We start from the raw sequence: 128,092 nt of genomic DNA on the forward strand, positions 1-128,092 counted from the left end.
TTTTTTTGGAACTTAAAAACTTAAGGAGTTAACAAGGAACTTGTTATAAATCGTTAGAAATTGGGTATGCGGGGGCTTCAGTGGTAGTGCAATGCAATTTTTGTTCTTATATTTTTTTTCCCAATCGTTTATGTAACTTTGTAAATAATTACTTGAAATCCACCAAGCATAAACAAGCATGTGCCTACCTACTTAACTGCTTTTACCAGATTTATCTGCTAGCAAAACACCCCAATTATTTACCTCGTGCGTTATGCACATTCAGGCTTAGCGCGTTTAGAATCATTACGAGACGCGTGTATCGTATATATTATATACTGCAAGCGTCACAGCTGGGTGCGTTCAGCGTTCAGAAAGAAAGACTCGCTGATCCTGTGAAAACCCCGTCAGTCTCGACTCGCTCGTCGGGAGTTCGACGCGCGCCTTGCGTTTTCAGATAAATTCACAGCACTTTGAATTCGGAACACGGAAAATAATAATAACAAAGCCAAGCGACACGTGTGCCGACTGTCTCTTGTTTTTCTTTTATTTGAATTTCAAAAAAAGTGTTCTAATTATGAACCGATGAGTCGAATTACATCGAGTGACCACAACTGGTGAACAAATTGCTTGTTTTAAATTTAAAAGTGCTGTAGAAAATAAATTGTGCTCTAATTTTAAATTCAGGTAAAGACGTCAAACGTAATAAATTGTATACAATGCTTTTTTCGTTGTCAAATTCGTTTTTTTGTTGTTTTTAATGTAGAATTTTTATAGCTGAAATAAGAATAACCCACGCGAAACAAATATTTTATTTGTTATGTTTTTGCCAAATATTTTGTGGGGAAATGTTAACGTTATACGTCTAGGATGATTTCAAACAAACGTTGTAATGTAATAATTGCATTTTTTTAATTACTAGCCGAATGGAAACGTGTTGTAATAGATGTTATTTTAATAGTTGGATTGACGTGTGTTTGATGTTTCTGGAAACAATGCTTGTTTATCTGAGGTTAGATCTGATGTTACTAGATTTTATAGTAAATTTAACCACAGTTTGTATTACAAATGAACATATAATACTCACACTTGTATATACTCGAAATATGCTAGAATAGCGAGGAATTGATATTATATTGCACAATATTGCGTTTTGATATTTTTTCAATGTTATTCAGTCGTTTTCAGGACATCGTGGCATCGTAAATAACTAGAATACTATTCATTAGACCCCTCACTAATAGACGCGCTTTAATTTTTACACAACCGATAAACAACTATTTAAAATACATTCATGGTTGTTTATCAGTCGTGTAAAATTCAAAAAAGGTTTAATAGATAAAAATAATACATATTAAAAATGATATTTTATTAATAATGAACAATAAAATTGCAAATATTTGTAACACGTCTAAAATCCGCAACAATGGCTGACAAAGTTTTTTTTTTGTTTAACTCAACGTAATAAACTTTCAAAAAAATAATGACCATACAACACACATACTTCTCGTTTTAGTGGTGCGCTTTCTTAAAGGAGGATGGCCATCATTAAGTTATTAGAAATAAAATAAGACAGCTACGCGACGTCATGTTATCTTTATAAATCTACTATCAACATTTCAGACATGTTTTTGTATTTTCTATATAAAGCTTGTATTTAAGTTGTCATTTGCATATTGAACACACCTCTAACTTGGAAGTCGTTGACCTCGCTACCGCAAATTTAACCCTTTGGAAGCAATATGCTAATTAATTCCTTCCTCATGACTTGTATTCAACCTGCCAAAGGATTTCATTACTGCTTCTTCCAGCATGCCAAATTATTATACATGTTAGTAATAACATAAACATTATTTATTTATTGAATGCCTGTAGGGCTTTTACAACCATAATACAAGTGGAAATTTTACTTTACGAAGAAATATAATACATATCAGTAAGTATAATACTTGCTTATCGGAAGGCTAAGTCATATAGAAGAATATTATTTTCTCCATACAAAAAATTCTACTTTTGTATCTGAATACTATCTTAAAACGTTTAAATTTCTAAATAATTTTTCATCTTTTTTCCTTGTACCATGTGGAATCACCTCCCAAAGTTTGTGCACTTTATTCCCGGACACCCTGTATGTATTGGGAGTTTGGTGAAATCGCGGTAGTTATATGAATACTTATTTCTATGGTTATATTTTTCAATAATAATTTTCAGATTTCACAAAATACAGAAAATTCCGTTACATATGCTATACTTACATTGCTATGGTTATATTTTTCAATAATAATTTTCAGATTTCACAAAATACAGAAAATTCCGTTACATATGCTATACTTAGATTGCTATGGTTATATTTTTCAATAATAATTTTCAGATTTCACAAAATACAGAGAATTCCGTTATACACATAGGAAAAACTTTTTTTAACACTGCATTATTTTAGTGAAATGACATCAAATCAAAATACAACATGAGGATTAAATTTAATCGATACATTTTCAGTTCCTAGTTTTATTTTAACCCTAACTAATTATTCTAAATATTTTTATTTAAAAAAAAGTTAAATCAAATTGGGTTTCATGAAATATACGGCACAACTCTTATGACAAATTGGCACCCTTTGGCAATATTTCACTTTATTTTTGTTTTTTTATTTTATTTTTTTGTTAAAATTATTTTAATTTACTAAAACCGGTAATTTTGCTGGATCTTTTTATGGAAAATTAAAATCGATAAAGTTAAATACTTATTGTAAGAAACTTGATAGATGTCAATTTATTGGGATGCGTAGTTTACACAGGGTGTCCGGGGGTAAAGTGTCTCACAAGAGGAATTTAACTATATCGATTTTAATTTTCGATATAGTTTAATACTTATTGTAGGCAGACACTTGATAGATGTCAATTTATTGGGATGCTTAGTTTATACAGAATATCCCGGGGTAAAGTGTCTTACAAAAAGTATTTAACTATATCGTTTATAATTTTCTATTTAGTTAAATACTAATTGTAAGACACTTGATAGATGTCAATTTATTGGGATGCTTATATTATACAGGGTGTCCTGGAGTATAGTGCGCTACCTTCGGTGGTTGATTCTACATGCTTTCATAAGTAAAAAGGAAAAATTACTTTTTTCTAAATTCCAATATTTGAAGGTAGGTTTTAGCAGTGCCCTGACCCAAACGGCGCTTGGCGCGAGAAAATTTTGACACCACTGTCAAAACCAGTGCCTACGTAGGTGATCATTATAGTCAATAATATTTTATAATTTCCGCTTTGAAAATGGAGCAGGCTGCTCCAATTGGTTTTCAGGTTAAAAAGTTGAATTGTTTGAATGGGAAAATTAAACATTGTAATTTCTAAGAACTAAAAAAAATCTTTTTTACTTCTACTATAATATAGAATCATCTCCCAAAGTTAGTGCACTTTACCCACGGACACCCTGTATAAAAATTTATTGCAAACCATGTGTCCGAAACTGGACAAAATTTTCACAGATAACACAGGCCTGCGACCAAATTGCTTTCTTTAAAATAATGGGTGATTCTTATGTATTTTAGTGCGCTGAGTTCAGAAATGCCGCCAGTTTTTTTCCAGCACGTAAGCATTTTCCGCAAAATGCATTTTTCTTTTGCCTATCTTAAGGCCTACCTTAAGGCGTATATTTATGAATATGCCGAAAAAAGTGGTTTTTCCTATTCGGCTTTTTATAGTTTTATATCAGAAACTATGAAATATGATAAAAATTTGTATATTTAACAGTATTAGTTGAAATTTGGAAATTCATTCTCTTGGTACAGAAGCAGAGAAAAACAATTTGAGCCGAGTTTTTCTCAAGATGACGAACTTGTATATTGTTCTGATATTCCCAAGTTGATTTCAATGTTTAACATTCAACATGTGTCAGATGATTAAAGGCTTTTTGACTCATCAAAAAGAAGTTTAAAAGCAGTTTTGCTACACAACGGCAATAAATACGCTTCTGTACCCGTGGGGCACTCTGTGCATCTAAAAGAAAAGTATGACAACATGGCTTTTATACTTGATAAATTGAAATATAAGGAGTTTGGATGGCCTATCTGTGGTGATCTCAAAGTCATCTCTATGGTGCTTGGACAACAAGGTGGCTATACGAAATTCCCCTGTTTCCTATGTGAGTGGGATAGCCGGGCAAAAGCACAGCACTGGAGCCAAAAAGTGGGGCCAACGAGAACTTTGAAGGTTGGAGAAAAAAATGTTCACTTTGAGTCTTTGGTTGATCCCAAAAAATTTCTTTTACCCCCATTTCACATCAAGCTTGGACTGATGAAGCAGTTTGTCAAGGCATTGCCAAAAGATGGAGAAACGTTCAAGTACCTTGAAAAGAAATTCCCGGGACTGTCTTAGGCAAAGTTAAAGGAGGGTGTTTTTGTTGGTCCGGACATTCGGAAACTAATGAAAGACAATCAGTTGTGATGGTGATGAAAGCTGAGAAAGATACGTGGATATCATTTAAAAAAGTTGTGACTAAGTTTTTAGGGAACAATAAGGACCCGGATTATGAAGAAATTGTAAATAAAATGTTGAAATGTTTTAAAACCTTGGGGTGCTCCATGAGCTTGAAACTTCACATTTTGAACTCCCATTTGAATTATTTCCCAGAAAACCTTGGTGCCGTAAGTGAAGAGCAGGGAGAGAGATTCCACCAAGACATCAAAGAAATGGAACGGAGGTACCAAGGACGATGGGATGTGAATATGATGGGAGACTACTGTTGGATGCTCCATAGAGAACTTCCAGACATCCCACACAAACGGAAAAGCTCAAAACGGAGTTTTGAGGGAAAAAGATGTAGATATTATAATGAATTATAAATCCTTATTGTATATACATATTATTTTTATCAAATTGTATTTTTCATTTTGCGGAAAATCCCTACGTGCTGGAGAAAAACTGAGCGCATATTTGGACTCAGCGCACCAAAATACATACGATTCACCCATTACGGTGAAAAAAACTATCAAAAAGTGTCAATTTGCAGGCCTGTGTAATTTATATACCGCAAATCACATGAAGCGGTTTATATGACAGATAACGAAAAACATAAAATAATTGCTCTTATTAATCACTTGGCCATTAATCTGTCCACAAGCAGTGGAATGTGACTGGTAACAGGAAAACGATGATGTATGTTAATGTTTATAGAACTAATCGCTGTTTTTTTTTTTGCAAACATGGATCAATTAGGTATATTGTCATGATTACCATGATCTTTCCGAATGGTTGCATCAGAATTCTTGTGTACATATGAAGTCTCCACTCTGGCAGTTGCAGTGGTAGCAATTTTTTTGTTTATATAAATGATTATTTTGTACACATTCTTGCACGTGTGTTGTGTCAACATCGTTTGCAAAATAAATAATGTTAACGAGCCCGTATGAAAAGCTGTCAACTAGTAGTCCAAAGATTTCTGGAAACCATTTTATGCTCACGGAGATAAATGAGTATTTCTAATTTACTAAGAAACTCTTCAAATTTTTCGTAATCTGGTATTGGGATAAATGAGATTGCAGCCCCTTTACGAAAGAATTGATAGGTTGATAGGTCCCAATAGACTTTTAGTAAAATACGAATGTGTTGAATGAACAAGTGGAAGATGTTATTTTTGCAATGATAGCTGGGTGGTAACCCGATGCACTTGTAAATCAGCCACTGACCGACCAACGCCTTTTGATAGCGTTATTATGAGAACTGGAATCTTTTTTAGAAATGGTTAATAGATAAGGTTGATGTGTTTCAAATTACATCATATTTGATAAAAATCAAATCGAGGATCATTTTGTGTGTTTTTTTTAAATATTTGAACAACCCGCGTTAAACGCCGAATCTCGGCCCATTTCAATTTGTGTTCAAATTTAAAGTGTCAGCTGATTAAAATTTGACGAAAGGTTAAAAAATACCGTTCAAATATCAAAAAGTAAAAACGGTGCTAATTGTCGATTCTATGTTCAATTATGATGAAGTTTGAAATAATTTGACCTAAGTAGGTCCTAATTCTTATTAGGTCCATCTGTTGGATGTAAAATCAAAACGCGCTCTTGTTTCTCTATCTGCACAGAGTGACTGAGCCACAGCAACGCGTAGCGGGGTACAGCTAGTAACAAATAAAATAATACAGTTTTTTGTACGATAGTTAAAAATTATCAGTAAGAAATAAGTATGATGTTAGAACGACATTCAATTTTTTCCCAAATCATTTCGCAGGAATTGTAACAGAAAAAAACGTTTATCACGTTGTTAATATCAACAGTAAATTAGATTTAGCACTAATTAATTCATTTAAATGTTTATTATGTTGCTAAAAATTAAAATAAAAATCTATTGGAAAAATGTAGTTTTCAATGCACAAAAATACCAATTAAATAGTAAATCTATAATGTATTACAATTTACTCTACGACCCGGATTCGCTCGAGATCACCACAATTTTCTCGTTTTTTTTTCTTTTAAAACAATTGAAAAATACGGCGCAGCGTGGCGCCTTGTCTTAATGTTAAACAGTAAATAAAATAGTTATTTCAAAAACCATATCTGAAAATAGTTGCATTGATGTAGAATCTCCAGACACAAAAACATGTGCAAATTTCATGACACTATAGCTCACTGTTAGAATGTTTTTGTTGCATCGCACAGTCACATTTATGCATCTTAGTTAAAATGTACGTACCTACATTTTAACATAATTCTTGTTCAACATAAAATTTTTGTTTAGCTTGACTAAAATCGATATTGGTGTTTGTTCAGCTGAATTGAATATTATTCAAACATAATTTTGTAGATCAAATTAATGATGTTATGTCGTTTTTCATAAATTATTATAATTTTATGAACTTCATTATTATTAACTCCAAGGGCATTGGGTTAATATCAGCTTGCACATAAAATAAGATCACTAAAACAATGGATGCACCGGCATTATACAAACGTGAATAAATTATACATCGATGAATATTGTACGTATATTTTAGCATCAGAAATAATAAAAAGCGATAATAATAATTATGGTTTGCAGCCAGCAATCTTAGGCATTTTATAAGCATTAATCCGAGACAATTAAATTGACTTGATAAACGGTTCTTCCATGTTATTCCATTTTGTTTTTAGTCTGGCTAAACTACAATTTTTTTTTGGTCAGGCTAAACAACAATTTTGTTTTTGGTCAGGCTAAATAACAATTTTGTTTTTGGTGAGGCTATTCTGAATTTTGTTTTTGGTCAGGCTAAACAACTTTTTGGTTTTTGGTGAGGCTAAACTCAATTTTGTTTTTGGTCAGGCTAAACAACAATTTTGTTTTTGGTCAGTCTAAACAACAATTTTGTTTTTGGTCAGGCTAAACAACAATTTTGTTTTTGGTCAAGCTAAACTACAATTTTTGGTAAATGTAAATATTTTAATGTTTGAAATACCCTTTGCATATTGAGCTATGGTCCTTTAAGGTCTCCTTTGTAAATGACGACTAGATCAAATAAGTATTTTTTTAACTCGTTCTAAATTTTTTTTTCATTAATTTAGTTATGAAAAAATAAATCGACGGCGAAAGATAGGATACATACATCGAGAGACATGGAAGAAATGAATCCGGGAATGAGCAAGTTATTATTTGAATATATATAAATTGAATAATTTGAGCAATGAATAATAATAAAAAATATGGACCTAAGAGGAAATTTGTGTTTTCATCTAATTTATTTAATGGAATTGAATGATCCAATATTATTAGCAATCAGGTCTTATCAGAGTTGACAATTTACATACATATCTAACACTCTTTCAAATTATGTCAGCTCTCTGAATAGGTTGTCATTAATAATGATGACATTCATAATTTTATCGTAATCCAAAGGAAAATGCATTTTCTCGACTAAAGAACATTAAAAAATATATATATATTTGAACATCAGTGACTTATTTATAAAATTAATCTTGAATCAGCTGAATGCAAACTGAGGTGAAACTATAAAGTGTAAAATAAAATTAACAAACACGAAAAGACAATAGTCTTATAGTGATAGTGAACTCAAAAAGATTGAAATCAAACAAAAATGATATCAGGAAAGATCACATTAACATCAAGAGAGATCAGTTTTACAATTGACAAATGATTATACAAGTAGAAACAATGTCTACGGATCACGAGATCCTAACATCAGATGCGTCAAAAGACGACATATTGAGTTCAGATTTACTGTCTCAACCATGGGACAAGTTACTAGGAGATTCCCCTCGACACACTTCGATTCCTACCATCATCAGGACAAGGCCTTCGTTCGAGGTTCCGCGCATAGAGAATGGGCTCAATCTCACGGACCCCAATAGTCTGAGTCCCAATGTGCCCCCTCCCCCTGGAGTGGGCAGGCTGACCAGGACGCAGAGTCTTGGCTCCAGAAGGATCTCCGGAGGGAATGGGCTGTTGGGGAACTTTCACAAGCAGCTGAGGTACTCTCTGAGGGGGGATCGGAACAGTGGGAAGGATGGACCAGGTGGACCACTTGCTAGGTGAGAACTATTTCTTGTTTATTGTTTATAGATTTATGTGTTTATTTGTTTGTCTTTATACCTGCGTCGAGGATAAGTTGTAATACAGGTATAAACTTGCCACCAAGATGTACAGGACTAGCAGATTCTTCAAAATTAACAAGCTGCTAACCCTGTACAAATCTCAAATACGCCCAACAATTGAATTCGGGAGTCACCTCTGGGCCACCCCAAAATACTTAACAAATCTACTTGATTGTGCAAAGGAAGGCGGTCCGTTTGATTGACAATCCGAGCCCCTGCATCAGTGGCGGCTCGTCTACGAAGGTCTTTTGATCAAATAACTCCACAAATATGCTGCGATAATATTAATATAAAAAATGATTTAACAAACTACCGATTATTAATTTATTTTTAAGATTCGTGCATATTTGTACGGTAATAGCGAGTTCCAGTGCCATTTAGCATCCAAATGACAAGCTGCTGTATGTACCTAGCGTGGGTCATTTCAAGTTTTGTTCCAAAGCTATCTCCTTTCTTTCTCTTTGCAATACAGACAAAGGAGGTAAACACTATCATGTCAGACGTATGCTTAATACCATACAAAATTAATTTTCAAGGAATTTTCGGACATGACCGCGGTGAGATAGAGATTTCTACGACCTAAGATTATTAAGGTATTTAGAGGGAGATGTGAAAAATGTCAGTTGTAAGTTTTTTGTGTTATAGTCATATTGAACTTGAAATTATGTTTATCCATTGTTGACATAATTTGCATGGAATAATTTAAAATGTCAAATTGTGTGGATATCATATCAAAAGAAATCGCTAATAATTCATTGATTATGTAAAACATATTAAATCAATAACAGGGTTAAGGTGTATTTATAAGGGAGATAGAACATCAGATTTGGTAGGGGGCGAGGGGGAGGTAGGGGTGAAAATAAGTGGAAGGAAGGGAAATATGTTTAAAATATTTTAAACATAAAAAAACATTAACCGAAACCGGTTTTATATATTAAAAATATATGCAATCAAATAATTATTAAAAATTAATTCTTTTAAAAAAATATTATATTACAGAAAGATAGGTACTTTATCGCTAGCCTGAATTCTTCAAACAATCAGTTCTAAATTTGAAAATGACACTTAAACTCAAATCAAATTTGAGTTCATTGAGCGAGATTTCACTTTCACACAGGACTAACCGATTAAAGCACAGACAACCGACATTTTTGATGATGCTTGAGGAAAAACCCTGTTTAAATTTACTAACCAAAATGAACAAATTAGTTTTTACGATTTCTAATAGTTTCACATATCGAGTCTGTCATGCCAATTATAATTTGTTTCCAAATTGCTGTTAGCATTAATTTATGTGTATTGCAAAAAAAAACAGTTGCTCTTTAACTGAACTCAGTAAAAAATTGCAATAAATATCAAGCGGAGTATTAGTTTTTTTTACAACGGAATGAATAATAAATCAGTGGAAATATCTTTCTTCGCGTCGACGTAGTTTTATGTCTGCCATTTACATAAATTTTAATTTTTGCAATATAAACCTGTTCGAATTGAGTCCAGTTTAACCCGTTTTCTGGGAACTAAAAATCATACTCTTTTATTAATTCCGTCTATAAGTATCTTGTACTTAGGTACCACGTTGCTTCGCCATCGTAATCGTGAAAGTGAAATGATCGAGAGAAAAGAATTCTTGAGGTAATATTAAATTAACTATAAATACACAAATAATGCATTAATAAAATTTTCGTGGAATTCAACAAAATTATTTTAACCGGGTTGTTTTATACATTGGAAATGTGGAAAACGAATAGGTACGTGTAAAGCAGCATAAAAGTATACGTTAAAAAAAAATTTAAACTACTAATAACTCTAAAATGTTATTTAAACTAATAATAACTCTAAAATGTTATTAAAATACTAATTACTCTAAAATGTTATTTTAACTACTAATAACTCAAAAATATTATAATAATTGGTTTTCGGGGTATTATGCCGTGTTGCGCTACCTCCTTCTTTAACCAACGTTTCGGAGCATTGCAGTGTCCATCATCTTTACACATCTGCCCTGGCCGTGAAAAACTCAAATCATACTCTAAAATGTTATTTAAACTACTAATAACTCTAAAATATTATTTAAACTAATAATAACTCTAAAATGTTATTTTATGTACTAATAACTATAAAAAGCTATTAATATTTACTGCGGTCAAAAATGGAACGAATAGAAAAGGTGGCGATAAAATGAGAAACGTAAGTTGTTTTGAATAGGTTAATTTAAAATCTTTCCTAGCGAAATTAAATCCAAACAAAATGACGTGCAAATTTCATGACGCCGGTGCTCACAGCTCGAAAGTTTTATGCTGATTTTGACTGGAATGTAAATTATAATCCTGCATCATTTTGAATGTTTTGCAAAACCTTGCTATACAATTAGTATTGACACCAATCATTTAATATTATTTGTAGACACATTATTAAACTTGTAAAAATCCTTACAAAAGTGTTAAGATCTGTAAAAAAATCATAATATACATAATATTTTTCTAAAGTATTCACGAGAATGAAGGTAAAGGCATTAGATATAGAGGGGACCTATTCTACCTGTAAAAGCCCTATATATTTATTATACCCGTATGAATCATTGCATTATGCGTCAGTAACTACCTCTACTTGCTGCAGAAATTCATATACGTACTAATAAGAATAACACAAACCAGATTTTCAGGTTTTGTTCAAAGAAAATAAGGGCTTTTCAAAAATGTCTGTTACATTGCGTGAAATACGATGATCCTTTAACCTTGCCCCAGCCTGGCCCTGAGCCAAAAGGCGACAGACCAGCTTGAATTTGTTTGAATGACGCCTTTAGAAATCTAAAAAAATAGTAACAATATCTTTTTTACTGTCCACTTGGGCTCATTGGCAATTAAACGTGTTGTTAAAGTGAATGAAATATTGGATAAAATAACAGTAAAAATTATTACAACACTACAGAAATTCGCACGGTGTGTAATACGAGTGTAGGAACTATTAATTTTAGACACCGGCAAGATCTTGTCAATCGCCACACTGTGACGCATGCGCATTCCAGCAAACCAGCTAGTGCAATTTGAAATTTCTAGTTGGAACTTTATTCTGTCTCGAGCGTCTTGAAATGCAACACGTTATTCCTACATAACAACCTCTCGCGTTTTCCGAAACCTTTTTTAGTTTTGTGTGTTGAATAAACTTAATCCTTATAAAAATATAATCGCTTTATTTAAAACTTTGGATACGTTACTTACTGCTAAGGAGAAGTAAGCATTAGTTAGTAGAATAGCTTGATGCTAGGTACGGTCGGCTTCAATTTCAACTGCATTAGACTGCCTTGATTGCTTCCCCTAAGATAATCAATAAAAACAAGCATTACTAGGTACAAACTGTCACTCCAAAATGAAAAGGTGCCAAATCATGAAAAAATGCGATCCTCCACCCAATTTCTAAGAATGAGAATTGCTCCGATCATTCGAACTACCACTCCATAGCCATCACTTTTATACTCTAAAGGTATTGGAAAGGGGGTTAATTAAAAATTGCCTACACACTTCGAGAATAACCACATCTTAAGCGATCGGCAATGTACTCGTAGATTTCGACGAGAACGATCGTTGTATGTTCGGGTATGCGACGCCTATTTGGAGGCGGTACTTGTAGCGTATTGGAGAAACGTAAACCTTCGCATCGGGTTGGATATCTCCAAAGTCTTTGCCGAGCGCTTGTCGGGAAATTACCATCGCAGGGGATCCATCCAAACCAGCATAGTTGGATTGCTAAATTTTTCAAAGAAAGAAAAATGCAGACCGTAGTTGACGGCTCTCCTTCCCATCCACACTAAATCAACGCGGGGATGCCACAAGGATCTATACTGTCACCTACACTGTTTTTGGTGCACATAAACGATCTCGTTGAATGCGCACCAATTCATTACGCATATTCATACTCTAACGACAGCACCTTTCACCAAAGTTATCTTTTTGACAAGCCCCCATTCCACACATGACGTCTGAAATCCAACTGCTCGGGAAGTTATGAGACAAAAAGTTCACCAGCACTTCGAGAAAGTTTTCTACTATCACTAATCTATCAAAGTATGCCTTATGTATGTACAGAAGACATAGTAGATATCTAGGTAAACTGTTATATTAATAATTTGCAACAAATAATTACTTCCGTATTCATGAACACCTATATTTATATACCAATATTGTTACTATTCTCTATGGAACTGAATTCAATGGGATAATAATTCAGTTGTTTATGATAATTTTATTCACGTTTAAACGGTTTGATTGTCGTGAATTACGTTATCACGATTTGAATGACTGACAGCACACTCAAACTGTGAAATGTCAGGTGCAAATATGATTGTAATTATCATTATTTATAGTTAACAGGCATGCCGAAAAAATCTACTGCTAACGAACTAATAAGGAACTAAATTATTATTTTTTTTTGATAAATTAATGTTTTAAAGACAAGATTTTATTTATGCATAGCACAAAGGATAACAATTATTTTTATAAGCAATAATAATGTCCCGTTGGCGTCATGTATTTTTTATCAGGAGATTTTTTCAATGTGGATGAGTGTTTCAGGCGAACAATTATTGCTTATAAAAATAATAAGGAACTAGACTAAAGATCAGATTTTAAACACAATGATTTCTGAATGATTTCTGTGTATCAAACACAAACAATAGTATTCTCTCAACCACACTCAAAGCATCAAAAACGACTAAAAATTGAGGAAAAACGTAAAATTTTCACATTTCAAGAATATGGTAAAGGTTAAAATTTTGTATAATGTGTTAAATTAATCGTAAGCAAAAAAAAGAAAAGTGACCAAGACAATGTTCTTGAAGTATTTGGCAGATTGATATTAAAGATTTTTGCGTGGATGCAGGTTTATATTTTCACAGGTTATGATATTTTTATAAAGATTTGGTTTCAGATGTACTAATACTCTGAATTGAGAAGCTGTGACTTTGTGTCTACGCAAGGTTTCGCAAATACTTCGGTCTTAGATTCCATTGGACAGGGATTTTGATTTGGCCAATATAATATATAAAGTGTATTTTCAATTTGTTGCATTAATTTTTCTGCTTCATAATAATTGTAGGTCATGTATTGTGCAATGTTGACCATAAAATACCCTTTAACTCAGTCACCGTAATTTGGTTTTGATAAACAAAATGCCATACAAATTATAAGATTATATTTGTGTTGCTTTTCAGAAATAACTGACCTTTAAACATTATAGATAAAAAACTTTTTTAGAAAGCGATCAATTTGTGGTTGGACAATAGTTAGTTACCTACGTAATAAATAAAATACCAACTTTCCACGAAACATAATTTATACAAGAATAAGAAACACGATACTTGTTGAATATTACAAGACGTTCTGACATTTTTTTACACGTACCTAGATGAATAGTTACATAAAGTTCATCCTTTATTCTGTATCTTAAATTAATAATTTCAACTACAATTAAAATTATCTGACAAATTATATTTACGTGCATCTCTGTTTGCCATAATCTTTAATCATAATCATTACAGCTTAAGTGCTTAAGGTAACCATTTAAAGTTTTTCTCGGTATTCAATTATAGTTTCTCTCAGAATGTCACAATTAAATGTGCCGTAGCTGATGGTAAATTATTCATTTATATGTTTGTGGTCCCATGGCTAATTATTTCAATAGGTACTTAGTAAAATCATATAGAATAATCACATTGTGAGAACAATTAGAAATTTAAAACAAAATAAAATATCACTAAAAGCGTCTATTTAGTTATGTAATGTTTATGAGTTTGACATAGTGGATGACAATTGGAGTGAATGGTGGTAGTAAAAGGGAGGGGGTGGTAATTGTCAATTCTTAATTCTTAAAGTAATTAGTAGACTCAAAGATATCTATTGAAGAAAATGCCGATTTTATTGCAAAAATGGCTAAAAAGTTGTCTTACGTTGGAAGAATCAGGAAAAATTTCCATAAAAAACCATGTTACTAATTTATAAAATGAATTTTTGCACCACTGTTCTAGTATTCTAAAAATGATATACGTAATACATTTTAAAAATAAGCACAGTCTAAATTAACGTGTTAAAATGTATGTTTATATTAGACCAAATAAAGAAGAACTATTTTAAGTTTAATAAATAACATTCTCGCCCAGGGCCACGAATCTCGACGAGTAACGAGTGGTTCGACCCACTCGTTATTCGAGTGGATTGACTTTTGAAGTTTGGCGTATACAATTATATACCTTCGACGAGACTCAAGAATAAGAATGTCGACCAATGTATGTTCTTTCGACGGTGATTGCGAGCGGCCTGGATTGGAGAATTGTTACCCAGGGCATTACATAGAAACGGCCCTAATATCTAGATGGTTTTAACACTTGTACGTCACATTTATGCCATTCCTATAGCATACAGTCTACGTTAAAATTTCTTCCTTCCTCTGCCAGTTTTTGCCTCACGCGGTAATAATTGCGGGCATTTACTGCTGGTGAAACTTCTGCTTCTCTGTGTACAAGTTATCCTGCAATCATGAATAGATCTTGAGGTGGGTTTGCAATTTTTCGTACCCACACTCAGATTAATCTTTATGCTCAATAGCTAATAAGATCATGGTACATTGAAAGATATAGTACACTCGGTGCATTCAATAACGCCTAACGGATAATACAATATACACTTGACTACAGTGAATAAATTTATATCAAGTGATAAAACCGCCCAATAAACGTGGACTTTAAAAAGAAATTAAATTATCGAAGAAAACAAACACTTTGTGGCTTGACATTATTCCAAATGAAAAAGATTTTTTGTTTTGTTTTATTTCCCTTCTCTAAAGTGCTTTCTCTTTCTTTTTTGTTTACCTCATAAGATTTCTCTGTACTATATTTATTGTCCTGAAGAAGGTCGGGAACAACCGAAACCGGTCGACATATATAATAAAATAAAGTGGTTTAAAACAAAAAATCTTTTTCATTTTGTAAGAAATTAAATGTTACATGTCAAATTTATCACACAAGTTTTGTTTTTAAATGGCCATCTTAAATGTCACTGGTTTTATTGTTACGCTACTAAATCACGGGAAACTGTTGTTAGATGTCTTCATAAATAATTTTTTTATTGAAAAGTAATGTGCTAAATGGTATAATTTACATAAATAGCATCTTATTCTTGAGTCTTCAAAGGAATTCTTGATATTATATTTTCGCTTGTTTAAATTGTACCTCCTATACAACTCGTACTATTTATTTACATTTTAAACATTATATTTTTAAAAATACGTCGGAATTAAATTAGGGAAAAATGGGGAAAAAGATCAAGAAAGGGACGCTTAGATGGTTTAGAAGTTTAGACGGTTCCATGATAACTCAACATGACAATTCAACACACTTTTAAAAAGTGATATAAAGTTTTTAGAAACGATGAAAAAAAATTAACCTTACCTAACCTAACCTAACCTACTTAACCCAGTTAATAAAGTTTTTGTTTCATCACTTTCCATGACTTAATATAACTTCTTAAAGATGTGATGAATTATCATTGTGATGATTTATCCGGTCACCGGTTTAGACATGTACATCGGATGAACTAAGAAAGAAGTGTCAGGGGAGTACATGACGCGAATGTGTATGGTAAAAGAAATCGGGGACTTCCGAAGAAAACATGGCACGATTTTTGTTAGAATAACAGAAGGATACGTATAAATGTAAATGAAGCAAGGAGTGTGTGCCAAGACCGAGTTGTTTGGCGGTCCAACCTCTATGTCTACTCCTGCGGGATAGGTGTGTTGATTAATTTGTTAGTAAAATATATAATATTCAAAAAAAGATTTTTTTGAATAGGTAAGTTGTCAATACATTTAAGAATATTTTAAACGCTTAACCTTTTCAAAATTCAAATTATTTCCAACGTATTAGTAATAAGAAGTAAGCGCGGTAGAGTCGGCCCGAAACTCTGGTAGCGATCAGACAAATATCTATAGCCAATATGAAAGCCCAACAGGAGACTAAAGAGGCCAGAGAATTGAAAAGAGCTGCTCAAAAGGAGTCAGAGGACATTACGGTAACAATGGATGACCTCATGTACGGTCCAGGAATCGTAGGAGTTAATTTAAATAAATATTTGGTTTTAAGACGCTGACGTCGTACTGTTTTTCCTTTTGTGTTTTATTCGAAACTACTTTTTTCAAACTGGTATACAAGATTTATCAAGATTTACATAACCGATTTTGTTCAAATTTACAAAACATATACTTTATAATATTATCTAAGATATGACATAAGATTTTTTTGATTAGCTGCCACGTTCATAAGTTATAAAAATTTTAACCTCAAACGAAAAAAAAAAGTTTTTAATTTTTCAAACGTTGCCTGACAGAGATAATAAGTACACCATAAGGAAAGATTTTTAAAATAGGGTTCTACTTGATGACTTATATCTCCGTTATTTTTATTTCGTATTTTTTCAGATGAATCATAAAACAACTATGTATATGTGTAAAATAAAAAAGTATTTTTTGTTTAAAAGCTACGTCAAAATATATTTTTATTTTTATACCGATTTTTATTCCTGTATCTTATTGTTTGAAGTATATTAAACATTTTTCTGTTGCAAACCTGTTAGTACTGATATTGGATATTTCCACAGTCTACATAATTAAATTTAATTCTTAGTTTTATAATGAATTAGAAAAGAAATATAAATACTTTAATGAAACTAATTAGTACTCGACACTCCTTCGTCCTTCAAGCTTTCCACAGCGTACAGTTATATAAGTATTTAAAATTGTGTAATATGATTAAAATTAACATAATAATGTGAAGTACACACGGCTACCTAACCAACAGCTCGTTGATAAATCATAAAACAGGGTGTCAATGCAAAGCAGCACAGAATTATAATGAATAATATGTTTGACGCGTGCGGCGGGGTTGATAATTATAGTCATTACTATCAAAGAGCGCTCTAATTGCAATATAGGTCAATAGGGGTCGTTTACACGTAGCAGTACATGCATTGCACCACATTCTAATTATTGCGTCCGAGAGCTAGTTGCGCCAGAAGTATTATTTATACTTATTGATTTTTTAAGGCGATGCACTACGTCGTTTAATATTTTAAATTGAGCCGCTATCAATATCAACCCTTACGTAGATGGCGATAAGGTTTAAATTCCCGCTTAACACCATCCCCCTGTTTCGATTTATGCAAAAAAAAAACATGGCCAAAAAGTGCATTTTATTTTATTTTGTGGATGTTTAGGCATAAATATTTAAATTTTTTCGATCATTTTATAAATAACTTAATTTGCCACATTATACAATAAAATCATAACCGGAAATGGGTTTGTAAGTAGGAGATTTTGAACTTTAAAGCAGTTTTCATAGGCCTTTATACTATTTTTTTCTGGGCTTATAAAAAGACTTTAAAAAATACTCGATTATTTCAAAGGCCAAGATGTGTTCTACTCGCAGTATTTAATCAAAGCATCTGAAACATTTCTAGGCGACCAAATTTTCAAACCAAAAACACATGATTTTGAATTACTACGTATGGAATCGCCTTAAAGGTAAAATTTGAATTTAGAATGTTTTTTTTTTTTAATTTTGTTACTGCCGTTCAATTCTGACACCAAATACATTACTTATTTTACATACGTAAAGAATGAACTATTGTTCTGTTTTAATTTACTTTTATTTTTATGTCAATTCCGAGCGAGATTCCCAAATGCATTTTTAGTCCATAGACTAAATTGTATAAAAATAATTTAAGCATGTTTCAATATTCCGAGCGAACCAAAAATAATTAAACGTTTGATTCTTCAGAAACTACTTATTATTTTTAATTTAATGTGAAGGTTATGTCCATCAAGGTAATATATCTGTAGCGTCGAGAAAAATCTAAATTAAATAATTAATAATAAACCGCTCGACCCACTTACTTAGTATCTACTCCCGAATTATGTACCTGCAATCCAAACCGCAACGTAAACAACCTACGTACTACAAGACCTACTTGCCTACTCGCGACAATACTATCGCGCACTCAGTCTGAGATACTACGAGAACTCGCCAGAAGGAACGAGTCTGCCGCCTATGCATAATTGCCGCGCTATCGAAGGTTCCTGAAACATACAGTCTGTGCGAGTGCCTAGAATTTAGTTGCCATCCATCTACCTACTGCTACCGTCGGCCGTGTAGTATAAATATGCCCGACGCAGCGAGTCAGTCAGTCTGTTATCTACCAGCCGTCAGTCTACGAGGCTCAACGAGTGATCAACCGCGCTCTTCTTACTAGCGCGAAGGACGTATACCCGGCTTCGCCCGTACCACCATGGACTCTATCGGGACATCATCTTAGCGCCTTGTCCAGATCGCCGTTCCTGGCAAGCGCTGCTTGGACTACAAGCGCCCTGGTTCCAGTGTCTCTGACCAGCGCTTCTTCCACGCTACCATGACCACCACGAGGACACGCTGCATCCTCACTGGTCACGCCGTTCCCGTTCAACCGCCTACAAGGTCCGCCGCACCTTCGGCCGTCTCGTCAGCACTGGAGTGCCTGAAGACCTACGTTCTTCGCCAGTGCCTGACCTCCATCGAGTCCCGGTCACTAGCGCCCGGAGTCGACTCACTGACCCGCGCTTGACCTGCCATCACAGCCAGCATCCGGTGTATTCTTCTGTCCAGCGTCAACTCTCGTTACGGCAACTGACTCACCAATAAACACATGTGCCTTCACAACTTTCATTCATTTCGTGCCTCTCTCCTGATCCCCAAATATCATTGAAGAAGAAGACAATACTAATAAATCCAAACGAAACATAAAACAGAACAAGACACAGAAAAAAAAGTTTAATAAATTGGTCCCAATGGCCTGTCCCGGTAAGACAAGAGATGCTGGGTTCGATTCCTAGTTTTGACGTTATCTTTTTATTTTTCTGTGTCTTCTTCTGTTTCATGTTTCGTTTAGATTTATTAGTATTAACTTCTCCTCTAATGATGAATTATTTTTCGATCACCCATACACTTTCATACTGAAAAACTTCGTTTTAAACATTTATAATAAACATCTTGAGATTTGATTCACAAAACTTAATCCCTCGGGTCTGAATAAAAAGTAGAAATTCTATTTCAAATAGATTCTCTGATTTTGAACGTATCCTAAAATTAATACGATTAAAATGTTTATGAAAGCCTTCCGAAAGAATCCCTTATATTTAAATATTACAGACGGATATGCATAATATGCAATTCAAAAATTTAAATTTTTAACGCAAAACGTTAGACAGATGTATCTCAATATATAAAAATCTTGTGTCCCTGTGTTCGTCGACAATAATCTCCGAAACCGCCCAACCAATTTCAATGAAATTTGTATGGTTGGTTCCAGCTTGTAATATATGATTTTATATTTCAAAGACTTTTTTTCAATTTTCTCATCCAAAAATACATACAACCCAAAATTTTAACTTCCCTACATAGATGACGGTAATATTATGAAATGCATTCAAAATGGTTGAGTTAAATTCTATAACTGGTTTCGAATATTATGTAATATATTAAAATTCAGCCTCCCTTTGTTTGTGCTTGCAAAACTCGAAAATTAGTTGACAGATACCGCTGAAAATTTCAAAGTTGTTGTTATTGAGCCAGGAGTGTTTAGAAATGTTAAAATGCTAGAAGAAATCGTGGACGCCCGAGGAATACTTAACGCAATATCTCTGCACTGCAATGAGATATAGAGTCGAATTAAAGTCTATGTAATGTAGTTTTTTAACATTAGCATTGTGGTATACAGTAGTGAATGATGGAAGAAGTCGCAGGCGCCCGAGAAAGACATTAGCAATAGCGAGGGATCCACTAGTTTATTATAAAGGTGATTGTCACTTCACAATTTTTGCTTTTTATTATTTGGAAAATTTTGGTTCTATAGAATATCTATGGTAAACTTTTAAATGCAAAGAGAAAGCTTAGTGTTCTCTCTTTCTAAATCTGTGTATATTGTATGTCTCTCCATAATAGTAAAGGAGATAGAAGAAGTTTTATGTGGGACGTACAGTTTGCCGCTAGATATAGCACTACATGAACCGAAAATAATGTTTAGAAAATTGTATTAGTCCTAATCGATGGATCGAAACCACGTAACATAAAAGATTTTACAAGGCAACACACTTTATAATACGTAAATAAAATAGATTTGATACTAGATCCTTTTGAAATACTATACTGAGTAGATTGTACTATTTTTGCCAAGAGAACCGGCGGAGTAAATCTCTCCCGATCAAGTTGCGCGTGGGACAGTCCTTGAGGCGTCTACCAATATCGTTAACATCTAATATATTTACAGTGGTAGGGTAAAATAGTTACATTACATCACTAAGGCGAAGCTTAGTGCTAAATCACTATTTTGATTAATCTTTATAACGAATTGGTGTACATTATGAAAACCAAAAGATATGCTTTAGATAAATTGAAGGTTTTACTATCGTTTCGCTTTAGTAGAATACAAATAAAAAATATAAATGTAAACTAAAAAAAACTTTATTTCAATAGAAATGTATAAACGCCTAAAGAAAACAACTTAAAAAATACAGTATTATAGCTAAAATTATCTGTGACAGTTTCACTTGATTACCTTTTTTGCTTTGTTATAAAATTATTTACAAAATAAATAAAAAACAGTTTTTTGCTTGAAATCGAACGTTTCTAGACTCCGTTTGTCAAGCGATTTTATTGCATATTTGCTACAATATAAGGTATACCAGGAATTTAAACATTTTTGGCTTGTAGCTTCCTCTTAAAAACAAATTATCTCTTTTTAAGATTTTTTAATGTTTACTCGTTTTATTAATCAATCATATATAAAAGAACGCTACATTTTATTTGAATATCTACATTTAACAATTAAAATCCTACACTGCTTTCAAATGCATTCATTTGGCGTTATTATTATTTAACAAATTAAAATCATTATTTTTTCCACAAGCATTCTGTCCGGAAAATCATGCTAAGTTAGGATGAAATTTTCATATCAACATTGAGTAAGAAAAAACATTAGAGTAGATCTGTTTATACTTCGTTATATTTTAGTGAAAATGTTTCGGTTTTGGCTTCGCCCATTTTTGGCCGCGATTTCGGTTTCAGCCATAAATTAGCCGAAACCTGCATTCGTGATGTGTCGAATCGGCTTTAATAGTAGTAAGGCCCCGTAGTAAGCGTTCAAAGGGGGGTTGAAAGGGAGATATGTAAATACGAATGTTAGAAGGAGCGCACTAATATTAAAAAAGGATAATAATTCAGTGAAAATGGTTAAAATATTTAATAAAACACGACTCGTATGAAATAGAGCAAAAATCTCTCATAAATGCTTTAGTTGCATTTAAAGATACATTGTGAATTTTTTCATGCCTATAACATATTAAATAACGGAACAAAACGTGTTTTTAGTAATTTTCAGAGCTTTTTTCTTTCGAGGGAATTTCATATAATTATCGTTTCGGCATAAAAAATGAATAGCTATTTTGTAAAAAAATATTTTTTCTTATTTTTGGAATTTAAAAACTTAAAGAGAAACTGTAAATCGGTAGAAATTGGGAAAAAGGGGGCCTAATCGACGCATGTGTATGTTTTTAGAATAACATAAATATTATTTTAAAATGTTTTTTTTCATCAATGTTTTTCGTTTGAAAAGCCACCCTTAATAGTAAAAGTGTTAAAATTTACACAATTGATAAACAACTATTTAAATTTCGTTAAATATTGGTAATTGGTAAATAAACACATCGATCCTAATTGTTTATTGTATTGCAATTGTCTAACATAAATACTATTGAAGACTAGACTGGTTTTTAACAGTAGTTAGCAGTTTAACTTAATTTTTGTATCTCATTTAAAGTTTAATTACTTAAAGTTCAGCACTGTTATAGAACTGTCACAAAAACGAACCAAAAGGTTAAAAGTGAATCAAATTGATATTTTTTTTATTTATATTAATGTGCATTTTGATAAACACAAAATTTAAACAACTCCAACAAATTTAATAATGAAAACGCGTGATTTGTGGGTAAATAGTGTTTATTGACAGATTTAAATAAGTTTCGGCCGTAACTAGAACAGAAACCGAAATTCGGTTTTGGCTAAAAAAATATATTTATCATAATTAATTTTTGTAAGGTACCCATTAGTTAAATCATGGCATCCCCATTTTTTAAGTATGTATCTTCTTATCTGGTCGCCTAACATAGCTTAAGTCATTTTAATAACTTAAAATAAATAAATAAAATTTTAAATTCGGATGGTGGTTTCTCACCTGGAAAACACTACTAATGCTTTGTAAAAGCACAAGTTTCTGGCCTTCTGTGCCATATATTATCTACCGATGGCTTAAAGTCAAGCATTTCTTAAACAAGAACCTATTAATGAGGACCCAAAGTATACCTATGTGTCAAAATATGGGATCTCCAATTCACATCATTCCCAAGTATTGCATTCGAAACTGCTTATGAATTTTACAGCGATTCAGATAAAATTAAAAGTGGACTATTAAACGAACTAATTAACGGAATGGGGTTTGATGAAGTAAAATTAGGACATAAAACAATGTATGCGAAGGAAAGGGATAACTAATCACTTACCACTGTCAACAACTTTACGAAATAGCATATAATTTAATTATTTTATTAATTACTTTCTTCCATTGTTGTCCAATTCCTACTTTGTCCAAAAAACAATAGCTCTCGAACTTGCACAATTTTCCATAATTTAAATAGTTTCCAGCTAGTAGTGATTGTTAGAGAACGGTAGCAACTGGATAAATGACATTCCGGTAGGAACCAACCATATTCTTATATCAATACCAAACACTAAGGAGTGGTTGTTTCGCAGAATTTGAACAATTCATCAAATTTCAAAGTTTATTTTCAAGTTCTGTGAAATATTCTTTTAAGTTCTGTTATTATTTCAGTTTTGTCATGCAGCTGGCCCATAATTATAAAATAATAGAACTTGAATGGGACTTTTACAGAACCAGAAAATAAACTTTGAAATTTGAAGAATTCATCAAATATCAAAGTAAATTTTCAAGTTCTGTTTATTACAGTTATGTTATTATATCATTATTGGCCAGTTGTTTCACAAAACTGAAATATAAAGTGAACATGAATAGAACCGTCACAAAAATTGAAAATCAACTTTGAAATTTGATAAGTTCTTCAAATTCAGTAAAAAAATCCGTCCATTTACGCAAGCATTTCATAGCACAAAAATCATTTTTTTAAAGGGATACAGCTTATAATTATGGAGATACAAAATTATCTTTTCGTGATTTGTAAAATGCACTAGCTATGGTTGTTGCTTTGACTTGGCATACATAAAACGGTAAAATCTAATAATATTCATAATGTAAATTTGCCCAGCGCTAGATTCTGCCCTGTATCGCACCATGGGCGGCCGGTGGCCACAGCCACCAGGCAGCGGTGGGCGGCTCTGGGCGGCTCTGGGCGGCAAGGGGGGCCGCCCAGCGGGTCAACGCCTGCTACTTCCTCTGACACAATTTTCTTGGCGCGCGATGCAATTATCAATATGGAAAACGGCGCGGCCATTTCAAATCTAGACGGCTGTAATGGATGCATATCCTTTTCCTGTGCGCTAGATTTGTGCGCAACGCGAATTGTATAAATGAAGAGGATGCAGAATTATTTTTCTGTGTAATTTTGTGTTTGATGTTTCGTTTAGATGTATTAGTATTATCTTCTTCTTCAATGATACATTGATGGGTAAAATCTTCCAAAGAAGTTAAAAAGTTAATCCAGATAATTAATAAATTGGCATTTCTAATTTTTTCACTGTACGAGAATAGAATGATGAACTTATGTGTAATGTAAGGACATAGAACTATATAATTTGAAGTTCTATTGCTTATTGTTGATTATGTGTTCCACTATTATAACGCGATAAGCGGTGCGCGTAGACCGAATTCAGTAGCTTTAGTTAAAGCGTTGGGAGAGTTGGAGATCAATTGGAGGTAAAAAAAGTGGAACCTATTTTGTCGCTTTGTGTCTCCTTTAAATATAATCTATTAATGTGTAAGGGTTAGCATAGCGTGAAAAAGAGTATTTAAATATTTTAAAACCGAGATTACTTTTACCCGATCACTGTTACATTATTACTTTATCCCGAACACGATGATCCGATCACTTTAAACCGATCGTTTTTACTCTATTACTTTAACCCGATCACTTTAATGGAATCACTTTGATCCGATCACTTTATCCGATTACATTGATCAGATCAATTTGATCCGATCACTTTGTCCGATCACTTTGATACGATCACTTTGATCCGATCACTTTGATACGATCACCACGTAGATAACGATAAATGTGAGAATCTGATTGATCAGGATAAAAGGGAGAATTTGGAACAACTTTCCAATCGAGTCCTTGTATAGCTGCTTCGGTAACTTTCTCCCCGCTGAAAAATTGTTATATTGTATTTAAAAGGTTCGATTTTTTGTCTCACAATTTTCATTTCGAACGATTTTTTTTCTCACAATTTTCATTTCGAACATTGCGAACAATAAATAACAAAATTACAATGGCTGAGTGGTTAGAGGTGTTGTCCCGTTAAGACAGAGACCTTGGATGCAAATCCCTATTCAAACCGTTACATTTTTATTTTTCTTCTTGTTCTATAAACACAGTTGTACTATTTAATCAATGAAAATATGAAAGAGACAAATGGACTAGTATTTCAACCAAGTGGCAGTAACTCAATTGGTAGACACGCCAGGTCTGGTAAGACTAGAGGATCTGGGTTGAAGTACCAGTTACGATCTTCACCTTTTTAATTTTATGTGACTCTGTCTGTTTCATATTTTCACTAAGAAATGTTGGCATTATCTTCTTCAATGCTGAACACTAAATCATCGACTCTAACTTCGTAAATGATTCGCGCATCTGCCAAATATTCAGTAGTTGACCACGGTAGATGATCATTATGTGGTAAGTATTTTCAGAATGACATTGCATAATTAATACAGAAACGTAGATTTGACATGTAAAGGCGGATGACATCAAAAGACTGCTGGCTGTGACGTTTACACGTGGCAGCGTAATGTCATTTTGTGAGATATGACGTGCAACAATGTCAAAATGCCGTCTGAGAATTCTGAACATTACTGCCACATTTCGTGTAAATATTTTACTCCATATACAATATTAAGCTATTATTATAGAAAAGGCAAACATACTTTTATTTTATATTTTAGTAGCTGACGTGTACCTGGCGATGCTCGGCGACTTATATATGGTTTGGTGTAAGTTTTGAGGTGTGAGACCTTTTAAAGATATACAATTCCGCAACGTAGTATATTATTTTGATGAATCTCACAAGGTTTAGCCAGCGCTAGCAATGGAAGCGCCCGAAAATATTTTTTTTACGACTTGATTACAAAACATCAAATTTTCTCTACTTTTTATAAATATAACATGCATGTATTATAAACCTTCTGGAAGAAATTCTCTAAATGATAGTGAAAACCTTACCAAAATCCGTTGCTTAGTTGAGAAGAACTAAGCGCATAAACAGACAGACGCCGATAGCGACTTTGTTTCATACTACAGGGTTTTCCAATAAGAGGTGTTATTTTGAATAGCCCGCTATTTCGGTAGATGTTACTTCTGAAGCTGTCATTTTTTAACATTTGACAAGTAGAAACTACGCCATTAATAAAAATGGAACGATACACGCTTCAACAACGCATTGAAATTATTAAAATTCACTTGAGTGAATCAAATGCAAATCATCTTGAGTGATGAGGCCCATTTCCACTTCAGTGGCTTCGTCAACAAGCAAAATTGTCGCATCTGGGGCTCGGAAAACCCAAGAGTTATTGTTGAAAAGCCTCTATATTCTCAATTTGTGACTGTTTAGTGCGGTTTATGGTCCGGCGGAGTCATTGGACCTTACTTTTTTGAAAATGAGGCTGGAGAAACAGTTACGGTGAATGGATTGCGCTATCGAGAGATGATTAATGATTTTTTTATGACCGGAATTGGATGGTATTGATCTGGACAACGTTTACTTTCAACAAGACGGCGCTACGTGCCACACAAGCAATGAAACCATTGATCTTTTACGATTGAATATCAAAATAACACCTCTTATTGGAAAACCCTGTATTTAGAGATGACCTGTCGGTGACTGAGTTGCCATTGCGTTTGGGTCCCACCCAGGCGTAGTGTATTCAATTCCTCGGCTAACTAAGCCCTCCATCACAACACAAGCAACATTTTCCGCTTACTCTGGTGCTAGTAGGAGATTTTCAAATATTGTCAGATTATTCGTAAACCGGGAAGGTTTTTATTTTGAATATGATAATTCATTACTTAGAGCCGGGATTTCAATTGATTTTTAAGCTCGGCTTTTAAGATAGGATGGGAATCTGACATCGTAACTTCCAACTTGAAATATTCCTGAGAAACCGCACGGAGTAAAATATTGCTATTCACATCTTCGGATCTACCGGATCTGCCCTGATGATGGACACTGCAACGCTGTCCGAAACGTCGGCTAAAGAAGGAGTTAGCGCAACACGGCATAACACCCCAAAAACAAACAACATAAAATATTGCTAATTCGTTAAAAAATCTGGTCAAATTATTCTGTACTATACTGTTCAAAACGGGAACCCCGTGCTTTAGCGAATGAGTTGACTGGCTTCCTAACAAATTGTCTGTAAACCACGAATGTGTTATGGGGATGTCGGAGCCGTGTTCATAAGAATACAAAAAATTTTGCATTTCGCCATTATATTTATCAGGATAAACACAGCTGCGTGAACACGTGTTCCGATATATTCTAAATGTACTGATAGTACGTTAGGAAATGGCCTGCCATCACGTTTTTAACAGGATTTAAAAATCAGCAATAGTCATTTTTCTCCGTGCGGCCATTATTTTTGAAGTGTGAGTGATAATGCCCCAGTGATTTATTTTCGTTTAATTTCATTTACTTCTTGTAAATCTTATCTTTTTAAACTTTCAGAAAGGATATACACCGGTTTAGTGTTGATATCATTGCCTTAAATCCTTTATTAGGTCATGAGTCATCACCATGGAAACGATGTTGATTATGCTCAACAGAAAACTATTGAAAAGAGGTACATTTGTCGGTATTATTAATGTTTCACGGTATGGGGAAAAATGGAAAAGTTCACATTCTCGATATTTGCCCTGGTTGCGTATAGTTGGTCGCGACGTCACTGTAGCTATTTCTTTTGTTAGATTTTGATAAACCTGTTTACATTAGAAATAAAAAAGCACCCGATGTCTTTTTCTAGATGTTGTCAGTCTCAAAAAAGCATCACCTGTATTCAACAGTTATTCCACTATTCACCGTATTCCACGCTAATACTGCAAATTTTGGGAGGGGAAATCCAAATAAAGTATTTTAAAGAAAGAATTCTTAATTACCAGAAAAAAATATAATAAAAGTCATTTAGATAAGAAAAGGGCAACCCCCATATTTATTTTCAATAATCATTACAAAGGTGTGCAGGATGGTTTTTTCTCAAATTTCCAACAATTCATCAAAATTCAAAGTTGATTTTTAAGTTCTGTAAAGGTTTTACTCAAGTTCTGTTATTATTTCATTATTGTGAAGCAACTGGCCAATAATAATAGAACTCGAATAAAACCTTCACAGAACTTGGAAATCAACTTTAAAATTTGATGAATTGTTCAAATTCCATGAAAAAAACCTACTCGTTTATACAAAGTCTTTGTAACTGTTTGTTTGTTTACTGGGAGATAATGAGAAAAATGTCTAATTTTCATGAATTCACTCCACAAAGTTTCGCGTTATGAGCGTGGATCACGTCGTATTATGTTGATAGAAAAACGTTTTGAGTTTTTGCGCTCCCAGTGTGAACATATATTGTGGTCTGCATATCATTCTGATATATTTATGTGCGAGTTGAATCCAGCATCCCAGCTCCAGTATTAGAGTTATGAAGTTTTCTGTTAAGTATATTTATGTTAAATCTAAACCCACACCACATTAATTTTCTCCAGGTATTCCTCGCAAATGTAACTTTCAATAATCAATACATATTCAAAATTTTCACGTGAAAATAATCTTCTGGAATCTATCAAGGAAAGTACGTAAGTTATTATTCCAAATTGGAACGATTGACACAATTATGTTAGAAAAAGTCGATCATTCTTTTAACAATGCTTTCCGTCAGGTGGAAACCGAATTATTTCAGACACCGCGTGTAAAATATAAAACAAAACTAAAAGAAACATAACAAACTAACTAACCATCACGCCGTTTCCCCGCAGTGGTAAGCAGAGAGGACGGACCGCCGTACAACTCGGTCTTGGGACACACTTCTTGCCTCATTAACATTCATACATTTTCATCTATTATTCTTACTCTTGACATGGCCCAACTCGAGGATCTGATTCGCTTGATCGTGCCACATCTTCCTCGGACGTCCCCGACTTCTGCTGCCATTCGCATTGGTATAATATATTCTCCTTACACTCTTTTCTTTTTTCATTCACTCTACATGCCCAAATCATCTTAGCGTCCCTTTCTTGATCTGACTCTTTACGTTTACATCAGCCTTGCACTCTTTGCGGATCTCCACATTTCTCACACGTTCATACATGGTTTTACGACACATACGCCACAGGGATCTCATTTCTACAGCATTCAGTCTACTTTCATCCTTTCTCTTCCAGTTCCATGCCTCACTTCAATACATCAGGATAGGTACCAGCACTCCGTTGTGGACTGCTAACTTCGCTTCTTTGAACAGTTTTTTGTAAGCGCCAACTGCGTTCAGTCCTCCATTGATGGAGTTACCTGCATTTTGTTCTTGTTCTTGTTCTTGCATCTTGTTCTTGTTGTACTAATTTATTAAATATTATCAAGTGTCCTATTCTGAATCTTACTCATTACGCTTAAAAAAACAATATTTTTGGATACTTACAGGTTATTAATTACCTACTAGCACAGACACTTTAAAAATCACAGGATCATCTAAATTCTCGACAAATGAGTTACAATTTTGAAAATGGAATATAAAATATTTTTTTATTCTAACGTTGTAGGTACCTTCTTTATCACTTGTCTGAATTCACACAATCAATTCCAATTTTGAAAATGACTCATACATTCAAAGCTAATTTAAATTTATTGAACCAGATTTCACATTTCACGTAGGAATAACTAACGCACACCATAGACAAGCGAAATTAATATGTATGATAAGATATAAAGAAAAGAGGTAGAAAGAACAGCGGTTATAAAAGGGATTGACACACGGAGAAAAATGATCCTGTTAAAAAGTCACAGCATTAGAACTTCCTGATAAAATGTTATTCATTCAGAATATATCGAAAACACGTGTGGTTTTCCTAACAGATATCATGACGGAAATATACAATGAACATTTGCTTTTGACTGATACTTTGTTCGGAACTCTTTCAATCGATTCATTATGGGCCCGCAGTCCCATTTTTAACAGGAAAACCAACATTTTTGCCAATAATTTATTTAATAAATGAACACTACATCAAATCAGTAAGTTTTTTTCCGTGCAGGTTGTTTCATAAATAAGATTCAACTTGCATTACCGGAATATCTACGTAAAAAATGATGTAACTAATCAAGACATTATTTTCGTATTTAATAAATAATTTTCATAAATATATAATAATATTTTAAGAAATAATTTATATATAATATTTTAAGAAATAATTTTCTTCGTTCATGTACGTATGTGATTTGATAGGTAACTACTATATATATATACCTATAGTTAATAGATCCTTTTATATCAATGCTCCTTTCACTCCTTTACAACTAGTGTCGCTCGAGTTATATTAATTCACTAAGCGACGCATTTGTAAAGAATTCTTATTGCATCAGCGTGTAGTCTGTTTTATCCTTGTTATGAGTTCCGGTGTCTCTCGTTGTCGTTGCCTCGCTTGCCTAGTTGCATCACCATTCAGCGTATACATTACATTATCGTATGTAAAAAATTATCGGTGCAAGTGGCGAAAGAGGATCTATTTTTTTCCATCGGTTATCAAACTCACTAGCATAAAGACAGCCTGGTCTAAGTTTGTTCAACGGTAACCTTCAAAGAACTTAAAAATCAACTTCTAAATTTGATCAATTAATCAAATTCTGTGGAGCACCCCGTCCTAAATCTTCATGCATCCAGCGAATAACAACAGTTATGACTATCATAATAGTTATGACTATCATAAAGTATATTTATTAATTTAAATGCCCTGATGGGCTTTTACACTATACACATTTTACATAATTTACTGCATAATACAGTGACAACAGAAGGTTTTTATTTTTACAACATCAAGACAAAAATAACAACTTTTTTTAAGTTCACAACATATCTACAAGAAAACAACAAATATACGCATCGCTCTTTAAATATGCTACATAAAAATGTCATTCAGGTATCTCTTGAACACAGGCATACTTAAATATGTCAATATTTATGGTGAATTTGTTTCCAAGAGTGTGAAAGCGAGAAATATGTGCATGTATGTGATAGTTGGTACTAATGTTATTGTTGCAGAAAAATATATTTTGCCTAGTTGCTCGAGTAGGTACTCTGAAATCTATGAATTGCAGGAGTTCACAAGTCTAGTTTGGAGTTAATAATCTTAAATAAAAAAGTTAGGTCATTTATTTTTCTTCTGTTTTCTAGGGAATGTATTTTAAGTGTATTTAGTAAGAATGCATAGTTTATGTGTTGAATAGGTTTGTGTAATTTAAAGTTAATAAAAGTAAAAATTAGTGCTGCACACGTTCAATATTTTTTTTATATGAATCTGGTATTATGGGGACCACACTATTGAATTTCATTTTAACAAGCTGCGTACCTACTAGCGACAGATACATGATTTTTATAACCTCCAACGAGTCGAAGTCTTTGATGGTTCTGATTATAAATGCCTAATTGATTATAAATCTGATTATATATTTACATATGAGTCATGTTTTCAGCATTTATCTGAAACTATTTGGGAAAGTGCAATTTTTGATTTTACTTGGTAACATGTTGAATATTTTGGGCACGTTAAGTTCTAGAGTTCGCTGTTCGTATTTATTGCTATATTTTCGAACATGCCTTTAAGATTATGAACTATTCTCTTCCGAGACAAAATTACTAAGATATTGTATGAACATACGTAAAATGTAGGTACTTTAAGAGGAAGCTACAAGCCAAAAATGTGTATATTCTTGGTATACTTTATATCGTAGAATCTACGACGTAGGTAATAGGCATTAAAATCGCTTGACAAACGGAGTCTAGAAACGTTCAATTTCAAGCAAAAAACTGGTTTTTATTTATTTTGTAAATAATTTTAAAAGAAAGCAAAAAAGTTAATCAAGTTAAACTGTTACAGATAATCTTAGCTATAATACTATATTTTTTAAAAGTTGTTTCCTTTATGCGTTCATACATTTCTATTGAAAAAAAAAATTTAGTAGTTTGCATTTTTATTTTTTTATTGAGTAATTTAATTTTGTATTTGTATTCTACTCAAGCAAAGCGATAGGAAAACTTTCAATTTATCTAAAACTTACAATTTATCTAAAACGGATCGATTATTCGAAGAATTTCAAGTGCCTTCATTTAAAGATCTTTATACTAAAAATGCATTAATTCAAATCATAAAAGAAAAAGACAAGTATCAATTTCTAACTGAAAACCGTACTCGACTTAAATATATTTTTCCATGCCCAATATTAAACACTTCCTTTGCACAAAATTATTACACTTACCGAGCAAGAATTTTTTTCAATCGACTACCTGAAGAAATTAGAAACATTAATGATAACATCCAAATAATAAACACCGTGAAAAAATATTTTAAAGACAAACTTACAAAAATAAAAATGTTTCCAATTGAATTAATCTTAAGAATAACTCACTTCAAATAAGTTAAAATCATTTTATTTTTAATTACTTACTTATTATAATAAAACAATGTACACTCCTCTTCCAGCCACAAGCTAATGCTTCTATGGAAGAGGAGTCTTGAAATATTGTAACAAATAAACAAAAATTTACTTATATAATAAATAAATAAAAAAATAAAAAATATATATTTTTTGGTATTCATAATGTACACCAATTCGTTATAAATATTAATCAAAAAATTTTTAAATCAACTCCACACAGGAAGCCCTGAAGAAAATAATTTCCCTCAGGGCCTATGTCATCTTTGGGGATGCTGTGTGGAGGGTCTTTTTGTGGAGAGGAAGGAGTGAACATGGGTCTTGAAGAGTCCCATGTTGTAGGAGGGAGGAAACACAGAGTCCGGCAGTTCGTTGCACAGCCGAGCTGTTGAACTTAAGAACGAATCGTAGAAGCGACCCGTTCTCATGTGACAAATTTCAACCGTGTACAAATGTTGGGCGCGCGTTTTGCGTGTATCCCGAAAAATAGTGATTTGGCATTAAGTTTCGCCTTAACTGTTAATAATATACCCACCTCATCACTTATAATAAAACGCACTGTGTATGTCTAAATAAATAAATGTTAATCTCTTCTGTGGTTCTTCCGGTGACTCTTGATGTCCCTGTAAAACATTCCTCACATTTCGTGAAAATTTCTAGTTGCCAATAAAACGTATGTTACTCTTAAGGTTGGCCAGATAAACAAAGCCAGATTCACAAAAATAGAGTATTGTAAATACTAACTATCGGTGTATAAATAAAATAGGAATCATTCCAAGATTTTAATAGAATCCAGTCTATAACAGAAATAGTTTTAATTTATTTTGCTAAATAACATAGACAGGAGAGTTTGTTTCAGTGGGAACGGCTCCAGGTGGTGATTCTATTTAATAGTCACTTTCAAAGCCGGGATTACATGAGTCCTCTTGGTCATGGGTTCCAGATGGTAGAAAGACCAAAAATAAGCTTCAGTGGTCGTTGAACCATTAATATAATAGTGTATTAAAGTGGAAACACATCCAATAAAACTCCGTATGGAAACGATATCAATGTTATACTGCTGAAATGTTAATTAAATGGCCAAGTCATTTAAAAGCTCCCTAGAATTTGAATGGGCAAAATTTTCATATGAATATTATTTTTTTATTTAAGAGTTATCCAGTAATGTTGGCTTAGCTCACTGGGTGGCTTACCCGTGCTGAGGCCTTCATTTTATAATATAAAAAAAATAATATATATAATTCATTTAAGGAGAAAATAATACATTTAAAATATAATCTTCTTTGTTTGTGAGTGATGTGTGTTTTATATTGGTTTTGTGTGTTACGTGTACGTTTTATTATTTTATTTTATGAAATTTTGATAATATTGTCTTTTTTGTTCTTTAATCCATTTTGTAATTTTGTGTCTGAATTTATTTTTGTTTTCCTCAATTTTATTTTCATGTGTTAGACTGTTGAATGCTTTTATAGCACGGTATTGATAATGTCTTTGTCCAAAGATTGTATTCATTGTCGGAGTTTTTATGTTTTCTTTGTACGCTTGTCTAACTGGTCTGTTAGTGATATTTTGTGTATATTGAAATTTGTTTTTTTGGTCAAAAATGTAGTTTAGTAGTGTTTTAACGTATAATTGGCGTATATCTAGTACGTCACAGCTATTGAATATTTGGTCTGTATCAGTCATTATATATATGTGCTATTGTGTGTGATCGTTTTCTATTATAACATGCTCCTCCGGCGTTGCCCTGGTTTTAACACTGGTTGAAATCGGACATAGACAGTAAACTTTTTCTTCGAGTAAAGTGTGCAACATTTCATAAATCTTGGAATAAAACTGTTGATTTGTAAAATAATCAAATCCCGGTGTCCGCCACAGACACTCTTCATTATATAAATAGATAGATAGATTAGTTATCTTAGCATAGTAGAGCCTGTTAGTGTAAACACATTTAATTTATCCACTATATTGAACATAACATAAAAAATTGGAAATAAGTTTATTATATTTAAGCGCTAAACTTTCATTAAATTCCATTCAATGTTTTTGTAGTGTGAACACATTTAATTTATCCACTATATTGAACATAACATAACAAATTGGAAATAAGTTTATTATATTTAAGCGCTAAACTTTCATTAAATTCCATTCAATGTTTTTGTAGTGTGAACACATTTAATTTATCCACTATATTGAACATAACATAACAAATTGGAAATAAGTTTATTGTATTTAAGCGCTAAACTTTCATTAAATTCCATTCAATGTTTTTGTAGTGTGAACACATTTAATTTATCCACTATATTGAACATAACATAACAAATTGGAAATAAGTTTATTATATTTAAGCGCTAAACTATCATTAAATTCCATTCAATGTTTTTGTAGTGTGAACACATTTAATTTATCCACTATATTGAACATAACATAACAAATTGGAAATAAGTTTATTATATTTAAGCGCTTAACTTTCATTAAATTCCATTCAATGTTTTTGTTTTGGTTTTAATTACACCTCTAGAATATTTGAGGCATTCTGAAATAAACAAAACATAAACATGAAAGTTCAAAATTATGTAAACAAAAATTGTTTTATCTCGACCATTCGGATTTCATCTGTCTGTAAATTTGATTGTTATGTTCCTATTTCGGTTCAAGATGGTTGCCGTGTTGGATACTACCTTTTTGTCCCGCCAGAGTTCGCATGATCGTGGTTCCATTACGTGCTGTCAAATCAAAGTATGAAAGACATGAAGAAAGTTTAAAAAAAGATTATAGAATTGTAAGAAGCTTGGGTGACGTTTCTTTGGACAAATCATATAATTCCTTATTTGAAATTAAAACAAAAGTGTTACATAAAACATTTATATTTTACTATTATTATGTAGGTAGGTATTTAAGTACCTACTTACAAGTCTTATGAATTGAGAAAAAATTGTTTTGATTTATTAAATAAGAGAAAATTAGAAATATATTTTTTTGACGCGAGATCTACTGTTCACATAACTACTAGTATGGGATTAAGACAATGTAGAAAACAATATGCTTATATGAATAAAATAATTGTACATTAACAGAATAAAGGAGAATCGGTTAATAATGCACTCTAGCTTGTTAAATGTTTTATTAGGTTATCAGGTCAGCTAAGCCAAAACGCCTCTTTAGATCGACGAGCAGATATAAGGATACGGTGTGCTAGCGGCCTGTGGTTATAAAACTAACTTCTGGTAGCTAAACCGGGTTAAATAATTCGTCTGTTTCCTGAGGGGTTGTATTCGCCTTTATTTGACCCGGACAGAGTTCATTCAACCTCTCCCAAGTAGGTTTCATACTGGAACATTGGAAGACTTGCACGAATGTAAAATAAACTACAAACTTATTTGAAAGTTTGCATTATTTACATTTGCACCCTGGCTGTATGGAATAAACGTTTACAATTTTAAATGCAGCCATGTTAAACCGATGCTAGTTACTTGCGTTGTTAAGTTGTCGAGTTTCTCTTATTGTATTATGTTTTCTCTGTTGGTCTGCTTGACTTAGGGTCGGTATTTCAGTATATTTGGGAATGTTACAAGTCGCATATCAGGAAACTTATCCGATAGCAAATTGGCTTACTTAAATAACTCTCAAGCTGAGCTTAAAAAGCAATTGAAATACCTGCCCTTAGAGAGGTAAAATTGACGTTTGTTTTGGATAATTTCTGGTCATACTATTAGGAACTGGGTACCAAGTAAATAATATAAATATATATATACCTATCTGAAAATGTACACAGTGTCCGAAAATTAATACAAATTATATATTTTATTATAAATATTTATCTACTCTACGTAAAAAAAATATACCTGAGGCAACCGGGTTGCATATATGCAAGTGATTAATAGTTTTCAGAGACTTTGGCCCCAAGTCTTAGTTTCTCGGTAATCCAATTTACAAATAATCGTTTTCTATCTCTGGATAACTATTCTTATATGTGCAAAATTTCGAACAAATGACACGTTATGACACAACTTCCACCTTCCACCACTTTCACAAATCTATTTGATTAGAGATGTATTTTTGATAAATAAAGTTTCATTATCTCCATTTCAATTTTTCCGCAAAAAATAAAATCCATCTTTCGTATTTAAATAATTGTTTTTTTGGGTAGACTCTCAGTACTAAGTATCACCATTCAGAAAATAAACGTTGCTTGAAATGGCTCGCGTTTTGAAACCAAAACTGAATAGCCAGGTACTTCTCAATCTTAATCTCCTTCCCATCCCTACATACTATAACCTCATAACATACTCCAACTGGAGATGCCATATCTCCACTGGCTCCCAACTGTTGTTGTTGGGGCAGTTGGGGGTCTTGTGTAAGTTATTATTACATTAAAATAAAACTTTTCTATTTCTTGATTTCAATTCGGGTCTTGTGTAAGTTATTATTACATTAAAATAAAACTTTTCTATTTCTTGATTTCAATTCGGGTCTTGTGTAAGTTATTATTACATTAAAATAAAACTTTTCTATTTCTTGATTTCAATTCGGGTCTTGTGTAAGTTATTATTACATTAAAATAAAACTTTTCTATTTCTTGATTTCAATTCGGGTCTTGTGTAAGTTATTATTACATTAAAATAAAACTTTTCTATTTCTTGATTTCAATTCGGGTCTTGTGTAAGTTATTATTACATTAAAATAAAACTTTTCTATTTCTTGATTTCAATTCGGGTCTTGTGTAAGTTATTATTACATTAAAATAAAACTTTTCTATTTCTTGATTTCAATTCGGGTCTTGTGTAAGTTATTATTACATTAAAATAAAACTTTTCTATTTCTTGATTTCAATTCACGCAATAGATATATTTCAAAATGAATATTGTATTTTTATGAACATCATATTCCTATTTTATTCACAGCCACCTTGATACTGCATTATGTCATAGCAATATTGCAATAAATATTCCCAATTTCCATTGTTTAAGACGCCTGAAAGCATTTAAAAAATAATATCCCCTATTTTAACGTTCTGACCCAAATATGTCAACTGTATAATAAGTTAGAGTGAGAGAGAATAATTTGTGCTGAAGTAGACATTTTTGTAGATAATTTATACGGATTCCGAAAAGATTTTCCACTATTGCTATAAATATGTTGCGTTATTTATATCACGTATTAATTTTGCCTCTATTTGTGTCTCTATTTTTGTCTCTTGTGTCTTTATTTGTGTCTAGTATCTTTCCATTCTTTGTACTACGAGTACACGTATTTGTCACTTGAGTGAGTTTTTATATAATTTTTTGTTTTTGTTTTTAATCTTATTTAGACGGATATAAATTAATGTATTGTATATCGGAATATTTTTTTGTAATTGTATGTATCTTTTTGTTTATTAACTTTTTTTAAACTGGGTTGTTCTCACGTAAGGATCATCTGTAAAAACCTAGTATAAATCTCTATTTAAATTTCTCAATGCAAAAATCTATTTTTATTGGCAACTTTGTATCATGAAAACTTTCTTATCTCTGATTGAAATGTAAATACATCCCAAGCTCGATATACAGAAACTGTGGGAGTGGGGATTTTATTTTGTCTACGAGCAATGTAAACACTTCATTATTTTATGTTCGAGCGCCGATGACAGACAAACACAACTGTTCTACTCGCTTAATTTATATTCAATTCGCAGAAGTTTTTTCTGGGATGTTTCACACGTTTGGGGAAACACCAATCAACCCGTGGTTTCGGTGACGTCACAAAATTAGAACTTGACAGATATTATGTCAAGACCTTGTGTGTATTTCTGTTGAATATTTTGTTTGAAATATCTCACTTCTTTCAAAGCCAAAGCCAAAGCCAAATTTTATTCCGCATTCTTTAATTTTTGTTCTTTAATTTTGTTCGTTGAAAGATTGAAATTCCATTCCACACATATTATAATATTCGGTTTCGCTAAATATTAGTACCTACCTGTCTAACAAAATGCGGTTTCTCTAGATATTAGTAACTACCTATCTAACAACATGCGGTTTCGCTAGATATTATTACCTACCTATCTAACAATATGCGGTTTTGCTAGATATTATTACCTACCTATCTAACAATATACGGTTTCGTTAGATATTATTACCTACCCATATAACAATATGCGGTTTCGTTAGATATTATTACCTACCCATATAACAATATGCGGTTTCTTTAGATATTATTACCTACCCATATAACAATATGCGGTTTCGCTAGAGAGTAGTACCTACCTATCTAAAAATGTGCGGTTTCGCTAGATATTAGTACATATCTACCTAACATACCTAATATAATAAGGAAGAGAAAAATAACAAAATATTCAATAATACATTACAATTACATGCACAGATTGCACTGATATTATTGGATTATTCATTTATTCCATAGAATTCCATAGATTATTCATTTATTCTATGGAATATTCTTTTTAATTCTTTTTTAATATTTTTACCAGCATTAATAAGTAATACATAAACGCACTTGTCACAATTTCAAATACCTGTTCCACTCGAGCGATTTTTAGCATACTATGCCAAGTTTGCAAAAACGTTTCGAGCGAATGCTTGCCATAATGTGCCAAGTTTATAGAACTTAAAAATATGGGATATTCGGTGACATCTATGTGGATTCATTGACTTTAAACAGCAGTAAGCAGTATCATATGTCCCCATATTAATATTTGGCGGAATGGTATTAATAAAACAATATGTTAAATGTACACACTATTCACAATAATATATTAATCGCTCGAGTGGTTAATAAAATAATTGTTCTCTTTTTTTATTGGTTCATGGATCATAAAAACCTGACCATTTTATAAATTATGAAAAATGTTGCATAGTGGAATTCATAAAAATTCGACGGCCTCCGTGGTCGAAGGACAAAGCTCTGACTAGAGTTCAGGAGGTCGTGGGTTAAAATCCTGACATGCATAGTAAATTTTATTTGATTAATTTGTTTTAGTTCGCAGTTTCTTAATTAAAATAATAAAAAGTATATTTGCGGCACGTTCCAGAGTGGAAGATTCTCTCAGTATCGCCCTGGTGTAATACCACCATTCCGAATTGTTTACTATACCCGTGTTTTGTGACCAGATCTCAATACCCAGGTACTTTCCCACCATCCTCTTCACCATCTCCTTCTCCTCCCCACTATCTTCAGCCTCACAACATACACCAATTGGGGATCCATAGTTTCACTGACTACAGACGGTTGGGAGCAGTTGGGACTCTTGTGAGGTTTTCACATTAAAAAAAGTAAATTAAATTGGTAAAAATGACGCGACATGTTAAGAGGTGTAGTGCTAATTTTTTAGATTAATTTCATGAAACATTTCGTGAATTCATTTCATGAAACGATGAGATGAGAGTTTACTTAGTAAAATATGCAGAAATTTTCAGTGACGAGCTCCTGCCACAAGTGTAAAAAAATCATGAGTTTTACAAATTTCTCACGTGATAAGGTCAAAAATGTTCATTCCAGACGTGTTCGGATGAAAAACGCTTTTCTAAAGGTTTATCGCGTAGCATTGTGTCCGCTCGCATCTAGTCGTATTAGGTAAGTACCTAGCCTAGTGGCTAACAAAAAATGCATACGCAAAAATAACAAAAAAAGTGTGTGGAAAAATCATTAAAAAAAAAAAAGCTTTATTTGGACAATCCTCAACATCGTTTCATCGACAAGATTAAGATTGCACAGAGCATCCCCACCTCTACTTATTCTAGCTCGACATACACTTGATTTCTTTCCATATACCTCGTAAACCAACATCGAGGCAATATCTATTATTTTATTGTGAGAACTCCAACACGGAATCACAATTGTAAACTACAAAAACTAAACTATACAGAATTTGGGTAGTGATTTTAAGGATGTTGTTATCAACCACTAAATATAAACAGGTCTTAGTAGAATTTATATCTGACAACAGAACAACAAATGTAATTAAACAAGCCTCCTAGCTCTGTTTCAACTTATTTAATGTACTATGTAAATTCCAATTTTAAATTGGGAATCCCAATCTACCATTTTTCCTTGTTACATGGTGGAGTAATTTGTTTTGGTGATTTTATGCATATTCAGATGAGATGAAATTCAAAATAAATAAATATAAAGCGAATGCAGATTGCAGGTATTGGATAAATAGCAATAAAAACAGCGAATTTTTTTGTTAGGTTAGGTTATGTTATGAATTGTGATCGTGATCGTTATCACTTACTCGAAATATGTAGCGATCAGACTAATAAGCAAAAATCAGAGCTGTTGGTTAGGTTAATGTACAATGTTAAAAACCTAACCTCACATAATCCAACCTTTACCAAAAGATACAGCGTATATAGGGCTAAGATGCATAACAAGCCATAAATGTATATATTTAAAATAAATACCGGGATTTAATAGTGGAATTTCCAATTGCATGTGTTCTAATTATGTCCTCTGCGTGTGAACTGTTTCTAAGTTTGTTTGATAAACAATAAACAGTGGTAATCTCAAGTGACCTTACAGGTAAGTATGGTCTTGTATATTATCTCCTTGTACATTCTAACGCAGCATCTCGTACACTGATCAACAAACCGGTAGATGCAATAATTTGAAAATAGTTTTACTGTCTATAGTTAGTAATAAATAGACCATTGTAGACATATACTATATATATTTGTACAGCGCCCTTGAGGCGATTTTGCACAAAAACAGCGATATACAAGTCATCTAACTATTATCGGCCAAATGGGGCAGCGAAAAAGATGGGCTATTATTAGGTTAAGGCGAAGCTTAATGCTAAATCACTATTTTGATTAATCTTTATAACGAATTGGTGAACATTATGAATACCAAAAAATATGCTTTAGATAAATTGAAGGTTTTTCTATCGCTTCGCTTGAGTAGAATGCAAATAAAAAAATAAATTACTCAATAAAAAATATAAATGCCAACTACTAAAAAAAATATTTTTTCTTTAGAAATGTATGAACGCGTAAAGGAAACAACTTTTAAAAAATACAGTATTATAGCCAAGATTATCATGTGAGAGTTTCACTTGATTAAATTTTTTGCTTTCTTATAAAATTATTTACAAAATAAATTAAAACCAGTTTTTTGCTTGATATCTTGACTCCCTTTGTCAAGCGATTTTAATGCCTGATATGAGGTATACCAAGAATATACATATTTTTGGCTTCTAGCTTCCTCTTAAGAGGGGTTCGCACCATGCGATAGTGAGGATGTCAACACAGCCCGGAAAAAACTTGTAATTTTATTTTCGTATGCATTTTGCTTCTATATCTATTATTTGCTCGCATCTGGTATTATAGCAGTTGTTGTATTGTAAAGAATCACTCGCCAAGTCTATATTCCCAAATTAAACTGTCTCCCGTCACAAAGAGTGTTCGGGTTTGGCTTCGATGCCAATATTTACTTTGGGCACCCACATAGCCAGATATAGTAGACAACTACTATACTCAGAGTTGGGTAGGCAACGTTGGCATACTTCTAACTGTCTGACATGCCAAAGAACTTTCGATGGCAGTTGAATTTTCGCTATTAAAATCAGTTGTTCCAATTTCAAAACGATGCGATGGGCGGTAAATTATCCGAGCATCGTAAAGTTGGTAATGTTCGCGATGTCCATGGATTTATCGACTTGATTGAGTGTTGCCAATCGAGAAATTAAATTGAGTACAACCAGAGATTAATTGCACAATATCTATAGAATGTGTTCCTAAGGAAAAATTTAATTTTTCTCTAATATTTTTTACGATTTTTTTTCCTTACTTTATTTTTTTATTAGATAGGTACCTAATTTCTTATAGGAGTAGAAACACTGACCATTTTACTTGGCATATCGGATAGATACTTTGTTTGAACTAAACGTTGGGAGTTCGAAACCCGGTTATTACGAAAAATATTATATTTTATAAGGCGTCTTTTCTGTGTATATTTTGGCATTGTTTTTTTTGTGCAAAAAATATTTGAAAGTAGATTTTTTTCCATACAAATGATTCAACTTTTAAGTTATTATACACTAAAAATGTATTAATTTTTTTTACGCAAACTGTCACGAAAAATCAATAGTTAGTGGATTTTATCCCCGAGAAACACAGTATAAAATAAAATAAATAACATATTCATACAAATATATTAATGGAAATAATTAACTCATTTAAAACATTATTTTAAATTAAAAAATAATTTTTAATTAATTACTAATCAATGATTTTGATAATTTAGATAGAAATAGTGGTTTGAACAAGGTTCATTACATATTTTGATTTTATCGCGAGAAAATTGAGTGTTGCCAATTTATTAAGAATCTCTTCAACATATTAGTAATCCGGTTAAAAACGGTATAGCAGGCCGTTTCCTGATAAACCTTTCCCAATATATCGGAACACGTATTCATGCACCTGCATTTGTCTTGATAATATATAATGACGAAATTCGAAAATATTAGGATATTTATGATACATTCCTTTTTTACTAAGAGTTTATCAGGAAACCTATCAATTCATTCGAAAAATATTGAAGGAATCATAAAGATGGCGCTTATTTTCAAGACGAACAATTTTCAGAATCGTAATGTAATGTAATCAGGCTGTAAGGGTTTCAGCTATCTTCAATGACTAGATTTGAATGGCCAGATACTTCTCCATCTTCCCCTTCCCCATCCCCCTCCCCACTTCCGTGAGTTCCACAACATTTCTCGAGTAGAAATACCATATTCTAGGTAGGTACTTTTGTAAAATCAAAGTTCGGTTTAACATTCAAAATTTCAGTGTTTAAGTACTAATAGGTATATTCATAACATTTAGGACCGGTTGTCTCACAGAATTTGATAAATCATCTGGAAAATTTGATGAAATGTTCAAATTTTGTGAAGCAACCCGTCCTTAATATTATTATATGAATTACTGAGATAAATTGTTAGACTATCCTTTTATAAAGGACTGCATGTAATTATCCTATCTGCAACATTCCTTGTCATGTATTAAAGCATCATTAAAAACTTTTATAACCCCGTCTTGCAATTTACACAGTATTAAAGCTTCCCGTGTTGGAATTATTCCTGACACGCTAGCCGCAATATGAAAATGCATTACGTATATAAAATGAATGCAGTTGGTATAATGCGGTGCAAATGGTCGCATGCAGGAGCGCCGTATTCATAATAATATTATGTGCAATGTGTCGCACATAGGCGGCCGGTCTTAACCCTTTCGATACCAGTGTTCTTTCTGAGGAACACGGAGAAAAACAAAAAAAATCTCTTGATTTTGTAAAACATATACCGCCGTATTTTGCGTATCGTTTGTGAAGGATATTCCACGTGAAAAATTAAATTTTTTTGCTAGGTTGAAATCTTTATTCTAGCTACAAATACTGTAAATATAATGACAGATCTGTTATTTTGTATGTTATCAATATATTTATACGATATTTTAAACTGTGAATTAAACGATTGTTTTTGTGATGTTTTTTCCTTCAACTTGGTTAGTGAAAAATAACCCCTAGATGCCTAAAAATAATTAAAATCAAATAATAAAAAAAATGTTAGTTAGTACGCAAAAAATAAAATTACTATTCAATTTTTTTCAAATACTGATTTAAGTATTAAATCAAATAAAACACTTTTTTTATTAACCACGACTTTTTTATTTTTACATCTACCGGTTTCGCTACGATCGAGCTTCATCAGGATGTGAAATATAAAGTCGTGGTTAATAAACAAAGTGTTTTATTTGATTTAATATATAATGTCTAACCACAAAGTGATTGCTTCCTATGAAAAAAAAAAAAAAAAAAACTGATTTAAGTTTTTATCTAGCATATGTGGAAACAAAAGTGCGGTACTGAACAGGTTAAGGGCGGCCACACACAGAATTATTCATGACACATCAAATGTTTTGAGATAACTAACATTTTTTAGCCTCTGTCATCTCAACGTCACAAATTCAACTCCATTCAGAATTTGTCGCTTCAAATAACAGCCCCGTTAACCGCTGTTTTTAACCTGTTGAGCTTTTTATCAAACTTTGCAGTTATGGCCAAATTAACTTTATGATTTGCTGGCTGATCAAAATTTTAACAATTACAACATTAACAATATTCCTTTCCATAAAGTGTCCGCTTAGTACAAGGAAAAAAATGAATATTGGTAATTTATTAAGAATCTCTCTTAATTATTGGTAATCTAGAGATATTGGAAACCCGTCAATTCATTCGTTGAGGGCGTGTAATCCTGTTTTTAACCGAATTTCGAAAAATTTGTAGAGATTTTTAATAAATCAGTAATACTCACTTATCTCCGTGTAACGATCGTAGAATCTAATATACATAATAATTTTTTTTAAGTCGACCACATTTGAATGCACCTCGGAAGAACATTGTATGGCAAATGCGAATGAAAATTCATTTTATTTTTCATGACTTAGTGGGTAAAACCTCAAATTGTATTATTTACTTATTGAAGACAATATTAGCGATTAACCTAAACGAAAATCTGAAACAGAAAAATCAGAAAAAGATACGGTCACATCTATTACTCAAACCCAGGACTGCCTTCATTTTTCTAACCGCACATTTTTATTGGCAACTATCTTTATGTATGAAAGCAAGATTCAACTCGAACTAAATGCAATCTAGACAGTAACAAGATACAAAATGAAACAATGAAGAAGATTGAGTCCAATCGAAACCGGTCGACGAATATACCTCAAAATAAAGTGGTTTAAAACTAAGTGTTTGTTTCATTTTGTATAATGTCAAGCCACAAAGTGTTTGCTTTCTTCGATAAGATAATAGTAAAAAGATATCTAGACAAAAAAATATCTCATTTTTATTTTAATGTGCGACATCTATTGACTTTTCTGCAAGTCTAGGATGAATATTTTTTTTTTGGAATAACTTAAACCTCAAATTGTAATATTTAATTATTGAACACAATTCTAGTGTAGATAATAATAAATTTCAGATTTTCGTTTAGGAATCGCTAATATTGTCTTCAATAAGAAAATACATTTGTTGGTGGAGGACGTTGTTTTAACTTTTTAACCAAATGTTTTAAATGTTTATAGCAAACTAGTTTATAAGCACTCTTCATTGGAGTAGAAATTCAATAACATATGTTTTTCACTATTACCTATTATTACCTAATTTTATGTACAATGTAACAATGTTATAAGTTAAACAATAAAAAAAAGCAAACATTCATGAAGGTAAGGGTAAATATTTTAGAATTTGTAACAAACGGTAAATAATATGGGAGGAGTTTTTTTGGTTTTCGCACTCAGGCGGCGGTAGCTCTTGCCGCGACACTGATCGTGTGCAGCAAAAAGGTAAACTAAAAATTCTGTCTACCGGGAAAACTATAAGGAAGCCTCAGTGACATCTTCAAAGACTGGTTGGACGGAAATAAACATTAAAGGAGACGCAACATTAGACGGAGAGACGGAAGATATTATGTGAAGTAGAAATATGCATTACAGGAAGGGAATACGCAGAGACAAGAGTCATGCTAGTTGTATAACAGGCATTCTCAAAATGTGTGATAACAGAGATCCTGGGGGGCGATTGTGGGCTTAAGTAAAACAGGGCTGTGCATCTGAGTGCGTTTACCATACAGATTTTGACTAAAACTGTTCGGGCATATAGCCGATTGTTATCTTTATCGTTACCCCTTATACACGTTCTATTATCATTGCCAACAGGAGGCGGGAAGTACAAAAACAGTAACTTTTCTACCACGCAACCGATCACAGGTTGCTGGTTAAATTCCGGGATCTGTGCAATTCGCCTTGGAGTTTTTGTGCTGGCAGAAAGAGTGTACACTGAGGACACCAAATACTAAGTAGGGCTTTTAATATTCTGGTGGCATCCTCTCAGAGTTCTATTTCATTCCCCTTTCTATATTTCGTACACAAGAAACTCGCGGCCGGAAAAATTACAAAAGCTATCAAAAAAAAAGCATATCGCTGAAAGTTTGGTTGTTACATCTCCGTTTTCAGATAAAATGCACATTTATATGAACCAATTTATTATTCCATGCTTCTTGGCAGTATTCACACCTATGAATTGTCAATAGTTGTACCTATACGTTTCAACTTCTGAATGATGTATCAACGGAGCAGGTGAATTAGTTTGTTTATTTGGGAAGTATGTTTACGAGAGATGGAAAGATTAATGAAGATATTGAAAGAATGGTAAATGCAGGTAAATCTATTATTAAAGGACTGAACGCGGTTAGCGTTATCAAAAAAAATGTCCAAAGAAGCAAAGCTACCAAATCCACAGTGGAGTGGACCTTCCGTGTGATGTATGGCAGTGATGCATGGAATTGAGCAAGAGGAATTACGAAAGTTATTTGATTGCTGTGGAAATTTAATCCCTGAAGCCTATATCGTGTGAGAAATGCGTAGATTCGCAAAGAACGCAAGGCTGATGTAAGCGTAGTGATTAAGATTAAGAAAAGGGACGCTTCGATGGTTTGGTCATGAAGAGCGAATGAACGACTACAAGAGTGTAAGGAGAATATATGACGCGAATGTAAATGGTAGAAGAAGTTGGGGACGCCCGAAGAAGCCATGGCACGATCAGACAAGTGAACCAAATACTTGAGTCGGGCTATGTAGAGTCAGAATAATTGAAGGGTATATATGATACGATGTGTGTCTGTCTTCGCCACAGGGAAACGGGATGGTGGTTAATCTGATAGTATTATTGTCCCAGCGTCTGGACGGTGTAGGCCCTCTGATTGGTCAAATTTAAATTGTCTGTTTCGGGTAACTTGAATATTAAGACACGATTCCATACTAAAATAGGATCGCCTCATAATAATACGAGATTTCTTCATAAGCATCGTTTCTGCTCATATAATTTTTGGATAATATCGAAGAAAATATGTTTTAGAAAGTTCATAATCCATTGGATTAATTACATTACAATGAAAATTCTCCACAGTTACGTGATTATGTTTGACGTTTATAAAAATTCACGCGTTTCTTCAAGATGGCCGACAGAGCGCACCTCTGGCGGTTTAAAAACGAACCAAATGCCTGGCGCGAATATTTAAATATGCAGCTAACAATACTTGACTACTTACCATTAACGAGCGTTTTATAAGAAGATTTCTTCTGGAAGCTTATCACTTTGTAATGGCATTTATCATTATTTTTTTATATTTTTTTTTCTTATTAATTATATCTGATTTTATATTGGCATGTTTTCTAATTTCTAAAATTCAAAATTATTTATTTGCGATGCTTTATATCCTGAGTGAAGTATTTTAAGACCTGAATTTTTATCGAAAGTGTGATAATTATTTAAAAGATTATTTGCAAACTCAGATTCACTATTTCCATTTATAGCCCTGCGATATTCTTTAGTTCTGACTTCAAAGTTTCTATTGGTTCTACCTTTGTAAAAGAAATTACAATCATCTCAATTGAGTTTTTAAACTCCTGTTTTTTTTTGTTTGAATTTTGCTATCATTATTATTAAGAATATATTTCTTCATTGTTATTAGTGTAAAACGCCAGTTGAATGGTACCAGGATTGTTTATATATATAATTTTAGAAGTATCGTTATCCACAAACAGAATTCTACGCCATTGTTTATTTATATCTTTAGAAAGACCGTTTGAAGAGAATGTGTTTAATTTTTTTATTTAGTATTTCAACTATCAATTTATTAGAATAACCGTTATTAAATGCTATTTGTCTTATGAATATATTGTTTTATGCTTATATGCTATTTGTTTTTTTCAGGTCTTAAAATACTTCACTATAAATAATTTAGAAATTTTAGAAATGAGGAAACATATTAATATAAAAGCAGATATAATTAACAAGAATTTTTTTATAAACTCTCTTTTAAATATTTTCCCACTCAACTGGTCTTTCCCGTCTAACGATATTGTAATTCCTAATTATTATAAACCCAGCCTACTCTTACTCCTCTCCCCTCCTTCCACTTCTTCTTTCCCAATTGCAATCTATATTTAATTTTTGACTTCGGTGTATACACAATAAAATGTAAACATTATATTTATTTATTTATTGGACAATTTGCATAGCGCCGCTTTTGTGAGATATCACCTCAGGGGCGCTATATTGTAATAATTTACCTTTATATATAGATTTTTACTCTCCTGATGAAGGTGTATATATAATCTAGCTTTAAACTTTATTAGATACAGTAACAGTTGTAGGTAAAGAATTACCACCAGTTGGAGTAAAATTAACACCTTTTAATTAAACCGACTGCTAATGTCATCGCACAATTACCCTCCTTTTATTCATAAACACGGGTACAATTAATCAATATGTAATAATCTATTATTTAAGTCAACTTTGTTAAAACTATCTTTAATTGTGACAAACTAAACGATATTGATTCAACTTATAGACATTGACGGTTGTAACACATATTTAAGCACTGCAAGTCTCCTATGAGCTAATTATATTAGGTACGATAACAGTTAATATCAGTTGTAGACATGTAGTCAATAATAGTGTTTCATTTGAAATAATCCATCACAAATACGTAAAATTTCATTTATTCAAACAACTGTCATTCTTATTATGCGTAAATTTAGAATGTTATTATTAATTAACTCCATCCTGTTCCCTTTTTAACAATATATATACTCACCCTCTCTCTGTGAATGTTCTAATATCTATCTATTAAATGTAACTGTTGTTAATATCACTTAAAATGGGCGAAGCCCAAGCAAGAGCCGCCCGCAGGGCCTAGCAGAAAAAAACCCGTGGAGCGGGTTTTTAACTGCTAGTTAGTTACTAATATTTTAATTTACGCATTTCAACATGTTTTTTTCCAAAGAAAGGTACAAAAGCATAACGATTGATCAATTTAAAGGTTTTATTAGAGGCAAGTCTCAACAAATGCAATTTTGGCAGTATGTAGTTTTGCTTTGTATGATTAATGGATGTTAATTTTCGCTTTCGAGGCGTTTTGCATTTTTTATATCATTATTAGTTAGAAAAGGTAGAGATATAAATGATTGCGCTAATGGCCTCAGGTACACCATAGGGTATTAAAGGAGAGAAAGGATGAAGCGAGGTAAATAAGAAAAATTACTGAAAAAAGTGGTGTGTTAAAATATTCTACACTGTTTAATCATTCAATGTATCGAGAATCACACATTTTGAAAACCATTTTAAAAAGTTTAAGCGTTCATTGTTTGAAAATAAACGTTCACAATGCACAATACAGAAACCACAGTTGTTTTTGAAAAATGCGTTTTATGTACCTATTGTTTTATCATGTTAACTCTTAGGCTAATGTATTCGCTTTTGGGAAAAACTTATTTGGTCTTACTGTTATGGTGAGAAATACGATCTAAACAAGAGAAAACACCATGCCTTATATTCAAATCAGAAATAATCACAAAATTATTTTACTGTGCAACTTTAGTAAGGACGGGTTGTTTCGGAGAATTTGAACAATTCTTCAAATTTCAAAGTTAATTTTCAGGTTCTGTGAAAGATTTTTTCAAGTTCTGTTTTTATTTCAGTTTTGTCAAGCAACTACCCTATGCTGATATAATAACAGAACTTGAATAGGACTTTCACAAAACCCGGAAATCAACGTTGAAATTTGATGAATTGTTCAAATTCTCCGAAACAACCCGTCCTAAACCAAAGATTCCGACCGCAAATTGAAAATTATGAATTATTAGTCGTGGAATTTTTATTAATAATTTTTGTATGAAACGACCAAAAAAATAAGGAGACGATAACGTTTGTTATAAATTTGTTTAATAAAATAAGTGTGTTTTTATTAAGTTTTTCGTTATCAATAATTTTAGTTACAAAAAACATAAAGTAAGCTATTTTTTGTAACATTTTTAAAAGTATATACTTATTTCTAATAATAAAAATTGCAAGTCGTTTTATCACCCATCAAAAACAGTATTCAGTTTTCTGATACGTTCAGATATATTCCATTATTTTAATTTTATTTCAAAGCGAAATACTCCGGTTTTCTGACGGAATATACCTGAGAACTGAGGAGTTAATAAATGGCTTTTAATTTTTTAGTTTTCAGTACCTACCGACACATTTTATATTATCAGTGTACATACCACATGCGATGGAGTTTTTCTGCAGGATATCTATACAGGATGTCCGGGGGTAAAGTGCGCCAACTTCGGGGTGTGATTCTACATGATAGTTTAATTAAAAAACATAAATAACTTTTTTCGAAGTTCCAAAGTTTTACGGTAATAAAAAAGTTAAATTATATGATAAAATAAATTTGAAAAAAAATCGAAAAAAGTTATTTTTCTTTTTTACTTCTACTATCATGAAGAATCACTTCCCGAGGTTATCGCACTTTGCCCCGGACACGGACACCCTGTCATCAATGTAATATTTTTTTGAAAACCAAATAAGTTTGAGGAACTCTGTCGGAGATGAAAATAATATTACAGGATGGTAGAGGTGAATGCGCATTTGAGTTACTGTGGCCAGATTCTTAGAAGCGACAGTTAAAGGAACTCTTTGAAGATGGAATGGGGTGCTTATTAAGGATAATTAATTACGTCTAGGAAGTGTCCTGAAAGAGTCATGATTTATTTGCATAGCATAGAAAGTTTACTAGTTATAGACAAAGATGATACACATTAAAAAGATGGACGGTAATCTTAAACAAGTCTTTGTTCAACGTTCTCGTACAACGTTCAATTTGGGAGGTGGGTATTGCTACCTCCGCCGCGGGAACCTTGTATTGGAAAACCAATACGTTGGTTACGTTTGGTGACTTAGCAGGAGTGCCCAGGTTCATGGGGTGATGTTTGTCTAGGTTTTGGCGGCGGATGCGCCTGCCCATCTACTGCTCAGGATAGGAGAGACTGGTTGAGGTAGATCTCTTGACATCTCCAGCCGGACTCTCTCGACCCATCACCTTGCCTTTTCCTTCTCAGAACTTTCTCTTCTTCTTTTCCTTAAAAACCCACCACACAGCATCCCCAAAGATGATATAAGCCTTGAGGGGAATTATTTTCCTCAGCGCCTCCTGTCTGGAGCTAATGTAAAAAAATGTATATTTGTTAGAGTAGAATAACCAAAGAATGTATTGTCAACTAAGGTTCTCATCTCAAAGCCACAATAAGAGATCTGCTAATCATGAACTTTAATTTTTAAAAGTCATGAAGTAATGGGGAAATTTACAATTTAATAATGGGATAGAATCACTCCTTGATTTAAAGATTATGTTGTTTCCCTCTGTTTGAAAATAATTTTCCGAGTAATCTGTCACACATAAATAAAACAATGTTTATAATTGTCAATTAATTTCAGTGTGCTCACAATTTGTTTCAATATTCTGTTAGTAAGAACATTCAATTCGTTCTCCTGCCATTCGTTCTATATTCCCCGAGTAGCACCACAAAATATTTAGCTCAAACGGTGAACAGAAAATTATTTTGTACACTTTCCATGTCTTTGTATGATTTTTTGGCATATTTTGCCATTTTGCAAAAACGTTTTGTAGGATCGCTTGTAATAATGTGCCATAATAAGAATATGGGATATACGAGTAAATCTAGGTGGATTCATTGGCTTTAAGACGCAGTACGCAGTTTCAAATGTTTTCATATTAATTTTTTGAGGAATGAAATTAATTAAATAATATGAAAAATGTATATTTATGACACCAATCACTCCTAATGGTTAGTCAAAACACTGTTCTAACGACAATAAAACAAACATAGATCTGATCTTTACTGGAATCATAAATACACAAATTTGTCAATGCTTGAATCTTGTGCAATGTAATAGTGAAATATTATCTAATAGATATTATGATAGTTCTATCGTAATAACACCGTACTAAAACCAATAATAAATGTTACATGTATATCTATTTCACAAGTTTGGCAATGCTTGTAACTATCCCATTACACATAAACGCAGTGTAAATATTACGCGGCGAATAGTGAAGAACTTGAAATATTACCATGGCATTTGATTGGTTAAAAAAATCTTAAACCAAGCTGAAGGCCGGCTTTACCACACCAACGCTGTTCAGCATGTAAGAATCTACTTAGTAAGACCGTTAGTGTTTAGTGATCCAGTGTAAACTTAATTGGTCGAATTTATCTCATAACTACGTATTATAATGGTATTATAAGTGTCCCGATGCAATTACTAAGTTTTAAACTATACATATTCTTTTTTATCTTGGATAAGAAAAAGAAAACTGTATTACTACTAACTGTCCTTAATTGTTTTTATAAATTTTGTAACTCCGTATAATGTTTATTCTTTATATTTCTTTGTCATTTATAAATATATTGTATAGGTGCAAATATTGAATCGACGACTAGAATTAATGGAAAGTTAAAGGATACCTCGTTGTAGTAGTTGAAAAAAACTTTTGGTGTGAACAAATACATTCAAACGATTCCCTTTAGAATGATTTGCCTGAACCTAATTGACTTTTTTGTATGAGCTAACTAAATTATAAATAATTTGTAGTTATTCTAAATAAAATACATGTAAAAGAGTTCAAATTTGCGAGGTTCTTAATCTTCTTCTTTCGTATGGTGGGGGATCAGAAGGGAACATCTAGATTAGTGCGCTGGTCTAGGACACTATGCGTCGCCCTGTTGACCTCATAAATCCCGCCGGGGAATGAATGCAGCGGGCATTCTTTGACCACATGTTCGGTTGTCACCGACTGTGGGAGGACTTTATCCTATTAATAGCGGTTCTTAATAATATTATAAAATAGGTAAACATCAATTCAGATATCACTTTTTAACTGTAAAAACTAACTGATTTGTGTATACGAACATAATTTTCATTATTGGTCTAATATTGTAAATAATTGCTGTTTATGCTTAATATATAAATGACTGTTTGTTTCCTATATAAAATAAAATAAAAAAAATTATCAGAAAGCAGAACCAAAGCGCTTGTAAGAAACTTATAAATACAAACTTTGCCATGCCTCATCTTATTTTTGAACGAAGACGCATAATATAATGATTATTATTTCCGTTTGAGAAATATTTCATGTATTTTTTTGTCTTTTGGAAGAAACTTAAAGTACAAACGATGTTTCCCAGTGTCACAATTAAAATGGTATTTTCATAAATAAAATTTAATAAATTATTATTATTTTTCTGAATTTATTACGACTCAGCTGTTATTATGATAACAAAAGGTCAAATATTTCATAAATACAAGAATTAAAAAAAATATATATGTGCTAACGGAATGGTTACCTTGATTCTGCGCACTTTGTAAATTTTCATTAGTAAAAATATTAAAATGTATCTTTGTTTTAAACGTATGTTTTTTACGGCAATCGTCATCATTCATTTATGATAGACTGCAAAAATAAAAGTATTTTCGTCACCAGATATTATATCAAATTACTAAATTTTTATAATGAAACATATCTTTTTGTAGAACAATACAAAAATATGGCGTTTACCCATTTATTTTATGTTCAGTAGCTGTTTATTTTGTGATTGATTCGGTGAAGTTCCCAGACAAGTATATAATTTTATGATTGATTCGGTGAAGTTCCTAAACAAGTATATAATATTTTATGATTGATTCGGTGAAGTTCCCAAACAAGTATATAATATTTTATGATTGATTCGGTGAGGTTTCCAAACAAGTATATAATATTTTATGATTGATTCGGTGAAGTTCCCAAACAAGTTTATAATTTTTGAATTTACAGCTAAGCTGATTTTCTGCTCAATAGTGAAGACTTTCAAGTAATTTTCAATATTAAACTATTTGATATGTTCACGCCTCATAATGTGTACATGACTGATTTATGATAATGTTTCTAGAACTGGGTTGAAATATTAATTGAAGCGTTGTGCAACGAATTTGTACTAATCTGAGGTAACCATATTTATTTGCATGTTCTTCAAACAAGCTAAGATTATATATATTCAATCAAATAAAACACTTTGTTTATTAACCACGACTTTTTTATTATTACATCTACCGGTTTCGCTACGGTCGAGCTTCATCAGGATGTGAAATATAACTGGAATATAACAGGATATAATATAACAGGATGTGAAATATAACAGCATGTAGGGCAGTTATATTTCACATCCTGATGAAGCTCGACTGTAGCGAAACCGGTAGATGTAATTATATATATTCATTAAAAGTTATACAACAGACTTCTATGACGTGATTTGATATGATTTTCTGCTTCAAACGCAGTCACGATTATCAGACATTTTTTTTAATTTGAATTCAAACTTATTCAAAATTCGCAATAAGCACAAAAGTCTGGTTTACGAGTGAATCAGATTTGTATTAATTAGAGTTGTTTATATGGCTAGGAATTATTATTTTCTACAATATCGGAATCAAATAATAACGTCCACAAAATTCGCAATATGGTTAATTTGTGACTAGATCATGATCTTAAGCAAGTGTGAAATATTAATGAAAGCATTGCGCAACAGATTTGTATATTATCTGCTGTATGTTAAGGAATTGCAATTTTAGATTTTACGCTATTGGCAATTTTACAAGTATGGAGTGAATAAGAATCGCATGTATTAGGGTGAACGGTGGTTTTACGGGGTGGTTTGATATCACAAAAGGTGTTAAACAAGGCTGCGTAATGTCTCCGTGGTTATTCAATCAATGCATGGATAATTGTATGCAAGATTTGAAAGAGGTGGGATTGGGTGCGAATTTGAGTAATCTGAAAGTATGTTGTCTGTTGTATGCTGGTGATGCGGTGCTGATTACTAACAGTATAAAGATCTATAGTCTCTCGTGTCTAGGAAGAACGAAGTATGTATGAATAATGAGTTTATGATGAATGTTAGTAAGTCTAAATGTATGGTGTTTGAAAGAAAGAGTACGAAAACAGTGTGCAATATAGTTGTGAATGAGGAATACTTGGAGCAGGTGAATGAGTTTATGCATTTGGGGGGATTTTTACGAGAGATGGGAAGGCCGACAGAAATATTGAAAGAAGGGTAAGTTGAAGCTAGCAGTCCACAATGGTGTGCTGGTACCTACCTTTATGTATGGCAGTGAGGGAAGGAACTAGCAGAGGAAGAAAGAATGTAGACTGAATGCTGTGGAAATGAGATACCTGAGCCGAATGCGTGGTAAAACCATGTGTAATCGTGTTAGAAATGTGGAAATCCGCAAAGAATGCAAGGCTGATGTAAGCGTAATTATATATAGATATAGATAGGTAGAGAAAGGGACACTTAAATGTTTTAGGCATATAGAGCAAATGAACGGAGAAAGGAGTGTAATGAAAATGTATGACGCAAATGTGAATGGTAGCAAAAGTTGGGGACGCGCGAGGAGGACTTGTCACGATCAAATGAACCAGATACTTGAGTCGGACCATGTCAAGTGTTGGAATAATAGAGAAGTACATACTTATATGTGACGATGTATGAATGTGAATGAGGCAAGAAGTCTGTGCCAGTACCCAGTTGCTTGGCGATCCGTCCTCTCTGCCTAACCCTGCGGAGAAACGGCGTGATGGCGGGTCTGTTAGTAAGTTGGCAATTTTACAATATTGACGTCACCAAAATTCGCAATATGCTTGAATTATGATTAGTGCATGTTCCCAAACAAGATTACACATTTGAAATAATTGTGCAACAGATTAGAACTAATCTAAGCCGGGCTTGGTGTCAAGCTGACATCTCTATTAGAATCAGAACATAAATAACGATGCCAGAGATACTCGCACGTCCAAAGCACCGAGAATAAAGCTACTAAAATACTACTGACAAATACAGCGTAGCATTTCGAGAGGTGAACCTTTGCCTTCGATTTCTCGGCACAATGGGCTATTCTCGACTGCCACAACCAATTAAAATAGACAACTGGCATACAAGAGACAACGGACGAAAATAATACTTGGACAAGACAGTTACGTTGCATTGGTAGCTTACCTATTCTATTTATATTTTCTACCTATGAACGAAATGCACCTTTCAATTGAACGTTACGAAATGGATTATCAGTGCCTGAAATATTATTATCATATTTTTTAAACTAGCTGACGTGTGCCTGGCGTTGGTCGGGGACATATAATTGTTTTAGGATAAAGTATTAAGGTTTGATGTTTTTTTAAGATATACAATTCCGTAGTACGTTATTTTGATGTATTTTATAAGGTTTTGCCAACGTTAGCAATGTAAGCACCCGATAATATTTTTTACGACTTGATTCCAAACATCGACTTTTCTCTACTTTCTATAAATATAATATGCAATTTCTCTAAATGATAGTGAAAACTTTATCGAAATCCGCTACGTAGTATAGAAGAACTAAGCGCACAAACAGACAGAGGCGGATAGCGACTTTGTTTTATACTATTTAAAAATGAGTAAAATATATTTCAATTATTTATTAAAAATATGTTATTATTTGTGTTACTTTTAAGCATTGCATTGTTTATAATAATAATAATAATCGGATAATTTATATATTTGACAGCCTCCGAGGCTTCGATTTCAAGGACGCGAGAATGTAAATTGTGCGCACGTAAATTTTAATTTATGAATTTGTGTTATTCACAAAATACTCGTAATATATAGTGTACTTGCGGCACGTTCCAGGGTTGAAGATACTCTCAGTATCACCCTGGTGTAAGAGAGTTTAGGGACCAGATCTGAATAGGTACATCCCCACCTTCCTCTTTCCTGTTTCCTTCCCCTCCCCGCTACTTTCAACCTAAAAAATATCCCAATCTGGGATGCCTTAGTCTCACTGGCTCCAGAAGGTTAGGAGCAGTAGGGTCTTACATCAGCGCTATACTGAGAGTATCTTCCATTCTGGGACTTGTCGCAAATATACTATATATTATTTTTAATGATCAATTTTGTGAAATAACACAAATTGATCAAATAAAATTTAATTGCTCACGCCGGGATTTGAATTAGCTTACTAGTCGAGAGCATTACTCCTCTACCACGGAGGCCGTCGAAAAAGGCCGTCACGGAGACCGTCCTACCTGTAAAGCCATTCCGAAAGGTTACACAAAAAAGATAGGCTTCAAGCTTTCTACGTAATTCAATAACGCATTGAATTCCCCTTTTCCATTACATCACACGCAATAGCATCCAGTAAACTAAACATGTGACGAAATTACCGGAAAAAAACATTGTTTTGTTTACCAAAACGCTAGAATAAACATTTATATTTAACGTTTTCTGTCATACCCTCACTCGTCTTTACTAAACCCACGTGGTTTTTCCTTGTTTTAATGTTTTTCGCAGTAGATACTCACCTACATTTAGATTAGTAAATAAGATAAACCGTTTTTAAGGTATAAGAACAGTTCATTCACAAAAAATTCCAGTAACATTTCTGTTTTCGTTCAAAAGATTTGTGTTCTTGTGAAAAGTGAATGTACGAACACAAGTAAGCTTTCAACACTGTTATTATTACTTATTACACTTATGAACTCATATATATTTTTTCCTACATTCATTTGCTGAATTTTATCTATTATATTTTTTAAATGTAATTAATTAATAATATCTGTTCTTTCAATTGGAGAATAATGTACGCTTTACTATACACGAGTTCCTATTTTTATAATTTTTTTTATATCTACTATATTTATATACCAGCTCTGTACTGTTTATGTTAATCACTCTTCTAGAATGGTCTGAATGTTTATAGAGAAATTCCTTTTAGAGAAAGCCAAATCAAATAATAAATAATTAAAACTTATGCAGCTTTTTAAAATTAATATTAATAGAGCTTTTGTATACTAACGTCTCTTGAGGAGCTATTATTGTAATATATATTTTTGTTATACTGATGTTTCGTGGTGGAATTCTGTTGTAATGATATTTTGAAACTTTTTTCCATTTTTTGTTTCTAACCATCTCTATCTATAGTCCATGCTCTATCCACCATAGTGACGGTCAACAAAGCTATTTTTTTACTATAACCACTCATAAGTTCTACATTATTTTTCTGTATCCACCCATGGGTTCTACATTATTCTTGTGTCTCCACTCATGGGTTCTACATTATTATTCTGTATCTACTCATGGATTCTACATTATTCTTCTGTATCCACTAATGGGTTCTACATATTTTTTCTGTATCCACTCATGGGTTCTACATATTTTTTTATAACTATAATGTGTATTATATTATGTTTGTAAAAGCCCTTATGAGCATATAATATTGTAAAGAAATATATTACCGGTATAATTTAGAGCAGATGAAATAGCTCTTTTTTGGAAATTTATAATTTGTCACTTATTTGCTGAGACGTTACAACTCTGTGAACATAACTATTTACGAACGCGTCAACCCTATTTCAGAAAACCAACTTCCAACCAGTTAAATGCGTTAGCTATTATGCTACAAGGACACCCATGCATGTAACACCCGCATAACATAAAATACTTGTAAACCAGGTCAAAGTGTTGGGAAATCGATACGTTATAATTTATTGTCAAACTTCACAAAAAGTGGTTAGGATTATAAATCATTATATATGAACGAAATATTTTATAAAACATGTACTTTTTACACCAGACCTTATTATCTATGTTTGGCTTATAGGAATTAAAACTAAGGGAAACGAACCATTCGCCCTTTTTTACCAGTTGATGAAAGGATAACAAGATAAATCTACTGACCCTTTTTATTAACGGCCTACGTAAAGCCTCCACGGTCCATCGACCCCGTACCACGTGTACGTGACGTGGTTGCTGTCAAGTAAAATACCGCAGTAGCTTAACTCAGCGCAGACTTAATAGTTTGCATTATTTAAGCCCGGCAATGTGGTGCATTGCATGCAAATAATTGAACCGAGATGTTATGGGGTATTCTATTCGTGAAAATTTATGCAAATAAAATATTAGAAACCAACATTAGTTTAATTTGGGTGCGTTTCTACTCACGAAATGATTAAAAATATGCGTTAATAAATGAAATAATATAAATTTGTTTTAATATATTTTTATATATTAATGCCGACCGGTTTCTGAACAACCGTTTCTTGCTCAGGAAAAAATATATACAAAAATAACAATACAAAATAATTGGTGAACATATTAAGTGTTGAAGTGGGGGTGGGGGCGTGACTAGAAATTTGTGATGAGCAAGGGAAGGAGAATAGACGGTGAGTGGGAACAAAATATATCTAAGATGGAACTTTATAATAAGGATATGTCTGTAGACTGTAATAAAATTATTAGTCTATTATCAATAAACAAAAAAATATTATCTGCATTCCCATCTAAGACATGTTCCCATTTAGTCACGCCTCCACCCCCACTTTAACACTTAATAATATGTTCATCCATTATTTTGTAATGTTATGCTGGTATATATTTTGCCCTGAGGAAGGTACGGTTGTTCCGAAACCGGTCGGCTTTTGTATAAAAAAATATTGTTCAAATAAATTAAAATTGTTTTATTTATTTATAATGGGTAAGTATTTATCACCCGACTTGAATTGTCACTATCGAGTGACAATATAAATCATCTTTCTTTTGTTGTTTCCTCGGCTTTTTTTCTAAGATAGCAAGCATATTCTTGAATGTTGATATTGTAAAAATAAACCCAAATTAACTTTATTAAAATAACCAGTGACACATATAAGTTGCAATCATCATTGTAATAACTTCACAAATAGTCATTTGTTCTCATGTAAAACATTGACGTTGGCGGAGATAAAAATGTCAATATTGTCCATATAATGTAGGACACAGATAATGCGCCCTTCAACAAAAATAGCACAACCGACATGACAATACAATGTTGACATAGATAAAGCGTATGATATCATGTTTATTTTTTGACATGCGACTTAATCATTTGCTATAATTTTGTTTGAAAATATTGTGTCTGTGAAATCAGATTTGAATAAATCATGAATCACAGTAATAGAACTCCCTACAAATTTTCAATATCCGGTGTCGGAGGACCTATTAGTTTCTCGTTTGGGGCATGTTGTGGGGTCGAAGGAGGTGGGTTTGAAGACGGTGGGGTTGAAGTTGATGGGGTTGAAGATGATGGTTTTGAAGATGATGGGGTTGAAGATGATGGGGTTAAAGATGATGGGGTTTAAGATGACGGGGTTGAAGATGATGGTTTTGAAGATGATGGGGTTGAAGATGATGGGGTTAAAGATGATGGGGTTGAAGATGACGGGGTTGAAGATGATGGGGTTGAAGATTATGGGGTTGAAGAAGGTGTGGTTGAAGATAATGGAGTTGAAGATGATGGGGTTGAAGATGGTGGGGTTGAAGATTATGGGGTTGAAGAAGGTGTGGTTGAAGATAATGGAGTTGAAGATGATGGGGTTGAAGATGATGGGGTTGAAGATGATGGGGTTGAAGATGACGGGGTTGAAGATTATGGGGTTGAAGATGATGGGGTTGAAGATGACGGGGTTGAAGATGATGGGGTTGAAGATGATGGGGTTGAAGATGATGGGGTTGAAGATGATGGGGTTGAAGAAGGTGTGGTTGAAGATAATGGATTTGAAGATGATAGGGTTGAAGATGATGTGGTTGATGATGATGGGATTGAAGATGATGGGGTTGAAGAAGGTATGGTTGAAGAAGACGGGGTTGAAGAAGGTGGGGCAGAAGAATGTGGGGAGTAGAAGATGAGGGAAAATAAGGAGATGGGTAAGAGCAAGATTGGGAAGATCATGACGTTTCAGACCTATTCACATTGCTATTGTTATTTCAAGCAGTACAACAAGTATGGTAGCTTCACGATGGTGGCCTTGCTGTATAATACATTTTTATTTCGCCAAAGTTCGTGGTTGCTACTGCAAGCTGTCAAATCGGAATAATCAATATTTGGTTCCTACCGGACTGAAGAAAGCTTGAAAAAAGAATTGTCATTGAGATGGTGACATTTCTTTGGACAAATTGGATAATTTCTTTTATGAAATTTATAATTTTTATTAAGTAGGTAGATATAAGTACCCACTTACAAATCTCGTGATTTCAGATGATTTTTTTTGTTTTGATTTATAAAATAAAAATAAATCTTTTTTTGGACGCGAGGTCTTCTGTTTATTAGTTTTTATTGAGATTATGCAAGTAAACATAATAAATATAATATTTCATCTTCCCACAGTAAAAATGTCAGAATCGAACTCCAGAACTCTTTGTTTAAAGCACAGGGGCTTACCGCTCTGATGCTAAAGTCGTCAATATTACATAGGCTGTAGGTACATATTTCCAATATTAAAAGTTTATTTATTGAATTTCTCTGTTGACTAAATATTTTAGTTAATTTGATAGTTATAGATCTGTCTTGAATAATACACAATACACACGGTACGAAATGAGTGCATTACCGTGGATCAAGAATACCCCTGGGGTGGAATCCACGCCCCCTGGCATGACGCGCCAGTGCGACGCCACGCCGAGGGTACAACACCAACCACCCCTCTCCGGGGCTTTAAACCTGGATAATCGCTCGGAGTCATAGTAGTCGTAGTCGTAGACATAGGCGGTACCCCGTACCTTCCCCTCGTAGCGGGTGCTAGCAAGCATCCGGAGAAGGGTGCAACGCTCTTGTACGGAAACGATACGCTTAAATTACGGAAATTGCTGTTTGATGTCTGATGCCTAAAATTTGATGATTGATGTCTGATAATTAAGTCGAGGCGTCTATCGTGATCTGCCCGGACGGTTTTTGTGCAATTAAGTACTGAAACAGTATTAAGGTATAAATAATAATCATTCCAGCAGAAATCAGTCGCCACCTTTATTAATACAGGCCGTGCTCTAAAAAATTAACTTGACAATTAAAGATATCTGTTTTCGGACTTTTGCACTGGATTAGTATAGTAGCGTAGTTAGTATAGTTAGTACAGGTTAGTATCAGGAATTAGTATAGAACCCATCTAAACCCAGTGCGAAAATTCGACACCGGGTCTCTTTGACTATCAGTTCATTTTCTACAGCACGGCCTCTATTAACACAAGATGGAGGTGGTCAAACACATAACATTCATAAGCTCAAATAAGATTTCGAAAGAAATTTTAAAACATGAATGTACATACGTTTTATTAAAAATACTTATTAAACCTTCAAAATTGTTATATCACATATGATATATTTACTGATTTTCGAAAGGATAATTTCTTCTGTTTAAAGGCAATGTTCCTGAGCATAAATAGCTTCAGATTCCCACAATGATAATAGGTAATAGGTGATTTTTCACAGGTCTGCACTGGAATATTTATAAGTGTGCAATTTAGAAAATACTGCGATAAATTAAGATTTATACAAATCTACCTACAATGGAAACGTGCTATGACGATAGTGTCAGTGGTAGTCATGTACATGTAAATGTATATTTATTTATGTATAAGTAAGAATACCCCAAACTAGACAAATGCCCTTTTAAGGTGATACAAAGTTACACAATACAAATATAGTGGATATCCAAATTATTAGTTACGCTGGAGTTTTTTCTTATTATTTATAAGAATTAACAGCTTTTAAAGCACGTATATTTTTTTTTGCTAATTTTATTAATAAACTTCTAAAGGCAGAGAACTAGAAAACGATGAGGAAAAAGATTCACTGCGTCTCGAAATGATCTACAAATTCGTGACATTTGCCTGGAAAACATTAGAATATGTACGAAGAAATTGCGCTAGTTAGGAGTGCGAAGGACGAAAATTATATTTTTTAAATCAAAATTTTTTATTAGAAATTAGAAAAAATACCAACATCGTCTTCATTTTTCTCACCGCATATTTTCATTCCCATTACATAGAGATAGCTGCTAAAAAAAAGCGCGGTGAGAAAAATGAAGACAATTTTGTTAGTTCTTATTCGAAGTATGACACAGTTAAATATGGGAGATAGGGTCCCATTAGCTCAGTTGGTAGAGCGCGGAGCGGGTCCCCGGCAATGCAAAAGTCTTGGGTTCGAGTTCTAGATGTGGCGGTATCTTTTTCTGTTTCAGATTTTCATTTAGGAATCGTTATTATTGTCTTCAATGAAGAAACATAATTTGTTCAGCAACAAAATTATTTGTCCAATTTGTTTATGTACATCAAATGTTTTTGATCATTCGGATAATTCCAGGTACAGACATTTCCGCTCTCTGAACTTGGCTCGCTGAATAAACAATAATCATTCAATCATTTTGCATGCCAACGTCTTTCGCGATTACAACGCAACTGGCGAGCCAATACAAAAGATAAATTACCACCAGACAGTAAGTCTCTCCAACTGTAAAGTAGATAATTCCGTCTGACCATGGATTGTACAATGTTCCGATAAAGCTCTTACTTTGGCAATGATCTGATTTTATGATTCCAAATGTAAAAAAGTGTCACAGCTTCTACGTGAGCTTTTATTATCAAATGCCAAAACTGTGACATTGGATATTGTCTGGGGTATAGCGTACCATTATTAGCAGTGCAGTTTGGCTTCTAGGAAGACAACAAGTCTCTGATAAGATCGTTCTTAATTAATGTTTCGTAAGAGCTTTTAAAACAAGTGTTAATTTATCAAAAAACATTGTGATCTTTTGTGGAAGTAAAAAGTGTTTGAATCTAAGAACCAAAACTGTTTTTACCTAACCGCGCGTTTCTGCAGTATATCTAAGATATGAGTACAGATTTAGAATTGATTTGTGAGCAAGTTATAGCCGGGCTTTATGGTGCTTATATTTATTTGATTTTCTCCGTTCAATTTCTAAAGTTTGCGTTTTGAATAGAGTTCTTATATACAGTTGCTTTTTTTACTGTTTTGTGTTGGTTAAATTCAACATTTTAAAATTAAAAGTATATAAAACAGTTCTTTGAAGCAGTTGATCTTTGTGTTTTTGTTAAAGTAAAAGAAAACTACCCGTAATAATTGCAAGAAGTATATAATGTAATTGTGTGCTTAAATAACAAGATGTGAAAATTCTTTCGAAATGTGATTACTTGACAGTTTAACCTACTGTCTTCTAACTTATTGTTAGTTTATGATAGAAAATATGTGCTGTGCATTGCCCTTTATGTCATAAGATCGTGCTCTCGGGAAACAATATATAAGATGAAGTGCAGGCCAATCTAGCGTAGCGAGTGGGAGGTACCAGGCATCAGGAGGTATCGGGAGCGCAGAAGGCAGCATGAGTGATAAGTTGAGTGGCTTCAAGAAGTGCCTGAGTCAGGTATCCATATACCTAGCTCATGCCGCGTCCTCCAGCGAGTCTGCCTGGAGGGAGGAGATTCACAAGTATGACACTAACCCTACACTTATTACTACTCTTGCATCTCTTGACATCCTGGTACCGGGGTCATAGGTCATATGTCATGGAAACTTTTATTTTTAGCTAAAGCACTGTTTGTGCGCAAATCTTGTTGAGGTTTTTTAAAGCACGCTCGGCTTTTCTCAGCTATCTTTTGAAATAAATAATGTTTGTTATAAAGAACCTTTAAACTTTTAAAGTACGGAGTTAAGGCCAGGTACCCTAAATAATATAATTATTCCCATAATATAAATAAGTAGATGTTGACCCAAGCTTTAAAAATATTATTTTCTTTTAACGTTATAATTAAACAATATTATTTCGGATTCGTGTACATACCATTCTAAACGACATATCCTTATTATTTTTAGTATATAAAATGAATTTATTTAGCCGATCTTACAAAAGTTCGTGTGAGATTCTCTTCTTGAAAATAAAAACATAAATATAATTTTTTAAATTTTTTTTTTCAAATTTAATTTTTTTATTTTTATTACTAAATATTCGTTTTTTTTATATTTTACCTGAAAATAAATGTGCAAACTTTCAGCTTTTCAAATCTTACAATGATAATATCCCGTGATTTTTCATTGGTCTGCGCCAGTATTAAATAATAAAAGTTGTAGGAAACTTCTTGTCGATGTTCTATGAAGTACTTATTTTTATTATATTTATTGTTTTATCGTGTTAAGCGGGACGATGTGGTAAGGGAAACACATAATTACTTATATTTTTGCAAACAACCGATAAAGAATTAGGTACATAGGTACCTACAATCATTGAACACTATTTTATTTAGTTATTGCCTACAACAAACCAAATATCTTAAAATCTTCATCACTCGTTAATATAAAAAAAACGTTTCGAATTGAAGTCAGTTGCCATCGCTATTTTCAAATTCACACTGTAGCTACAAAAGAAATGTCACGTCAGAAATAATACAACTGTTTTCACGTCTCATTAATTCTAAATATCAAAGCTGTATCGAAGTACTTGCTTTAAAATGAATTATTCGTAAATTAATATAACCAACGCGATAAAACTAACAATGGCCAACGAATTCGAAAATTAATGGCACTTGAAATTAATTCACAATTATTTATTGGCAATAACAGCAGAATTATAAGTACTAAGTGAATTTAATTTTTTTTTCATTATTTTTCAGTAAAATAAATTTTCAATCAAATTTCAGATGTAATAAGAAAAACGAAAGGTTATTTCCTCTCTTTTACAACAGAGAAGTTTACAATTTCACAGTACCCATTTTACTCAAAATGTAAAATTATCTACCAGGAGCACATAAGGATAGAAGATAGGTTTATTTTTCTTTGATTTTTAACCATAAAAATTCTTTCTTTTCATACAACCGTTTTTAGTCACAATTCAGATATACCAGGGTCCAGGAGTACAGAAGGAAAAGAAGAATATCTGTTCCTGGCATCAAATAATGACAGCTGTTCGCAGCTGTTAGTACTTGTAACGTACAATAAACCACTACGCAAATAATGTTCACAGACCAACCTCTTAAGAGTATTATTATTATCTTCGGCTTTCCACTGTTTTTCTTGCACGTGGTTGTTTGTTTGTCTTCATTGTTTGATTTCTAGTTATTGCTTTTTAGTCTTGAAAACATTGAGTAGCCACACGCGGACAGTAAATCAAGGATTTAATGGATCTGCTTTAATTAGAAAGTTCTGGGAATTATATCTCTGAGACGCAAAAAATCGGCGTAAAAAAAATAAATAATGTCCGAACAATAATTATTCGTATCTACTGTCATTGAATCTGTAAATATCGTTTGGTGGCTGACTGATCCACAGCATCGGGTTCCCACCCAGGGAAGTTGTGTATGTACGTTTATGAACTAGAACTGAATGCTTTGCTTCTTGACACATTTCTTCTTCCCCCTACTATTTTCGTTTCATTCGTCCAGTTCCCTTCAACCTCATAACACTCCCCAAATGCAATCTTTTTATTAGATTTTAGGGTAAATATCCAGAATTACTTGTCCGCTTATTAGATTATGCACAAGTTATTTTTAAAAAAAATATTTCAATTAAAATTGATTGTTCACTTACCGGCTATTATTATTGGTGTAAAAGTATAAAGTTTAGTTATCTCCTTTTATTTTATTTAACCCAAACTAAGAACTTAATAATCTAAAATAAGTTCTTAGTTTAGGGTTTAGTTAAAACACAAAATAAATTTGCCTAGTAATCATATTTTAATACTATCTTGGTAAAACATAACGTGAACAAATGACGTCAAATCGTCCGAATTTTGAACGAAATGTTAAAATGCATTGTTTTCTATTTTCGGTGACAGAAACAGTTGTTTCTCATTGTCATTGAACTGATTGATAAAAAGGGTTAAATATAATTAAACATGTCCAAATAATTCTGCATATTTACGATTTCAGAAAAAATATCTCATCTTATCATATTTTCTTCCCGCTCTCGCCTCTAGACCTTGTCCTTACTTTTTCGCTGTTATCCGAGAAAATTGTAGTTATTGAAAAAGAAAAGATTAAGGACAAATCCTTAACCTCCATTAGAACCGGGATCGCTCCTAAAGACGTTAATTTTAAGGTCAAGAGGAATGTGCAAACCAAAAATGTGTGAATTTTTAGTGTTTCTTATATCACCACGAACATAGGTATACAAATCGCTCGACAAACGGTCGATTTTAGCGAAAAATGGTTTGTATTTATTTTGCGAATAATTTTATAAAAAAAGAAAAAATTCAATCACTGGAAACTATCACAGATAATCTTACCCATAAAACAATTTTTTTTTTAACATGTTTCTTAACCCCTCCAGCGTTTGAGGGTCATAAATGACCGGGCGTCCATATTTTACAAAACAAATTTTTATTTTTTTTATCATGCAAAAATACATAATTTTATAACGTTAGATAGCGAAAATTATAATAATTTCCAGTTTTTCTCAAATTTATACTGGAATCCATTAATAAAATCCTAAAAATATTCCTATTCATATTTCGCTCCGCTATCGTAACAATCGGTTTAAATTTAAAAAAAAAATATATTATATGTACCAGATAGTAAGTTACAATTTTCTTACAAATTCCCCGAAAAAAACAAATGTGTTTTAGAAATATCGAGTTCTCTCAATTTTTCTATGATTGGAATAAAAAATTAAGTATGAATGTGGTTAGCGTTTATGAAAATATTTTTCACTTTGTTATTAATATTGTATTATTTAGAAATAGTTATGTTTATTTTAAATACATACATATGAAAGAAAATTTTATTTAATTTCTAAAACAGTATTTGTTTTTACGGAAAATTAAAAAAATAAGATTATATAGCGCATTTGAAATACACAGAAAACATGCAAACTGAACAAATGCAGTGAATGCATTTATGCATTTCTAATGAAAATAAGGAAATTTTTTAGTAGTTTATGTTTATGTTTTTTATGAAGTAACAAACAATTTCATGTTTATTTTGCCGAAAAGTAACGATAGGAAAAGCTTCAAATTATTCAAATCATATTTTAGGTATTCAATATGTAAACCGATTCGCAGTAAAGATTAATCGAAAATCGTCAGCTTCCTTATCCTTGAGTAGAACTTCAATCACCCCTTTAGGCTACTTCAGCAGCCTCCGTCCATTGCAGACATAGCCATTCCTTGCATAACCTCTGGGGTTGGTTTACCCAACATTGTCCGGGACTTTCCACTGGACGTCTTCCTTTTGGGATTGCCGGCAGTATTTATGCAGAAGTCAGTGTTCTGGCATTCTTAGTACGTGTTCTCGTCCAAGCCACCAAACACGAGACTTCTCTATGAAGTTGAAAGAGAAGAAAAACAAATCATTTCCACTTTCCGAAACTTTGCAAATGAAAAAAAAAATCTTAACGACAAGTTGCTGAGTCACTTATTTGGCAGAAGTTCGAAAATGCAAGTAATTAAAGCAATTATTAAGAAAACACGGCGCAAATCGTAAAAGAGATTTAAAAAAACATTGAAAGCGACGGAAATAACTTTTATAGTTTGGTAGAAAACAAAATCATGGGTTTGGAAATTGTGGAGACTATTTAAATTGATTGAAGGGCCTTACTTATAAACGTGTTTTAAGTTTTACACAACTGATAATCATCCGTATTATTTTTTTTAACCAAAACTCCACATGGGAGGCCTTGAAGAAAATAATTTCCCTCGGGGCCTATGTCATCTTTGAGCAAGGTGTTTGGTTAGTATTTTTGTGGAAAGGAAGGAGTAAACCTGTCCTTAAGAGACCCATGTTTTAGGAGGGAGGAAACACAGGTATCGGAAAATCGTTTCAAAGCTGATGGTTGTTTGTTTGTCGGTTGCATAACATTAAAACACGTTTATTAGTTAGGGGATTAGAATTTATACATTAACTGACACGCAAGTGAATGGAAGAAGAAGTCATGGACGCTCTGTGAGATTTCACGGCCGATGAGGCCAGATTACCTGATAATGCATATGATGATGGACATGTAGTGGTACGCAACTACTTCATTCGTACGAAATTCTAGAAGTCTCGATTTTTCCAAACAAGCTTCTTGGATGTTCTTTTATTTATTCGTTTGGAAAATTCTACATAGCAACCAAATTGTTCCAGAAGCTTCTTCACCTTTTAAAAGCGACAGCATGAAGAAGTCAGTCAGTCATCAATCCGCCATCAGTTGACAAGGTGCTCAACGAGTGATAATCCGCGCACCTCACTTGCGCGAAGGACATTCTTCCCGGCTCTGCTCATGGACTCCATCGGGACATCATCATAGCGCTTTGGCCTAGATCGCCGTTCCTGGCCAACGCTAAATGGATTACAGCGCCCTGGTTCCAGCGTCTCTGACCAGCGCTTCATCCACGCTCCATGACCACCACGAGGACACGCAGCATCCTCACTGGTCTACCAGCTCCCACTCAACCGCCTACTAGGTCCACCGCACCTTCGGCATTCTCGTCAGCACTGGAGTACTGATTGCCAAGATCGCCAGTGCCTGACAGACAACGAGTCCGGTCACCAGCGCCCGGCGTCGACTCACAGACCCGCGCTTGACCTGCCATCACAGCCAGCATCCGGAGAATACAACATCAGTCCTACGCCCATTCTCATCACGGCCCTGACTCACAAAATAAACACTCTGACCTTCACAACAACATCTTTCATTCCGTGCCTCCTGACCAGATCCCCAAAGACACTTCAAGGTTGTCTGAAACGATGGCTAAACGAGATGAAAGCGCAACAACATCTTTCATTCCGTGCCTCCTGACCAGATCCCCAAAGACACTTCAAGGTTGTCTGAAACGATGGATAAACGAGATGAAAGCGCAACACGGAATAATGCCCCAAAAATCAATCAGGATAATTATCAAACATACTAATCTCGGTTGTGGGTCTGTCTGTTTGTTGCGTCAAGCAAGAATTCAGACAAGCGATAAAGTATCTTCCTATATTACAGTATTTGGTATTTGTAATTCTTTTATAATAAAATATGACCAATTTCTAGATTTTTCGTGGATTTTTTAAAGCTAAAATGCAATTATTATCAATCCTACAATTATTATAATATCCCATGATTCTTCACGACTTGTAAACAAATCTGTTCGAAGCATATATCCGACCAATATTTTATGATAGCTATCATGTTACTTAAAATATTCAAAGATAGTATTTTTTCAAATGAATTTAAGTGACGAATATTTTAAAACTTTCAGATGTTTTATTATTATGACGATCAGAATTTTGTGGCAATAACACGAAAAAATATTAAATACAAACGATTTTGTGGAATTGATCCAATAATAATGAAAGTATACTCAATCTGTTACGTCATAAACGCTAAAATAGAAGGTTACTATTCTTGGAATGCTTAATTTTTCAGTATTATTAATAACCTCATAAAACTAACAAATTAACCATCACGCCGTTCCTGAAGGGGTAGGCAGAAAAGACGTACCGCCAAAAAACTCGGTCTTGGCCCAGACTTCTTGCCTCATTCACATTCCTACATACTCTGTTATTATTCTGACTCTTGACATGGCCCGACTCAAGTATTTGATTCACCTGATTGTGCCATGTCTTCCTTGGGCGTACCCGACTTCTGCTAGCATTCGCATTTGCGTCATATAATCTCATTACACCCCTTTCTTCGCTCATTCGCTCTACATGCTCAAACAATCTAAGCGTCCCTTTCTTAATCTTACTCATTACGCTTACATCAGCCTTGCACTCTTTGCGGATCTCCACATTTCTCACACGATCATTCATGGTTTTACCACATATACGCCTCAGAGTTCTCATTTCTACAGCACTCCTTTGTGGACCACTAGCTTCGCTTCTTCGGGCATATTTTTTGTTAGCGCTAACCTTTGCATTTACCCTTCTTTCAATATCTCTGTCAGCCTTCCCATCTCTCTAGAACATACTTCCTAAATACACAAACTCATCCACCTGCTCCAAGTATTCCTCATTCACAACTATATTTCACACTGTTTCGTACTCTCTCTAAACCTCATAACTGTACAAATTATTATCGAGAGATATCACAATTACAAGAAACTAAATTAATAGAGTGAATGCTGTAGTCGCTAATAAAAGAAGTTGAAGTCCGCAGTAGAGTTCTGATACCAACCCAGATGTATGGTAGCGAGATATTTTATTGAGCATAGCGATGTCCTGTTTTAACGGTTCCATGTTAACTCAACACAGTGACAATTCAACACACTTTTAAAAGTGATATAAAGTCAATTGAAACGATGAATTTTTTTTTTTTTTAACCTTACCTAATCCACTTAACCCAATTAATAAAGTTTTGGTTTCATAACTTTCCATGACTTTATATAAATTTTTAAAGATGTGATGAATTATCATTGTGATGATTTATCCGGTCACCGTTATAACTGTACCGTTTTGCATTTCTTCTGTACGTTCCGTCTCCGTTTCTAGATGGCGGCCGTTTTAATGGTTCAATTAAGATTATTTTCCAAATGTGAAATTATCGTGTTTATTTTTTAACTTTACGGTACCTTCCTGCCCGAAGAATGTTTGAAAAATCAATAGATTTATATACTCTTGTTTCTTTGGACAAATTGTGTAATTCCTTATTTGAAATTTAAAAAAAAAACTTACATCAAATAGTATCTACCTGCAAATCTTATAATTTTAGAGAAATTTTGGTTTTGTTTTATTAAATGAAAGAAAAATGGAAACATTCTTTTTGGACGCGTGGTCTTCTCTGCAGTATATGTATTATGAAGAAGTCTGGACGGTTTAGGAAAAAGAGGCACGGTCAAGTGAGTCGAGTACTGAAGTCGGTTCATGTGAAGAGTCGAAATAAAAATAGTATGTATATAAAAATAGTATGAAGAATGGTATATCAGTGCTGGGAAAAGACTTAAAACTTGGTTGCTTCTATTCTCTATCCGAGAGGTAACTCAAACTATATAGCTAAGTGCGAGATAGAGGGCCGTATACTGCTCAGGTTAAAATCTTTACTCATATATATTGTTTTTATGGGTTGAACCACCCAACTGCTCCCAACCTTCTGGAGCCAGTGAGACTATGGCATCTCTAATTGCGGTTTGTTGGGAGGCTGAAGATAGTGTAGAGGGGAAGGAGAAAGTACCTGGATGTTCAGATCTGGTCACCAAACACGGCCAAAGTCATTTCAAGCAACGTTTCAATTCTGAACGGTGGTCTTATACCAGGGCGATAGTGAAAGTATCTTCCACTCTGGACGTGCCCCAAATATACTACATATTATTTTAAATTAGTAATTTATGAAAGAGGACAAATTAATTAATACAATTTACTTGCGCACGCCAGGATTCCAACCCGCGACCTCCAGCTTAGTAGTCGAGAGCCTAAACCCTCGACCACAATTCTTTTATTCATGCACGATATTTTTAAACTGGCACCACTGTGTTCCAAACCTGAAAAACACGGTCAATTTCGCATTTTGTTTCATTTGCATTTTGATATTGAGATAGAACCTGCAGACAAGCAGCCATGTGGCAGCTTCGTGGGACTATCTATACATGTCTAAAAAAAAAATGTAAAATTTTCAGTCAATAAAGATCATTTAATAAAAAAAATTGTTTCTAACTTCACGTTTCTTCGGATGACGTTATTGATCCGGTCTGTTTTGAATTGATTCTAAATCCAGCCAATTCGATTATGCGTTCCGTATTAGGTTTGGTAAATCAATATGTGCTGCAAATGGGTATTACTCACAGACATATGAATATATAGACTAGAAATTGAAGATGAGGGGTAAAATCAACTGTTGAAGAACGAAGGGGGTACAGCTGACTGTGATTCGTCAATAAATCAATCTGACAGTATATAGGCATCTCGCATTATAATATCACCATTTAGTTCTTAAAAGTAAAATCTGCTTTTGAATGAATAGACATTTTTACATGGGAGCGCAAATTACTCGCCACGTTATGAACAAATTTGCGAAGTCCAAATTCGGCAAAATAAATTTCTTCTATTTTCAGAGTCGAATATTTCGTTTACGTATTTAGTTAAGACACTTTTATAAATGTTCATAATTTACTTCCCAGCAACCAACCAGCTTTGCGTTTCGCGTTCAGACGTATCTCGGTGTGATAGTATATGTTTCTACAACTGATCCATATTATACGATGTGAATATGCTTAAAATAAAGTAAAATAATGCTTATACAGGGTGTATCGGCACTAACCCGACAAACTTTAACCAGCTATTCCTTAGCACATTTGGAGTAAAAAATGTTATGTGCACTTTGCTGTCCGGTAACGTTTTTTTTTAATAAAAAATTAATTAAACATATTTTCACCACATGTCACCACTGTTTTATCCTTTGTCAAAATTTGAAAGCAACATCGCAACTCTCGCGTGTTGCTGCGAACGAAGCCCGTATTACATAATCCAGTACCAGAAAAGAAATATTTTATTTAACAATAATGATTATTCACATTTTTCGTATGCGAATCACTGATTGTCTTCTTGTATTGTACACATCAGTTTTATTTTTGTATCTAAATTGTTTCACCTCTGGAATGCTTTGGTTTCACCTCTTACGCGTTTCACGTATTAAATAGTCTAATTTTGAAACTAAGAAACTAATTAGTAGATTTCCTGAATTTATAATCGAAGTCCAATAATTCTGAGCACTTTTAAAAACAATTTTCCTCACTTAGGTACTTATCAATAATAATAATTGGATTATTTGAACAGCGCCGTTGTTTTTTAAATCACCGTAAGTGCTCTGTCAAAATGTTACTTGCTAGGCTATCCTACAACGTATATTTTTTAATAAATTTAGTTATTTACAACTTCGCGGAATGTGATTTATGAATATTATTGCTTATGTTAAAAGCCTTCCAGAATTACCGGAATATAACGAGCAGCTTGACACACTTAAGTTTATTTCCACTAATTTGAAGGTACAAAGAATGTATAGTTTTAAAAACAATCCCGATGAATCAAAAAACGGTTCATATAAAACTGCTGCGCAACACACTGAGACAAAGGAAAGCACTCACACAAACGTCATGACTGCATTGGATTGACCACCTGCAAATGAATGCTGCCAGATTGCTAATTTATTTAAACAATAATTATTAAATTTTATTTAAAATATCGCAATTTTTTTAAAAAATCGACAATAAATTACAACTATAATTTAAAAAAAATATTCTTAACCCCACGCTTTTTCGTAATTGATTAATTAATTCAGAATTTAAACGTTGCTTGAAATGACTAGCCGTATTTGGTGACCAGATCTGAATATCCAGGTTCAGAATTTAAACGTTGCTTGAAATGACTAGCCGTATTTGGTGACCAGATCTGAATATCCAGGTTTAGAATTTAAACGTTGCTTGAAATGACTAGCCGTATTTGGTGACCAGATCTGAATATCCAGGTTCAGAATTTAAACGTTGCTTGAAATGACTAGCCGTATTTGGTGACCAGATCTGAATATCCAGGTTTAGAATTTAAACGTTGCTTGAAATGACTAGCCGTATTTGGTGACCAGATCTGAATATCCAGGTTCAGAATTTAAACGTTGCTTGAAATGACTAGCCGTATTTGGTGACCAGATCTGAATATCCAGGTTTAGAATTTAAACGTTACTTGAAATGACTAGCCGTATTTGGTGACCAGATCTGAATATCCAGGTTCAGAATTTAAACGTTGCTTGAAATGACTAGCCGTATTTGGTGACCAGATCTGAATATCCAGGTTTAGAATTTAAACGTTGCTTGAAATGACTAGCCGTATTTGGTGACCAGATCTGAATATCCAGGTACTTCCTCACCTTCCACTCCTTCCCTTAGCCATAAAACTTACCCCAATTCAACATAAAAATTGTTTAAATTATCGGATGTAATGAAATGCATAATAATTAGACCCCAAAATACTTAATTATTCAGGGAAATAAACCCCTGAGTCATCAGTTGGAAATACCAACGACATTAAGTGAAATTAACAATGCAATAATCCTATTATTGCATTGTTTAAAATTTCACTTAATTATTAGCATTAGCAAATAATATTGGGATTAGCAAATAATAATTTACGACAATTTACTCGGAAATCAATAAAGCCAGAATAATAAAAAAAGAAAGTTATCACTTACGTCGTCTGTAAGTGGCTTTACCAAAGTTTGATAATGCCGTCAGAAGGTGAAACAGCTGTCACGCGTAATAATAATTACAACTAGCAGAACTTGTTTATAAACACACTGTTTTTATAAATTTTTTAATAAGACTGTTAAAATAAAAAAAATCTCTAAATTGAAATGGAGTTCTACAAACTAAACTTAAAATCAAATAAATTTATTGCGAAGGTTCAAAGTACTGTACTGTAATATTATATTAAATAATTTTTACGTGTTTAATTATTGTTTAAAGTCAGATTAAAGCGATTAAAAAACCCACCTGGCAATTCTTATTCGAGTTTCGTTGTTTTTACGTATTGGCGCGCTTACAAGCATCAGTCGTCTCATTTTTAACCATTAATATTTAGTGTGTAGGAAAGAGAGAAGACGCTTTTCGACACACTTGTCGAAAAACTTGTTGAATGCCGACGGGCATACTCTTCTACAGATTTTATTAAATATTGATATGTAGGTAATATTGATGTGTAAATGAATGACATTGTGAGAATTTTACCAATAAATAATAAATGAAAATGCGGACATGTAGTTTATGTTAATTTTTTTATTGGAGCATTTGTTCGAAGTGACTACCATTATTTTCGATGCAAGCGTGTAGTCTTGTTATATTTTGATTATTTAAGTTTGCAGGATTTGCTTTAATTTCTGCAGCGGCTTCCATCACTCGTTCGAGCAGTTGCTCTCTTGAGGCTATTGGCTTAGCATACACTTTTTCCTTGAGAGCCCCCCACAGGTAGTAATCCAGGGGGGTCAGGTCGGGTGATCTTGGTGGCCAAGCAATGGCCGGACTTCCACGGCCTATCCAACGACCAGGAAACTCGACATCCAAGTAGTTCCGCACGGCAATCGAATAGTGTGGTGGGGCTCCATCGTGCTGGAACCACATTCTCCGTAGTAATTCGAGGTTCACATCTTCCAGAATCTCGCCCAGTTGCACTTGTAAGAACTCCAAATACATCGGTCCATTTAGTCTGGGAGGCAACTCGATTGGACCGAGTATTTGATTTCCCAGGATTCCTGCCCACATGTTGATGGAAAATCTGTCCTGGCTCGACGACTCCCGAACAAGCTTGGGGTTTTGTTCAGCCCAATGGTGCAAGTTGTGCACATTTAGCACTCCTGTTTTAGTGAACTGTGCTTCGTCGGTAAACAATATGTTTTTCATGAAGTCTGCATCTCTTATGACATTATGCAGCATTCTTCTGCAGTACACGACTCTGGAAAAGTGGTCATTCTCCATGAGGCCTTGGCAGCGCCTATAGTGAAAAGGTTTGAGCCCGTGCTTCTTCAGAACTCTCCATACCGCCATGTGTTCCCTGTGTCCTATCATCAGAGCGACCCGACGCACGGACAGCGTGGGGTCTTCGGTAATTAAGTTCAGGATTCTCTCCTCAACTGCCACAGGAACGATGTTGTGTCCTCCGCCGGCGCCTTCAATCCGTCCGATGCCACAGTCACGCAATTGTTGATACATCTGAAACAAAACAACAAATAACAACTGCTTTTATTATTCAGCTCAGTAATAATGTCAAATAAACAATCGCGGGCTTTTTCACTCATTTTATTTTTAAAGAACACTTATTTTAGGCACATATCAGAAAACTTACGTTTTCTCTTCATTTATTTCATTTTTTTATAGTAAAATGTATAACAAAGTGTTTTAAATTATAATTTTCTTAACTAGGTACGGTTGATATCTTGGATTCACAGGGGTGAAATTGAATTCAAGTAATTTAAATAATCCCATGGTGAGAAAGGGAGTGAATTCAATTGCAGTGAATGATGCATTTATTAGAGATTAAAATTAATTAACTTTTTAAAACGCCGTTTAGTGACCACTGAACACAAATCACCTAAAGTACAATTTACATTTTTAAAGTTGGTGGCCCCTTGTTATGTTTTTAATGTTCCCAGTTTAAATTTCAAAAGCGCTTTTTGGCATTATCAATGAATGTAAATAGTTTCAATAAACAATTGATAGGGTACAAACCTGGACAAAGGTAGCATGGTGTGGGACGCGTCTTCCAGGAAACCTCATGCGATACTCCCTTACGGCTGCTCGTGAATTTCCATTGCAAAATCCATAAACAAAAACAATATCTGCTTGCTCGGCAGGTGGATAATTGAGGGGCATATTTCAACAGTAAAAACTTAGATAACAAAACAAAAACGAAACTAGAAACTTGATGACATGCGAACTCCCAAAACAGCACTGACCACTGATACGAGACGGGGTGGCGGGAACCACACGGGACTTGAGACAGAATATGTGTGAAAGAGATGACAGTAGCGCGGCGTTGCCAATTATTTTACCCCTATACTGTGGGCAGTAGCGGAGTGTGGAAATTTTATTTATTTTTTGTTTTTAAAAGAAAAAAAATGTTACCGGACAGCAAAGTGTACATAACATTTTTTACTCCAAATGTGCTAAGGAATAGCTGGTTAAAGTTTGTCGGGTTAGTGCCGATACACCCTGTATATGGAATGTAAACGACAATTGGGTTTATTCTCTTTTTCACATCTATTTTTACAAGTTTTCATACCACAAGCCACCATTTTGCCGTGTTATTTCGTAAAATGAACCGATGATGCCTCGACCATAGTACGCACAAGAATGATGACGTCACGTTTTCTAAATTCACTTGAGGCCATAAGCGAGCACAGCCGGCTCCAATGGAACCGGTATGAGGAGTGGGGAATAATACGCTTTTAATCACTTAGGGCAGGTCTACTAATATTCATATGTCTATGGTATTACTGCTTTTTTACATTTTCATTGCGCGACCGATAAATATTTGTCAAATTAACCAGATTGTTCGCGATCTCCGCCTTACTACGATGTAATACGTTCCTAAACCTGGGGGTCGGGCCGTTTAAAAATCTGTCAACCACTAATACTGCCGATTTACGGCCGGTATACGCAGTACATATTCGCGTGATTATGAGCAACATTTTCTACTAACCCGCTCTTATCCCCCCGTTTTATCTATTTTGACCAAGACGGTATACGTATACAGCACCTCGCGAATTCAATAAATTGCCACTGCAGACCATAGATTGCTATTGAACTAAAATATATTACTGAATGGCAAATGAGTAAAGATCATAACTTAAGATTACAAAAAAATTGAAGACCTAATGAAATGAAAAATTCTTCATGAATTGCTTATACTCGTAGTTACTGTCTTGCGTTTTCACCTTATATTATTTTTTTATATTATTTTACCTAATCGTCGTCTTTTTAACAATATGTCTAAAAATGAACTATTTTTCTTCTTCTTTTACACTATCTAAATTTGCATTTCCTGAAACTGTCGAACATTGAACACTGAACATTGTAATGAAATATTTTTTTATGTACCTATATTCCTGCAACTACCTCAGAATATGTTACACCTAGCTGTAAGTTATGCCTAGTTAGGTAGGTAATGTAAAGCATACATATCTGAACTATGCGTCTCGGAAAACTCTGGTTTGAGGCAGTCAACTCATAGATCAGCAACATCATCAGCTGTAGGCAGACTGATGGAACCTAAGCAAGATACTAAGCAAAGTAAAATACTAAGCAAGCCAAATACTAAGTTTGGAGATCGCGCTTTGGGAGTATCTGGGCCGAAGGCTTGGAATAAACTCCCTCCGGAACTAAAATCCATAACAATTTCAACAGAATTCAGGTCTAAACTAAAAACTTACCCTTTTTAAGCTGTCCTTAAATTAAATATATCATTCCTGAGAGAAAGTCCAATTATATCCAATTTTCCAATTATGTCCTAAATCCTGTATCTAAATTTAGCTAATAAACAATTAGTTAATGTTAATTAAGTGTTGATCTTAAATGACCTACTAGGTAAGTATGGTAATGTACGAGTGCCTATATTATCTCCATATATAGTTATTAGATCAATGTAGAAGTGTATTATATATTTTTGTACATCGCCTTTGAGGTGATTTTGTAGAAAAACGGCGCTATATAAATCATCTATTATACATTTAAATTATATAGAATTATTATTGTTTTCTTGTATGAAAATTATATTTCAATAAAATCCGATTTATCGGCACTTAACAGTTAAAATTTGTTCTGTCATCTAAAAGTTTCCAAAAACATCATTAGATGTTAAGGAATTCTAAAAATGTTGTGCGGCAGTAGTATTTTTCCGTAAAAATATTATTTTTATACTTGTTGAGTTACTGGCGGTCCCGTCAATGGTCGCGTAGCATAGCTTCGCGTGTTTTCAAAATATTGTCCCCCAACTCAGTAAGTTGTTGATGTTCAGGACGATGAGTCATAATTGAAAACATGTGTGTTATCTTGATTTGTCAGGTAAGTTTTGGTGGAGTTTTAAAAAACAAAAAATACTTTTATTATTAAAGAAAAATTATTTCCCAGCTGTGAGAGAGTTTCCTTTCAGGATCTTGCGAAAGATGCTGTTTATATCAACTGCGCGATTTATAACTTCTCTTTTCACGAAAGCATTGATTTTCGTAACTTTATAATAATATAATGCCGCAAGATCCTGATCCTGATCCTTACAGGATCTTGCGATATTATTTTATTTTATATAAGTCACGAAAATCAATGCTTTCATGAAGAGAGACGGTATAAATCGCGCAGTTGATACAAACATCACATATTTAGGAGTTTTTTTTATTTAGGGTAAGCAGCGAATTAATAGATATTTTTAAAAAATTCTACCGACAACCCCTTCGTACTAGTTACCGCTTATAATGGTTAAGCTCATGGTCAAATATCTAAATAACCATTCGGTCTATGCACAATCAAAAGCCAATAATTGCACACATAAAAAATCCTCTAAATAAATAGACAATATTATGAAAAAATCATCATCATTATTTCTTTAGAGTTCTATTAATGGAGGCATCAACAGATGGAATTGATTTGCTATATTTGGCAGTGGCGTTTTATTTGTTCCCCAAAGGCACGACCTTTTTGCTGTGCAGAAAAAGGCCATTCCTTTGGGTAAAAATATAACGCAACTGCCTAATGTAGCATAAAAAGCCATTATAATTATTTCTCTAGAGTTCTAATAATGGAAGCATCAACATATTGCATTGATTTGCTACATTTGGCAGTGGCCTTATATTTGTACCCAAAGGCACGGCCTTTTTCTGCACTAACAGAATAAAAGTAAATAAAGAAACATGCCAGATAATATACAATACAATTATATCACCACACTTTAATTACTGTTCAAGTATTCTTTTTCTCTGCAATAAAGAGAAAATGAAAAAAATGCAAATACTGCAAAATAAAGCAATGCGAATAATACTTAAGCGCAACATATACACACTGATAAGAGACATGTTAAAGGAGCTGAATATTTTGACGGTGAAGCAAACTGTGTATTTGAATGTACTTATTTTTATACATAAAATTAACTTAGGGATGATGTCTAAGGAACTGAAAAGAAAAATAAATTACAATAACGAGATACACGGACACGGAACGAGAAATTCTAAGCAAATTAGATTGCCTACAAGAAAAAAAACAAGCACCCAAAAATCTCTGATGTACCAGGCCGTTCAACTCTATAACAAAATCCCGAAGGAAATTGCTGTGATAGAAAATATTAATAAGTTCAAAAATGAATTAAGAAAATATGTCTATCTCAATTATTAATGTTTCTTTTTTGTGACTTTATTGAAATATTTAAGGAAAGATTATGTTTGCCAAACAATGTACATGTTTATATGTTTATAAAACTATTAGCACACACGAAGATGTGAGCTAACTTAAGATTAATAAATAAATTAATAAATAAAACATAAAAGATTCGTCCCTTGAATGCCCAAACACACACATATATTTAATTTTACAAAGTTAATTTCTGCCTTTGACACCTTATGGTAGTGCGGTTAGTGTCGCGTGTGACCTATTTAATAAATTTTATTATTAACCTTTTTTGTGTAAGTAAGGCAGGGTATTCTTAATATTTTGTTTAGACTTTTGGTTTGACTTTTGGTTTGAATCATCCTCCCCAGAGACTGGAGTCAACCGCCCTAACAACTGAACCAAATCTCGATTGGGTAGAACAGACATTTATTTCATATATTAACTGTTGTAATATCATCCTATTGCAGAGAAATGCGTTTATGTCCTCGTGTATATTCGTGATTGCCACCAAAAGTTGATATAATGCAATGTCATCGACAACAAGTTTATCTGCCGAATTTCAGATCGATTAATTTCCACTCCAAGATTTGCATTCATTCACAAAAACAAGAGTGAAATTCAAAAAGACTTATTTAAAAAACCGTGAATTTTATTAAACTATAAAAAATTAAAGGGAACTAATTTATGTAAAATAAATTTCTGTTTTTTTTTTACTAATGCCCCATCATCTCTGTCCACGGAAGACTTCATATCTTATCGAGTAATATTATTACTTGAAATTTATTACGTCTGGTCGTATAAACCTAAATGCCACAAATTTAATGATTGGCTCCCTTAGTTTTAACCTCCTATCATTTCGAAACGACGTACGTCTTTCCAATCCATCTGCACTCAACAGCCATAAAGACAGATTTAATGGTCCCTAACTTCAAATATTTGTTGGCAAACTTAACGTTGTAATTATGATTAATAGTATGTTTGAACTGCAGTTAAATTTAGCAGCCGGTTAGCACCTGAATCGTTAACTAATTTCAGTGCACTGACCCGCGATTATGCAAGCTAATCGGTAGTTATAAATGCTATTACGTATTAAGGCCTAGATAATTAATTACCTGATAGTGGTTATGAACATACATTGTGGGAAAAATATAATTGAAAACTAAACGTTTGAAGATATGTACCGATTATATCAATTTTAAATATGCGTCATATCAATTCAGTGGGTACTCTTCCACATTCTAACTACAGTTGTAATTTCGTTGAATTATTGAATTTAGATTATTAAGTTCTAATTTTTGACAATTTGTAGATGACCGTATTGTTTTGTTTTGTTATTATTATTTAATGACCAGCATTTTGCTGATGTGCTCATATCTGAGTGTCCACTGAGATTTAAATTTGTTGGTGGTGAAGATTAATAAAATGCCAGGGCAACTAGAATGGCAACAGGGCAACTAGAATGACAGGAAAACCAGGGCAAGTCCAGATAAAATTTTGAGAGTCTCAATCAAGTCACCCCTTTGTAATTGTTGGGTTTTGTAATATAATGTGTATTTGTTGGGTTAGCTGGAAGAAATAGGATGTACCTATAAGCTATACCCTTTGCAGGGCCGCCGAGAGGGCACGTTAGCCAAGTCCGAAACTTGGGGCCCGGGCCTAAGGTGGGCCCGGGACGGGGCCCGGATATTTTACTAAAAAATGCCAATGACACTAGGAACGGACGTGGGCCGGGCGCCCAGGCCCGCATGCTCCGTAGGCCCAACTGTCAGAGCGTGTTCCGAAAAATCAGACCTTTTTTTATAAACCGGAAAGACGGGACATAATTTTATAGGTGAGAAAAAACAATGATTACATAGCCGAAAATCATTTTTAAAAAAAAGAACGTTTTCCACACGAATGACACAGCCGAATAACGAGGCATACCAAAAATATTACATCTCATAAATTTTTTTTTCCTTGATCCATCTTATTGATCATAAATCATTATAATGTACAACGTCTATATTAATAAATCCAATGTAATATACTTGTACTTGTAGATTATAATAATAATAAGAATATTATAAAATTTGATTTTGATAAAATCAGCACCATAACCATTATACCTCTAAAACACGTACCGACATCTAAATTGTACGGGGTTCTCTTCACATCTGTCAAAAATTCAAACCAAATGAAAAGTTCGCAGAGAACAAACAATAAATCTAGTGAACGAATTCAAAAATTCGCCTGAAATCAAAGTGATGCCATATAAAAAAATTAAATCAGTGTGGAATTTTACAAAATTAATAGGAACATTTTCAGTAGACGGGACATTTTCATGTAGTGACGAAACGAGCCCAAATAATGGATTTATTTATTTAAAAATAAAAATAAATGTACATTTCTACAAAATTTTACTAACATTTTCGTAATCTTAGTAAAAAGATCTATCCACACGATTTTTTCCAAGTCGTTATGAAATCCATGCAAGTGGCCTATTGAATTGTAAATGGTGATGGCGATTTTTCTGGAAATTTTAGGCCGGATTCTTCTCAAAAAAGATATCTTTTAGGAAATTTTCTTTGGGTATATTCGGCATGTCTATTGAAGTTTAGTTTGGAATCTAATATAACTCCTAAGTATTTGATTTCAGTAACATTTTCAATAATTTCACCATCAATTTTAATTTTGCTTTCACTGAATGTCTTCTTATTTCCAATCACCATACATTTTGTTTTTAATTTAAGCTTATTTATTTTTAGCCATCTTGATACATCATCTAGTTCATTATTTAAAATATTTATTAGTTCTTTATAGTTATCTCCAATTAAGTATATAAGTGTATCATCGGCAAATAGTCGTATATTGCATTTTGAAAATATTTTCACCATGTCATTAATATAGACTTATAGAGTATGAACAATAGGGGGCCAAGGATCGATCACTGCGGTACTCCTAATTTATTTTCCATTGGTTTTGAAAATTGATTATTTATTTTTGTTACCTGTTTTCTATCTTTCTAATATAATAATTTAATTTAGCCTCAAGATATCTTGATTAACGAAGAATATGTAAATACACACAAACAAGAAACACAAGTATTTTATTTTGAGTATTCACCATAACTTTTTAAACATTTCCATTGAATAATTATGCTAAATTCGAATGATTGGTATAGTGGTATAAGAAAAGGTAATGAAGTAGTATTCCTAGCAGTAGCAGGTAAGCATGAACTTATTAATTGTTATCTCACCCCCCCCCCCGGTAAGTTGAGGGGAGGGGGCCCGGTATAGTCTACTAGACTTGGGGCCCAGATTAGCTGTCGGCGGCCCTGACCCTTTGTACTCTATAAATCTTTTTAAAGTCCATCAGTGCATTGATATATTTTTTTAAATGTACACTGATCATCAAACTATATTGGAAAAATCGTCAGGTGTTTATTATTTGACAGTTTTTATGTAATTGCGGGTTATAATAAATCGCAGCTTATTTCGGTCATAGAAAATTGAAGACGTCTCGAAAGTATCGCAAACCTTAAATACATATTATTTCCCAAACATGTGCTCAAAATTTGACCCATTAACAGAGACTACATTACCAGAAGTCAGAAAAAAGCTTTAAAATAATATACTGGCTAAAGCACCCGGAGTTGCCCGGGCTTTATTCTGCTTTAAGAGGTGGGAAAATATGAAATGGGTGGTTTTTCAAAATCTTATGTAAACAATGTCCTTCCTCTTGTTTTGTAGGTCCAAGAGGGTACAAGATTTCAATAGTACATTTTGAAGGTACAAGATTTCAATAGTACCAGAATAAAACTGTAGATTTGAAAAAAAAAAAAACAAATCTAAGCCGCTCGCCCACTCCTCTTTATTTAATAGAGGACCTATTTTATGAACCAAGTCGTGCTTATCTATATCTTACATAATTAGTGCGCTTACATTCTTACTGACCGGGTCTAACGCGCTGTGGAAAGATGAACGACGCTGCATATTAATTTTATTTATCGATAATTAAATTTAGCCATAAAGACCGACTTACTATCGGCGTTAAAGCTAGAGTAGTCGTTTAAAAACTACTGTAAATTGTAACGTAAATTCCCAGTGTAAATTTACGAATCCACAGTACTTGTTTGTTTTCACAATAAGTTATTAATGTTTGAGCTGGTAACTGTGCCTTAAATCATCATTCTTAGTTTATCGTGATTTTCTTTAACTACTTGTTTTGGCTGCCAGGACGACATTTCACAGGCGTATATTTCGGGTTACCAATATTAATATTATATATCACTGCCAGAATTACACATGGACGAAAGTGCACCTGAAGATAATTACACTAGATTTAAACAAGTAAAAAAATTAAGTTTAAATTTTAGAAAATTTAAGTGTCACTAAATATTTAATAAGTTTAAGTCACTAAATATTTCATATTTGAAAACAAAAACTTTAGTTCGGTTAGGTGAGGATTTTTCGAAGTGTGAAATTCCAGTAGGTGTAATTTAAGAAGGTGTATTTAAGTAGGTGCAATTGTCTCAATGTGTAATTTAGTCTACATGCATTTTTTAATCCACTGTTATAGTGGTAGAACAAAGTGATAAAATAATTTTTAAAAACACTAGTATTATAAGATAATTATGTGAATTTACCTAAACTCAATTTATCTAAATTATTTAACAGGAAAAAAAATATTTATAATTTTTAAATTGCATAAAATTGTTAATTCAAGAGTTGACTGCCCTGACGCTATTTGTTGTCATTACATGTACCTCAGAAGCAATGGCGGCTCGTAACTTTTAGGGTGTAGTGCTAATATTATTAAAAATGGCATTTCTGATGTTGTAGCTGAAAACTTTTTTTTTAATTATTTTTTTGTATAAAGATTTTCAGAATATCTTCATTAAAAAATCGATTTTCGACCAGAACAACATCAAGAATTAAAAATTATTTTCAGCTAGAACAACATCAATAATGCCATTTTTTGTAATAATAGCACTCTATTAACCCAAAAGCCGCCTCCGCTCCGAAGCACACTAGATGGAATAATATTGTTTCACAACAATAAATTTATAGACTTCGAAATTAATTAATAGATGTCGCTGAAAGTTTTATTTAAAATTTTGACACACACTTTTTCAAATTCAAATTCCGCACTTTTTAGTAAATGTCATAATTTCATAATTTGTACAATTGTCCAGTTAATCCGTTCGTGTGTAAGTCTGACAATGTAATTATTATTGGTACGCGATGTTCACGCCTTTGTAATTTCGTCATGTTACCTTTTTTAAACATTTCTAAAACAAGAAATCTGATATTTATAAAGGAATTGCCTGCTAGAGTCGAAAGGAAAGGGACTTGTTAGATTTTTCAGGTGTTGAGTGGTTTTGCATTTCATCATCGTTCGTAAGCCAACGTTTTTGAAAGCCTTGTGTTGTGTCAATCATTAGGGTAAATGTGTGGAGCGTAGAAAAATCTTAGTTTATTTACGTAGCAATGATACCGTGTCAGTGGAGTATAATCCTCTTGCTAGCTGCAGCGGTTACTTAAGAAAATATCATCATTTTAGAGGTGTATTTACAACGAAACGCAAAAAAATACTTATAATCGAGGCTGGACAGAATGGTAATAACGTAATTAGTAATAAGTATTGTTCAATTTTGCTGTTTACCGTTACGATACTGTGTCCAAAAGCATTTTATTTTCATATTTTTAATGTTGTTTCGTGTGCAACTTTTGTGGTTGTTTTTATTTTGCTGCGTTCTCTAAAACACTCAATCGGGCGTGATAAAGTTTTGCTGTGTTACAAATATGATTTACAATTGTTCTTGATTTACAATCAATCTCCGTGGTCGAGGGGTAAGGCTCTCGACTAGCAAGCCAGGGTGGCGGGTTCATATCCCGGCGTGCGCAAGAAAATTTCAGTTGATTAATTTGTACTATTTCACAAATTACTCATTACAAATAATAAATAGGATATTTGCTTAAATCATAAGGAAATAGTTCTGTGTTACTACCGGTAATTTATTTTTATACATGGTAATATTTACGGCAATACATTTTATTACATGGTAAAAATCACTGCAATACATTTTATTACATGGTAAAATTCACGGCAATACATTTGTATACATGGTAACATTCACGGAAATACATTTGTATACATGGTAACAACTACGGCAATACATTTTTATACATGGTAACATTCACGGCAATACATTTGTATACATGGTAACATTCACGGCAATACATTTTTATACATGGTAACATTCACGGCAATCCATTTTTATAAATGGTAACATTCACGGCAATACATTTTTTTACATTCGTGGGTAGTGTAAGGTTCACATGTACATGAAATTTCCTTAATTAAATGTGTATGTTGATATTTACTACGTGAACACTTCGCAAGGACGGCGAAGGAATTGGGTGTTCAAGCGACAATGTTAGAAAATTGTTTTTCATTCTAGTAGTAAGGGGCGCTTCCGATGCACATTAAACTGTGATTTGTGATGAACATGACGTGTAAAGACTCAAACAGATACACGTAAAAATTAATCATTTTTGTTTGAAAAGTGCCCCGTATTTTGTTATCTGTATTGATAAGAAACATAGATATTTTGGTAAAAATATTAATTGTTTTGTATTTTTTTTTAGATATCGTCAGGCCCGTTATGCCTCCCGCCGAGTCCGCAAGCGTGTCGTGTTCAAGCACGGAGACTGCAATGTGGTGCAAGGCAACGTGTCCAAGCGCCGCAAGCGCTACCTGCAGGACCTGTTCACCACCCTGGTGGACGCCCAGTGGCGCTGGACCCTGCTGGTGTTCGCCATGAGTTTCCTGCTGTCCTGGCTGGGCTTCGCGCTGGTCTGGTGGCTCATAGCGTACGCGCATGGTGATCTGGACAAGAATGAGGACCTGACGCCCTGTGTCATCAATGTGGACTCGTTCACGTCGAGCTTCTTGTTTAGTGTGGAAACTCAGCATACTATAGGGTAGGTTTTTTTAGTGTTTATTAATGTATCATCTCCTCTATTTAAGTTCTATAGCATATGTCTATCTAAGTATTTTCATGTATATATATACTAGAGCTGGTATTCGGCTAATCCCGAAATATCGACAAATTTTTTTCGGAACCTTTTTTCATCAGTCAGTCGAAATCGTTCCGTTTACCTAAAAATTCTAACTAAGAATGCTGGTCAAGCACACAAATATTCTGCTTTATATTTTAAAAAAAGTTTTAGGACGGGTTGTTTCGGAGAATTTGAACAATTCATGGAATTTCAACGTTCATTTTCCAGTTCTGTGAAAGATTTTTTCAAGTTCTGTTTTAATTTCAGTTTTGTCAAGCAACTAGCCTATAATGATATAATAACAGAACTTGAATAGAACTTTCACAGAACCCGGAAATGTACGTTGAAATTTGATGAATTGTTCAAATTCGCCGAAACAACCCGTCCTTACAGAAATTCTAGATAAGAATGTCAAGAGTAAGTTGTATAGAAATTCTAAATAAGAATGCTGGTCCAGAATACAAATATTCAGCTACATAGTTAAGAGAAAGTTGCATGGAAATTCTAAATAAAAATGCTGGTCCACCGCACTAATATTCTGCTTTACAGTTAAGAGAAAGTTCTACAGAAATTCTAAATAAAAATGCTGGTCCAGCACACTAATATTCTGTTTTACACTTAAGGGAAAGTTGTACAGAAATTTTAAATGAGAATACTAAGAGTTAGTTGTACAGAAATTCTAAATACTAATGCTGGTCCAGCACAAAAATATTTTGCTTTACAGTTAAGAGAAATTTGTACAGAAATGCCAAATGAAAATAGGTAGTAAGAGTTAGTTGTACAGAAGTTCTAAATAAGAATGCTTGTCGAGAACAGAAATATTTTGCTTTATAGTTAAGAGAAAGTTGTACAGAAATTATAGATGAGAATGCTAAGAGTAAGTTTTACAGTAATTCTAACTAAGAATACTGGCCAGCACAGAAATATTATGCTTTATAAGAGTAAGATGAATAGAAATTCTAAATAAGACCACTGGTCGAACATACAAATATTATGCATTATAGTATTCTGTATATAGAGTAAGTTGAAAGGAAAATAAAACCCTTAACGATTTTTGTTTTAGGTATGGAGGAAGAATGACAACTCAGGAATGTCCGGAAGCTATCTTCATCATGTGCCTTCAGAGTATAGTTGGAGTATTTATACAAGCATTTATGGTAAGAAATTGTCCTACAATCATTTTTGGAAACTGTTGAAATTATGGCAGGTGTGTTTTATCATGATACAAGATTCCATGCAAGATACCATGAATACAGCTGAATGTCAGAAAAGTAAAAAAAAAACCGATTGCTCATTTTCCTTTACATTTGCAAGTATTTTATCCATGGCATTTCTCTGGTCACAGAGAAAACTGCTGAAAAGCATTTAATTATTTAGATCTTTTCTGGATTCTTTTTTTGGTATGTTTACTTTGCATTTATGAGCAGATAAATACAATGCGATGTTGTTTAATGCTATTTTGCACCATCAACAAGATAATTAACTCTTTTCCAAGAAAACTAAGTCGAAAATATAAAATGCGCTTTGATTTATCTACCGTATCAACATTTTTGACATAATTAAAATTGTGGCATGGAACGTTCAATGCGGGTATTGTATTTGTTTTATTTTTGAATCTCATCCCACGTGAATGTTTCGACATTCTAGTCGGACACTATATTTGTTAGTACTCCTATCTTACATGATTGTGACCTATGCCAATTCAGGTGGGTATTGTTTTTGTAAGTAATCCCACCCCAGATTCATTTTTCAAGTATTGTGACATTCCAGGTGGGCATTGTATTTGTTAATATTAACACCACACTTGACTGTGGGGACATTTTAAGTAGGCATAATATTTGTTAATATTACCACTACATTTGAGTGTGGGGACATTTCAGATGGGCATTGCATTTGTTGGGTGATTCCAGGTCTATTTGTAAGTATTCCCAAATCACATGATTGTGGCGACCTTCCAGATAGGTATTGTGTTTGCTGTTATTCCAACCTTACAAGAATGTGGTATAATTCAAGCTGGACCAAGCACTTGTTAGCATACCCACCTAACATGATTATGAGGACGTTTCTGGTAGGCATTGTACTTATTAGAATTACCAGTTTAAAGGATTGTGGCGACCTTCCAGGTGGGCATTGTGTTCGCCAAGCTCTCTAGGCCCAAGAACCGCGCGCAGACCCTCCTGTTCTCGGACTCGGCCGTCATCTGTCAGAGGGACGGCATCTTTGTGTTCATGTTCCGTGTCGGGGATATGCGCAAGTCGCACATCGTCGAGGCGCACATACGGGCGCAGATGATAAGGAAGAAGGTAGAGTCGAACAGCGGCCGACGCCATCTTGGAACCATTCAAAATAAGAGAAAATGTTGCTTTGTAAGCGGCCATTGTAGGGTCATAAGTCACAAGTTTGACACGGACATTATGATTCAAATCTTTGCATTGCGGACGTGTGTACCTAATTTAAAAATGAAAAAAAAACTTACGGACTTTAACGAATATTTTTCTACAGTTTAGTTTAGGAAGTAAGATTAGGTCTTAGAGTCAAATCATTTTGAAGAGGACATGTTAGTGTGCACAAAGATAGTATCGTTTCGAAACCGTTTTTCTAACTGGTTTGGAACAACTGGCCGCAGTCCCCTCTTACTCCGCAAATGCCCAAAGCTAATGGGTGCGTAGCATTGACCAAATAAGACCATCAATGATGCGTAGCCATTTCGCTTGTCAATTCTATTTAAGGCGATGCACTACGTCGTGTAATATTTTAAATTGAGCAGCTATCAATAACAACCCTTACGTAGATGGCGATAAGGTTTAAATTCCCGCTTAACACCATCCGCCTGTTTTGATTTATGCAAGAAAAAAACATGGCCAAAAAGTGATTTTTATTTTATTTTGTGGATGTTCAGGGATAAATATTTAATTGTTTTCCGATCATATTATAAATAACTTAATTTGCCGCATTATACAATAAAAAAAAAAAACCGAAAATGGGTTCGTAAGTAGGAGTTTTTGAACTTTAAAGCAATTTTCATAGGCCTATACATTATTTTTTTCTGGGCTTATAAAAAGACTTAAAAATACTCGATTATTTCAAAGGCCAATATGTATTCTACTCGCAGTATTTAATTAAAGCATCTGAAACATTTCTAGGCGACCAAATTTTCAAATCAAAAACACACGATTTTAAATTACTACGTAGTGCATCGCCTTAAATTTAGACTTACGATTCGATTCGACAACGTTCTTTTCTCTTAAATTTTTCAGATTATTAGCTCCAGTACTTACTTACGTATTATTTGGAATAATTTTGAAAACATAACCTAACATTAGCTTTCAAAATGTTTTGGGATAAAATAAGCATAATGGCATGTTTTAGAATGGCAACCCATTCTAAAACGTAAAGAATAATATTACGTTACCCATAATAAAGTTTTCTTACATATTTGTCTGTAGAAAACTTTAAAAAACGTCACATGCGGTCTAAACTTCCTAGCAAGCGTTGGAATTTGATTTAATTGCCAGAATTTGACATCAATTTGGGAAAGGGTTCAACACCTCATCACTCTTGTTTGCACGCTAATGGGCATTAAAAAGTGAAAATGTAAACTTGTAACTTTGCCAAAACATGTGATTAACGCCAATACTCTTCAGTTCGTAAACATAAACAACGTTGCGGTCTTGAAGATGATTTGCTTACAAATAAAAAGCAACGTTTTGTATTTCGGATAAAAGTGAATAAAAGTCATTTTCACTCTGCTTACACTCGTTCATTTGGCAGCCTTCAGACTAAACTTGACACACTAAATGCGAAGTTTTTTGTTACTCGTTTGATCGTCGTGAAAAAATGAAAATAATATATATTATTGACTTCTCAATGTTACGCGAAAATCTTTGATATTTCAAGGTGAACATAATAGGGTATTGGGTATTCAGTTTTTCTCTTTTTTCCCGGTTTGAACTTGGGTTTTGACAGCTGTTATTTTCTCTCGATGTTTGACTCCAAGATGGCGGCGTCCGCGTCCCGCTCAATTGTGATAGCTGTTTGTACAGTTTGTTTTCTTTGTCCGTAGGTGGGTCTAATATTTGCGAAACTAGCTCGAGCCAAAAAGCGAACCACTACGTTGCTTTTCTCTCGTAACGCGGTGGTTTGCCTGCGGGATGGGGAATTCTGCCTTCTTTTCCGCGTTGGCGACATCCGGAAGTCGCACATTCTAGAAGCGCACGTGCGCGCCCAGATCATTCGAAAAAAGGTACTTCAAATTTTAAAATAAGAACACTCGTTCCATGTTTGTTTTTTGTCTTTGTTGCATCGCTGCAAGTTTGACTGCTAAATAAAGATACTTCAAAAGCTGCAGTAAAAAGCTAATGAAGCTAGAAAAATAAGCCTTGCTAGTTTGAAATAAGCAGATAAATTAATTTGCGACTTTTTAACTGTAAATAATTCCTACTTTCTACTGCAGTTATTGATTGGTATCAACATATTTTCGCAAACCCCTGCCTGCTTCGTAGATATTAAACCCACCTGATTTCGATTACTTGCTATATCATTTGTTTTTTTTTTAAATATATTTATCGCAATGCACTAATATATTAACCATTTATTGGATAACCAGCACCCCTGCCGTTGGTCATCCCAAATGGTTTGCGACGATTGGTGACTTAGCAGGGGTGCCCGGGTTCATGGGGTGAGGTTTGTCTAGGTCTTGGTGGCGAATGCGTTTGCCCACCTAAAGTGTGGCGGGCCGGATCGGAAGAGACTGATGATGGAGAAATTTTGACCTCTCCTGCCGGACTCTCTCGACCCATCGCCTTGCTCCGCAGTGGGAGGGATAGATTCATGCGTCAGTCACTCCTGGACACATTGACCCCATGATTCTTATCCACTCCTTGCACCTTTTTCTTTCCCAGAACTGCCTCTCCTTCCTTCCCTTTAAAAGACCCCCACAACATCCTCAAAGATGACATTTCTTTGGCGATATTGCCTTTCACCTTCTGTTTGGAGCTAACGTAAAAAAAATTGCTTGAATTTGTGTTTTTTTTTTTTATTTTGCTCCTCAACTGTTAGGGCTCGCACGCACTTTCTCGCCGCACCTCTTCTTGAGATGTTCTATTAAATTTGCTTAACTGTACTAAGGCTGGCCACTTTTGAGTTCAGAAGCTGTGCTGAAGGGACAAAATATACCCTTTCATGTATATTTTGAAAGGGTATATTTGTGTGGATAGCCCGATAAATCATTTTTTTTATTTTTTCGACGCGATTTTCTATATAGGTACACGATAACTACTACCTCTTTGATATCCACGATAACAATGACGCAAAAAGCCAGGCTTATTTTCATACAGTTTGCAACCGCATGCTGCGGTTTGCTATCCGGTAAGTCGTGGTACGGCTTGCCATATAAACGGTTGACCGTGCGGCCAGCTCTGCGTTTGTGCCCTTAACAGTAATTACTAAGCACTTGCTACTTTATATTGACTTGATACTTTATTTTGACTTGCTACTTCATTTTAACTTTTATTTATTTTAACTTCCTACTTTATTTTGACTTGCTACATCATTTTAACTTGTTACTTTATTTTAACTTGCTACTTTATTATGACTTGCAACTTTATTTTGACTTGCTTCTTTATTTTGACTAGCAACTTAATTTTGACTTGCTTCTTTATTTTAACTTGCTTCTATATTTTGACTTGCTACTTTATTTTGACTTGCTTGTTTATTTTAACTTGCTTCTATATTTTGACTTGCTACTTTATTTTGACTTGCTTGTTTATTTTAACTTGCTTCTATATTTTGACTTGTTACTTTATTTTGACTTTCTACTTTATTTTAATTGGCTACTTTATTTTGACTTGTTTCTTTATTTTGACTGGCTACTTTATTTTAACTTGCTTCTATATTTTAACTTGCTACTTTATTTTGACTTGCAACTTTATTTTGACTTGCTTCTTTCTTTTTACTAGCTACTTAATTTTGACTTGCTTCTTTATTTTAACTTGCTTCTATATTTTGACTTGCCACTTAATTTTGACTTAGGTACTACTTTATTTTGATATACAACTTTATTTTGACTGAATCTGAAGAATTGCTTGATTATTAAACTACTTATCTAGTATTGAACTATTTTCTTTAATTAACAGAAAGTATTTTAAACAGAATCACAATTTACTACACGGAGAAAAATTAGTAATGCTGATTTATTGAAATCCTATTAAAAACCGGATAGCAGGCCGTTTCCTAAAAAAACTTTTAGTACATTAATAATATATCGGAACACCTGTTCATGTACCTGCGTTGATTTTTTTTGTAATTTACTATGACGAAATGTGAAAATATTAGAATTTTTATGAAAACGGGTTCCGACGTCACGATAACATATTCGTGTTCTACTGAAAATTTATTAGGAAACCTGTCAATTCATTCGTTAAAGGCCGGCGATCCCGTTTTTATAACTATATTACGAAAAAATTTAAGAGATTCTTAATAAATTAGCAATATTTACATCAGTAAGTGTTCTCCATATATAAAGAAATGTTAATATCACAAATTTTTATTATATCCAACGAAGAGGCTTAGCTAATTGAATGTACGCATTAAATTGGATATTTAATTGAAAATGCATAGTATATTCTCTAAAACCCTGTTCACTTAGTGTATCTAAAATCTACTGGCGTATTTTCCCGCCCAAGAACGCTAACAGCCTTTTCCATGTTAAATTTTAGCAAGATCCTTCCAATGCCCATATGAATAGACCTGATGCAAGCTGTTTCTTATTTTTCTGCATACCTAAGCTGTCTCTTATTTTTCTGCATACCTAAGCTCTCTGTTATTCTTCTGCATACCTAAGCCTTCAGGCATTACGCTTCTGACATAATACATGCTTCCCACAAATAATTATTGAAAGATGATACTGGAGATATTATAATATCTCCAGTATTGCCAATTCTAGGCGGTTCTAACCTCTCTCCCATACAAAGTTGGTACTACGGAACCCCCGCATACCCAATTTCAACCGATTTATAACAAGTTTCTCATCAACTCCTTAAGTTTTTAAGTTCCAAAAAATATTAATATTATTTTTTAAGATAATATCTATACCTTTGTTTTGCACAAACATTAATTACATGTAATTCCCACAAGTAAGTAAGTAAGCTCCGAAAATTATTAAAAACACGTTTTGTTCCGTTATTTAATATGTTATAGGCATGAAAAAATAATTAAATCATTAAAAGCAACTAAACATTTCTCGAGAAACTTTTGCTTAAACGAGTCGGGTTTAATAAAATTTTTTACCATTTTCGCTTAATTATTATCGTTTTTATTAGGGCGCTCCTTTTAACATTTGTATTTACATATATGTTTTTCAAACCATCTTTGAACGTTTACTGCGAGGCCTTAAAAATCTCTTAAATTTATTCGTATTCCCGTTAAAAACAGGACTGCAGGTCTTTAACGAATTAATTGACAAGTCTGTGTAAAAACATGAATGTCGGAATGATGTCGAAACAAGTGTTCAAAAAAATAACCCCCTAGTGACACGCAAAGGCCATTACTACTTCTGTCATTTATTCTGTTGTATCATCCCCTTAGGTGACCCGCGAGGGTGAGCTGCTCCCGTTCTACCAGCAGGAGCTGAGGGTGGGAGCGGATGGGGAGGAAGACCGCCTCATGTTCATCTGGCCCACCACCATCGTCCACAAGATCAACGAGAATTCGCCACTCTACGGCCTCTCAGCCTCCGACATGCTGAGGGAGAGATTCGAAATCGTCGTCATGCTGGGTGAGTTGAACTCATAATATCATCAAACGTGCTTATTTCGGTTGTCGGTGCATCGGTGCATGCGTGATGTGTAATATTCCTCCAAAGTACGTAAAATTATTTGCGTCCAATAAATTATTAATTTTTCAAAATTGGAAATGATAAGTATAAATCACAGTAGACAAACGATAGGGTATATTTGAAATGTGAATTTCTTTTGTATAAATGTTTGACAAATGTTTCACAATGTTATTGTCATTCGAAAAGAAAAATTTTCCTCTTTTGAAAGGCAAGAATAATCTCGAGGCAAATATATTTTATAAATACTTTCATCTTCTTAAATCCTGTAATCTACAATTATAATATCTCGTGATTTTTCACTAGTAGAATTGATAAATGATAAATTAAACACGTAAAACGTCCAACAATTGAACGAATTGAAAGGAAAAATAATGACCTTGACTTTGTACAGTAACGAGCAGCTATTATAAATTACCTTCTCTGAACGAATGAGTTGCTGCCTTTGGAGCACAAACGTCGGGTAGGAATGCTGTACCTTTTCTACAGCTATTTCAATGGAATTTGCTCCGAGGAGTGAGTGTCATTGATTACTTCGACACCACCTGTGCACAGTCGGGAAACACGTCACACGAACACCCAACATTTTTTGTACACTGTTAACAATCATCACATGAGAGCAGGTCGCTTCTAAGGCAATCTTCAACAGCTCGGTTGTGGAATAATTTACCGGCATCTGTTTTTCCTCCTTACCACAACATGGGTCTCTTTAAGACCTAGGTTCGCGAACACACTCTCCACACAGCATGACATTTTCCCTCTGCCTCCAGTGTGGAGTTGATTTTTTTTTCAAACATGTCAACCGAGTCTGATTGCCTTAATGTCGATAAGTTTTGTTAAATCTTACTTCTAAGTAAATACCCACAATCTTGGCACTGGACACTTTTTGAAAATATTTCTAACCCTTTGCTACACATTTCCAGTAAATTTTAGTGATGGATAACATATTTTCAATGTTGTAATGTATAAATATCGTGTAGTAAATAGTTGAAACCCCTTCACTATTAATTAAAATTGGACGAACGACAATTAAGTCAAAAAAATTACCCGTCTCTAACGAGAATTATTACTCAGCACAGCCGTGAAAAATAACTGAATATTATAATAGTGGGATTTGTGAAACTGAAAGTTTATGTAAGGAACACATCAGAGCAAAGATAATTATTGCCGCAGAATGAAGAAAATGGATTCACGAAAAATATTCACCGCAGAAAACTTTAGTTTTATTTTATTTTATGTTTTATTTGTTAACTTGACACATCAGTTCCAATTTTGAAAATGACAATAAAAATAAAATTTCGTTAAAATATAATATTTTAGATAGGTAGGTACTCTTTCCCTTTTCAGAATTCTTGACTCAATCAGTTCTAATTTTAAAAATTACACTATTTAAAATGAATCTGAGTTCATTGAATGAGAGTTACAATCACTTACTGAAGTTACATACTGATTCACAACCGAATGAGTATGTTTGATTTCATCTTACAATAATTCTGAGTCCAAGATTTCGCGAAATGCCAATAGATAAACCAAAATGAAAAGGTTCTAAATATTTAATTTACAGTAAAATGCTTTTCTTTTTTTTTTATTGCGCAATTTTAAGTAATGTTATTTTAAAAAAAGTGTCGCAAAAATGCAATGGCGTCATATTGACAGTTCAACGTTTTACCTAAAGTAATCCACGGAAACCATAGATGATTGAAACAAAGTGAGATTTTTCATACTTATGATAGTTCATGGCCTATCTGCCTTGTTACTTTAATCATAGAATAAATAAGATCACTAGAAATGCTTTCCATACTGATTTGAATGGAAACCAATGTCGCCACTGACCTAGTACATTTTTATTCTATATCCTACCCCATTTAGCATGCGGTCTGTTTCTCTTACACTAGCCTGACCTCGTATATCGCCATTCCATTTGAATTTCATAATGATGGTGGCCACATGGCATTTGTGGTGTTCTTCTTTATTCTACACATTGTTTAATTTTAAACATATCTCTGAAAAAAAATTATGTATGCCACCGCATTGGCGACATCAAAACTATATGCAACCGCATTGGCGACATCGAAATTATATACAAACGCATTGGTGACATCAAAATTATATACAACTGCATTGGCGACACCAAATTTATATACAACCGCATTGGCGACATCAAAATTATATACAACCACATTGGCAACATCCAAATTATATACAAACGCATTGGCGACACCAAAATTATATACAACCGCATTGGCGGCATCAAAATTATATACAACCACATTGGCAACATCCAAATTATATAAATTCGCATTGGTGACATCAAAATTATATACAACCGCATTGGCAACATCAAAATTATATACAACCGTATTGGTGACATCAAAATTGCAAAATTTTAGCAAAATATTTGGACGGGTTATTTCACAGAATTTGAACAGTTCAACAAATTTCAAAGTTAGTTCTGTAAAGGCTCTTTTTAAGTCCTGTTATTATATCAGTATTGGCCAGATATTTCACAAAAAAGGGAAATAATAACAGAACTTTCACGAAGTTTGAAAATAAAATTAAAAAAATCAATAAATTGTTCAAATTCTGTGACACAACCCGTCCCTAATTAGCGGTTTCTCAATTTTATTGGTGAAAGCGACCCTCAGAATAATAATTCAGTAATAATAATTCAAGTTTAACATAGTCATTTTTTTTCAGAGGGTGTAATAGAATCCACGGGGATGACCACCCAGGCCAGGAGCAGTTTCCTACCCTCTGAGATCTTCTGGGGTCACCGCTTCGAGCCTATCGTGTCCTTCAAGAAGGAGACTGGGGAATACGAGGTTAGTCATTACACGATCCATACATAATTTAACATTTTTTTATTAAACAGGGTATATAAACTTTTTCTGTACGATCGGAGCATGTCTCCAGTAGAAAAACTCCAGATTCGACGTAATGTGGGTGCGCGTCAATCTTGCCAGTACGGCAAGATTCTACGCATGTCTATACCGCTCACCAAACCATAGCGAATCAGACACTTCCGAACTCTTCAAACATTTGAGCGATACTATTGACGATCTCTTGCCCCGCTACCCTTCGGCCGAGTTTGTTGTTCTGGGGGACTTCAATGATCATAACGAACCATGGTTGAAGTTCTCAGGCCCAACGGACTCGGACAACGGAAATCCTTTGCCATTTGCTACGGATTAGAGCAATTGGTTCAGGAGCCTACAAGGGTTCCTGACGTCCAGACTCACCGCTCCAATCTGTTAGACCTATTCTTAACTACTGTGCCACACAGTTATAAGATTGACGTCACAGCGCCTCTGGGATCATCCGACCACTGCCTAGTGACGACATCAATCCCCGTCAACCTCAGACCAACCAATGAGAGGCTGAGGAGAAAAGTGTGGCACTATAGGTCAGCAGATTGGTTCGGTATGCGGGCCCATTTCAACGCTTTTCCGTGGTCAGCTGTTTGTTTTCGGACTTCGGACTCTTCAAGATGTGCCCAGGAGATTGGTGAAGTCATCAAATCGGCGATGGATGGCTTCATACAATCGACTATTAAAGAAACTGGTGTGGGCTCAAAGCCGTGGTTCAGTCGACAATGCTCCGAAGCAGTTCGACGAAAAAACGCGGCTTACCGAGCCTACAACACATCTCGAACGCCCGAAAGCAGATCAGCATACAACAAATCGGCAAAGGAATGCAAGAGAATCATTAATAGGTCAAAATTCTAACACGACCTGCAGATCAGCAAAAAGCTGGCTGCCTGCCTGCATGGCAGCAGAGCATTCTGGTCGCTTACGGGATCAATAGGTCGGAATTTTTGCAAACCCAGTTTGCCACCTCTTACCAGACCTGACGGCTCACTAGCAAACACCGCCACCGAAAAGGCCAACCTATTAGAGAAAATGTTTGCGGAAAACTCGACCCTCGACGACGGAGGTGCTGTTCCGCCGTCGGTTCCTCACTGCGGCTTCTATATGAAAAAGCTGAGGATCCGGCATCGGGATGTACTCCACGTTATACGGGGGCTCGATATTAACAAAGCTAGTGGACCTGATGGAATACCTGCCCTGGTATTGCAGAGGTGACCGCTCCAACCCGGCCAACTACCGCCCCATAGCGATCACATCAGTTCTGTCCAAAGTGATGGAACGTGTGATCAACGACAAACTGCTCACATACCTCGAGAAGAACAAAATTATCAACGACCGTCAACACGGATTCCGGCGGAACCGCTCGTGCGGTGATCTTCTCGCGTATGTGACGAATGTTTGGGGGCGGTGCCTGGAACGTCACGGTGAGACCCAAACAGTCGCACTAGACATATCCAAGGCCTTTGACCGGGTCTGGCACCGAGGACTTGTCAACAAATTGCCTTCTTACGGACTTCCCGCATCCCTGTGTACGTGGATTGCTGACTTTTTAAGGGATAGGTCGATTCAGGCAGTTGCTGATGGTTTCACCTCTTCCTCACACTCTATAAATGCTGGCGTCCCACAGGGATCGGTTCTGTCTCCGACTTTGTTTTTGTTGCACATCAATGACCTTTTGGCATGTGCACCGATTCATTGCTACGCGGATGACAGTACAGTTCATGATAACTTTTTGTTTGACAAGCCCCCAAAGGGCACACAAACTCCAACGGCTCGGAGAGCTTTGAAGCAGAGAATGTACGGTTATCTCGAGAGTATTTCCTCCTGGGGTAAAAATAATCTCGTCGAATTTAATGTTTCAAAGACCCAATCCTGTCTGATTACGTCTAAAAGGGATCCAAATGATAATCTAGTCTCCTTCAACGGAAGCAATCTTCCGAACAGGCCTTCCATTGATATGCTTGGTGTAACTATAAGTGACCAGCTCAGGTACGGGGGCTCCATCGAAGCCAGAGTAAAGTTGGCCTCTCAGAAGCTGGGCGTACTGTACAGGGCCCGCATATACTTTAATAGTACACAACTGCTGACCCTGTACAAATCGCAAGTGCGCCCTACTGTCGAATTTGGCAGCCATCTCTGGTCCGGAGCCCCTAAATACCTGAAAAAACCCTTGACTCTGTGCAGAAACGGGCGGTCCGTTTGATAGATTCCCCAATCTTAACAAACGGACTGCAATCTTTAGAGCACAGGCGTCAGGTAGGTATGCTGTCCTTGTTCTATCGGTATTACAATGGAAGATGCTATGAGGAACTAGCATCATTGATCCCTTAGGCACCGGTGCGTAGTCGGGATACACGCTAAACGCGCGCCCAACATTTGTACACGGTTGACATTTGTCACATGAGAACGGGTCGCTTCTACGATTCGTTCTTAAGTTCAAAAGCTCGGCTGTGGAACGAACTGCCGGCCTCCGTGTTTCCTCCCTCCTACAACATGGGACTCTTCAAGACCCACGTTCACTCCTTCCTCTCCATAAAAAGACCCTCCACACAGCATCCCCAAAGATGACATAGGCCCTGAGGGAAATTATTTTCTTCAGGGCCTCCTGTGTGGAGTTAATATAAAAAAGGAGATATTGTTGTTACCAGTAGTTAGCTATTAAACCGTTTTTTTAAACAATTTTATCAATTTTATTAAAAAGTGGTTACTGAAAAAACCAATAATTGGGTGAATTGTCCAAATAAATAGTTCGTTAGTTCCACTTTCGGCCGCCTGCTTAGAAAAGTTTGTATGTCTGTAACATGCTTCGAGAATAACTATTTACAATTTCTATTTATCTAATTTGTTGTTAATTTCACACCAAAGAAAATCCGAATGAATTTTTCGATTGCCGATTCTTGATACTTATAGAAAATAAAGGGTCTACAACATAATCCTTGCAGCGACATATAGAATGATAAATACGTATATAAGCAGGTAATTACGAACCTGTTTAAGGTTGTTCTTGAAAGGTCTTCAAGGATGAAGTTGAACGAACCTCCACTGAAATAAAATGAAACATTTAATCTTCTAATTCATTTATTCTTCGTCTTTGGAAATATACCAGAATAATCTATTAGTTTTTAGGAATAATGCGTAATATTGCGTCCCTACCTACCTTATCTCCAGCTTTGGACATAGACATTTCTCAAATGCATTAAATATTGCCGATATGTGTCGGTTTTTAGGTTGTCAGGTCGTCAGCCCTACTCATCTATAGGCGACCTCTGTTTCTCTATACCAGCCACAAACGCCATTCGGTGACATTGGAATTCTAAAGGTCATTTGTTGGTCGTGCTACATGTCCAGTATAGTCCCACAAATTTAATGTGGAGATTGTGAAAGTATTTTCAACTATCTTTGTCTTATCCAGAAAGTTGTAAAACATGCAAGAAACAGTCACACAAGATTCCAGGTATCGTCTTGCATTAAGTACCAATGAGAAAACACAGAGATATTTTTACGTAATTTATATAATATATTTTTACATTAACTTCACGCAGGAGGCTCTGAGAAAAAAAATCCTATTTCATCTTTGGGGATGCTGTGTGGGGGGTGTTTTTGAGGGAAGAAGGGAGTGAACCTGTAGAACCTGAATATATTGTAGCAGAGAGGAAACATAGATGCCGGCAAATGGGAGTGGAATATGTACAAAGTGTCCCAAAAAATCGTGCTCTACATCTTGAATTCAGCGTGACACTATTTTTTGGTACACCTGTATATGTATTTAACACAAACCATTTTAATTTACGAGTAAATGGAAGAAATCTGAGTTACAGTATAAAGCTATATATATAAATAGGTATTGCCAAAGTTGTTGTTATTGTTTTTCATCATCTATGGTTCTATTGAAGACAGATTGACAGAATGATATTAATCTGAACGATTGGTCGTAGAGTTTATTTAAAAACCAATAAATTACCACCACAGATTTAAAACATTTTCTTCTTCGTCTACAAATTAAAAATAGATAAATTATAATTTTCCAGTCACGTTTAATATAAACACAAGATCTTATCTCTAAATATATTTGAGAGAATTCCAAGCGACCTGATTGATGTATTTTGCTTTGAAAATCGAGATTCTTGTTTTTACTACAAAAATATGATAGTTCATTTTAAAATCTGGAAACTAAAATTATCACATTGAGATGGATGTAGGTATTTTCTACGCCATGACATCACGCGCATCATTTAAAAAAAAAACAAGTTGTAAGGAAAAAAAAGTGTCCGAACTAAAAGAAATACTATTCCAATAATAAATGAGTACAAGACGGGAATTGATATTATATATATACCTAATCTAACTACGGTAGTTTATAAAATTAGACATTTCAATTTCGTGGGAACCATGATTGATGTTATTATCTGGACAAAAAGTTTTATTATTTTATGAATCTAATATAGGTATATATATTATAAGTTATCAAAATCATATTAGCTCAAGGAAACATTTTTCGCATTGATTCAACTTCAACGCAATGATCTTTATAAACTTGTGCCTAAACTGTTATTTTTAAAAATAACAGATGGCGCCACCTCCGTTTACAACAATCCTAATCTGTACAGTCATTAAGCCCCCGCATTCTAACTAATAAAGGATCACCAACTCTCCAACGATAAGCTCTGACTTGACGAAATTTGTACAGACATTTTCTGTCTGGAATTTATAAATAAATGCAACTATTATGAACTATGACGGAGCTTTGAGGCCCCGTAGTAAGCGTTCAAAGATGCTTTGAAAGGGAGATATGTATAAATTCGAATGTTAGAGGGAGTGCGCTGATATTAAAAAACGATGACAATTAAGCGAAAATGGTGAAAATATTTAATAAAACATGACTCGTTTGAAATAAAGCAAAAATCTCTCGACAAATGCTTAAATTGCATTTAAAGATTAACTGTTATTTTTTGCATGCCGTGTTGTTAAAAAATTTTCGGAGCTTACTTTGCGATTTTTTTCTATCGAGGGAATTTCATATAATTAACGTTTCGGCATAACATGTATAGATGTTATCTTCTAAAATTACTTTTTTTTGGAACTTAAAAACTTAAAAAGTTAACGAGAAACTTGTTGTAGATATTATTATAAATAACAAATACTACGTCATGCATATTTTTCAGTTTTTCAATACGAAACACGTATATGGTTGAATCGTTTTTTTTTTAATTTTATCCATAAAAATGAGTAGGTATTACTGTATACTACTATATCTAACCGCAACAATTTAATTATATTATTTATTTTTGGAAAGATGATATTACCAACTTTAAAATGTTGCTGTTGAATTGATAAAAATAATGGAAACATGTTCGTAAAATACAGTACCTACTAACTTTTTTCCCTTCTGCCACTGAAAATGTAGTGATACCTACATCTATTTTATTTAGTTGCTATGTAAAATAATCGGCGTTGTCCGGGCTTTTCGCTGAGTTTTTCGAAATCAGATGTGTACAGTAATCTTGCTCTTCTTTTGAACGTCAAGTATGCAAAATTTCATCAATAAATATCAAAAGGATTAGGGATAAGGTCGGCTCTGGGTGCAACGGCGCCGGGTCTGACTAAAATGTTGACGCCTCTTGTCAAAACCAGTAGACGCCTAGGTAGGTGATCTGATCACTGTAATCAATAATATTCGGATGATTTATATTTTTGTGTAGCGCCTTTTTTGTGACAAATGATCTCAAAGGCGATGTGGACCTTAAGGTGTTAGGTATTATTAGCGCCTTGACAATTCGGCTCCCGGACCGGATTGCTCTAATTGCCGGCCCTGAGGAAAAGAGATGGGAGGGTTTTTTCGAAATCTTCGAAACGGACAGTTCACCTTTCTCTTGTTCCGAAGTTCAAGTGTGCAATATTCATCAATCATTTTTTTACTTTTAGCGGACACGGTTTACACGTAGTTCCCGTGAGCACTTAGGCCATAAGCCCATAGTGCTCCCATTTTACCTCAATCCTTTAACAACAACCCAGTCCATTTAATAAAGTTCACCAGGGTTGTTATTGGGTATGTGGTTATGTCTTCTGGTTCTACTGTCTCCCCAGGTATCTGAGCCTAGTTCCCACCAGGGCAGGACATTGGCACCATGGGTGAATTGGAGTCTCTTCATCCTCTTCACATTTCCTGCATTTATTGGTGTTTTCCACTTCCACCAGTTCCCCCAGCGAGTTTCTGTCCATATCGAGTAGTTTCTTGGTTCTTCGTCAATCATAAAACTATAGATTTGTATAAAAAAACAAAGCCAGGTCGCCCGCCCGCAATAGACATTAGTCATTATATATTATATAAAGATAGATTTATTATCTGTAACTATCAGTCGGTAGGAATGACTGGACCGTGCGGCATTCTCAATTTTAAAATATTACTTCATTAAATCTCTAGTGGACGCACATTAAAATGCTATAAATGTTATAATCGTGGAGCTGAATACCCATTACGATTGATGTGGGACACATATTTTACAGCGAGTAGATATATTTAATATGAATACCGCACAAGACTCCCAACTTCTCCCAACCGTCTGGAGCTAGTGAGACAATGGTATCGTCAATTAGGATATGTTGCGAGGCTGAAATTTGTGAAGAGGGGAAGGAGATGTGGGAGAGGAAGGTGGGGGAGTATTTGGCTAATCAGATCTGGTCACCAAACACGGCTTAAGCCATTCAAGTAACGTTTCAATTCTAAATAGTGGTCTTACACCAGGGTGATACTGAGAGTCTCTTCTACTCTGGATCATGCCGCAAGCAGTGGCGGCTCGTGACTTTTCAGTGTTATAGAGTGCTTTAAGTTTAAAAAATTGATATTTTTATATTGTTGTAGCTGAAAACGTTTTTTTGTATAAAGATTTTCAGGAAATTTCCTGAAAATCTTCATACAATAAATCGAATTATCGAAAAAAATTATAAATTTTTTTCATCTACGAAAACATCAATAATACCATTTTTGTAATATTAGCACTCTACGACTCTAAAGTCACGAGCCGCCACTGGCCCGCAAATATGCTATATATTATTTTTAATGAATAAATTGTGAAATAACATAAAATCATCAGCTAAAATTTACTTGCGCATGCCGGGATTTGAACCCGAGACATTCGGCTTTCTAGTCGAGAGCTTTACCTCTCGACGGGAGCCGTCAACGATGGATAGATATTTTTTAGCTTTCTCTAACTAAAAGATATTATGAGATGATAACAAGTAATTTAGCGTTGGTCCAATAACCAAATCGTGTGTTGCAAAAAATCAAATAGCCAAGTCGCGGGAATTGTTTTTATTAAGAAGTCTTAATTACGTATTTGTGTCTATCTTATTTTATAAGAAAATATGCATTCTTATTTATTCAAATGTTTCTGGCTTTCACCCTTCAAGTGAGAAGGTGATATTGAATATTAATTTTATTTAAAAGTGCAGATTTCAAAATTGTATGGAAGATTGTAGTCGAGTTCAGACTTAGAAGAGATGAGATGTTGAATGGAGGAGAGGCAATTTTAGATAAGACTTGAAAGAAGAGAGGATATTTGTTTAGAAAGAGACAACCAAAAAATATGTGATCTCAAGATCCCAAATCTGGACCACAGAGCGTGTATTTTAATATGGTGAGAAGGAACGGATCAATGTCCAATTCTCATTTGAATGAGTGAAGAAATTTCTTCTTTCTATTGTATATTTTTAATGTGAAAACCTCTTAGGGTACCTACTCCTCGATTGTGGTATGATGTGAGGCTGAAAGTAGAGTGGAGGGGGAACATTTGGGGAAGAGGTAGATGGCGAAGTAGCTGGCCATAGTTTTTGATTTTGTCGCCATTTGAAGCAACTTTTCAATTGTGAATTGGTGGTCTTTCACCAGGTTATACTGTGAGTTACATTATTTTTAATTAATTAACTGTAAAAAAATACAAATTAGTTCAGTAAAATTTGAAGATTTGATTTTGATTTGAAGCTGCGACTTCCGAATTAATCTCTGGATAAATAATCTCTTCTTCCGAATGCATTGAGATAGCTTGTGTGTTTTTTAATTTTACTGTTTATTGTATCCATTTTATTATTTACGTGATATTTTTGTCCATTAAATTCAGCATATGAGTGTCTATTTGTTTACGTAGGTTTATTAAAATATTATTCTATCTTTGAAAGATTCTTTGGCAATTATTGACCAACTCGGAAAATACTGAAATATCTTTGTTAGTGCGAAGGGAGGCATGCACATAAATCGCAATTGACTCCGCTAAGGTCAAATTATATCTGGCAAGAAAAACGAAGGAATTTACTTATTAAATATATGGAAACTATTTTTAAAAAAGAAGAATGGTTGTGTGAACGCTTTTCTATTCTTCCTTTGCACACACAATTAACCACATGAATATGTTTGTAATGCGTACTGTGTAATTTAACTAGAATTCACCTAACCCAAATTTTTCAAACCCACAGTAGTAACCCAGTCAAACCAAACAAAAATAGATTGGTATCATTAACATTACCGAAAAAAAAATCTGATTTCGGAAAGTCCTTGTACATACTATGTAATTCCGCAGCTGCTCATTTGTAATACATAATTTACAATTAATAGAAGTACAAATTTCAGGTGGACTATACCCTCTTCAACAACACCTACGAGGTGGACACCCCTCTCTGCAGCGCCAAGCAGCTGGACGAACTCAAGGCCACCGTCAGCACGCCCAACCAGAGGCTCGGTAAGATATTACTGTCGTCTACTTAAACTTTAAACATTTGTTCAATGTCAAAATGGAACAGTGACAAAACCTAACAGGGACAAAACACAAGAGAGACAAAACATAACATCGATAAAACATAACAGTTTCAAAACATAAAAGTGACAAAATATAACAGATACAAAACATAACAGTGATAAAACAGAACAGCAACCAAACAAAATAGTGATAAAACATAACAACGATAAAACATCACCAATTACAAAACATAAAGTGAAAAAATAGAACAGTGTCAAAATAGAACAGAGAAAAAACATAAAAGTGATAAAACAGAACGGTGACAAAACAAAACAGTGACAAAAAATAGGAGTGGCGAAATAGAACACTAAATAAAAGTGAAGAAAAACAACGAACCTAAACTAACTAACCTAACCCACCCTAACCTATTATTTAATCATGTTATGTTTTGTAACTGGTCCGTTTTAGCTGATTGTTTATTCAAGTCTTTTGTAAATTTTGACAAGTATGACAGACCTTGGCATAAATTCTTATCCTGCAATTTATTTTGATGTTCCTAGGAAAATATTGTTTTCCAGGTCTGTTAAAATGCTTTGAGCTATTGGATCTTCTACTAATAAAATCAGATTTTCGAGCATGTTTTAACGTGCATTGTAATTTTGATTATTTAGTAAGAAATTCGGGCGATCTGGAGAAATAAAAGAAAATTAGTTTTGCGATTTTTTCAACGCAATGAAGTTGTGGCCATTTTCTAGGTCATCGCAGAATATGCCCCCTCTTAAATTACCGATGTTCATCTTAATCGTTTCGTGTTGAATTGATTTACTTTTTAAACATCATTAAAACAAGTCAATGCCATTGCTACCACCAAGTTCAAATCCAAGAACCACATGTTTATGTTTACTTTGAGTGGTATTGAATATACTATACTTGCAATAGTTTTATTTTGTGACCAATTTTAACAACCAAACGTTTTAATGAAATCTTATTATGTTTCTCGTTTTTGTTCTTTAGATCGTCTTGCTGTGAGTTCCACAATTCCCGTTCAGCTTCCACCTTCCCCATCAAACGATACCTTGGATTCTTGTTCTGTCGACTCCATGTCCTTGGATGAACACATCGAGATCAAAATCCCAGAGGCCAGGATAGAAGAAAACCGAAGAATGCTGGAAGCCCAAAACCACATACCGATGCACCATCAAAACGGCGACATTCCGCACATTGACATTCCAGAGCCCAATGGGATCATTGTCAATGGAAACCACCATGATATCCACGCCCAGCATAACCACATCCATGAGAACCATCGGCATCTCAATGGACTTCAAAATCACCATCGCCTCGGGGGATCTGATCTTCACTTGCCCCATAATGGCATTCTCCACAATGGCACCAACGGGAACCACAATCACATAAGGATGTATAGGTTTGTTTGAATTATATTATATAATAACCGTGATGGGCTGCAATAGCTCCCGTAATATATATTTAGATTTTTTTACATTAACCCCACACGAGAGGCCCTGAGGAAAATAATTTCTCTCAGGGCCTGTGTCATCTTTGGGGATTCCGTGTAGGGGATATTTGTAAGGAGAGGAAGTTCAGGGAAGGAAAAGGTATGACAGGTGGAATGGGGCAGATGCATCCTGAACACACCTTACTCGATGGACCCAGGCACCACTGCTAAATCATCAAACGTGTGGTGACTTATAGCAGAGGTGTTGGTTATCCAATAAATGGTTCCCGGAGCGGCAGTACCCGAACCCGCCTCCCAAATTGTATTTTGCAACAGACTGAGCCCTTTTATTATACACATGAAAAGTTAATCAATTCTGGTTAATCATTCGACATGAATAAAAATAGCTACGTACATTATTACTTTCGGTGTTTGTTATGTGGTCAAAATACGTAACTCTTTGAAAGGAAAATTTTTTGGCTGGCACCATAGTCGAAAAGCCTTATGCATATAAAATTGTTACCTTTCGTCATGTTTCAAATCAGTATTGCACAATAATCAAAAATACAAATTTTTGTTGTAGGTATTTCGTATGTAGGCAATTGCAACTCGGATTTGTTTTGAATTTAAGTGTCATTTTCTAAATCACCATGATTGTGTCAGACAAGTGATAAAATATAAGTGTTTATTTCTTTGTGTTTATCTTGACAAGTAAACTCAGATTTCGTAATTTTTCAAGTGACTAGATATTGCCATTTTCAAGAAAGCGTTACTAACATAATATTCCGGGAATTTCATGCACTAGTTGATTATATCTTCAGTGATTGAAAACATATTCCATATTCCCGGTAGTTTGCGGTAGACCCATTGAAAGAACAAGTCGAATTGTTCTTTCAATGGGTCTGTTTGTTTGCACTAACCGTGGCATTCCGATTTTCAACGAACGATTTAGAATCAACGTGACCGCGAACATTTGTTGATAAACACCAGTTATCGCGGATTCAGTGTCGAGTTACATCACATTCCGCGCTATTTATTAAACAAACAACATACTCTCCGAAATGCGATTGCAAAAAATATACACGCTCGCTTTATCGTGACAATTCTCATTTAAAATATCCGGATTATCCATTTAGCTAATTACTTTTTGTTAATGACGAATTGTGTCGTGGGACTGCACACAACATTAGACATTGAAAACATGAAAAGTTGAAATAGACAAGATAATATTATTCATTTACCTGCAGGTTTGTGGAAATGTGTTTTCTGCAATATCTTTTTTGGTCAGCTTGGAAGAGTAAAGTCTCAAATGACCCAATAACCACCATTCAGATTCGAAACCTTTACTTAAAATTACAGTTAAGTTGTCAATCTCAGCGCCATGCAAAGACTCTTTAAAAATACAACGCATGATTAATATACCGACATATATACATAAATAGACATAAATACCTAATTGAGACAACTAATTTAAGTCGGGGGTTTAAGTAAACAAGCACAAAATTGGTTTTAAGGGTGTTAGTTTAAGTAACTTTAATAATTTTTGCGGATTTCCTAACCTTCAAATCTCTTGATTGAGATAAAATTCTTCTCACAAGATTATTCTAAAGGGGGTGACAGATTACGCTATATGTTCAAAGCTTTTTATATAACTCCATGTTGCTCGCCATACAATCCCATACAGACCTGTCACACCTAAAAAGATCATGTGTTATAAGAGTGGGCGCGGCGACGATATGCGCAGTGATCTGCTAGCCAGGCTATATTTGTAAATGATGCGATCCCCTCTTCTACCTACGGCAGGAGAAGGGGTCAGAACAATTTACGGAGCGCCGTAATTACGCGGATGTACATCTGTCAATGTGGTAGATACCATACAAATAAATGATATTCCGCGGCAGTCCCCCAATTGATCTGACCCCCTCTGCCGAGGAAGATTATAGCGTAGTGTGTCAGCCCAACTTATAATACATACGTACAATGTGTCTGAGGCTTAAGTGAGGATGACATAGTTTATAGTTTCGCCTGGAAAGATTCAGTTTTGAAGATTCTTAGCAGTTCTCACTAATAGTGCCTGAAACCCATCTCATTGGATAACCTATGCTGCCGTGGTAAATAAAAACACAGCGTCCTTGGGTAACAAGGAATACACTGTGTTTTTAGTTACCACGGTAGTATGATTCTAACCAACAGAATTCTTCCACGAATCTATAATAAAGTGATAGTTGGCCTACAGCCACCGAAATCTGCAAGCAATATTCGATGGCTCAGGGTTAAAATATTGTATCTCCATAATATTGAGAAAACTGAGTTTGAAAGTTTGCAAACCTGGAAACATTAGATTTTGTGATATGAAAACATGTTTTAATTTAATATTACAGTGTCAAGTAAATACAATATTTAAGCATGGACTTCTGTTTAGAATAAAATAAATATAATTGTTAAGGAGATACAATGCTCATAGAAATTTTGCTTGGAGGATTTGCAATATATTTTTATATTTTATATCATTGGGACGGTAGGTTTAGGAAATGCAATATTTGAATTCATGAAAATATATCTTTTGTACATTTCAGTACTTGACTCACTTTCGACCAAAATTGGAGAAACAATATTATAACTCTAAGCCACTGATATCCAGTTTTGTGGTTCTTACGTATCACAAATATAAAGGTGCGTATAAACAGGACAATATTTTCGCGAGCCGAGCCACGAATTACGGGAAAGGATATAGAATTGTTTCGTTCCTTTCCCATAATTCGCGACTCGGCTCACGGAAATTTTATTCTGTTTATACGTAGCATTAGACCTGATTTTTATTGATAATTCTATTTGGCACCCGTCACAAATTTCTGTTATTTTTTTTATCTGCGGATTTATTTCAAATTAGGAACGCCAAGAGGACAGAAACATAATTTATGTAAATCTATATTCTCATCTATAGTTCTTATCTACCGCAAACATTAAAACCAGGTTTGAAATTCTATTTGACATCAGCCACAAAAATTGTGCTATTTTTATCTGTGGATTTATTTCAAATATAGAACGCCGAGCGGCCACCTGTCGGCGCACGCCCGCCCTGAAACCCCACCGCTGAAGATAGCCATCGAGAACCGGAGAGCCGAGAACCAAACCCCGCCCGATTTCGTATAGCACCGCCATCTGCCGCCGCCGCTGAGAACCACCAGACGGGTAAGTTTGTTTATTCGACTAAGCAGGTTTTGGTGTTTTTCGCATTTATGCAAATTGGCGCCGGAATAAATATTACTTTTACTAGGAATACAAAATATATAAGTTGATTTGATTCATAATGCATTATTGGTTCACTCGAAGGCTTACATAAAATTAATGATAGCAAAAAACACAGTAGCTCTTTTAGCTTCTAGCTATATTTTTGTTTATTCGGGAAAGACGTAAATATTCACAGTTCACAGCACTCCCATACTACGCTACAGATTAATAAATAGTTAATTCACCATCTGGATTTAATTGAGGAAATGGAAATGGTCTAGCTATGTTTAGAAACTAAAAAAACGCGACACTCGTAGAAGTCATCAGATTAAAAAGATACATAGATAAAAAAACTTATCTATAGACTAGTAGTTCTGTGGAAAAACGTGTTTCAAATTTTCTCTTATTTAGTAAATCGAAACCAAAATTTCCTCTCAAATAATTAGATTTGTAAGTAGGTACTCAATACCTAACTACTTAAATAGGAACCATATATTATGTTGTGTATTCTTTTTTTATTGATTTCAAACGAGGATTTATACAATTTATTTATTTATTGCATCTCACTGTACATAAATCATGTTTTTTCTCATGAAAATCAACCTCTCTAGGATTAAGCACGTATTGAGGTTAACAATTGACATTTGAGTGAAGCAAACATAGAGTAATCACAAACATTAAGTAATACTACATACAAATTCAAATATTTAAAATAAAGAAAAAATGTATTAGATGAGTTACCAGGTGGGTAACAGTATATTTAACACAGACATAGGAATTAATAGACGAGAAGATAAAGGCGAGGGGTAAAATCAACTGTTGAAGAACGAAGGGAGTGAAGATGACTGTGATTCTTCAATAAATCAATCTGACAGTAAATAGGCATCTCGCATTATAATATCACCATTTACTTCTTAAAAGTAAAATCTGCTTTGAATGAATAGACATTTTTACATGGGAGCGCAAATTACTCGCCACGTTATGAACAAATTTGCGAAGTCAAAATTCGGCAAAGTAAGGCAGCTTCTATATTCAGAGTCATAGTTAGTTCAGAGTATTTAGTTAAGACACTTTTATAAATGTTCATAATTTACTTCCCAGCAACCAACCAGCTTTGTGTTTCGCGTCCAGACGTTTCTCGATGTGATAGTAACAACTGATTCATATTATACGATGTGAATATGCTTAAAATAAAATAAAATAATGCTTATATATGGAATGTAATACGACAATTGGGTTTATTCTCTTTTTTCGCATCTATTTTTACCAGTTTTCATAGTACAAGTAAACATTTTGCCGTGTTATTTCGTAAAATGAACCGATGATGCCTGGACCATAGTTCGCACAAGAATGATGACGTCACGTTTTCAAATATCACTTGAGGCCGTACGCGAGCCCAGCCGGCTCAATGGAACCGGTATGGGGAGTGGGGATAATACGCTTTTAATCACTTAGGGCAGGTCTACTAATATTCATATGTCTATGATATTTAACAATATTTGCACCAAAAATAATCACTAATCACTTTTACTAAGAAGAAACAAAGTAGATAATAAAGACAGCTAGGGTGACATTCAGTTTTTCGCAAATGGGACTTATATAAAATCTTATTATAAAGTGACAAGGATGAAAAAATATTAAGACAGATTTTTTTTTTACAAGCTTTAAGGATCATTTTTTGGCTAACAATTGATCCAAAGAAACGTCACTATCTCAATTACAATTATTTTTCAAACTTTCTTCACGCATGTAGGTACCATAATAACCCAGAGTTAGCCGCCTAGTCAATGTTAGCCATCTAGTGAAAAGACAAGCGGACATGGAAAATAATAATGAAAAAAATGTTTGTAAAAGTTTTGTCAACCCCATTCAAGGCCGGTGGTAACTACTAGTAAAGTGATTAATAGACATACGGACAAATGCGACGGGCTCCCACCCAGACTTCGAGGGTTCAGTTCTCTGATAGATAAGTCCTCTGCCATTGCTTTCCGATATTTTTAAATAATGTAGGAGCATGTAAAGATAGTGGAAAAAAATATTCTTATTCTTTATCTAAAAATGATTACCTTCGACATAACCAAAACGCAAAATAAAAGATTTTTTATCATAAGTTGTCACTGAGATATCCCGCACTTGTTATCATCATAACACTATTTTTATAGGTTTTGTAGGAATCCAAAAAAAAAACAGTTACATAATACTTTTAATTTTAGAGATATCGGTTACCCTTGTTTGGCAACGGGAAGGTTAGTTTAAAAAATAATGTAATTTATCATTGAAGAAGTATAGGATACTAGTACATGCAAACGAAATATAAATCCAGGATCTCTGTCTTACCAGGACAACGCCTCTATCTTCTCGGCCATTAGGACCTAACAAATTCACGTAATTTTTGTCGATCTCATATTTCAAATTCAGAATTGATAATATTATTATCTTAAGCTATTTTCATTCATATTTTTTTCTGCTATCTTTTTAAATGATTCCAAAGTTCAAAAAAAAATATTAGTAATCTAGATAGTGTATTAGATAAATATCTTCGATTTTTATCTTTACTTATTGATTTTTTTTTAAAGCCTAATTAAATATTCAATTTTATTCGAATAACTTTTTTAATCAATTACTTTTAATGTTATACACATCAATGTAATTTATCAATGAATAACAATAAAATACATATTAATTAAAACCGTTTTATTTTCTGTGTCTTGTTCTGTTTCATGTTTCGTTTAGATTTATTAGTATCGTCCTCTTCTTCAATTATAAAATATAGCTTTTAATTTTATGTATATAATATTTTTCCTTTATTATTGTACGACTCATTAATTATTCAACAAATTTTAACATACTATGGGAGATAGGTATACAAAAAGGTTATTCAAAGAGAAATTAAGAGATTATTAGAAATTTCATTCAATAGCACCATTCCTCTTTTCATGTTATGCCGTGCTAGAACATCTGTTCTGCCGTATGGTATCTTGAACGAGTCGTGGTAATGACAATTTTAGTGCTTACATTATATTGCTAGACACAAGATACTGACGTTTGCGAATATCAAGTACTCAGAAACGCAGGAAGAACAAAAGCGGATAGCCAATAGTTACTGAAGATGCTTTATACGCCTTGTCTCAACTCGCGCAACACTTGTCTCTTTATTGGATAATGGACCTATGCAGATTAAAAGACATTCATCTCTTATCTCTACCACTGTCTACTAGAGTCTGGAGTTACTAATGTCATCGGTAGCCATTGCGGTATATAAATAGAGCCAGCTTTGGCGTTCGGAGTATGAGCCACGCATATTGGATCATTGTCCGATGTGAGATATCTCAGGTATCAATCAGTTACAAGCTCGTCGGGCAAAGATCTCCGGCGGTAACTTCAAAATGCCAACATGCACGCTGAGATATTGTACTAGTCGTACTGGAAAATATAGGGAAAGCAATGGTATAACCTTTCATCGGTAAGCAGGGTTGTACCATAATCAGAAGTCGTGTAAATTCACTTATTAATGTTAAAAACTCGTGGAGCATTTGCTAAGCGGCGCGAGGCCGTCGGTCACCTTCGACTCGTTCGTTGAGTTCGTTCGCGTTCGGAAGGATTCGGGCGACATCGACAAACTCCACACCCTCCCTTCAATAACATTTCACACGGATATTGCAAGGAATGTAGACTCTATTTAACTCAATGTCGGTAGCACGGTCGGAACCTATCACTTGTCTTGGCCATTCTTTTTATTAATAAATTATGTCTCAATTTATTTAAGCCGGATGGCGCTGATATTGTTTTAGAGTTATTCATGTATGTAAGTACTTACTTACAGCAATTATTTATATTGCAAACATGAGGTAGCAACAGTAGCGTGTATTATAATATTACATTCTAAAAGTGTCTATCTAAATAATCTATCGTTTTATAAAACAGTCGTTCGAAAAATCCGTTGAACAAACCCAGAAATCGAAGATTTCATTTATCTTGTAATTTTACCTATATTGCGTCGTATGCAGCCATTTTTGAAAAGTCAATAAAACTTTTCAGTCAATTTCAGATCTAGCGGTAGCCACATTTCTACTCTTGAAGAACCTTAACTTCTCCCAACCGTTTGGAACCAGTGGGACTATGGGATCCCCAATTGGGATATGTTGTGAAGCTGAAGGTAGTGGGGAGGGGAAGGATATGAGGAAGGCGAAGGTGGGAGAGTACCTGGCTCTTCAGATCTGTTCACCAAACACGACTAAAGCCATTTCAAACCACGTTTCAATTCTGAATGGTAGTCTTACACCAGGGTGATACTGAAAGTATCTTCCGCTCTGAAACGTGCCGAAATAATACTATAAATTATATTAAATTAATAAATTGTGAAATGACACAAATTAATCAAATAAAATTTACTTGCGCGCGCCAGTATTTTAATCCGCAACCTCCGACCAGATAGTCGAGAGCCTTACTTCTCGACCATGGAGCACATCTCTAAATACAGGGTTTTCCAATAAGAGGCGTTATTTTGAATAGCCCGTTATTTCGGTAGATGTTACTTTTGAAGCTGTTTTTTGACATTTGACAAGTAGGAACTTCGCCATTAATAAAAATGGAACGATACACGCTTCAACAACGCTTTGAAATTATTAAAATTCACGTGAGAGAATCAAATGCAAATCATCTTGAGTGATGAGGCCCATTTCCACCTCGGTGGCTGAAAAGTTGGAGTTATGTTGAAAAGCCTCTCTATTCTCAACGTGTGACTGTTTGGTGCGGTTTATGGTCCGGCGGAGTCATTGGACCTTACTTTTTTGAAAATGAGGCTGGAACAACAGTTACGGTGAATGGATTGCGCTATCGAGAGATGATTAATGATTTTTATGGCCGAAATTGGATGGTATTGATTTGGACAATGTTTACTTTCAACAAAACGGAGCTACGTGCCACACAAGCAACGAAACCATTGATCTTTTACGGGAAAAGTATCCGGACCATGTTATCTCTCGAAGAGGTGATCACAATTGGCCACCGAGATCTTGTAATTTAACACCTTGCGTCTTCTTCCTTTGGGGCCACGTGAAAGAGAAGGTCTACGCCAAGGCTGCCCAACCCCAGGCCCGCGGGCCACAATGTGGCCCGCGAACGAATTATACGTGGCCCGCGTGAAACATTTTCAAAAAACCCGCCAATCCGCCAATTTGAAAAAGTGTCGCGGGCCCGCGGTAAAACGAACAACGCAGCTTGCGCGCGGACACCAGTGTTGCCAACGACGGCGATTTATCGCTATTTAGGCTACTCAGAACGAGAATCATCGACGAAAAAATCTAACCTGTTGAACTTACTTTTGAAACAAAAATACACCGGATTTCGACATAATAATATTATTTTTTGCCGTCGAAATGGAATCCTGTAGCCACCCCCCCCCCATGGAATTCGAAAAATTGCTGTGGGGTATCACATATGATCTTCGGGTGTGCGGAATTTTTTCTCAGCGAAGTTCCGTAACAACCCCCCCCCCCATGGATTTCAAATATTTTGTGGGGAGCACTTATTTAGATTTTTTTGTGGGGAATTATGATGTTTTATAGAAATTCTCTAACAACCCCTCCCCCCCATGGAAATAGGAACCGTCAGGTATTCAGTGGCCCGCCAGTGATTCAAAATCGTCAATTTCGCCCAACTGCTAAAAAGGTTGGGCAGCCTTGGTCTACGCCAACAGCCCAGCGTCAATTCAAGACCTCAAAGATGGAATTCGTGAGGCTATCGAGGACATAAGGCAGCCACTTTGCGATTTGGTTATGGAAAATTTTATGAAAAGGATATGGTCCTGTAGGCGTGGTCGTGGTGATCATTTGACTGATGTTATTTTTCACTATTGACGGCATACCTTCCTCTTTATAATGAAATAAACATTTGATCATTTATATTAAAAAATGGCATTTTTCTTTGAATATCAAAATAACACCTCTTATGGAAAACCCTGTAGTATAAAACAAAGTTGCTGTCCGCGTCTGTATGTTTGTGCGCTTAGTTCTTCTAAACTACGCAACGGATTTCGATATGCTTTTAACTATCATTTAGAAAATTTCTTCCGGGAGATTTATGTATATAATATCTGATTATTTTTTTTATATAAAGTAGAGAAAAGTCGATTTTTGTAATTAAGTCGTAAAAAAATGTTTGGTGTTTACATTACTAACGCTGGCTAAACCTTATGAGATATAACAAAATAATGCACCACAGAATTATACGTCTTAAAAAGACCTATAAAAATGTGCGGGACGGTATATGCATATCTCCTAAAGATAACCCCCAGCAACGCCAGGTGCACGCCAGCTAAACAAAAAAGTATCATTTAAAAAGTTAAATAGGAGAAAGGTAATTAAGGAATTAAATTATTTCACTTTTTATTAGAGATCAGCTGAATTAAGTGCAAATGAAAGTAGACCTTACAGTAATTATTCCCATTTACCAGATTGTGTCAAGTTCCGGTGATACAATACGTTAATTAACCTGACGTTCCATCCTCATTAAATACACTAAAACAAAGCGCATGAAAGGTTGGTGGTTTGCTGCTGTGAATATGCTAATGCCACCTGCAGGATGTGGCAGATATGTAGATGTTGCACCGCTTGCGCTGGTCCCATTGCGAGGAGTGATGAGATAATGGAGCAGACGTGTCGGCCAAGGTAGCCTGGTGTGAAAATTTAATATAATCGTAATGGCGGTCTTCTCAATATCCGTCAGTGCTGTGAAGGTCGGGTTATGGCGGGCTTCTGTCGAGGAAATCATTACTATATCTATGATGAGTCCCGTTGACGTTTCAACTATCCAAAGTCTGTGCACTATGTCTGGGCATCTAACCGACGTTTTGATCATAATGAAATGATCGTAAGCAAAAAGATCGTAATTTATCACTTGATCGTAAGCGCATTTTAAATGATCGCAATATTTCAAATTTTGTCATTATATATTTTTATTTTATTTATATATTTGAATATTACATTTAATTACAATAATGACATATTGCCCATATCAATAGGTGTGTAACGCCTGTGTTAAGATGGCAATTTACAGAGTGGTTGTTAACTAAACTTTTTGTTTACACAACATTATGAAAATGCCAAATAAATTAAAAAACAGTATTTTATTTAAATTTTAAACTATACAATTCATGAATGAATGTAGAAGATAAAGACGAAGCATTATTAATAAAAACGCGCGTGCATGAACATGTGTTCCGATATTATTACGAATTTAATAATAGTTTATCAGGAAGCGGCCTGTAGTCCAATTTTTAACCGGATTACCAATAATTTGAAGATATTTTTAATAAATCAGTATTTTACTAATTTTTCTTCATGTATTAGGTGTTATCATCACCATGGCTCCTTGACTCCTTGGCGCCTTGGCAAGTTGGCGTCCGAGTAGACTACTCCATTTGCGCCTGAACGGGGTCCTGCTTATAATGATCGTAATTAGTGGTCAATCTGGACCTCTTTCATAAAATAAAAAAGACAGCGTTGAAAGACTATCAACTATTGTGAAAACCTGGCATCAAGATCTTTAAGACTATGAGATTACTGACTATTTGCGTGGAATAGCCCACAACGTTGTAATGAAGAGAACAACCTCCAACCTTCCTTTTCAATAAAAGGAAGGTTGGAGTTGTTGGAAGGAAGGCTGTTTATATGCATGCATATATATTGTTTATATACAAGATGCACTACGTCGTGTAGTATTTTAAATTGAGCCGCTATCAATAACAACCCTTACGTAGATGGCGATAAGGTTTAAATTCTCGCTTAACATCATCCGCCTGTTTTGATTTATGCAAGAAAAAAATATGGCCAAAAAGTGACTTTTATTTTATTTTGTGGATGTTCAGGCATAAATATTTCATTTTTTTTCGATCATTTAAAAAAAAACTTAATTTGCCACATTAGGTATACAATAAAATCATAACCGAAAATGGGTTCGTAAGTAGGAGATTTTAACTTTAAAGCAGTTTTCATGGGCCTTTATACATTTTTTTTCTGGGCTTATAAAAAGACTTATCTAAAAAATACTCGATTATTTCAAAGGCCAAGATGTATTCTACTCGCAGTATTTAATTAAAACATCTGAAACATTTCTAGGCGACCAAATTTTCAAACCAAAAAAACATGATTTTGAATTACTACGTATGGCATCGCCCTAACATATACTTTAACTGTTGTATAAGTTTTGCGTAATCTAAACTTTGTAAAAGTAAATTTCATTAGAAACTTTGTTTCCATTTAAAAAGGTAGATGCCTAAATACATGCGAAAAAATTGTTGCAAGATGATATAGTTAATTCTGAATATTTGATATCGATAAATATGACGCCCAATATGTCCCAATGGTCAAATGGTTTAAGGCGCCTGTCCCGGCAAGACAAAAGATCCAGAGTTCAATTCCTAGTTGTAACCGTTATTTTTTTTTGTTTTTTTGTTTCGTTTAGATTTATTAGTATTCTATTCTTCTTCGATGATGTTGATTTTGATTGTGGCCAAGAGGGAAGATTTCACACGGTATTTATAATTTTGAGAATAAAATTGATGTCGTTTTTGTCACAACTTCCATTTAATATTTGTAATTTGAAATATTCTAAGCTTTTCTTATAGCCAGACAACCCGACGCTGCATAAGAGTCCCAACTACCATAGTTAATGGGGCTATCACATCTTCGATAGTTAATGGAATGCTGTGAGACTGAATAAAGTGGACAGGAAGAATTAGGAAGAGGGGAGTTGAGAAGAACAAGGCTCTTCATATTATTTTTTAATGATAAACTAATGTTTATAAGACAAGATTTTTTATGCATAGCACAAAGGATAATAAATTATTATAAGCAATAATTAGTCGCCTGAAATATTCGTACAAATTGAAAATATCTCCTGACTAAAAATAAATGCCGCAGACGGGAATTGAACCCGCACTTTCTGATGGGGTTCAAAAATAAAGTTAATTGTTTACAGGTGAAAAAAATATAATAAGTAGTAATTGTTGATTGAAGTACTAGTACATATTGAATTATTTGGCAGGTTGGGAATAAGCCGACGTAGCTCATTGGTCCAGAGCACCTGACCGGACATCAGAAGGTGCGGGTTCAATTCCCGTCGGCGTCACTCGGGAGATATTTTCAATTTGGATGGATATTGATATTGGATGCTTATTATAATTTGTTATTCTTAATAACCTAAAGAAATATCGATTTGAAGTAATACGTACGATAGATTATTAATATGAGAGTATGGAATGTATCGGGAGCATCTCCTATCCTCTTCCTATTTTCCTCTTCCTCTCCCCTTCCTTTAACACCAAATTAATTTTAAGATATTAAAACATCATTTCTAATGAACTTTAGCATAAGAAACTTCTGTGGCTTGACTTCAGTTAACTTGTATATTTATATCTATCATTGTATATTATGTAAAAACTGTTTGTTTCTTACAAATAAATAAATAAATATATGGTCATTAATCATTAAACATAGCACAAGACAATTTACGCAGCGTTTGATTCTGAAAGGTAGTTTCTCTAACCAGGCAGTTAAGAGTATTTTCCACTCTAGTTGCATGACTGTACAGACGAGTGGAAAAATAGTTGACCAATTTTTTTCAACGCCTCTTTACCACCTTCACCGCCCCCTTAAAGCCTTTCCGCACCCCCGTTGCTTTATTATAAAGCTACATAGTTCACAGATCTCTCTAGGGGCCCTATATTGACTAGACTTTGAGAATCACCTCTTTATGTAAGAGTTACTGTTTAGCAACACAGTTATTACAATACTTAACAATGTTAGAACATAAAAAATCACACAATTATATTATTATTTCAGTACGTAAAGATTATCAATTTTGATTATTTCATCAAAAGCAAACATAGTCGAATGAAAACTGCATGTTTTTTTCTTTTAAAATACGAAAGCCGTGAATGATATCTCTTTTTGCATTCAATGGAATAACATTCTACATGACATGACAGGATATGATTTGGTGTAGATTGTTAAGAGTGATAATATGATTTAAATCACTCCATGTGCTTTTTGTGTTTATTCAAATAATAATATGTATTTAACAAGACAAACATCACAGCTACACACGATATTCCCACAACTTTTTAAACGGTTTTTTTAATTTAATGTTGTCATAAATATAAATTAACGAATATTTCATTATTTGATTTCTCTCCAAATAAAGTTTGTACCTACCTAACTTCGTGCCTACAGTAAAATAAGCTTTAAGGTTACAGAGCACTTTGAGTAGTTCGTGTAAAGAGCCTTTAAATATATGTTTAAGAGCCCATCTTCCAAATTTTCACCTTTTTAAGCTCTCAAAAAATTGTTCCATGATAACTCACCACACTTTTAAAAAGTGTAATAAAGTCATTAAAAGCAATGAAAACACTGAACTAACATACTCGTTTTCATAACTTTTTTGACTTAATATCACTTTTAAAGGTGTGTTGAAAAATATGATTCTTTTTATGATAATCTCTATACATTTGCCCAGTTTGAAGGGTAATTAACAATTATGTATATGAAATTACATCGGTAGAAAAACATCGCAAAGTTTTGATAAAAACATATCTGGTTCTGTTATTTAACATGTTGTAGGTGAGAAAAAAATCACAGTGTTGCTTTGGTGACCGGGTATGTCATCAAAATGACAGTACAACACACCACCAAAAAGTGATATAAAGTCATGAAAAGTGATAAAACAAAAAATAATTTCAATAGGTTACATAGGTAACCATTAAACTTAGTTTTTGTTTTTCATTTTTAATGACTATATCACTTTTTAAACGTGTGTTGATTTTACGGTTTATAAGGAAACTGGTCAATTAATTCGTTAAAGACCTGCAGTCCTGTTCTTACTTGGAATACAAATGAATTTAAGAGATTTTAAGGCCCTGTAATAAACGTTCAAAGATTGTTTAAAATGGAGATATGTATATACGAATGTTAGAGGGAGCGCGCTAATATTAAACAAAAAACGATAATAATTAAGCGAAAATGGTGAAAATATTTAATAAAACACGACTCGTTTGAAATAGAGTAAAACTCTCTCGACAAATGTTTTAGTTGCATTTACAGATACACTGCAATTTTTTTCAAGCCTATATCATATTAAAAAACAGAACAAAACGTGTTTTTAATAATTTTCGGAGATAATTTTTTTTGTCCGAGAGATTTTTTCTAGAGGGAATTCCATATAATTAACGTTGCAGCATAACAATTTTTTTTTTTTTGGAAATTAAAATCTTAAAGGGTGACAAGAAATTTGTTATAAATCGGTAGGAATTGGGTATGCGGGGGATTAATAAGATTAGAAATATATCAGAAAGTTTTCTCCGTGCATTTGACTGCTTCAAACTTGGAAACTTGAGACCGGAAGTTTTAGCTACACCACTGCACTGATTTCCTAGTTAGAATAAATATCCAAAAAATATATATATTTAATATAATATTTCTTGTAACCTCAATGAAGTCAAAAGTAAAGGTTCGTATGCGTGAATAGTCTGATAAGATAAGATAAGATAAAAGGAGTAAGCATAATAGTACCCGCAAAATGTATTTTCCTAAAACTTTGTTCGGTTGTGATGGCGGTGATTTAGTGTGTCGTATCTATTATATGTTTTCCTGACAAATTTGCAATCTTAATCAGTATTTTCAGATTTCCAACTTAACATGATTACAGTGTTGGAAAGATAGCGTAACGTAGAAACAAATGTAATTTTACAACCTTTTGTACGAATTTAGCGGTATACTGTTCATAAAATACCATACAATGTGTAATATAATGTTTCTACCTGAAATCAATAAAATTCAAAAAGACATTTCATTATTTTGAAATAATTTTTTTTTTAATTTACTATAATTTTTTTGATTTACGATTATTTTTTTAATATTACGATTATTTTTTTTGAATTTACGATTTTTTTTTAATTTACGATTATGATCAATTTTGATCAATCCCCCAAATTGTTTCCCATAATATTGAGTAACGGTTTGTACAGTGAAATTCTAGTTAACAGCTAACCTCGATGTAATATATACTTACCTCTATATTTTTATCCAGGTAAGAACTAACTGAAGATTCGACGTTGCCCGGGTATACACAGAGTTTTACAAAATCAGACTTATACAGTTGCCTTCCTTTTGTTTCGAAAGGTCAAGTGTGCGAAATTTCGTCAAATCGTTATAAAAATTTTAGATAAATTAGTATTGCTGATTTATTAAGAATACTTTCAAATTAATATATATAGGTATGTATCAACAGTCTTGTGATAAGAACCAGTTCGCTTTGGATTGGCACATCTCTTTGACATGTTTATTAAAATCACCAAGATCCTCCATGCATTCTAATACTAACCCGTATCATCGGTAAACATTGTCAATTCTGTACTGTCTACAATTGCATGCTTGTTTATGCAGATAAGATGTAAAGTTATAATTAATATGGCAGAAAGCACGTTCGTTAATGAAGATATAGTCACCGTGACCTAAAAATAAATTTGATCATAAAAATGGTTCGTATTTTGTTCTTTGAAATCTTTTATATTGGACGATTTGAACCAAATTCTCAACTTATTCGGCAGATGCAGATTCTTTTTTTCTGAATGGTCGTTGGGTTCAGTGGCAGTTTTCTTTCATATAAAAGACAAGACCAAAGAAAAAATTGCATTATAATTTCAGCGCGCTATTCAAATTCCAGGCTAAAAAAATTCCCGCATTAATACTACCCGATAGTGAGTTCGAAATGAATCCCATACGTGCGTTTCATAATCAGCCACTATGGGATTTTCTAATCTATGAAATAGTTCATACAAAACATACTCGTGGCGCTTCCACGGTAAACTGTGCGAGCGTTCAAATATTGGGAATCTTTTAGCTGCACGGGTGCACAGCGTCTATGAGATTTGTTAACACCAATTTTGTACAGAAAATTATTTTGTAATACCAATAGATCTTTCTCAGCGATTATCGTGTTTTAATTTGTAACTAAGATATTTGTTAGTATTATTACCGAAGCTGTTACTTTTATTTAAAAAAAAAGATAGTTTCTAGTGTACATAAATTGTCATTTTATGACCTACGACATTATATTTACTAGCTAAATTGTATTTTGTTGTTGCAGTGCTATGATGAATTCCTTTAGATCTAGGGAAATATGTACATAATTATAGAAAAGCTTAACATAAGAATGAGTGAATTTTTAATTCTCTGTTTTGATCTCTGATTGAACTCCCAATGGGATAGACTACGAACCGCCAAGGGTCGTATTAGACATAAAGTAAAGAAAATTGATTACATCATCCAACTGCTAAATGGGTGGTTGGAAGACAAAGTAGAAGAGATCCAGCTCATCACAGCTTGAAAGTTACTGGAGTTATAACTAGGGTGCAGTCTGCAGGGTTAAGATCCACTTAGGAGAACCCGAAGATGGAGACATCAGGCAAAACAAAAGGTATTATGTGATTTATGCATCGTCAGAGAAATTTCTCGGAAAAGAATATCATTCCAAGGCATGCAAACCAAGTTTACGGTGGTCGATGGTATAAGAGGTTCCATGTTCGTAGACGTTGAATTAAGGAAACTTTAAACTGACAGTGCTTGTAGGTAAACAAATATATTATTAAATGGAGCTAACCTTGTTACATAACCGTGATGTATGGCGCTATGTCCTCTCCATCTACTACGGAGTGATACTGGTACTGATTACGCGGGCGTAACACGCGTGTTTACATATACAATTTTTTTTGTTTACTCAGTGAATTATTATTTAGGTATGTTCCTAATAACCATAAGTTTTATAAATACATGTTTTATTTTATTTTTTTATTCATTTCAGCTGAACTCAGTAAACTTTTCGGGGTGCCAAAGAAGGAACTAAAGATGAACTTTATTAAAATTGAAAATGATTATATTTTATGAACAATAAATACTAAGGACATGTTGGTTCAGAATATTTGAATAATTCTTCAAATTTCAAAATTTTCAAGTTCTGTGAAAGTTTTTTTCAAGTTCTGTTATTATTTCAGTTTTGTCAATTGACTGGCTATTAATTCAATAGGACTTTCACAGAAACCGAAAATGAACGTTGAAATTTGATGAATTCTATGAAACAACCCATCCTAAGATTTTTTCACAGAATTTGAATAATTCATCAAATTTCAAAGCTCTAACTGAAATAATTCAGTGAACCGACTGACGCATAGTGGAATAATAGCAGAATTCGAATAGAACTTTCACAAAACTTGAAAATTAATAGGGCCGTAAATTGATTGTAACTAAACTTGAATAAAACTTTAACAGAATTTGAATTTAACTTTGAAATTTGATGAAATGTTCAAATTCTGTGAAACAACCCACCCTTAACTTTGTAGGCATCCAAATGAGAAACTTTGAAAAATCGAACTGTTTTTTGAAATGTGAACATTTTCGGTGTTACTAAAATCATGGTGAAACTTTTACTCAATTGATAAACGACCGTGAACCATGTGAAAACCTTACTGGGTACAAACTGAAAAGTAATGTGTACTGACCTAAAATAGTTCATGGAAAGATACATAAGATATAAAAATTGAATATTCAGACAAGTAGAGTTGTTTATCTGTTGTACAAACTCGAAATAATTTCTTATCGAATTTCGGAATATTCGTAAATGTTCTGAATCATTTATCATCAAGATGTCTTAAAAACAAATACCGTATAAAAAATAAGATAACATTAACTATTACTATTTTTGGATTTGATAATTACATTAATGTTTAAAAATTGCAATGTTATAATTTCAAACATGAAAAAAGCATCAAGTTATCACAATCATTTTTAATCAAAACATAAAAATTTTAAACGAGAATCAAACATTCAAAGAACACAATCCTTTTATTAAAAGATTTTTCAAGATTACTGTCACATCATTTTTATCTCAAAATCATAATAATAATTCCCAGAGAAAAACCAAAAAATCAGACATTTTGGATCCATTTTGTCACAAAATAAACGTTAATTATTTTGACTTTATATTTATCTACATATGCGTAAGGTATTTACGTTATTAGACAACTTCACTTTCATTAAAGTTCTAATAAATTCACGCGGTAAGAGTCTACTAAAAAAATAAAACGTCCGACATAACCTTGCTTCTGACAATGACATGAAACTATATTCACAAAATTATTAACTGATTTAAATTAACAAAAATAGTAGTAAATATATTGAATTATACTAATATAATAGTGAATTCATCATTAGAATAGAATTTATTAACAAAAACGTATTTTAAATCGCACATTCCCAAACCACAGCTATTACTCATATTGCCGTAAAAATGGGCAAGCTCCACATGCGCCAGTCTGCAAAAATGAAATGTTGTCATTTTTCATTAGTAATAATTCGAAAAAGAAATTGTACAATCTTTGTGCAATATGTTTCAAAAACACCGTTGTGAAGTGTTTTTATTTATTAGTAAGGTTGTTTGTATTTATAATATTTTCACTAACGACGCCACCGACTGAAACTTTTAAGTGTGTTAATCCGAGTTCTGTTTTCAAAATACAGAATGGCGCCTGTTCCAATTCTGCATTGCGTGCTTTGCGCGGGACGCAGCCGCCGTACCACGAGATTATCTGGTTACGTAGTACCTACGTAGCGGCTGGTAGTTACCTAGTACCTAGTCCGTAATATTTTATATTTTCCATACAACACATCATAGCGCTGTTCATTTGCTCCATTGTCCGGGAAGGTTACCCCACTTCCTGTCATTTCGACGGCTCCAGTCGACTAACGTAGCAACGCACGCTGAACGGAC

The 128,092-nt window shown here is 33.9% G+C and overlaps 1 protein-coding gene across 2 annotated transcripts; it reads left to right on the plus strand.

The window, feature by feature from the left end:
- The first annotated feature begins 405 nt into the window (after positions 1-405).
- On the plus strand, positions 406-112,217 carry LOC149419419 (ATP-sensitive inward rectifier potassium channel 12-like). 2 transcript variants are annotated; one of them, XM_089638285.1, is made up of 10 exons: positions 406-666; positions 7,860-8,512; positions 87,749-88,084; positions 89,226-89,319; positions 90,286-90,465; positions 95,747-95,936; positions 98,691-98,815; positions 107,481-107,589; positions 108,601-109,012; positions 112,087-112,217. In XM_089638285.1, the coding sequence occupies exons 2-10, from the start codon at positions 8,115-8,117 to the stop codon at positions 112,193-112,195; spliced, it is 1,953 nt and encodes a 650-aa protein (XP_089494411.1). In that variant the 5' UTR covers positions 406-666; positions 7,860-8,114; the 3' UTR covers positions 112,196-112,217. The 2 variants fall into 2 exon arrangements, with proteins under 2 accessions (XP_089494411.1, XP_089494412.1); XM_089638286.1 differs by lacking the exon at positions 90,286-90,465 and adding an exon at positions 92,226-92,405.
- Positions 112,218-128,092: the final 15,875 nt, after the last annotated feature.

This window comes from Hesperophylax consimilis, chromosome 12, assembly GCF_061612785.1.
Source record: "Hesperophylax consimilis isolate HC1 chromosome 12, BYU_Hcon_1.0, whole genome shotgun sequence".
NCBI lineage: Eukaryota > Metazoa > Arthropoda > Insecta > Trichoptera > Limnephilidae > Hesperophylax > Hesperophylax consimilis.

Excerpts from the sequence above, each read along its gene's own strand:
- LOC149419419 (XM_089638285.1), top strand. The coding sequence starts at position 8,115 with ATGATTATACAAGTAGAAACAATGTCTACGGATCACGAGATCCTAACA. Across the intron at positions 8,513-87,748 it reads CCAGGTGGACCACTTGCTAG|ATATCGTCAGGCCCGTTATG; the intron begins GTGAGAACTATT and ends ATTTTTTTTTAG. Across the intron at positions 89,320-90,285 it reads TATTTATACAAGCATTTATG|GTGGGCATTGTGTTCGCCAA; the intron begins GTAAGAAATTGT and ends GCGACCTTCCAG.